General features: G+C 31.9%; 1 protein-coding gene across 1 annotated transcript; it reads left to right on the forward strand.

Moving 5' to 3' along the window:
- The first annotated feature begins 38,340 nt into the window (after positions 1–38,340).
- LOC128995931 (melanocyte-stimulating hormone receptor-like) lies at positions 38,341–118,189 on the forward strand. The gene is made up of 6 exons (XM_054420991.1): positions 38,341–38,385; positions 112,582–112,889; positions 113,552–113,917; positions 114,345–114,531; positions 116,631–116,861; positions 117,406–118,189. Exons 1-6 carry the CDS (start codon positions 38,380–38,382, stop codon positions 117,676–117,678), a joined length of 1,371 nt encoding a protein of 456 aa, XP_054276966.1. The 5' UTR covers positions 38,341–38,379; the 3' UTR covers positions 117,679–118,189.
- The last annotated feature ends 25,990 nt before the right edge of the window (positions 118,190–144,179 follow it).

Genomic DNA, 144,179 nt, shown 5'->3' on the forward strand with positions numbered 1-144,179 from the left:
GTTTACAAATGCCGCAACCATTTCGAATCACGTTTTGAAAGCAAATCCCAACCAAGTGAGATTAAAAACGTTTTTCTTACATAACGGATTTAATTAATCGCAAGTGCAATAATATAGTCTAATAGTGTAACCGTAAATGAAATTAAATAACTAGACATCGTCCAAATCGGAACCAGAAATTCTTTGAGTATAAAATGTTTCTTGAGTTTTGACAACCAGAAAGAAGACCTTGAATCAGTGTTGTATAGGGCTGGACACTGAAATGATCGTCGCCAATAGCTTACAAAATAGGTTTCCACCCATTGACGGCGCCAATGGCGGTTGTGTAAAGTGTAAAGTAAAAAATCACAACTGCAGTGGGTGATTGTAACAGAGGTTTAACAGAGGAAGTGCTAAACTCGCTTTTCCAATGTGTCACTTTCTGTTTCTACTCACCGTGTGATGCAATCGCTGGACCATACAGCCAATAGGCCCATAGATCATATCTTGGGTACGTAAGCCTACATATTTATTCATAACAACCTTTGTGACGACGATCCTTGATACCGGTACTTTTCCATAGAATACATGGCCTACCTACTTAAGAAATATAATTACAAATGACCAAAACCCCAACATTGTGTGATTTTCGTCACATTTCCTTCTAATGTTAATAGATATACTAATCATTGTTTAGAGAATGCGTAATCTATTAAATAACAAAAAGTTGTTTGGGTAAGGTTGTTTTTTTTTCAAACTGACACCGATAAGTTTACGCTATAACTTTTAGGAGAAAATCCAAAAGCAAGAGATCAATAACCTCGGGACTAGATATTAATGTATTTAATTGGTCGGATGTACTATAGTTCTTAGGTAGGTTCTTGCGTAGGTTCTGGTTCTTTTCCTTAGAACCGTTGGTAGCTGCTAGAATCATTTTTACGTAGGTACCAACACATCACTGTAGTTTACAAATTAGTTATCGTTGGTGTTGCACCTTATTTATTAGAGCCGTCCGTATTCAATTTAAGTGATGTCTTAACTCTGTATAAGTTTTGCTTTTTCTGTCTGGATTCCAAATCTTAGCTTACCCGGTATGCTAAGAAAATGATAACCTATTTGAGTAAAACATTTGTTGGGCAAACCATCATGAATTGTTTACGCCTTTATATTGTTTATGTATCAATAGTTCGTGGCCTGTTTTGGATTGTTGTGTGTATGGCTGTTAATAACGCATTAATGTCCTTATTTCTCAGTGTTTCACGGAATGGACAAGAGCACCTTTGATACTGAAAATGTCAACCGGAATAAAGTGTTAAATGGTGAGGTTGAGGTAGTACTTTAAATACGTTTAAGTTAACCGATGTGGAAAGTAACTTTCAGTTATAGGCCTACTTTAGGGCTACGCTTCATGGATCTATAAAACATTTTTTAGTTTAATCATTGGACATATGGACCATAACGATCCGGGTGACATTTAATTGCGAAGCATTTATTTTGGCTTGAACTGTCAGATACTGTATTTGCGAAGGTTTATATATAATAGTTTTGCCAGAATATCTGCAAATATGCAAACTAACTGCTGTTCTTAATCTTAATATAAGAAGGTTTCAACTGACTACTATAAGATCCCCGTGCGTAGAACGGGCACACAGCTAGTGTTTTATATTTTGGCATATGTGTTTCGTTCTTATTGTATTGTTCTTAATGTCTTGTTAACGAAAGACCAATATGATGTGAGCAGTAACCATCCAGACCCCACTGGGGTTATTTTCTGATTAGCCATCACAAGTTAGTCCATTGTTCTATCGATTATTTAAGTAACAAAATGTTGTACGAAAGTGAACAAAAAATGGACCAGTATTATGACTTAAGACAGGCAAGAATTGCAATCTTCATAAATCTGATACTAAATTTAGACCTTCTAACCTTTGTAAATCGTAAAATGGTTTGGTTTGACGTATTGTAAAATCAAAGTGAAATAAAAGAGGTTGTTTTATGTGGAATAGAAAAACTCATTGTCATGAGTATATTTGTGTTAATTTTTGTGGAAACAAAGAAAAATATTACATTTAGGCTTATATGATTATGGTTTTTAATGACATTAAAATAAATTATGATGATTGTGATTAAAACTTCTTAATAAGATTGGGGTTTAAAGTAATAAATGTGAAAATCTTTCTGATCTTTTTAGTTAGTTATTGAAAAGAAACGAATGCGAAATTACTTTCTCTAAATGCCTTTGTTCACATCATATTGGTCAAGTTTCAGCTGAAGCCAACCAAAGGTAGGAAGTACTCAGTTTTATTTATCGTAGATTTATGTGTTATAATAATTTAGCCTGGATACAAGGAAATATATACGCCAACATTTTGAAATTATGTTTACCATTATAAGATTTCCTCAACACTTATGAAAATGCTTTGAAATTGATTTGTAACGAAATCAAAATTATGTTTTGCAGATATCGCAATTTTATACATTTTAGCCTCTAAATGGCGAAAATTTGTTTGTCAATGGCGTGAAAATAGTTTACAGTTGCAAAGTTTAGTTGATATTGAACTTGCGAATCTACGATGACTTCTGCATTCTCACTAATAAGGTAGGCTTACAAGCTATTGCACGGTTTATTAAATTTATAATTTATTTATTTATTAGTTGTCTGTTCAGGCTGGTATCATGGCCTTAGTAATAGTTTTTTGTTTTATTAATGTACAAGTACCATGTTTGAACGGCCCAGTAGTGTTTATGTATTGTTGACTTGTGAGTTTAGTTTATGTTAGGATATTAACTAGATGTGTTTAATTTTACAAAATAATTTCATCGGAAGGTACGCTAATTTATTTATTTGTTTATATTGTTGAGGGAAAACTAATATTAAAACTTCTTTGTAGTAAACAGTTTAGGCAGTAGGTTAGTACCTTTTAACTTTTTCCGTAAAATTTTTTAATATTTTTAATTCACAGCATGAAAATAACTGTTTAAAAACTAGGCCTTCACTTAACATTTTAGTCAAAATATATTTATATAGGTGCGCCTATAGAGATTAAACTAAATGTTGCATTCGTGGAAGATACAGTTTTAAATGGGAAACATTATTTTGACCAGCAAAAAACAATTTGACAGTTTATTTATAACATTTCGGATCTGGCAAATATAATTAACCGACGTTATACAGTGGTTTTTATTTTATAATGGCTTAGGTTTTCAAGGTTTTCTACCCAGAAAATACGCATAGAAGAAGACTGTTTCCGCTCTCTCAACCACCGAATATTGCGACTGGAAATATTATAATAACCGGAGATTGATTTATAATTTTGTAAATATTTTCAATTAAATACATTCCAGCTAATTTGTGCTTTAATTAGTAACTGTAACTAATCTCTATAGCTGCACCTTTATAGGAATAACATTAGTGTAGATTAGGCCAAGTTAAGTAGTAGAGGCGGTCGGAGTCAAAATAGATTATCAGGGGGGTTTATTTCGCTGATTTATTTCGGGTTCCACTTAGATTGATATTTCAAAGAAATTTTTTTCGGAAAGGCACAAGTAAATAGTTACCTATTATTCATATTGTATTCATCAGCAAAAAAAAAAAAAAAAAAAAAAAAAAAAAAAATACATTTCCGGAGTCATTTCATTTTTGGGAGGAGCTTTAGACCAATATTCTGGAAAAAAGCAAGGCATTTTTACCTTAAATATGTCTTTAGTTGTGTCAATTATACTAAGCAAACTATAACAAATTACAAATAAAACAATTATTTACCGAAAATCTGAGTTATTAAAGCTATTTTGGTTTAAAATTCCATCCTATGTGCGTTGTGGCTTTGTTTACTCGATTATAAGGCCGGCCACACACAGAACCAGGCGGGTCGGTGCGCGACAGGGCACGACGAGACGCCTGACTTAAGCCCTGTCTTGTTGCTGTCACACACAGAATGAGGCAGGGCACGTCAAGCAAAAAGTTTAGCCCCCATAAACCTGAAAATTAATATAGGATTTTTTATTTCTGAGCCTTGAGCCGATTTAGCCAACTTTTAAATTTGACTTTATAGTTGGGAGCAGAATAGAAAACAAAATTCAAAGTCATACCTCCAGAGGAGTGGTTTTTGAACCCCTTAAGATATGAACGTTGGCCCTCTCTTTCCTCAGTTATCAATACCAAGATAAATTATTAGTTATTCAACCACTGTAGTAATATCATCACTGCATAGTCTTATCAAAGGGTGTAATCTTTGGTCGTATAAATTGTTACAGTCTTGTATGTAAATTGTATCAGTTGTAAAATAATCCTTATCAAAATTAGCCCGTAAGGAAATAAATCACATGACCGCGCACGCGCAGAAAGTTCTGCCCGGCAGCGACTTGCCTCGGGGCATAATTTTGGAGACCTTCGCATTTTGCCCTAGGGCGCCCCCGGGCGTCTTTTCGACGTGCCCTGCCTCGCCTGGTCCTGTGTGTGGCCGGCCTTCTGTGTGTGGCCGGCCTAAGTCGATGCCAGATGGTTTGGTCGCAAAATGACTCCGCCCGTCTCTACACCATATTTTCCCGTGTGGAGTTGCTAGTCTCCTATCGGGCGCCTCCCCAGGTGGCGGATAGGGGAACGCTCGTCAGACATGGCGAGTGCTGGGAATAAACCCCCAGGGTGGACCAAAACTAGCATAGTTTTAGTAGCAGATAAACAGATAATTTGCTTCAAAGTATCATTCGATGATTATCCCCAACTGTTAACAGCTAGCCTATATTTAAAAGTTGATATTGATTACTTATAAGTTTACTTTCCCGGTGCAAAGAGCGGGAAATAAAACTTATCGTAAACGACAAATGTACAAACTTCAGGGATGGTTCAGTTAAGAAATTATTTAAATTTTTTTTTAACCAACCATAAACTTATGTACATTTTTATAACTTTTGGGGCTTCATTATTTTATTGATTTGAAATTTGGAAATAAAATTGTGATTGGATATTGAAATTACCTAATGAACTAGACATTGGTTCCACAAAGGTGGAAATGACTGCGGAGATCAAAAGAGTGGTTTTCTAATCGATACGCTATATAAATGTAAATAGAGATAGGTCCAAAGAGAGATATGTTTTATGATGTATTTCCCAAGACGAGGGAAGGGACAGAGAAATATCCCTCTGTTGAGAAAAAATTCAAACAAAATGATCATTCTGACCCTCGTGTTATCCAATCGATGTCTAAATTTATTTTAACTTTATTATGACGTTAGATTAAACATTTAGTTGCATTTTTAATTCTAATCAATCCTAAAGATATAATAACCCAATCACATTCACCATACGAACCCTTTATATTTTTACGGTTGCAGCCAATCTTTTTTGTTGTTGTTACAACAAAGGATTCAAACCAGTGGAGTGTATATAAATAGAGCAAGTATTCTGATTTTGGCTTAGGCCTACAGTAAACAAACACGATCACAAACAAACAATCAGCAAACAAACACTATCTTAGAAAAGTAAAAGAGTCGCTTTATTTGTTTAGCATCGGAACATTTTTTCAAACCCTATTGATGCGCAATTTTGCACACCGTCCTATCGTATATTTATTTTCTCTGGTACCAATGTAGATAAATTTTGCAATATATAACAAGAAAACTAATTTTAAAATTACATCATGTGACAAGTTGGTTTCCCAGCAAACACTTTAATTACCTTTTAAACGTTATTCCAAACGTAACTACATAATGCAAAAACGTCGTAAGACGCTCGGTGCTTCATCACAATGCAGGTATTTTATTTATTCAAATTTGATCTGTTTGTCACTCACGTTAGTTCACAGATATCTAAACAATAAAACTGTAGACAATAGAACTTAATACTTTCTTATGAAATGGCGACCATACAAAGTAGGTATTTTAAGCCAAGTATGAATGGTGATGAGTGGCGCGATCTTGTAGTCTTGTTAGTGACTAGGGCCGACATATTCATCAGACACAGCTGTTAATGAATAGCCCATACAGCTAATGGCAATTAAGGGACCTACAGTTTATAGTGGAATCCGAACCACATTTTTGCCTTGGTATTAACGAATTGGTCTAATTATCGGGATAGTACTGCGGATAGTCGTAGTACTCACTAGTGCGGACGTTAATCTACACCAGGGAGTATCGCATCTATAAAACTGTTGATCTAATCCAAAAAGCACAGTTATAATTATAAAAATACGTTTATTGCCGTCTTTTGTTTGTTCATATACTGATATTTCATTGCGTTTTTTTTTAACGAAATGATTCGTATACAAAGTTGACTATAGATAGATATAGAGAGTTTTTGCAATATTTCCTCCCACTATCAGACTAAAAATGCTATCTAAAGTAAAATAACGAGGTGCTATCTACCATCAGCTACCCATCCATAATTATGTCCCCCGAGGAAAATGTCGATTGATGTTCCACTGCTTTTGAGTCGTGACCAAAATTGTACATTAGTGGTTCTCAAAGAATCCAATATCACTCTTCCAGCATAATCCTATTCATGCTGGACTTAAAAAATATTGTTGATGAGTATATTTAAATGCACTTTTAATCTAGCAATATAGATCCTATTTTGTTACAAATCCAAAATATAATCTTTTTAGATTAGACTTTGTAGTCTATTTTGAAAGGGATTGTCCCTTCCATTCCTTATACCAAACACCTCTTACTAAACTCCTTACATCATGTGACGATAGACATTTTATCTAATTTTTCTCAAATGAAACACGACTTGAGTAAATATATTTTTAAATGCCCTGATCAAAAGTATAGCTTGATATTAGTTCAATAAATGTTTATTTTAAACTCTTAACTAAAACTCTTTCCTTCCGGGAATTCAATTTCCTCTAATCTAACAACACGCAATAAGTTTAAATAAATTTTCTAACAGCATAATAATCATCGAAGGTTAAAAGGTTCTCCAATTATGATTCGTCACCTTAGTATGTCATTTTGATATTCTCATTTTGTCTTGTTATAGTAAAAAATATACTAAAAGCTTGCTTATAACAGAAATATATTTGCAAACTTGTATTTTCCTCCTATTGCTTAGAATAGACTTATATTTATTTAAATATATTTAAATATTTAAAATAGATAAAAACAATACTTAACCAGAGGATATTTAATCGAAATAGGCACCACATTCAGGTTTACGAGCTCAAACTTATTTCTAAAAAGACTTTAAGATTTTTATGATTTTTAAAAGTTGAGAAGTTTAATTTCGGCACTCAAAGTCAAAAGTCAATGCTAGTAGTAAAGTGTCATATCTCTACAAGGTAATTACTGTAAAACCACTTGGGTTAACAATCAGCTTATGTTAACACACTAAAGCATCGGCTTACGTGTAGAGAGGCTAATATTTGATGCTGCAACCATAGCTTTTGATCTGTCCATTGGTCAGCATGGATATACTATAACCATAGTTAAAAATAACTTTTAACGAATATGAAAAGACATAGTTAGCATAATTATTGTTTGTTTGTTTCAATTTGGAAAGCTAAGAGGGGATTTTTAATACAAAACAAGTGTTATGCCAACCGATTGGTTTCATTCACCTTTCAAAATAAATTGTACATCTTATATTAAATTTACCACATTAATTTATGCAAAATTATGATAATCTCTCATGCCAGCGACAAAAGGGGAATTTGTTGTACCCAAGGCAGTTAAAGTCAGAAAAATGTATAGCTGATGACTCGACTTTACCTGATTATTTTACCAAAGGTGTAAACAAATATTTTAGCTCCTCCGATGCATTGAAATAGTTTCCGCTGTAGTATAACGAAACTTTTAATTTTCAAACCACGAAAATCACATCTTAATTAAATGAATCACATAAAAACACTGTAGTTGTTACCAACAAGAAGGTGTTTTTACGAATCAGTTCTAATCAGTAGTAACATTGACTACTTGTATTTATAGTCAACGTAGTTCGTACAATTTATGTAGTTTTTAAAATGCTTTATATATAACTGAACAACCGGTGTTTATTAGCTGTCCAAGTTGTGCCTGCATTGCGCTCTTTTAATAACTTCCATTGACGAGGTAATTGGTTTATGCAGCACAAATGCTATTATAAACTAGTTTTACTACTTAATCAGCCAAGTGTAAAACTGTTTGTTCGGTTATTACGTTTTGCTTTTATTTAAAATCGATTTATCCTTGCATTTAGCTTTTGCAAACTTTGCGACAGCGAAATACACAGTCCACGTGTTATGTCAATAAAGATAGTTAAGTGGCTATGACAAGAATAGCTACTAGACGGCGGAAATTATAGTTTTACCCTCAAAAAATTCCTACAAGAGGTATTTCTGCGGTTTTCTGTAGTATTATGTGTACTGATCAACATATTAAAAGTTTACCAAAGTTTGACCACCGGAAACGCCTTATTTTCAAGATGGCGTCAAATATGGTGTAAATTACCTAACGCCTGCAATTTTTGCCCTAGAAAAGTGATACTGGTGTCTACCTATATGTTTTCAGGGCCACTGAATGCAAAAAAACACATTTAAAATTACATAAAAATTTAATTTTTACAAAACAACACATTTACAAGTACATTTACGAGTATTATTTGTCAACTTCTTCATCCCAAACATACTCATCGAATTTATTTTAACAGTTTTCAGTTTGGCACAGTCCACATGCAGACGTGCATGGTAGTCCATATCTTGTACAACTAAATCGCATTGTTCTACATGCAGTGTAGTTCAATTGCAGTGTAGAATATGTAGAAGCCTTTCTGGTGCAACTTCCATTACTTTGCTTCCAAGCATCTCTATATAAGTGTTTGTTCGGAGTTCGAAACAAATTTGCACAATTAGTCGGAGAAATATAGGATAGACCTTAAAAAAATTGCAAGAAAACGTTTTATGGTTTTATTTTGTAGTGTTGGGTTTGCAGAACGACATACTAAAAGTTGCCAAAAATCGGTGCACGAGAAAACCACTAAAATCACAATTTAAAATGGCGGCTTTTCCCAACATTGGAAAAATTGTTAAAAAAAGATACTACGTGCATTTTGTATGACAATTTTTTTGAAACTGACTTGGGACCACCACCGATATTTATTGGGTCGTTAGTACTTCATTTTAATAGGGAACGCGTTTTTGGCTGCCATCTTGGATCCGCCATATTGGACATAGATATATTTGTTTAAATGTAATGATAGTGTTGTGACACATCATTTCAAACTACATTTTTACACTGACTTCAATGCCGAAATCCGTTTTTAAATATCTTTTTTCGTTTAGAAGATATGTTCAACCGAAAACTCTCCCCTATACATTTCTAATGGACCTTTCGTAGTTCGATAATTAAAAAAAATATTTTTCTTATATCTCCAGTTCTTACTAACGGTTGCGGTTCGTTCTAGCCATAAAATATTCAGTATTGTAAGGGCTTCCATTTGAGCTCTTGAGCATTAAAATCAGACGTGTTAAAGACCAGCTACAAACCTCAGAACAATATCAATTTTAACTTTTTAGAAATATATTTTTATTAAAAGATTTATAACTCGGGTTGTTAATAAGTCACCAAGTTCTTTCTGGTCTTAAATTACTCTGTAAATGTTTTTATTTAATATTAATAATCACTAAATAAAATCTGAAACAATTTTAAATGAGTCATGAATCTTCATTTAACAGTAAATTATTTCTTTTTAGAAATTTGTCTTTGGTTAAGGACATATATCCCAAACCCTTATAACTCCCAATAAGTAATCCATAGCTAAAATAAAATTCGATAATGTTATGAATTATTTAAGACTATAAAGAGTTTTGGGAGTGATATAGAATTGGGGATATACGTCCTTAGCTAAAGACAAATTTCAAAATTAATACATTTTAATGTTAAATTAAGATCTATGACTCATTTTGAAATTGTCAGATTTAGTTTAATAATGAATAAAATCAAAGCTAAACATTTACTGAGTAATTCGAGACCAGACAGAATTTGGTGACGTATTAACAACCCAAGTTATAAATCTGTTAATAAAAATATATAAAAAAAAGTTAAAATTGATATTGTTCTGAGGTTCATAGCTGGTCTTTAACTCGTCTGATTTTAATGCTCAAGAGCTCAAATGGAAGCCCTTACATTACTGAATATTTTAAGGCTAGAACGAATTGCAACCGTCAATAAGAACTGGAGATATAAGAAAAATAATTTTTAAAAAATTATTTAAAAATTATCAAACTACGAAACGATAATAACGTGAACTTTATCTCATGGGTACACACATAATTAATTCTTCTCCTCTTTCCAAACCTCCTTTGTTTATTCCTTCAGCTCCCTTTTGACGAACTTGTACAGTGTATGTAGAGCAATATAAATCTTCTAATATGACATTTAGTTTTGTTTACGATATCAGAATCAGAACTCATTACATAATAAACCTGAGTAAACAATAAACAGTTTAGCCAACTGTAAATGTGAAATTTATTTACAAAAGACTTACCTGAAAAAACGGTACTATTTTCTTGCTGAATTCAGTAAAAGTATGAAATTTCTTTATTTCCATAGATTTCTGCTAGGAAGTAAGTCTATTTATTGTAACATTTACCCTCTTTTAATGTATTTTACATGTAATATTTAAGGTCTGGTGCCCTAAAAAAGTAGGACTACTGAAGGAAAAAACCTATAAAAATGTCAACCTCACTGTTTACGATGAAAATATTTTGAACATAGCCATTTTCGTTTTACGTTAATTAAATATACGTTTTATTTTGTGAGGTTTTTTTAATAAAAATATGTCATTAGGGTTGATTACATAATGTATTTGTCTAAAATTAGTTGAACGGTGTTTAGAACAATTTAGACTAAGACAAATGAAAAATAAATTAGAGCCTAGTTTTTATTAGACTGTTTGAGATAAAAATAATACTATAACTACTCAAACATGATAAAATATTGTGACCTTTTGTTTTTAAATTGAAATTTATGTATAATGTATATGTTTCATTTCAACTGTAAATGAATAAGTAGACTCTAACTACTTCTTTGGGATGAATTTTGTAGAAGTTTGATATTTGACACCATCTTGAAATTGAGGCATTTCCAGTTGTCAAACTTTGGTAAACTTTTGATATGTTAATCAGCACACCTAACCCTACCAAAAAACGAAAAAAATCCTTTTGTAGGAATTTTTTGAGGGTTAGGTGGTTTATTTTCATATCTGCAGGCGTCTATACGTATAAAGCTGATTTAAAACAAAGTGTTTCATTGAAGGAAAAACACATTTGTCAATCAGAAAAGAAAAAACGGTTTAATAAAACAAAGTTGTATTTAAATTAACTATGGTGCATGTAAAATATGTGAAATCTTGATAAAGTTAAATTGATAAGCAACTCTTTCCATAATAATTAATTATTTAATTGAAAAAAAAAAATAATAATTAGCCCAGACGAATGAAGAAAATTGCGTTTGGTTTGGATTATACAAGTACTGTAAAAGTATGATAAATATGAGAATACCACCATGAATGTACTATAATTATCATGGAAGATTTAGACTGTAAATAAACACGTATTAATCATGATTGCAGCTCTCTGGATTAAAAAACCTTCAGATAAATTCCGCTTGTTAGAAGCTAAAGTATCTTAAAGGTTTTAGCTTATGGTATACCGTATAAGGTAATCGCAATATTTATTAAGATTTTAAAATACTAATTATATATCCAAGTACACATACATTTATCTCATTTAAGACAAATTATTGTCTTTTCTCAAGAAAAATATCTGCACATTCACGAGTTGTTGATAAACATATATGTCAGAACAAAAGTATAGATGAACTTATATAATAATAAAAGTAACCCAAACATCGGAAACTCAAAACAAACTAAGTTCTTAAAAACTGACTTCCTAAAACAAAGCTTGTAAGAAAGTGCATCAAAATATGTTTGTTTCCTTTCTTAGGGTAAACAGAAATATAGTTTTAAGTTGTATTTGGCAAACACGTGAAAGGTTTTATTTTAACTAGAGGTCATCCAGTGGTCGAAACTCAACCAAAAACATGTAATGTACACCTATTTTTCTGATTATATTTTGTTGTTATTTTGTCACCAGCATAATAAGCAGCCCATGTAAATTTCTTTAATTTTAAAATTAATTTTTTGAGCTTATTTTTTAGCCTATTTTAATTTATAAAGGGATTCTGCACATCTACAGGAAAATATCTTTCTAACAGTATACGTAGATTTTCTCTGTGATGCGCTCGAGCTGAGAAAAAAGGTTTTAAAGAAACATGCTTGCCTATTAATATATAGATGAGTAGATTAAATATTGAAATACTGATCTTTCTATTACAGCTTGAGTTGTATTGAATATCAGTGCAGGGGTGTGATGATGTTGAACCTTTTGTATAGTCTCAAAATGAAAACCTAAACAATTTCAGGTCTCTCAGACGGAAGTTGTATTTGTAGTATTTATTAAAATGATTAAACTGTTGAATGAATTTGAATGGGAATTTTCCCTTAAGAAGGAATTCTCATTGCCTAAGGAATACATTTTTTTCTAGGAAAATTTATCTTAAATAAGTGGTAAAAAAATGGATATAAGTCTTTGATAAAAAGACAATTTCCCCCCAATTTCTTTAAACAGATGCAATATTTTTATGAGATAAATAATAGAAATTTCATAACCTATAAAATCAATCTAATATATACTGTACAATAAGACAAAATAAAGTGTTGTAAAATACCTGCTGAGATTTTGAGGAAAAGGTCTACATAGGCAGGGGTCTGCACGTAGACATAATATAAATTATTTAAATGGAAAGTTCAATAAAAACAAATATAATTTTGATAATCATATACACGTGTTTCTGATGGTTTGCTGGGTAAAATTTCAGCAAACTGAGCTATTAACTAATTAATTAACAAATAAAAATAAAAGTTGACGGGATTTAAACCTTGGATTCAAAGTCAAAAATGCCGCACTGAGACCACGAGGCCAGCGTCTTCAAATATTAGGCTACCAAGTACACTAATTCTAATGTTCTGTCTCTTGGTTTACGTATTCCGAATCATTGATTATACCGTGATCTGCAGAAGATGCATGATATCATTATCTGCAGGACAGCTTGATTAACTAAGTGTTCTGGCTCAAGATTGGATCCTGATGTCATTTTAGGCTTATAGCAGAACTTAATTGGCTGTCATCAGCTTGTCGTTTGATTATGCTAAAATTCTATTTCATATTAACTCGGCGTTTTACACGCTTACTGAGCAAAAACGCAACAGTCTAATAGTAGAGAATATTAGGCTTTTATTTTGATTTCTCTATATTACTGATATTTCATAAACGTAATAACATTTGACACAGTTGGTCTAACACGTTCCACATATAGGATTCGCTCCCGTGTGAAATGTGACAGTCGGTAGGGAATGTGTGCATTATGTGAAGGTGTACTTTAAAACAATTTTTGCGCCCCTTTAATTTAAATAAAAAAATCCGTTTATTATTATAACGTAGTATATTACGTTACTACTCCTGAAAATAGGTATTTACCGGACGAGCCTGATCTTTCCCGAGCAGGATTACCACACGAGTCCGGTAAACACATTTTTCATTTTGGACCAGTGACGTATATTTTACAACATACCACTCTAAGCTAACTCATATTAACAAATCTGTAAACATCCTTATATATTCCCACGGACTAAAGGACTAACAATTAATACTCATAACCTCTAAGAGGTTATATTTTTGTCTATAACCACTCATAGCCAAATATAATCAGCTGGTTGGTGTCCGGTAAAAACTTATTACAGTACAGTAGTACGTAATGAACCCCCATTTGATTAAGCTGGAGGCAAACAAGCTGTTCCGGAGTAAATACTTGCGTGGGAAGTTCTTTACAACAGTGTAGTATGGCGTAAAATACACAAATACCTTAAAACCCTCTATCCTACCGATTCAATCCCATTTACATATTTTCTTTTACAACTATTTGCGTTGTAATCCTCTAAAGATGTTTAATATTTGGTGAATCACGTGATTTCAATGCAAGTGTAAGAAAAAAGAAACGCGTGAAAGTGACTTGATCCCTTGTTGGGATAGGGAGGGGGGCATGCGGACATTGTCATCTACCCATCGTACTGTCTACATCATTGCTTAAAATCAAAATATATACATTGCATCTGTTAGTTCAATAAACCTTAAACTGGAGCTTTTCCAGCATCAAAGTTATTACTGTAGACCCTACTTGCGACCGGTGCAATAGTGCCCGCCTTCAAATCTGAAGGTCGTTGGTTCGAATACAAGCGATAACGTTACCAGACCCAAATGCCATGTGTCATTGGGATATCAAATTACGCTTTCTAACAACAAGTCTAGGTTAGATAGTATCTAGATCGACGTTTCAACCACTACCTTACGAAAAACCTTAATTTAATGCCAAGGGCGTGGATAATTACAATAAAAATAACATACGTATACAGTAGTTGGAAATTCATTATTGCTCCTAAAGAGCAATTGTGAGAGCTTGGGGTGTATTTATTGCGCAATAACTCCAAACGTACAACTAGCCTGTGCTGGTACTTAGTTATGTTTATTACATAATGCTACGCTTGAAGAAATCCTCTTAAACATTAACTAATATTGTCTTCATAGATTTTTCTTTAAATATTCTGATAGCTTTAACTTACTGTTTTACTTGATAGATAATCCATTTTATGTTGATCAACAAAAGTGTACAGTCTCAATGTTTAAAATTAATATATTTATTTAGTTCATTATTCAAGAGTATGCACTGTCCCATTTTTAAATATACAGATACAAAGAGTAGGCCTACATTTACTTGGCTTAATATAATTGCATCACCCACAGCAGCAATATTCTTGGTTGAGCATACATTACGATAATGAACAGTCTCTGCTCTATCTCTAAGTTCACTATTTTGCGAATTGTTCACTCAGTACGTAGGTTGACGATACTTTTCATTCAAATTTCAACATTGAGATTTGGAATCGTTATTTTAATGGAACAATTGAACATTTTCAACACGTTGAGCAGTGTTTAAACAATCAATTTAGTAAATATGTGCTTTTTAGCGAATTTCCCTATAGGGAAGTAGCTATTATCGTAGGTCTCATGATAAGACTTAGGCCCGGGACCGATTTACTTTTTCATTTCGATGTCCCCAAAGGCCAAAAACACCATTCGTTCAAATTTTTATATATGTATATATATATATATGTGTCCGTGAACACGATAACTTGAGTAATTTTTATCCGATTTTGATGAAATTTGGTTTGAAGGTGTAAGGCGGGATAAACTTGAATGAGTTCGCGATCCAGCATGATCGAACCATGGGAACAGGGTTTTATGGGGTAAAAATTGGTTTTTCTCACTTTTGACCCTCAAAACACAAAATTCACCAATTTTTCTCTAAACCTTCTTAAAGAGCTTAAAAAACAAACAATTCAGTATATCAAAGTGTTTTTGTACGGTTATTGGTTACGGAGAAAACTAAAAAAATTGTAAATTTAAAATTCCTATGTTATTCTTATGGAGAATATTGTAAAATGTTGTAGTTTGCTTGTTTATGGATATCTTTTGATCAAACTTGGCAAATATATTCATTTTATACTAAGCAATAATTATTTTACTTAAAACACACACTTTAGTTTCCTTGTAGCAGCAAACCTAGGTACTCGTTTAATCTAATTTTATTTAAATAGATCAATTGAAAATCAATTCAGCCAAATGGAAATTCGCTTAGACAGCAGGTTAGCTGCGGTGGGGGTATTGATGTTTCATAACTGCACCCAGCTATTCCTGATCATTGGGCTACTAAAATGGTCCTGACTAAAGAAACGGTGGGTCTTAGTCAGTAACAAAGCTACACAAGGCATCATACACTCATCCTTCCATATTTGGGGAAAAATACGCACTTAAGTGACGCCCTTATCTAAATACGAGTGATAATCTATATATATAAAAGGCAAAGCCCTCACTGACTGACTGACTCACTCACTCACTCACTCATCACTAATTCTCCCACTTCCCATTTACCTAGGAGGCTGAAATTCGGTACACCGATTCTTTGGGCATTAAATAGGAAAACTAAGTAGTTTTTATTATGATCGGGCTTTCGGGCTCCGCCCCAGTGGCTCTGGAGTTTCCGATGTTAACCTTATGATTTTTCATATTTAAAAGGAATTTCTTAACAGCTGTTTCAATTAAACAAGTTGGTTCTGTTCTATGATGTTCAATAGCATTAAAGTTACAAGGATTACCAACAGGGTGCAGCACTATTTTTTTTTTAATTTATGACTACAGCCAATTTGCAACCAAAAGGTGAGTGAGCGTAGCGAACGAACTTCAACCTGGAAGCGAGTTAGCGTAGCGAACGAGCTAACCTGAAGGCAAGTGAGCGGAGCGAACGAGCTCCAACCTAAAGGTGAGTGAGCGTAGCGAACGAACTTCAACCAGGACGTGATTGAGCCATGCGAACGAGCTCACTTGTAAAGTTAAACGGGGCAAAGCCCGCGGGTACAGCTAGTGTGTTAATAAACTAACGTTTAATGTGTTACAAACGTGCAAAAATTAGCAGCTGGTATGGTTGTCAGTCTTGACAAAACAGGAAACTAAAATTAGATCTTCCCTCAGGTAACCCACCCGCAGTAGTTAAAGGAAGTTGCGTTTCTGCCTCTAAGGTTAAGTGGAGCAATTCCCTTGCCATTAATTGGCACACGGTTCAGTGCTAATTTCGCAGCACGCTTAGATTCATTGGTATTTAGCTCACAAATAGTTTTAAAGTATATTTTTTATTAACTTAAAATCTACTATGTACAATGACGTTTATTTAATACAGTTGTTGAAATGTTATCAACCATGATGAAACTGTTAGGAAAAAGATTTCCATTATGTAGCCATCGATTGATAGCCAACCCACTAATGGGCTGTTTAGTATCCAAACAACAATTGGTCTGCAGATCCTGATGAAAACAAGAGATATTGCGTGGTCGCTAGTATGAGAAATTTAGAGTACGGATTTTTATAGGCCACCAATAGCCAAATGCTGAACTGAAACATTCCCAGAATACATATGAGTCCATGGTAATAGCGTCTTAACTTCTTTCTCCTCTCTCCGTTATTATAAAATAATGTCGTGTTATCCATCTAAATCATCTGTTATCATTATTGTGTTTTATTGGAAGATGAAGTTATTTTCAAATAAAGTCCACTTTTATACAAGCTTGTATTTATGCAAGCTTGCATAGTTTTTATATCATTACATTTTTTGTATAAAATGCTACCTACCTATTGACTTTCCAGAAAGTAAAACATCCCGGAATACATTACAGGAAGTAAAACATTCGGTAATTTACCTTGGGGATCATCTTTGGTTAATTTACCCAACAATAACAGAGCTTTCTGTCACTGTGAAAATATTTTTAACATTTTGTGGTCAATAAAATCGCATGGTCAACAGGTATGCCGAATTAGAATTCTTGTAAAGTTAGACTTGAAAACATGATTGGATTTTGGATTACGAAACATCGTGAAATAGTTATTTGTTTAACTAGTGGTGAAAGTGGCACTTTGCTGCACACGAGAGCAATGTTTACGAATATGATCTCGAGTGCAGCAAAGGCCTTTTTCACTCGTGTTACACATTATATTTTTCCTACAGTCACTATAAAGCATATAAATAATTAGTCTTTCAAACACTATACAACACGTTTTTAGGTTCAGCTGGCAACACAAATGGTGCCCTAGAGAAAGTAGTACCCGGTCCGTATCACTCCGCTTTTTTTTCCTCGGCAAGAAATGTGCTCCGCGTTTTGAGAATATAGTTCCGTATGTTTTTGTAATTTGAAGTGGTTTCCGCGCCTAAAAAAAAAATGCGTTAAAGGTATTTTCTTGTTTATTAAGATCGTAGGAATGTTTTAAAAACGTTTAAAAGAAAAGTCCAGAAAGTTCAGAAATACCGAAACGATAAACACGAAAAGACAGGTTTAATCGTAGTTATAATAGTCAATCAGCTGCTCTTAGTATTATCTTTAAGTGTTGCCAACCTATTTCCAAGCGTACACGGATTACGTGCATAATAAAACCACGCTGTTTTGTGTTGTTTCGTTGGAATCCTGATGTGCGGCAAACTATAAACCGTACGACAAAGTATAAACCGTACGGCAAAGTATAAATATGCAGCAATTAGCAGCTTTCTGTACTATAAACAGTACAAGGAAGCCAACTTTTTCGGGTGACTATAGGAAAAAATTACTTTTTATGGTAAAAATATTCCTTTGCAGCCTTCTACATGAAGATGTTACTGAAAACCCGTTTTTTGTATGGAAATTTGGTAAAGCGTGAACTTTTTCAACAATTAAATAAAAGAGGGGGCACCGTAATCTAAACCTTGTGATCGGCTTAAGTGTTGAGCTTGAAGATTAACTAAGCCACAATCGGGTTTTTATAGGGGTGTAATCGTAGTATTTAGGAATCAACAACGTGTTTTAACCCGATAAATTCTAAAATTTTTGTTGTTTCTAAAATTTGTTGAGCATACATTACGATAATGAACAGTCTCTGCTCTATCTCTAAGTTCACTATTTTGCGAATTGTTCACTCAGTACGTAGGTTGACGATACTTTTCATTCAAATTTCAACATTGAGATTTGGAATCGTTATTTTAATGGAACAATCGAACATTTTCAACACGTTGAGCAGTGTTTAAACAATCAATTTAGTAAATATGTGCTTTTTAGCGAATTTCCCTATAGGGAAGTAGCTATTATCGTAGGTCTCATGATAAGACTTAGGCCCGGGACCGATTTACTTTTTCATTTCGATGTCCCCAAAGGCCAAAAACACCATTCGTTCAAATTTTTATATATGTATATATATATATATGTGTCCGTGAACACGATAACTTGAGTAATTTTTATCCGATTTTGATGAAATTTGGTTTGAAGGTGTAAGGCGGGATAAACTTGAATGAGTTCGCGATCCAGCATGATCGAACCATGGGAACAGGGTTTTATGGGGTAAAAATTGGTTTTTCTCACTTTTGACCCTCAAAACACAAAATTCCCCAATTTTTCTCTAAACCTTCTTAAAGAGCTTAAAAAACAAACAATTCAGTATATCAAAGTGTTTTTGTACGGTTATTGGTTACGGAGAAAACTAAAAAAATTGTAAATTTAAAATTCCTATGTTATTCTTATGGAGAATATTGTAAAATGTTGTAGTTTGCTTGTTTATGGATATCTTTTGATCAAACTTGGCAAATATATTCATTTTATACTAAGCAATAATTATTTTACTTAAAACACACACTTTAGTTTCCTTGTAGCAGCAAACCTAGGTACTCGTTTAATCTAATTTTATTTAAATAGATCAATTGAAAATCAATTCAGCCAAATGGAAATTCGCTTAGACAGCAGGTTAGCTGCGGTGGGGGTATTGATGTTTCATAACTGCACCCAGCTATTCCTGATCATTGGGCTACTAAAATGGTCCTGACTAAAGAAACGGTGGGTCTTAGTCAGTAACAAAGCTACACAAGGCATCATACACTCATCCTTCCATATTTGGGGAAAAATACGCACTTAAGTGACGCCCTTATCTAAATACGAGTGATAATCTATATATATAAAAGGCAAAGCCCTCACTGACTGACTGACTCACTCACTCACTCACTCATCACTAATTCTCCCACTTCCCATTTACCTAGGAGGCTGAAATTCGGTACACCGATTCTTTGGGCATTAAATAGGAAAACTAAGTAGTTTTTATTATGATCGGGCTTTCGGGCTCCGCCCCAGTGGCTCTGGAGTTTCCGATGTTAACCTTATGATTTTTCATATTTAAAAGGAATTTCTTAACAGCTGTTTCAATTAAACAAGTTGGTTCTGTTCTATGATGTTCAATAGCATTAAAGTTACAAGGATTACCAACAGGGTGCAGCACTATTTTTTTTTTAATTTATGACTACAGCCAATTTGCAACCAAAAGGTGAGTGAGCGTAGCGAACGAACTTCAACCTGGAAGCGAGTTAGCGTAGCGAACGAACTTCAACCAGGACGTGATTGAGCCATGCGAACGAGCTCACTTGTAAAGTTAAACGGGGCAAAGCCCGCGGGTACAGCTAGTGTGTTAATAAACTAACGTTTAATGTGTTACAAACGTGCAAAAATTAGCAGCTGGTATGGTTGTCAGTCTTGACAAAACAGGAAACTAAAATTAGATCTTCCCTCAGGTAACCCACCCGCAGTAGTTAAAGGAAGTTGCGTTTCTGCCTCTAAGGTTAAGTGGAGCAATTCCCTTGCCATTAATTGGCACACGGTTCAGTGCTAATTTCGCAGCACGCTTAGATTCATTGGTATTTAGCTCACAAATAGTTTTAAAGTATATTTTTTATTAACTTAAAATCTACTATGTACAATGACGTTTATTTAATACAGTTGTTGAAATGTTATCAACCATGATGAAACTGTTAGGAAAAAGATTTCCATTATGTAGCCATCGATTGATAGCCAACCCACTAATGGGCTGTTTAGTATCCAAACAACAATTGGTCTACAGATCCTGATGAAAACAAGAGATATTGCGTGGTCGCTAGTATGAGAAATTTAGAGTACGGATTTTTATAGGCCACCAATAGCCAAATGCTGAACTGAAACATTCCCAGAATACATATGAGTCCATGGTAATAGCGTCTTAACTTCTTTCTCCTCTCTCCGTTATTATAAAATAATGTCGTGTTATCCATCTAAATCATCTGTTATCATTATTGTGTTTTATTGGAAGATGAAGTTATTTTCAAATAAAGTCCACTTTTATACAAGCTTGTATTTATGCAAGCTTGCATAGTTTTTATATCATTACATTTTTTGTATAAAATGCTACCTACCTATTGACTTTCCAGAAAGTAAAACATCCCGGAATACATTACAGGAAGTAAAACATTCGGTAATTTACCTTGGGGATCATCTTTGGTTAATTTACCCAACAATAACAGAGCTTTCTGTCACTGTGAAAATATTTTTAACATTTTGTGGTCAATAAAATCGCATGGTCAACAGGTATGCCGAATTAGAATTCTTGTAAAGTTGGACTTGAAAACATGATTGGATTTTGGATTACGAAACATCGTGAAATAGTTATTTGTTTAACTAGTGGTGAAAGTGGCACTTTGCTGCACACGAGAGCAATGTTTACGAATATGATCTCGAGTGCAGCAAAGGCCTTTTTCACTCGTGTTACACATTATATTTTTCCTACAGTCACTATAAAGCATATAAATAATTAGTCTTTCAAACACTATACAACACGTTTTTAGGTTCAGCTGGCAACACAAATGGTGCCCTAGAGAAAGTAGTACCCGGTCCGTATCACTCCGCTTTTTTTTCCTCGGCAAGAAATGTGCTCCGCGTTTTGAGAATATAGTTCCGTATGTTTTTGTAATTTGAAGTGGTTTCCGCGCCTAAAAAAAATGCGTTAAAGGTATTTTCTTGTTTATTAAGATCGTAGGAATGTTTTAAAAACGTTTAAAAGAAAAGTCCAGAAAGTTCAGAAATACCGAAACGATAAACACGAAAAGACAGGTTTAATCGTAGTTATAATAGTCAATCAGCTGCTCTTAGTATTATCTTTAAGTGTTGCCAACCTATTTCCAAGCGTACACGGATTACGTGCATAATAAAACCACGCTGTTTTGTGTTGTTTCGTTGGAATCCTGATGTGCGGCAAAGTATAAACCGTACGACAAAGTATAAACCGTACGGCAAAGTATAAATATGCAGCAATTAGCAGCTTTCTGTACTATAAACAGTACAAGGAAGCCAACTTTGTCGGGTGACTATAGGAAAAAATTACTTTTTATGGTAAAAATATTCCTTTGCAGCCTTCTACATGAAGATGTTACTGAAAACCCGTTTTTTGTATGGAAATTTGGTAAAGCGTGAACTTTTTCAACAATTAAATAAAAGAGGGGGCACCGTAATCTAAACCTTGTGATCGGCTTAAGTGTTGAGCTTGAAGATATACTAAGCCACAATCGGGTTTTTATAGGGGTGTAATCGTAGTATTTAGGAATCAACAACGTGTTTTAACCCGATAAATTCTAAAATTTTTGTTGTTGATTTTTTTTTGGGTCGGGAGCATGATTTTCTATTTCTATAGTTTTCTATTCTGTGATTTCAAAAGGTTCGCCTCCTTAAAAATATAAATTGAAGATGAAATTTCAATAATAGCAGTAAATACTTTATGGTAGTTTTACCCCAACATTTCACACAATATTTACCTTAATTCTAGGGATTTTTATTACGAACGGATACAGAATGTTCCGAAAAGTGACTTTATCTTCGACAGCTTGTAAGATTTATCGAGTCAACATATATTTATTGTTCATAAATATATACTTAAAGATATTCTCCTTTATACCGTCTAGTTTCGATATAACTTTAGCCGGAGATGTGTTACAAACTCTGGCTTGATTATATATTTTACATCAATATTAAATTCATAAAGCTAGGGAACGTTCTAGTATTGGTCTCTTCAATAAATTGGGATAATCAGTAATGGTATCTCTGCAATCCTCCAAAATAACAAATTTGGAAACCTTGGGTGTGATAAATGACGTTCATCAGTGTTGCAAACAAGCTATGAAAGAAAACCAGCAGAGTTTTCCAAACAGTTTCTGCGTAAAATATTTTTAGCTATAATAGTTTGAAGAAACATGTTAAATATTATGCTAATCTAATTTTAACCGGGGTGTGTTGCTTGCCTAGGCACACAATTTCCGTCTCGGAAATCGGTGCGGGAAGTAAGGATTCCCGGCACATCCACAACACGTTAAGGGATTTGGACGGATTACGCTTAAAAGTGTTGACTTAATTAAAAATGCCACTAGCATAGGGGAGAAATTTACCACGATTTCTTTACACTCAAACTATTTCAGTATGATATGTTAATTTATTATTACAACATTCAATAACATAGAACCCTTTTCAAAGGGTTACTGTGCATAAATATCGTAGCTTAGGTTTGATTCTTATAAAATTGAGCTCTTACAAATAACTAGAATCAGATAAAAACCTATTATGAGTTAACTGTACATTAGTTTATTTTTGGGATGTATGTTTTTGCAGTTGAATAGAAATCCTTTAATCAATAAAACATACCAATGTAAACTCACCCTTCGAATACTACTGATTGTTATAACTCATATTAAAAAGCCAAGATATATTTTTAAAAATATACATGTTACACTACAGTATCAGGTATTATTGCACTACAAATTTGAAAGTCACAGAGACATCTGTCAACAATGCTATTTGTTTGAAACTCTCGGCAGCTCAAGTTTTATTGCTTCTCCAAAAATACATACAAAGGCCAGCAATGTCGATGGATTGGAACAAGGCATGCATTTTTATTACACTTTGATGATACTGAGTGTTCAATGTTATAATTCCCCCAATACATTGTATTGAGCGAACTTATATTAGATGATTGTTTAATAAAATCTATATAAATAAAATTAGAGTTTTGTCTGTACATTGCTCAGATCTTAAATAAGAATAATTTAGGCTACAAACCTTATATTAATAGGATGACCATTTTTGTAAAATACGTAGGGATGATTAATTTATTAAGAGTGCCAGTTTTAACAATGATAAAAACATTTTTTCTCTCTATATTACAACATTTTGGTTGAAAAGGGCAATACTTATGTTTCTATTCCTAAAATGTAATACTTGTACTTAATACACACAGTCTCTCACACACATTACTTGATCACGTAAAGGGTCTCAGCATCTACGTGACGTCATGTGACCTAGATCAGTCACGATGTCTCAAGATGTCATTAGATACATCCACGGACTATAGCACATGTGACCTAATTATTTTCTTCAGTGGCATTAGTAATGCTCCTTTTATACGTACTGGTTAAAATCATATTTTATTCAGCTTGTAGCTTTAAAATGTTTTAGTGTAGACTTCAAAGGGTTTCATTGTTTGCAAACATAACGAATTATAGTATCCACCTTTATGTTACTGACTTTTAATTAGTCTCTTCGATTTATTAGTTCCATGTTTTTACTTATGTTTTTTCAACAAATAGTCCAAAAGTATAATTGATGGAAGAGGCAACCAAAAATATATATCTCCTACTTCATTGATGTGAAAATATTTAGAAACTATTCTGAAATAAATTAGTTTGTATCTGTAAACATATTGGTGATGATTCAGACTACTAATAAATCATAGAATGAACCACCCTGCTTAGTTCAAAACACACTGTGAAAACGCCAACTGTGTAAAACATACTAAACCAAATTCTGCTCAAACGTGAAGATACTTTCAATATGACTAAACTTTAAATGGCCTAGCTTTTATAGCTGTAGCAACTTTTGGTACATACAGTCACTTAAAAGTTATCTCTAGTCGGTGCACACATGCTATTATTCCGCCACAATTTGCAAGGGATAACGCTTAACCCTCCCTAACTCCCTGTATGTGAACCCGACAATAATATCACATTGGTTGCTACAAGGACTACGTTTTATTTGGCTGGCAAGTTTTTGAGGATGTTTGAAAATCAGGCCTTATCTTTTTATTTATATTTTATATTTATTTATATATTTATATTATATTTATATTTATTTTATGTGTACTTCTTCTCGACTTTGTAACCATGAACGTTATTATGACCGCTGACCTAGAAATACACCGTGTGGGCCGGGGTGATAGCACTAGTATCAAGGATAAAATATGTAGGCAACTTGGCTTGGAAAAATTAAATCTTTGATATCATCCTATTCAATCAAAATCCAAGTTAAACATAATTTAAATACATTTCAAGTGTGATAATAAAATAACATATAAAAAAAAAACATAAGTGAATACACTATCAGTACACTGTAACTGTACAATATAACTGTTAAAAGTGGACCTACAAGTGTTTAAGATGTTTTGCACTAACAGTGGAGTTAAATCTTAAATTGAAATTCCAACTAAATTTAATTTCATTATCATTACAAAATTACGGTTAGTCTACTATGCTGGACCTGTAAACCATACAGTTTTTCACTAGTATTAATTTTCAGCATGACAGAATTCTTTTATCGTTACCGTATCACACTTCAAGGTTTAAACTACCTCCAATTTACACAATGGGACGATCAATTTAAGAGAGTCTTTAGTTCAGACTCGAATGCACATGTTTCCCTGACAGTAGGTGATATTTATTTAAGTTTTAGAAGTTATATGAAATATAAACAAAAACTAATCTTTTCTTCGTTTTCAAATCGAAGTCGTTAAAAATATTTGCAATATTATATTTTATTAACTTAGCAAACTAAACAACGCTATTATATACCTAAATCCAGTTTACATTTTTTCTCTGCTATTACTTCTGTCAACCATTTCAGTCGAGTACAAACATGATCAAATAAGTATAACAAAGGGCAAGACTATTAATGCACAATATACATTTTCAATATAATCTATTTAGAGTTATATGAAATGCATGTAGTTAAATATAGATATTCCCCCATATTGAACAGAAATATAGAACATATAATAGAATATACAGTAGAAAATATTTCACATGAGTTGACATTCTTCGTATGTAGAAGTTGTGAGAATTAAATCGTAGGAGTCATTTATACATTGCACATGCTTCATAGAGTGTGGGTGTGCCTTGTACAAAATAAAATGTTATTAAATAAACGTGAGAGTTGGAGTATGTTAAATTCTTCTAAACACATTCAGCCTTATGAAATACCGAGAGTATCTTCGCAAGGTGTTTAAAATTTCAGGTGTTTATGACAGCGACAGTGTTAAAGTTCATGTGCTCGAGTTTTTATGATACCAAGCGATCTCATTCAAACACATTTCAATCCTGAATAAATTATCTGCCTCTTTTTCATGTTAACTTAAAGCGTATATATAGTAAAGGTGTTTAAATTAAAATGAATTGTAATTATTGTAATTTTATTTAATTATGATTGTAGCAAACCATAAATCGACGCAGCAGTGTTATTTTCAGTAGTTTTATATTAAATGTTTCACGCAGGTCGAACTGTGTTTTGGATTTCAAACTGTTAAAAATTCCCTTAAATTATCTGTAAACACTGTTTAAGTATTTTCGACGTAGGCTTACACGCCACTTTTGAGAATATTTAATCTTAATGTTTTTCAATGAGAAAGATTTGTTTGAAAGAAACAGTTCTGCAAAGATAACACTCTGTTAAACAACACAACAGAAATGTTTATAAAAAAACAACTTACCTTGCTTATGATTGTTTAGGTTTTATTATAGAATATTTTAGCGATTACAAGGGACAATACTGTTATTCTATAGGTGCAATATCTGGTGAAAACAAATTGTAGAAACTATTCACTACAGTCCTGCACCATGACAAATTTAAATTAGAGGGAATAAAGTTGTTCAGTTGCCCAAAAGAACAGTCAGTTAACCATTGTATTGACAACACAGCTGTAATTAGTTGAGTTGAAAGTGATTAGTTGAGTAGAAAGGTTTGGTTGGCACACACACCTGTAAAGTTTGTTAACTGAACTGGCTTTAGATTATTCAAACTTAAATTCAACCTTTAATTGTACAATTTAGTTTTATACTTTAAACTCAATAGTTTTTTTTTACAAAAAAATAAGCCATAGTAAGGTTTTGTTCTGAAATCAAACACGTCGCATTTACAAGGGACGTGTAGTAGTTTAGACATACTGGAACACTGTCTAGTGTCTATAGACATACTTTTCTTAATAATATAGTATATAAATCCGATCGCAGCATGGCATATCAGATGTCGCCAATTTTTTACTAAAAACTAATGTAGTTGTACGAGCCAGTCACAGATTGCTCGAGTGTCTAAAACTCTATTTTGTACCTTATGTTTTGTTACTGACATAGTTACTGGGTCATAACAGTTGCTATAGCTCATAATAAATCATTCCATCAGTGTGACTTGGTAAAAACCATCGTGTAATCGACAGAAATCAGTAATTTATATAAGTGCAATCTGTATGTGTCTCACATCAACTAAGACAAATTTGATAAAAAACCTGGCGACAGCTTTAAAATGGGGATGGAATGTCTAGTTACCTATTTGGGTATTAATATTTCTTAAAATCTTACATTCACTCAAAAAGAAGTAATGGAAAACAAATTTCCTTTTTTTCTCCATAACTCTTATTTTATTTAGGTAGCTTATAAGAAGCTGTAAGAGGTTATCCTCAAGTGGTTCAAGAGCAACTGGAAAACTAGGGCATTGAAATTAATTTGTCTGGATAATTTAAAGGTTAAAAAAATACTACCAACAAAACCTACAAAAGATTATTGTTTTGTGAAAAACTGTTTGAAATGAAACCAAATTTGATTAAAACACGTTATTTTGTACCTAAAACAAATCATTTTATGACAGTAACGTGGTAGGTGATGAAGTGTAGCTGGGGAAATTACCTATATCACTTGTGTTAGCTCAGCTGAGGCTTAAGTCACGTAGAGGCGAGCATGTGATTTATATGACGTCACAACAGCTGTGAAAGTGATCAACATTTATCCCAATGGCCGTTATTGAGCACATTGTCAATGGGAATTATAACACAAGGGGTTATACTATCTCAAAGCTATCGGCTTGTAAAGCTTGTATCATGTAAGCATACCTTAAAACTGAATTCCCAACTACATAATTTCATTTTACATTAGCATTTCAGTAGAAGGGTAGTAAAGAATGACAAAAAAAATTGTAGGTATGTATTGATACCCAGAATGTCACATCATTGACCCGAATAGTCTTTCTAGTCCAGTAAAATAAGACATTTTGGTATGCAAAAGGTCGGGTAGTTCTGATTTTTGGATATGTTGTTAGTATTGGGCCCATAACATAAAATCCAAGTTATCCACCTCGAGATACTGCCGCTCGCCGCGGGGCGCGCCACTTGTTATCGAAATATAAAAAATATGGCAATTCCTATTGTTTTTCACTCAATCTCGCGAACCGTTGATTTTACCGAAAATTTTATATTATAACATTAAAGAAGAATAAATTTGTGACAGTTTAAGCCCAACAGCAAGTATGTAGCGTAAATAATGGTCAGAATACAGACCATCAAAATAAATAAATTTTCCAAAGACGTATAAAAATTGTGGTTTTTTTTAAATATTTCCACAATATAGTTGTTTGAAGCAAACACCGTATTGATTTAGAGAGTATGCCAGTTTATTTGCTATTAATAGAAAATAAATGAAAGTATGAATAAAAATACCCCCACCTCAGCAAACCTGCAGACTAAGCGAATTTCCATTTGCTTGATTTGATTTTCACAAACCTATTTAAATAACATTAGGTTTAATTGGTGCCTAGGTTTGCTGCTACAGGGAGGGTAATATAGTATATAAAATAATAATAGTATGATAACAAACAAATAAATTTACCCAATTTTATAAAAATTTGTCTATAAATAAGGAAAAAAAACAATAGTTAAAAAATCTTCCCTATTGGAATAACTTGAGGGTTTTTAATTTACATTTTTTTAATTTTCTCCGTAACCAATAACTGTAAAAAAACATTTTAATGTACTAAATTATTTGTTTTTAAGCTCTACAAAATGGCCGAATCTTTTCATCAATGTCGTTGTCTCGAGCAATGCGAGAATGGCGCACGTCAACATGTTGCTCACTGTTAATGTTCAACTGACGTCATTTTTTGTAATATTTCTCAACTTCCTACAGATTTGATGAGGACGGATCATCCCAAGCGCCCATCAAGTTACAACATTTTGTCTGTTATCCCTCGTCCTCGAGTCAATCCACCAGAGCTTTTCATTGTCTTTATGAGGGCCTGTTCGATGGCCTAGTCAGACCAAATTCCACACCAGAACTTGTCTGTACGTCTTGTAGTGAAATTTCCGATCTTTGTGAATTGTTTGTGTTCTTCAATATTAATTCTGTATTTCAATTCATATTCAGCATGTCCTGTAATAGATGGGCTCACTTGGCGTGGAAAAATTACCCGCTGCATGGAAGATCTGTAGAGTGATTGTAATTGGAAGATCTTATTTGCCTGATTTTTCAGCCTCAATAAACTGTTAACTATGTTAACCGGTTTTATTTTGTTTTCATGTGAAAGTATTGTACCCAAAGCTTAGCTTAAATGTTTATGTATAAACATTTGACAGCTTTGGGAAGAGTAGTTTTGCCGTTGAAGGTATATTTTGAAGGTCTGTTTTTCGGCATGTAAACCTACATTTATTATAACGAGTTCGCGAAGCATGATCATTGAAGTATAAGACAAAACTTAAAAAATTAATTTATGTTTTCAGAAACATACGCGAAATTCTTAACATTAATGAAATAAAAATGTTATACTATGCATTTATCCAATCGGTACTTCAATATGGAATATGGAATAGTATGGGGAGGAGCTAGTAGTAATATTTTAAAGCCACTGTTTGTCAAACAAAAACTAATTATTAAAAGAGCTTTTCAATTCAATAGGCGTTTCCCTACAAATTTATTATTAAAAAACACTCAATTACTTTCGGTGCGTCAACTTTTTAAACAAAACTTTACTTGTATATCTAGATCAACTTGTATTACTCCAATCAAGATTTAATAGTGACGCCAACCACGCATAACTAACTATCCCACCACAAAAGCTGTAAATGTAGGTATGCAGGTACCCCGAGTTTTAAGTCTGCCAACCTTACCAATGCTTTTTATATTGTGAATTTTTTGTATAGAAATATATTATCAGAGATTAGAGATCTACAGGTATCTCTTCCAGTTTATAAACGTTCGGTAAGCAGTTTGCTGTCGGAGATTGGGCTCGATCAGTTTGAGACACTTATCAGTTCAGTATACAACAATACATAACAATAATAAATACACAAGTACACCAAACAATATTTAGCGTACAGACATTAGTAACTGCAACTCCATTCACTCGACTACCTTTTACTTAGCATTAACTATTCCTGTAGCTGTCTCATAGCTTAGTTGTAAATAGTATTTTGATTAATTTAGTTTTAATCAAAGAACATTTCTAATAATATTTAAGAATATCTCTAATTTGATTTGTAATAGAGCTCGTCCCGCGCACAGGTCCTTTACGGCATATGCGTGACTGTTGTTCGTATTTTGTATATGTATATATTGTAAATAAATTTTTTGTAAATAAAACAGATTTTGATTTGATTTGATCAGGCCATGGGAATGGTTGCTTTATGGGGTTAAGAACGGGTTTTTCGTATTTTTGTCCCTTAAACATACAATTTTACAATGTATCTCCAAACCATTTTGTAGGGCTTAAAACAAATAATTTAGTACATTAAAATGTTTTTTACAGTTATTGGTTAAAAAAAAATTAAAAAATGTAAATTAAAAAACCTCAAGTTATTCCAATAGCGAAGATTTTTTAATTATTGTTTTTTTTCCTTATTTATAGACACATTTTTATAAAATTGGGTAAATTTATTTGTTTGTTATCATACTATTATTATTTTATATACTATATTACCCTCCCTGTAGCAGCAAACCTAGGCACCAATTAAACCTAATGTTATTTAAATAGGTTTGTGAAAATCAAATCAAGCAAATGGAAATTCGCTTAGTCTGCAGGTTTGCTGAGGTGGGGGTATTTTTATTCATACTTTCATTTATTTTCTATTAATAGCAAATAAACTGGCATACTCTCTAAATCAATACGGTGTTTGCTTCAAACAACTATATTGTGGAAATATTGAAAAAACCACAATTTTTATACGTCTTTGGAAAATTTATTTATTTTGATGGTCTGTATTCTGACCATTATTTACGCTACATACTTGCTGTTGGGCTTAAACTGTCACAAATTTATTCTTCTTTAATGTTATAATATAAAATTTTCGGTAAAATCAACGGTTCGCGAGATTGAGTGAAAAACAATAGGAATTGCCATATTTTTTATATTTCGATAACAAGTGGCGCGCCCCGCGGCGAGCGGCAGTATCTCGAGGTGGATAACTTGGATTTTATGTTATGGGCCCAATACTAACAACATATCCAAAAATCAGAACTACCCGACCTTTTGCACAGCAACCCCTATTTTTTCTGACAGATTTACTGGACTATTCGGTTTATTATAACGAAACGTCCAGCTGTTAATTTTAATGAAGGTAATTGATTTCTTTGTTTGAAGTTCATTGTTGGTGATGGTGAGTTAATGTTGTTCAAAGGTAGCATGTTGTAATTGATTTATGATAATTTATCACTTACAAACTAATAAGCGGTTGGAGCACTTAGTAAAGTTGGTTATTGAAAATCACACGTGTTGTAGTTCAGAACGGTTAACTAATTTGTGGCTTAATTCAATTATAATAATGATTACAATTACTACTAGTTTATCCGTCATTGGCACATTAGAATTACAGTGCTAACTTGTGTTATTATAAAGAGAGTTCTCACTTCATTCAATTATCTTTATTTTTTAGTCATGTTAATAACTATCCTTACAGTACGTTATTTTACAACCCTTATTTTAAAGGCTAAAGCCGGGTTTTCCTAGGCGCGGAAGCGGAGAGCGGAGAGAGGAACGCGGAGAGCGGACTACACTTGTCATAGGTAATTTAATGTTACTGTTTTCCTAGAAGCGGAGCGGAACACCATGTTAATTTCTTTTCCGCTCTCCGCGTCCCTCTCTCCGCTCTCCACTTCCGCGCCTAGGAAAACCCAGCTTAATGCGGAGAGTGGAAAAGAAATGAATATGGCATTCCGCTCCGCTTCTAGGAAAACAGTAACATTAAATTACTGTACCTAAGACAAGTGGAGTCCGCTCTCCACGTTCCTCTCTCCGCTCTCCGCTTCCGCGCCTAGGAAAACCCGGCTTAAGCGTAACACAGAATATTAATGAGACTTAAATAAAATTATGTTTAACTTAAAAATATTTTTTTAAATTATAGGGGTTTCCTTTAATTTGAAAAAAAAAAAAACTATTGACGCACACAGATATTCAATATATTCAAAACTGACATTGCCAGAAATTCTATAACGAAAAATTCACAAGTGCCTTGCATCTCGTATTATATAGAAAGCAATAAGCTAATAAACACATATTGCAGTAGACAGCTAAAATTAAAATGTTGTTTGGGTAAAATTACTTTGTCAATACAAAACATTACGGGAAGTTCTCTTACTTATTAGTCAACAGCTGACACATTGGAGGGACGCCATTCTTCACTTTTATCACCCAAGTCATGAACAGCCTCAGCTGATTTAAGGGATACGCAGTGACGTCACTTTTTAAATTACGAGATATCTGTCATGGCTAAAATCCAATTTAACACTTTAGTGTGTATAGGCATAGAGATTCGTCAGGGTATGAATGTTAAAGAATGATTGTAAACTGTTGTAAACTTATATTTAAGCACAATTAGTGTTAATATTATCCTAAAATGTGTTGTATTAAAATGTGTTAGAGATATTTTACTTCTTCTCACCCGGTCCTTAAATATTTTCGTTAATAAATTATAATTAAAACTGTATCAGCCATCTGACACATACTTTCTACCAACTTTCCAATATCCCGTATCATCTGTAAGCGGTAGGGGTAACCAACATGTGGTGAAAATTATCTGGGCTCTCTCTTAACTTTTTTGGGTTAAGGGGGGACCTAAAACTGATACTACCACCCAAAACTCAAACTCCAAACTTTTTGGCAAAACAATACTTTCTTCGTATACTATGAATAGGGGAGAAAGTAAGAGGATGTCAAAACGTGGGTAAAACTATTGTGAGTCATGTTGATTTAAGGTTTTTTTTCATAATAGCACAGATTTACAAAATAAGCAAGTCACAGTAAGTAAGAATGCTTAAAGCTCAGTAGCCGAATAAATGATAAAAGACTAATCGTATTTAATTATGTCCATTTCAGTTTTTAAGATTCTCTTACCTATCCACTCACCAATAACTAATCTAATTAAGAGTTGAAAGGATTCTACAATTGTATGAAGTAGGTCAAGAAAGAATATACTATTACCTTTTAATTTTCTTTAGCATTTAATTCGTGCAATTCATTAAATTCGCGGCGTGCAATTCATTAAATTCGTCTGATAATTATTCTACTGTTCTCGCATTCTTTCAATACCTTGGATATGATTATGATTAAATGCAGAGCGAATAAAAATGTTTTAAATAAATCCAAAGTTATTTATTTATTAATAAGAATAAATGTTTATTAACTATACATTTATACAAATAATTTAACTAATTGCATCCAACATTTTATTTTCCAACATTATTTTATTCGATTTATATTTGGTCACATTATACATTATACACTTATTGTATACAAAAATAACTTGGCAAAATTAAAAGTTTTGAAATGAGGGATGTATTAATTTTTATAATTTAAATTAACAAAAATGGATGATTTTATGAAAATATGTTAAGGACACTAAAATGTTGCATTAAAGTAACAAATCGACACCTAGTTCAAAAACTACGAATTTAATTAATGAATTATGGCATTCAAAATATATAAATAACCTTGCTCCTCCACACTTTTAAACGTTTTATTATTTTAATAAAAAAAAAATTCTTGTATATAAATCTATTTAATAACGACGCATTTATATACAATGTATCTATACGTTGTCAATAAAGAATTGATTGATTGATTAATTTGATTTAAAAGGCGGCGAACAATTTTTCCTAGTTTTCAAAATTCTTGAATTCTGAACAATTGTTTTCGTACAAAACCTTGAATTACCTACAGCAAAAAATTAAAACTTTAATCTATGAAAATAGAAGATAGAGATTCCCTTTTACCTGAGAAAAGTATAATACGAGATTTTACAGATAAACGTACATGTGCCTTGCTTAATTTGTGTTGATTTAGAATTCCCATTGACAATGTGCTCGATAACGGCCATTGTGATAAATGTTGATCACTTTCACAGCTGTTGTGACGTCACATAAATCACATGCTTGCCTCTACGTGACTTGAGCCTCAGCTGAGCTAACACAAAAGTGATCAGACATCGGCAAAGTCCTCAGGTATCCTTGTTTCACTTACCACTTTACTCATACATAGATTTCCTACTAAATACAAAAAATATAATTTTTTTTAACTTCTAATCGGTAATCATAAATAAGTTTTATTGGCAATGAAACAGTTAAACCCCAAGTAAACACTTTAAAATGTAGATACGTAAATTAATTTATTTTTTAGACATTTGCATGGTAACATTATTGTACATTTATTTTTGAAATAATAATGCACAATTGTATGGCAACTCAGCTTACAAATCAGATGGAAAAGACAATAAAAAAAAATAACAAAATCATGTTCAAAGTGCCAGTGGTAGGCTATACGAATTTTTTAAATTCCAAACAATAGAGGACCGTTAGCCAAAAGTGAAGTAGGGTGAGGAAAGTAAACTACATAATATAATAATATAAATCAAAGGTAACATAATCTGGTGGAGAAATAAATACGCACCTAAACGACTGCTTATTTATTTTTTATTTTGCTTGTTTTTTATTATTGTTTGGCGGTAGAACATGTTTCCCATTGGGATTTTTTCAGAGTTTAGTTGTTAGAAAAACTGTTTTATTACTCAACTTATTGACGATTGTTTCATATTATTTGTTTAGTTTGGTGGTTTAGTATAACTGTACCCATAAGTTGTGAGATGTGTATTGCAGTAAGTCAGGAGGGTTAAATATGGATCTTCCTATTTCATCTCCAATACACTTTTGCAATGAAACTGCACCGTTGCTATGGTGGTTGCTGGGTTGATCAAAAAGTTTAAATATGTATATTTGAGCTATCTCTTTCAATTTTGAGTATTAATTCTAGGACATCTTGTCGGTAACGTTGCACAATCTAACCGCAGCTCAATTGGTATACCGTGACTGCGGAATACATATTTACATTTCTCAGTTATTTAAGATTTTTTGATAAAGTATGTGTTTTTTTTTGTGAAAAAATGCATTAAGAGATTTTTGGAAATATTGATATAACTAGTTAGAGTGGCATGCCGATGAATGCGGTTTACGTTTCACTCGAATTAAACGTCGAAAGAGCGTTTTAAACATTTGAAACGCTTTATATATTTTGTATAACCAAAATGAAATGAAAATAAAACCAGGTTTTAAAGTTATACGATAAAGTATTGGCAATTTTGATAACATAAGTGAAAACAATCTGGGGGAAATAAAGGGTTTCAATGGTTAAACTAAGTGGATTGTTTGACGAATATGAAATCAATTTCGATAAACATCTGTACTCGTATAAAGCAGGACACTTTTTTCGTGACCCGGTTATGGGGGGAATTTTCTTGCGATCGATGCTAACAGCCTAACAGTTTAGGAAACACAAAAAAACAACTGAGCCGTGTTGTTAATTTAGGTTTAATCTCAAACGTGTAAAAGACCAAACATCACGCAAAGATTTCGTTGCCGAAATCAGATAAGAGCCTAGATACATGAATACCTATAAGCTCAGAATAAAGAGTGTAAACAAATATACAATGTGTTAGGAAAGTATTGGATGAATGATGATTTGTATAACTATTATCGATGCACATTTGTTTATGAATAATTATTATGTTATTGAAAAGCTTGTTTGCTTTTATCAGAGGGACAGCCATCGGGAAATAAGAATAAACCGTAAAAGGAATTCAGAGGCATCTTAGTGTAAAATAATAGTCCTTCACCGGTAAAAAGCCTCAAACCCGATCAAGAAGTTTCCCTTATGCTATGTGAACTGATCATTCTGCAACTCAAAATTGTTTTGTAAAAATCACTAATTGAACTTACACCGACTTCTCAACATATTTCCTTGGCAATATTCCACCCTGTTGTAGAAACTAGTAACAGAGTTTTGTATCAAAGCAGGATGTATTTGCCAATTTTCTTCAATAATTAAATTATTAGTTCTTATGCATTGGCAAGCTTACGTTGGGTTTAAATTTTAGTCAGGAGATCTGGGGGACTACTTTATCACTTTAATACGTAATTTCTAATGACTGTGAAACACATGATATAGTTTTGATAAAGTGTAAGAAATGGTGTCTCTTCCTTGGCACACCAAAAGAAAAATTTAATGGATTTGAACCGCTTTCCCAGAAAAGCTGTTGTGGTTTTTTAAAATTAAAAATGACAGTAGCGTAGACTGTGAAAAAACTTATCTTTAAAGACACAGTTGGATTGAAACTTATATTTAGCAACATTTAAGGCTTTGAAATAATTTAGGAACGAATTTGATGGTAGCTATGTGAGATATGCCATAAATTATGTACATTGCAAAAAAATAATAGAAAACTGCGAATATAAACCAAGCAATTATAGAAATTATACAAGAAATTGAGATTAAAAAATAAGTAAAAATACAAATGTTAAATGTATTTTTTGTACATTCGTAATTTTTTTGGCAACTATTTTGGCCATTGCTGTAACAGCATTCTCTTGGGAAAATTCTCTAAATGGCGCGAAGACAGAGTGCAGTCTAACGTGAATAGTCTTGGAAAAGTAGAAGTTTTCTTTCTTCGCCAGGGAATTTCACAAGAGGTTATCGTTAAAAAATTTTGTTCTTAAATAATAAATAGTGTAACCTTTTAAGTATTGTATTAGTTATTACTATGAAATGTGGTCGAAAATCCATTAATGTTTTATGTGCCGCGTCATTGTGTTTATTATTTATATACCGGCGTGTCCACTCATGGATTATTGGAACTTCAGAGCTTTATGATTCAGTGACGTAATGATGTACTCATAAGAACGAGACAACTGTAGTCCCTGGGACTTATAGACACGTTTGACTACAGAACGGATAGAATAAACCGCCAATTTGATTATTTTAGCGATATAGGTAGAGGCTACTCCTTGCAGTACTTTATTCAGCAGCTTAGAATAAATTTATATGAAAAATATAGACTTAGAATTAACATATCTTACAGAATTTCCACACTTTATCCTACAATATTTATGTATTTATCCATTCATTTAATCAACGGATACACCATTTACTAATAATACTTGGTATTTAAATTGGTTGTGTTCATCTTTCTCATCCAACGTGACAGTAATTGTAAGAACATATTATTCACAACGGATTTTCATTAAATGAGAAAACATGGACTTTATACACAAGATAAAATGGTCGTCTTACTTTCAGAAAATTATGGAATAGTAAAATGATCTTTTAAAGAGACGATAACTCAATCATCGAAAAGAGAGCTACTTCAATGCTATTGAGTTTCATCGCCAATGGAGCGAATATATCTCTGAAAATACACTGGATAAGAATTGTGATACTCTTATTTACTTACTAAATCTTGGTTTTATTGCATCTCATAGGAACTATTTCTTATTTCAACGTCCTGACTAATGAGGCGTAAAAAATACCTTAGTAATCCATCCCCAAATGTGTAACTAAACTGTACAAATGAAAAAAATAAAAACTACAATGTTTACCCCTCCTGTCAGTAACACATGTTTTTTCTATTTAAGAATTTGCCCAATCAGTTAGCATCCTGATTAAAAATAATGTTATTTTGTAGTGGTTGTGTTTTTTAGCGTGGACCGAACTCTGATAAAAAAAAAACTATTTCAGTAATACAGCACTAAAATGTGTCATACATATCACAATGCAAAGAATAAAAATCCTATCAGCCCTGAGCAGAAACTTATTGACCCGAGATGGAATAAGCAGGATGGCTAAAGAAAAGACAATTCCGCCGGAGGGTTTTGGGATAGAATACTGACCTGTTTACTTTTAGAATACTGTACCTTTTTCCTAACGATCTTTAGTCCCAACTTGACATCTTTGATCACTAGGCAAATCTTAGGAAACGTATTGCGCCACGCCAAGCTGTTTTTCTGCTTAAAACCAGACATACAGGGCCACGTCATGATTTGGTGACAGTGGTGATTGTAGGGATTTGAACCCGTGACCTCGGAATCGAACCTCCGTACTCTACCACTATGACTCTCTCCCCGATGACTCGCTGACTTACTCGCCTCTATTAAGCCTCTTCAATAGCTTTTCTATCGTAGGCCTACATTATTGTTTCATAAAATGTCTTTAATTTATCAACACATATAACAACGTGATACATCTTCTTGTTTCAAAGTGACTTTGCCCGACGCTGCTGTTGGTTTCCAATCATATAAAACATGCATGTGGCTAGGCTTGGATATGAGGGGGTGGTTTGAGTAGGAAGGGGGTTTGTTGGGCGGGGAAGGGGTGAAGCTAAGCTATGTTATATCAGTGCCGTGCCGTCCGCTATACCACCAACCCAGTACACGCTTTCCTTATTTCATGAACACGCGAACTCGCGTATTTTGTAAAAAATAGAAAAGTTAACTTGACATTGTGTAAATATCCTCTCAGTAGGTTAAGGAAGGTTTCGTTGGATTATCACGTGACGAAGTAAGAAAATGGAAGTAAGCAGTGTTATGTTTTTTTTTTTAGTTTATAATGTAACTAAATGGGTAAAATAGACTAAACAATATTCAGCACATAAAACAATTACATAGTTATGTATATTTAATTTTAAAGTAAAAAATCGGGTTAAAATTAGAGGGTGGCCTGCGAAAACAGTTGTCTTGATTTATTGCTATAAAACTTTGAAAAGGCAAAACTATAAATATCCCCCCTTATACTTACTTAGATCTTATGCTAATCAGATAACTAACAATTCTAAGAGATAAAATATCCCACTTTTTACTAAATTTGATCTAACTTAATATCATGTTTCGCAACATTATTTACAATAATTCATTTTCATGAAGATTTTTGCTGTATAAAAACTTTCTGTTTTAAAGTTGTGTTATGATATTGAATGATGAAACTGGTAAAATTATTATAGATCTTGTACGTCTAGCAGTAACTAAATCAGAAACTTGAAAACCTATTTACTTTATGACATTGAATACAACGACAATATGTAATCTTTTAGACAAAAACAATGGTCAGACAGCAAGTAATTTCTTAAGCCATTATTCACCTCAAATGTTTTTGAAAGTGATAATGCATTAAAACATTGCCAAAAGGGACTCGTATAGCATTAGATTTTTTTTTTTAACAACGTCAATTTATATCAATATTCTTTTTAGAATTTTGTAAACAATTCTTTTGGATTTATTAATTTTTTAATCAGTAGGGCAATCGTCATCTTAACAATAGATTTTTGTGTTTATAATTTAATACAGGAACTCTTCAATGTTGCAACAAATTTATTAGAATTTCAGTATATCAGAGATATGAAATCAGATTTGTACTATTAAATGAGTTAACTTATGAATAGTCTGCATCATATTTCCAATTTGATATAAAAGAAAATTAAACCCTATGAACTTATGAAAACCCTCTTAGTTGGACAAACTATTAATAAGGGCAAATGATTACATATGGGTCAGTCCTTTGAAGTTGTGGGTGAAAATCAATACGATTTAAACCTCTTGCTCCATTATTGTATCGGGTACGATACCCATTCAGATAATGAATAGCCCTTCAGATAATAGCCTTTTAGTGTCTGGTTTTCAAAAGTCTAGAGTGTACAACCAAACTACTTTGAAAATGTCAACAACTCAACATCAGACAGAGCCTTTAAGTAGCGAAGGGCCAGATATGTCCAACAGGAATCAATAATCAATATGGACATAAGGAGGTCTAATACTTGTAAGTAAACTGTGTTTGGTAGAAATACGGAAATTTTGGTAACCAAATAAAACTAATATTACTAGTGTTGGCAATAATGTAAAAAAAGATGGAAAACATCTCATTATTACCGAATTGAAATAATTATGATAGGTACATATATTTGTTGTATTAGTACAACAAGAATACAAATTTTACTCAAACATATTACACACAAATCTGAAACCGGTTATGAGTCATTGATGGGAGTTTTTAAATTTGAAGATCAAAAAGAGAAACAATGGATTCAGAAAAAAATTAAAATAAGTTTCTACATTCAAGACACGAGTTTACAGAGTTGAATAAGTTAACTCAATTAAAAATGTATGCATTGGGAAATACTCCCCGCAAGACTAACTAATTGTCTGTGTATGGAAAAGAGTCCGTAAATGAGTAATCGTTGTTTCAAATCGTTTCAAAGCTTAAAACATTAGGAGGGATTTGAGATTAATGCCAATCGCCTATCAAACATTTTAAATACCGCATTTACCCTAATAATCGCTTGGATAGCAATTTTAAAATGAAAGGCAACTGTTTTCATGATTCGCATCGTATTACAATGGTGCAAGGAAGGGATTATTCATGTAGCTATTATGAGACACGACAACAGATATTTTGTCCATTTGTCATACCCGCTGGTCTATTGACAGCATTTTGTAATCAATTTACTGTTCAGATTAATTACCCCACATGTTTCCGATGGTTATTTGATTTTGATTAATTATGAAGTCTGAAGAATTGAATGGTTACATTAAGTAACAAAGCCAAGATCAGGAGGTTATTGAATTCTCTTTCTGTTTTCCTCTCCTTCCTCCATAACTTCCTGCCCTTTCATTCCACTCTTCTTTCGAAATTATTTTTCATTATTCCCTATTATTATTTTACAATTATTCCTTATTATTTTCTACTCCTTACTTACTGTATATCCTCTTTTTTACAGTTTACCTCCCCTTATCTTCAACGAAACTCAAGTAAAAGTTAAATATTAAAAACCATCGGTAAAAATATTTTACTCAGTCATGTCATATTTTTTACTGTAATATTTTGTGCTTGGATACTTTTATTTTTTGGGTATTTTTGAAAGTTAAAAAGTTTTAAGTAATTTAAAACAGAAACCTATCAATATTACGCCCGTAAACATACTTGGTTTTATGAAAATACTGTACTCTTTTCTTATTCCTATTAAATACTCAAAAGTTATTTATACAATTTTCCAACTATTATACACTCACTTAAGTTTGGGTAAATGTACGAATGGTGTATCGACTGACGACTCCCTCTAGGATCAAAAATTAAACCTCACAAATTGTCACTGATTTTAATATCCAGTGTACTTGGATACTATTGAACGAAATTGATTCCGTCAAACGGTTAACAACAGCTAGGCAACTTAATTGATTCAAGCTTTCCTACCTACACGTAACTGAAGTTAATGGGTTTCGACTACAGATGAATGTTTTTACTGTTGTATTTTTGCCATTTCTAAGAAAAAAATCGTAATATCAATTGTTAACGGACTTGTAGTTTATTTCAAAAGGGTGCATTTAAACGTGGCATGCTTTATAACTTCTAAAGCTATTGACTACTTCTCTAACTGTAAATACCCACACCACTTCACATAATTTTGAAAACTCGGTGCAAAATCAGCTTTTCAATTTAGCAATAAATTGGTTAATGACTTAATTTGTTTACACGTTAGTTAAGTCCGAAAACTAACTAATTACAGGTTAGTTAATTAGAAAAACCCTTAATTTGGGGAACATTTATTCTTAAGTTTTATTTTAGGGAAATAAACTAGGTACATATGCATTTAGAAAAGATTGTTCAGTATATATCTTTTTACTACTGCATTTTGTTATAGAGCGTTAAAGCACTAGACGAGAAGACGTCGTTCCATACGAGGATTATAGCGCTGAAAGGAGTATAATACAATATATACAGGGTGTTTTTTTAAAAACTTGCATCTTTATTTATGTAAAAACCGCAATAGATAGAAATATGCAGTTTGCGGGAATCATCTATTGACGTAGGGGGACCAATTGTTTTGAATTCAACGTTACATTCACATTCCCCCCCTTTCCCCCCCTGCCCCCAACTTAATTGTTTTAAATAGCAAGGTACCCCTTGTGACATATCAAATAAAAGAGCATGAAAAAAGAAAATTTTTGGTGAAAAAAATTTAAAATCGGTTCATAAATTTGTGAGATATTCCCCCCCTCACCCCCCCCCCCCCCGGAACTTAATTTTTTTTAATAGCAAAGTACCCCTTGTGACATATCAAATGAAAGAGCATGAAAAAAGAAAAAAAATTGGCGAAATTTATTTTTCATTTGATATGTCACAAGGGGGGGGGGTTTGCTATTAAAAAACAAGTTATGGGTAGGGGAAAAGGGGGGTGATTATCTCACAAATTCATGAGCCGATTTTAAATTTTTTTTCACCAAAAATTTTCTTTTTTCATGCTCTTTCATTTGATATGTCACAAGGGGTACTTTGCTATTAAAAAAAATTAAGTTCCGGGGGGGGGGGGTGAGGGGGGGAATATCTCACAAATTTATGAACCGATTTTAAATTTTTTTCACCAAAAATTTTCTTTTTTCATGCTCTTTCATTTGATATGTCACAAGGGGTACTTTGCTGTTAAAAAAAATTAAGTTCTGGGGGGGTGGTGAGGGGGGGAATATCTCACAAATTTATGAACCGATTTTCAATTTTTTTTCATCAAACATTTTCTTTTTTTATGCTTTTTTATTTGATATGTCACAAGGGGTACCTTGCTATTTAAAAAAAATAAGTTGGTGGCAGGGGGGGAAAGGGGGGAATGTGAATGTAACGTTGCATTCAAAACAATTGGTCCCCCTACGTCAATAGATGATTCCCGCAAACTGCATATTTCTATCTATTGCGGTTTTTACATAAATAAAGATGCAAGTTTTTAAAAAACACCCTGTATATTTCCCCCAATATTCACGTTATATTCCTTGGTATATGTGTTGGATTCTCGCCGTTGTATTGTATAATCTACTTTAGGGTATTGGAGTAGAACTCCATCCATAAGGGATATATTAGTATTTCTGAATATATATTATTTATATAGTATATATAGAATATATAGTATTTCTGATATATTAGTATAGCTGAAAGACTTATAGCCAATGCTTAAAATACCAGGGATATAAGTTGCAGTTTCTCAACTGTGTATATTAAATTTCATTGAACAATTTTTGCGTATTTTGTTATAGATCGTGTGCTGTCCATACTTTGGCCTATTTTGATATAAACCCAACGTTTAGGTGACTAAATTAATTAATTATTTCTAAAATAAAAGGATTGCCTTATCCAACTACAGTTACTGCCTTATGGTAACTAGTTTCGTTCCTTAGAACATCGTCAGGTCATTGTATGCAACCACATCATCAATGTATTAATACATTGTGGTATGTCAAAAGATTCTTTAAAATACTGTCAAAATCACAATAGTCAGAACTAGTCATGTTGATAAAATAATTAAAATGGAATCAAAAGTGATAAGGAACTAAAAGAGTTGTCATACCAGAACTGTGGTTGGATAAGCTAATCCTTTTATTTTATAAATACTAGCTGTTACCCACGGACTCCAACCCGCTTGACTTCATAAGCATTGATAAAACTGTTGATTGGTTAAGTTAAGCTGAAATAAACAAAACAGAATGCAGCATTACAAACAAATAATCACACGAGATTTCAATAAGGCAATAAATTGAAAGAATAACATAAAAATAATAAGACCTGATGTATTTTTTTACATTAAGTATATGAAAAGTTCCCTTTGGAGAACAATTATGACCTTAAAAGACAATGTATGAAAAAATGAATAGTTTTGCGCAAGGTTTCTCGTCATGACGACATTTTAAGTATACGGTTTATGGGGGGTGTGACTTGTAGTTTTCTCAAAAGTTCATGGGTACTTTAGGGCTTTATATATAGATTGTATTGAAACCAAGGTCACAATGAATAGCATAAGTGAATTATTCCTAAAAATATAATAAAGAACAATAATTAAATACTAATGCCAATATCGGTCCTCACGTGCATAACTAATTAAGAACACACAATCTACCCATGTACCTCAATAGCAATAGAATTAAATATTAAATATTTTTTTGGTTATCTTTATAAAAAAATGCAAAAATATTTAAGGAATCAATTATTGACCCAATCGGTTTATTACTTTAGAGAAAACATATTTTGTTATTTCAAACACACATGCAGGGAAGAAATCAGTGGGTCCCCAAGACAATTTACATAATAAGCCTCAATTTTATTCAAATATCGATGTAATATCTGCTAACTAAACTAAATAATCGATGTAATTAACTGAATAGATGTGATATAAAATGTTGATGTTGGTCAACTAGTTTCGACTAATCCAACTAGTCATATACAGGCTTAGTGAAAAATGTTCTGCCGCTTTGTTTACAAGTCATTAACTCAAAAAATACATAAATGACACACATCAAAAAAAAATTTAAAGAAAAAAAAGGAAATCAATTTGTTGGTAAATAGGTGGAATGTAACTCTCGACTTTACAAGAAAAAATTTTTTCGCTACACTACTTTGAAGCGACCTGTTTTCGTTATATGTTTATCATTGGCGAAAATTCATCATTACATTGTTAGCTAAGGAAAAAGAATGTTTACTATGCGAAAGTAATGTTAACTATCTGTCTTGGTTTTCAAACAAACAAAGATGTGCTATTTTTGTATCAACTGTTTCAATTTTCAACAACTAAAACTGTACAATCAAAGCAAATATTAACTTTAATTGAAGGCATCAACTAAAAAATTTCTTAATTTTTTTAATGGTCCTAACTGTAATAAAGAAATATCCAATGTCTGTTTTCATTAAGAAAATAATTAGTCTTCGTAGTGTAGCGAAAAGTAACGTTCAAAACACGAGTTAACGTGTGACTATTTTCGACCATTTAAAGAGCTCGATAAATCTCGCACTTCAAACATGGTCTGAAATATGTAATGACTCACTCTCTACTCATGAAATATACTATTTTCGTTTTGACCTCTTTCAAATGACAACATTATATTTTGCAGTCAGCTTGAAGGTAGGTCGCTAAATGGGATGTCTAAAAATGGTTCTGTTTAGCAAAATCATGAATTGAATATATTTAGATATCGGTTTTAGTGCTAAGATGATCTAAATTCAATAAAATACCATTTAAAGTGTAAACATGATGTCAAAGATATTAAAAATTATGGATTTAGCTAAACTTAAATACTAATGACTTTTTTTGTAGGTTACTGATATTAGTGCCTAGGCCTATCTGTTAACTTAAAAAATAAAACAAACATTATTATCAATGGCTATATAATAAAAATAGTTAGATTATAAAGTTTGTATATATATATATATTATACAGGGTGTCCCGGAACTCTCTACTAATATTTTAGGGCATTGTTCCTGGGTAAGAAACATATCTAAATATCATATTTAAATTGTCCGGAAGTCCTTAGTTACTCAGATAGCCGCAATTTTGTTTTTCTTTCATTTATTAATTTGTTTCTGAAAATTGGTTAAACATACCAAGTTGAAACTTTGCACAAACATTTATGACAACTAGAAAACCTACAAAAAAATTATGACGATTTTTAAAATTCATAAAACAAAATGGCGGCTGTTAAAAATTTTGTTTCTTAAATTACTCGAAATCGTTGATTTTACAAAAACTTTACAAGAATAACTTTTTTAAGGCAGTTTTATTACAAATTGATCGACACCTTAATCTTTAAGATCGGACGAGTAGTAACTGAGATATGACATTGCAAAGTAGTGCGCTGCAACTACCCTCCAGCGGTCACATCACTAAAACTGCCATATCTCAGTTAATACTCGTCCGATCTTAAAGATTAAGGTGTCGATCGATTTGTAATAAAATTACCTTAAAAAAATTATTCTTGTAAAATGTTTGTAAAATCAACGGTTTTCAAGTAATTTAAGAAACAGCCATTTTGTTTTATGAATTTGAAAAATCGTCATACTTTTTTGTAGCTTTGTCTAGTTGTTATAAATGTTTGTGCCAAGTTTCCATTTCGTATGTATAACCATTCTTTAGAAAAAAATTAATAACTGAAAAAAACAAAATGACGGCTGTGTGAGTAACTAAGGACTTCCGGACAATTTTAATATGATATTTAGGTATGTTTATTACCCAGGAGCAATGCCCTAAAATATTGGTAGAGAGTTCCGGGACACCCTGTATATATAATAGTGAAATGACCGTTAGAGAAAGAAAACATGTCACTTACGTCTAATGTACTTCCATTAAATATAATTATGTTTTTTTCATAGATTAGTGGTCATACAAATGAGGGGTGGATTCATAAATAATGAGGCTGTAACATTATTTAATCGGTATAATTATTGTAATTTTATTGATATTCGAAGATGATTAGTGATTCATTAGCAGTCGGAGCCTAATCCACATTTATTTATTTCATGAAGCACATCTAATTTGAGCAAAAGCTCAAGGGACTTAAAAAAAAGAGTCATTTAAAAAAACTTAGACCATTAGCCAGTCTCGTGCTTGTAAATAGGGTTTTGTTGTATTTGTGTATATGTCTTATGATTAATCTCTCTCCCTGAATTCCAAGAAATCAAAAAATATTGAAATTCTAACAAACCTCTTTTTTAATAAATAGTTAATTTAGACATAACTTGATAAAGCCCGTCTATTTTCAGTCTAATTTCAGTTACACCTACGTCATCGAGTGTTGATTTACCTGTCATATCTGTGTGATCAAGGGAATGTAGGTGGTTTGCTCTACGTTTCCTGTAATCAGCAAAACTGGTGTTGTAAGCAATTCAACTAGTTGTGAGTTGAATTTTCTCTGAAGTAAAATACAACTTTATCACGTAGCCGATAGCTTATACAACGTATGAGTTTATTAAATGTTGATTTTGTAGTCCAAAGATCAGTCATCGAAGACTCATGTCGTTTATTTAATTAATACGTAATGACAATGCTTGAATTTAAACATTTTATTTTCACAACCGAATAGACTAATCATTGTTGCAAGCTCGCGTTTATCTGCATATTTCAATATGTGCCATATAATGTACATGCGTTGTATAACTAACTAACTTATGACTTGTTAATGCAAATTATGGGCCATATATTGAGAACATATTTTTTTACGATAATGTTCAACACTGTAAACCTCAACATAATTGCAATGCAACACACACGATTGGTTGTCGTTCAATAAAATGATTGTGTACATAGAACACGTACAATCTGGGAACATATAGTTGCATCGAAGAAAGTTTTGTGTAACTAATATCCATGTAGTCCTGTAGAAATGTTTGTAGAGGGTTTAAGTTTTAAACGTAATATAGTATCTATGATGTTCTATTGTGTATCGCTGTTGTTTGGTGTTATGTTTGAAACCTTTTTGTCATTTAAATCTGTAACTCTTGATCTATTGTTATTAAACTACACACGGTTTGAGGCTACACTTTATACATACAGTTAAACACGTAATACGCACGTTAAAAATATGTATCAATAATGGCAGTTATATTTGTGTGATTTGGACTGCTCAGAATAAAATACAGTTTTGTATTGTTGAGATATTCACTATTCATACTTTCGGGTTTACTTCATTATATTGAATAGCAACACATTGATCATATAAATGCAGGTATTTACACCATTATTTCGTTTTTATTTCATTCAGTATATTCAGATTTTGAAACAACAGAGAATGTGAACCATAAAATAATTTTGCATTTTTCAATTGGTACTGTACTTTGTGAATCCCTTATGACACAGTTACAGTAGTAATGCAATGCATACAATAAATCCGAGTATAAAATTAATTTGAAATGAAAAGTCCCCATAAACGGTGTCAGATTTCAAAGCTTGGAAACGTTAACACTAACGTTTGCATGGAATCTTAACAGAGAATAAACACTTGGCTAATCTAAGAACATTTAATGGTGAATGGTGTTTAGTTTAATGGTGTGTAACCAAGACAAACTGTTTAACTTGATAAATGATGAAACCTAGAGTTTTTAGTTTTCAAAGTACTTCTGAAGTTTTAGATCTGAAAGCATTTAATTTGTTGCAGATCGCAATTAAAGCAATTTAGGAATAGAAAAGTAAAAATTAATTTTAAAATTCTTAGCCAAGAATGCAAGATGAGAATGAAGATAAGTAGGTCAACGACTTGTCGCTGTACGTCGTGATGGAGCAACCCCAATATACATTACGTTGACCAACTAAAATAAGAAATAATCTAAATAACTATATTTGACCTAGACAATAAAGATCTGCAAAATACTTTCATAAGGTTAGGTATTAAGGTATGAAGTTCATCAGGTTTTATTGGATGATAAAAAAGAAAAACGGAATACGTTCATAAAAGGAAGCTTTACTATGAGAATGGTTACAGAGAGTAATCAGGGCAGCAAAGTAGTTTTATTTATTTACTAGCAATAGATGAAACATTTATAATGAAATTTAGTATCCTTGACTAACATAATATAACTCACAAGGCACTCTAAAGGCATACCTACTAAAAAGATGAATGCATACAAAAACCTATCACCATTATCTCCATAAAAGGATTACTTACAGTGAGAATAATTACAAATTGCAGAAAAAGGCCTTTACCAGTTTTAGCAAAACATTATACATTTAATATACAGTATGTATTATAGAAAATTATTTGTAAACACAGAGATTTCGTAGAAATATAAATTAATTATGACATTCATACTATCCAAGAGTAAATAAATACATAAGTCATTTTAAGTAGTTACTCTGAGATATGGTAAATTAAGTTAAAGTTGTTGAATAGTATTAATTATGTTTGGCATATGATGCCTTACTTAATTCAATAATCAGTTAAATGTTTAAGTTTAAGGCAAGTTAAAATTTCGGACTATAAATCTTACTATTTATCGATCGCACAACAAGATTGGGTACTTTCCTGTTAAAGGGAACATTCATTATCATCGATGATTTTTTTCTCGATATATCGATATTAACAAATTGAGACATATCATCTGACAACTACGATAAATAAATATTGTTCAGGATCGATAAAAAAAAATTTGAAATAAAACTGTTCTAAACTAACCTAACAAAACTAACCAAACTTGCTGTAACATTTAAAAACTCCATTTAATATTCTCCACTCGCCTTTTCTGTTATCAAACGGAAGTTTTAAATGGTACAGCAAGTTTGGTTGGTTATGTTATGTTAGCTTAGAACAGATTCATTTCTTTCCATATAACAGACTATATCTTAGCCTAAATATCAGCTGTCAATTTGTAATGTATCGTAAAGGGGAAAAAATCGATATATCGAAAAAAAAATCATCGATAATAATGAATGTTCCCTTTAACAGGAAAGTACCCAAGAGGGTATTGAAAGTATTATATGAACTAATGAAAAGACCCATGGTAGAAGGTATAACGAATGATAAAACTATGAATAGTTCAATATTGAAGGCTGTTTGGCTCCAGGCAACATCCTTCTAATCTAAGGAGAACTAGTCAAGACTTTGATGTGCCTTCATTAAACACCTTGGAATTAAATAACCTTGTAGCAGCTTTAATGAAGAAATTATAATGCTTTTGAACTTTTCATAGCTGAAGCTTATAAGAACTAACTCATGAGAACTTTGAATAAGTTTTTTATTATCTGGTAATAAATTGTAATCTTTTACCCTGAACTCTTAGAACCCATTAGGATGCCATGTTTGTTTTGGTTGTTACCTTCATTAACCTATTGTTGCTAATTCAGAATCAATTATCCATATATTATAAGTTATTCATTATTCATTGTTCATTAATTCATTATTAATAATTCATTAATTTATTCTCAAATTTTTTATTAAGTACAAATGATCTACATTCGGCTAACATTAATAAAAATAGTGTACGTAAATGAAATATTGATCTTGTCGTAATTAAAATCTTTAATTCTTTGTCCATTCTACGAGTTTACACTCCAATCACTGTTTAGTGCAACGGAACCAGTTAATAAATGCTCTTATACATAATTTTATTTTACAAGTATATTGTTAAGCAGTTACCTATTAAATATTATATTTTGAATAGTTTTACATCGAGAAGTGGCCATGATCATTGGTTTGAATTTATATAATCAATGTAATTATTTACTAAGGTGATTGAAACAATTTTGTCGTAGCTAATACGAAAAGAAATTTGAGGAACGTCGACAAGATTGTCAATGTTTATTTGGGAGACACTCATAATACACTGGCAGGTTTACGTCTCAGCTACCTTGAAATATAAGTCAATATAGTTTTGATATTAGTAATCAAATTAATAATATATACTTATTATTTACAGAAACTAATACAATTTGCGTTGTTGGATATAGCGATATAGCTTTTCTTCCACATTAGTTTTTCTGGACAATTACTGTCTTAGTTTATTTATTAGGTAGTACAATGAGTTATCCGACAAACAGAAATCAGTAACATCCAGTAAAATGTTTATGGGGCATATTAAGCATCTGTATACAAATACATTTGTAGTCGAGTTAATTGTAAAAACTCATCCAATTATACAACTAAAGATACAAAGCTCGCGTTTTTTTTTTACATTTTCATAAAACCAAGTGAACAAGATTTATGTGCTAAAACTCAACAGGAATACCGATTTATTAAGTTTGATGAAATTGTAATACAATAAATTACAGCTCGTTGCAATTGTAAATTCTGTACAAAGCAATAAATCAAGAACCTGCTGCGGTCGTTAAGGTCGTGAACAAATAGTACATGTGTCATTGTGATAAATGCTAGTTGGTTCAGGTTATTTTATTTACTCCATGTAGTAGTAAGATTACTGGTAGACACAACTATGGGTATTGTTCACTGTGTGTTACCCATCTGCCTTGCAATGTTTGATTATAAATAGCATTTAAGCTAATTGCTAGGCACTCTTCATTGACAAGACAAGGCTTTAAACTGTAAACATTAAATGTTTTATACCCGCATTTGTTTCTATAAATATTTTACAGAAATATTAACGGATGAAAAAGGTTTAATAACTTAAAAGTAATTTCTCGATTCTACTTTATTCCCTGCATACAGACATACGGGTGTTTTAAGACTTACTCATTGACTAAGGTCAATGTCACTCCTATACGATTTATTCATAACCTATTTACAATATTATCTATTTGAGATATTTATTTTAAGAATTTTTTTTATTTATCTTCAATTTGTGTACAAATCAGGAGGACGACTCTAGACCTCTGTGTTGTGTCGATGGGCCTGAGTTGTCCACTCTAAGCACAATGAATAGCGTACATGTGTAACAGTTATCTTAAAAACCTGTTACAAAAGAAGCGCAGTTTCAAAACTATATTTAGAATGCAACATCGGTTAAATAGTTTTTTACTTTTAAGATGGTTGAAATAGTATGCGAATCAGTTCAAAACATAGACACATTATGTTCATCAACATGCGTAGCTAAAACAGAAATACATACACTAATAAATGAATATGAAACATTTAATTTCAGATAGTAAAAACTTTAATCAGAAATGAATTATTAAAGTTTATGCATGTTGATATGAAATTAATTAATACAATTCTTTGCCAAGAATGTAAGATGAGAATGAAGATAAAGTAGTTCAACAAGTTGACTGTCGCTGTACGTTGTCAAGGAACAACCCCAATATACAGTATATTCAAAGACTTCCAGGTGGTATTAGACTTCCGTAAGGAAATAAATAATTAGGCATCTTTGACATAGGCTGAAAGAAATGGCAAAGTATTTCAGAAATGTCAGCTTCGCCTATGCGTAAGTACAGATTACAGGGTGATTGATATAAGTGTTCCAGCCGTTTTATTCGAAAACCATAAGAGATATAAAAAAAAAGTTAAATGGTAAGTGCCTTGGATTTTTTATTTAAAATATTGTGGTCAAGTCGAAAAAATTATTTTAGCCGCCATTTTTCTAATATGGCCACCAACTTTGATTTTTCTTTTCTTTTTTTGAACAACCTGTATTTTATGATGCATTCCGAAAAAAATGTAATTTTAAGACAATTTTTTTCTTGTGATTTTTTCATTAACCTAACTGTTTGAAAGATAATAATGGTTTAAGTTGTGAGATTTCCAATAGTTTTCGAATAAAACAGTTGGCATTCTTGCTTAGGCCTTTATTGAAACTCTTTCTCATGCCGAAATTTCAAAACTTTTAAAACCATTATTATCTTTGAAACGGTTAGGTTTATGAAAAAAGTCATAAGAATAAAACCGTCTTAAAATTATATTTTCTACCGGAATACATCATAAAATACAGGGTGTTCCATGAGAAAAATCTAAGTTGGCGGCCATATTGAAAAAATTGTGGCTAAAATAATTTTTTCGACTTGACTACAATTTTTTTAATAAAAAATCCAAGGCACTTACCATTTAACTTTTTTTGATATCTCTTATGGTTTTCGAATAAAACGGCTGGCACACTTATATCAACCACCCTGTATTCAAAGACTATTTTAATACTTCCGTAAGAAAATAAATAACTAGGAATCTTTGACATAGGCTGTAAGAAATGGCAAAATATGTTATAATGTCATATTTGCATATGCGTTACAATATCCCTACGTAACAATTGAGTTTATTTGATCTCAAACTAAAATACGTGAATGAATTACGTTGTGTTAAAATAGTTACATTACAAACAAAATACAGATCGCTTTTGGATAATATAATCAACACAAAGGTGATATCGGTTTAAAAAGTGAGATTTGCTGTAGATATTTCTACTAACTTAATAGTTCACTGAGTAGTAGCCATCCAAAGAACGCTAGTGACTAATACGTTTTTATCTGTCAATACAAATACATAAGGTCCTTACCATGAAAAAACTCTAATTTCCTTTATTAAAATGTAAACCAAGGAAAAAAAGGAAATTTGCTAAACGATTTTATTCAGGAATCATAGCAATTAGAATTTTTAGGTTTTAATAATAACACAACGCTAGGGGTATACAAAGGAAACATACATTATGGGTTGTTTTACACTACACGATTATCTAAAGTCATATCTTACTAGTGTTCAATTCTAGACTTATTTTATTGGATATTGTTATTTTTTAAAGTTATCCTTTCAAAAGAACAAAGTCAAGACGGGATCAATAGTCGCGGTGTGTGTACCACCGCCTGCAGCTGTCCATTCTCTTCAACGTTTGCTATATCGACGCCATTAAGCCACAAAGACTAACTTCTCCACCTTTTGATTAGATTCGATCGGGTTTGGCCTGAATTGAATGCTATTATATCTTCGCCAAAACACATATCAAGTTCCAGGCCACACAAACCGAATAATTAAAACAAATATATAGAAATTTGGTTTTTATTATTATTTTGTTGAGTTGTTTAAAAATATCTATTATAATTATTACTCCTCCCGTAACTAGATGGTCGTATAAGGATAATTTTTAGTATGAGGATGTAGTACGGTACTACACTAATTAGAGAGTTATAATTTGTAATGTTTCTTTTTTATGTAGTTGGTCACAAATTTATGGGTAGAGCTCATGGGGTAAAACTACGATGCCGATGACTTGAAGCAGGTTTTTCACATTCACCTTCCTAATTCATTTTCACACATTCATTTGAGCTTGAAAAAATTTATGCATTTAGTTCAAATCCAATCAAAATCAAACATTTTGAAACACAATACTCTTGTATCTCAATTTTATATGAAACAAAGTTAAAAATCAAGGTCTGGCTGATTTGCAAACTACATTTCATTTGTTCACAGCAGAGGTTGTATTTCAAGAAAACACGTGACATTTTTAAATTCACCCGGTGGGAATATTTTTGTTCTATTCCTCCCATGTGATGGAGTTACTTATTGATCATTTTTTTTATAAAAAAACATATATAGTGTATTACACATATTACTCAGTGTCCGTTTATAAAAGTGTTCCGTAAAAAGAGTAATAGGCTAATTGAAAATTGAAAACAAAACCCCTAGTGCTATTAAATGAAAGGTCTGTGTTTTATTTCATTTGTTGAGTGGCAACATCAACTTTGATGAGAATACTAAGCAATAAACTGTAGTATAAGATATTACGCTACTATTTATTTTAACTCGGCTTATCAATATGATTTACGATCACTCGTAAAGATAATTTCAATCACTCGTCAACCAGAAAAAATAACTGTAAAATACAAATTGAATCCGTGTCCCCGGTGGGGTTTATGTTGCAGTTGTAAATTACTGTTTAACATGTACAGGGATATCTCGTTCTGTCGTTATTATGTATTTAACTGTGTTGAATTGAAAAAAAATCAATATAATACGTATTGTTTTACTGCGATATAAACTGCAACAGTAGGAAAGCTGAAAGGAAGAAGAAAATGAAAATAATTTTGCTAAAGCGTTAGGGGTACTCTTTTGAGAAAATAATAAAATACTTTCAATAGCGATAATCAACCTTTTATGAAATATCACTAATTTAAAATCAACGCGAGGTAATTCATAACAGGATGATACCTGGTTTAAAACAACAATTTAATGGAATAGCTTTCTAAAGCTATAACAATATGTAACGAATAAAACAGTATTAAGTTACAGTACAGAGTTATTGCATGATTGCAAGTAAACGAAACTGAGGTCACGAAACGGTAAAGTAATCATTGAACTGTACAGACAATATAAATTATATATCATGTTCTTCTACCTTCTCTACATTGCCATATAATCTTCATAGGAGACATTATCGGATAATAACAAAGTTAAATGATAGGCATGACAGTATTATTCAATTATCAATTATCAATCATTGATATGGGGATGCCACCTAGGTGCGTATTGTAACCCAAATATGAGTGAATGATGAGTGTAGAATGGTGTGAGGTGATCCGTGTAGCTTTATTACTGACTAAGATCAGCTGTTTCATTAGCCAGGAAAATCTATTTAAAGCCCAATGATCAGGAACAGCTGGGTCGAGTTTCGAACCGGCGACCTTTTGATTACTAGGCGAGCACTATAACCACTCAGCTATCCAGCCAGTTTTCCAGGAAGTACACGAGGCTAACGTTCAGAATATTTTCACGTGGCCAACATAATCATCTTATGTGTATTTGTATCGCCAAAACTTGTTTCATGTTACTGAGATATGTAAATAATTCAACTTAAGACAAATCACGGTTATTGAATATATGTTGTTTGGATGGAAAGAAATTTCAATTGAGTACAATTATTCTTGTCCAAGCAAACATCGTTGCACAAAAACGTTTAAGGGGTTAGGTCCAGTTTAGTTTAATTTAACCAATTATGTCTGGGCTTGTGTACTAACGTCCTAAAAAATTACTCTAAAAAAAACAACAGTTTGTGACCTTGGAGATTTATTCTGAACTTAAGTCTTAAATAATTTACGAATACTCTATCGCGCTATTGTTCAAACTCTCCCAAATTTGAATTCAAACTAAGCAAATTTTAAATTTACCCACTAAAGATGCATTACTTTAGATTTAGTTTCATCAAAATTTAGCTACTGATGTTTTAGTTACAAAAGATTTAGTAACTGTAAAACCGAGATTTTATTGTGCTTTAATTTATGTTTAATTTAGGAAACTAAAGGTTTTCTGTATGAACGGGTTTCTGTCGTATACATGAAGTGAAAGATGACAGTTTGAGGTTAGTCCTGGGAGTGACATTTGTGTCACTTTGCACGTTCGGGTTTATACACAGACAAATACATTTCCTACTAATGGCTTATCTGAGTATAAAACTACTTTTTAGAATGTATATTAAACTGCACGAAGTAATGTTAAAAAATACAATGTTTACTGTTCTCAATGTATACTAGTACAACCAAAGACAAAGAATTGTTCTATTGTCTGTGGTATTTCATTGTTAATTATTGTCATTCATTGTCATCATTATTATAGCGAGGTCTACAAGTGCCAGTAACCTATATTTGCTGCATGAAATAATTGTAAACAGTGACAACACATTTCTTAAAGGTTTGTAGTTTACCAAGAACCTAAATAAACACGTTTCTCTAAAGTCGACAATAGTGTAAAAATAAATCATATATCTCTGATTTAATTGAAATAGGAGGTCAACTTAACTTGCTTGTATTTTGAGTTATAAATATAGAATAGGTAGCATAAGCCAATTTAAAAAAAAAAAAAATACAACTGGTTTAAATAATTAGCCTGTTTAAGTGAGAGTTTAAAGATCAATTATGATCACTTTAAGATCAATTATCCAATAATCGTATTCAATAATGAAAGTGAACTGTTTTTATGATTCGCATCGTATTACAATGGTGCAAGGGATTATTCATGTAGCTATTATGAGACACGACACCAGATATTTTGTCCATTTGTCATACCCGCTGGTCTATTGACAGCATTTTGTAATCAATTTACTGTTCAGATTAATTACCCCACATGTTTCCGATGGTTATTAGAGTTTGATTAATGATATAGTCTGAAGAATGGAATGGTTACATTAAGTAACAAAGCCAAGATCAGAAGGTTATTGAATTTTCTTTATCTATTTTCCCTCCTTCCTCCATAACTTCCTGCCCTTTCATTCTATACTCATCCACCAACTCTCCTTCTCCACAACGCCTTAATATTTCCTGAGGCTTTGGACGTTTAACCTTTTCACGGACGAAGCTGGGCAAACAGGCAGTGTGTTAAATGGTGAAGCAGATGCATATATATTTTTTTTAAAGTAATTTCTTTCAGTACATCGTTTCTATATTATATTATGAAATATTTTTATATTATTTATTATATATATTATATATATTATTATTATTATATATTATATATTAATAATAAAATATAATATATATAATATATATTATATATTATTATTATTATATATTATTATATATATTATTTATTATTATATTATTTATTATATATTTTTATATTATGAAATAAAGAGCTATGCACTAAATGCAAAAGGATTGTTTGTTACCAGTATTATAGCGTTGACTGGACTAACATCCCATAATATCTCTGAATCTAATATACATCCTGTTTCATTTCTCGGTATACATGTAACACTCTCGGTGTTATTATAAATAATTCACTTTTGAATATTTGTAGGATTCCATAAAACTCAAATCAAATTAAAAAAAGCTATGTAAGCACGGTGTAGCTACCCCGTATAATAAGTCAAAATTATTGAATTGAGGCCTAGGTGGGGCTGGTAAGGTGTCAAAGTTTGATTGTTTGTGAGCATGCTGTTAGCCGTCATACCAATGAAAATAATATGGATATATTAGGCAAGTAGAACAATATTTGAATAGTAAATTTTGGAAATTATCATATGGCAGCACAAATGTTAGTAATGGTTTAGCATTGTGGGAATTTGAACCCGGGTTACATCAGAAGCTGTTCAGTCATCAGACCTTCATCTCCACATTGAACATCCTCAACTTCTTAACGATGTTTAATAAATATAAATATAGAATTTGTTAATTCTAAAACAATTTTCCATTGATAAATTCCGTCTACGGAACCAAAAGAAGACGTAATTGTGAATTAATAAATAACCATGTATTTTTAAGAAACAAAAGCCACCTTCCCACCATGCAGAACAAACACATAACTGGTAACATACATATCACGGTTTTTTCAAAAAAATATCCACCACTAACTTTAAATACGGTAAACCTTAACATCAACAAAATACACACGTGTGGTTTGACTTTCGGTAATAGAATCATGTACTGAGAACACGTACGCTTCGGAAACATGTTGTTGCATCTAGGAAAGTTTTGTGTGATTGAAATCCGCGCAGTGTTGTAGAATGAAACGTTAGTGGGCTTTCAGTGGGTATTATTTGAACAATATATAAAGAAATGTCTTATATGATGTCATTTGTAACATTTGTACACATACTTAACTTTGTATTAAATATAACCCAATGTTGTTTTGTTGCACATTATCGTAACGGTTTCTTTAAATAATTCGTGTAAAATATTTTATTAGTTTTAGTAAATGCATAACAATCATGTTTCGAATAAATAATTAAACTGAACCTTACGTAAACCAGTGGGGCCTTGGTGTAAAACACAGTCACATTGCATTAAAGATGGAATAAACAAAATAGAATATAGTATTACAAACAAATAATCACACCTGATTTTAATAGGGTAATAAATTGAAAGAATAACATACAAATAAGTACAATGATGTATTTGTGATGTATTTTTAACATAAGGTATATGGAAAGTTCCCTTTAGAAAGGAATTACGTACTTAAAGGGCAATTTATGAAATAATGGATAGTTTTGCGCAAGGTTTCTCGTCATGACGAACATTTTAAGTATATGGCTTATGGGGGTGTGGCTTTTAGTTTTCTCAAAAGTTCATGGGTGATTTGGGATTTATATGTGGATGTATTAAAATAAATATTTTTTTTGTAAAACAAGCCTGTTGTGATTCCGATATTAAACACGTCTCAGGTATACGCCTACCTGACGTATTGGCGTGTTATGCCCATCGATGTATAATAACTCTACATCGAGTTTATTATACATCGATGGTTATGCCGCTGCATATAAACACATGCAATTAGTTGAAACAATATTTGATATGCTGATGCACCAGCAATAACGAGTTTTTTTTTTATCACGTATGACTAGTAATTGTAAGTTCAGTTGGTCGTGCTTTTACATTTATATACATACGGTCTAATAAAAATTAACAGGATTTTTATAAAATTTTAAATAACAATTTCACCAATATTTTATATTTTATGAGTCCTTTTACCAGCTATACTGCCATCATCATTCACATCAAATAAGTAAAATGAAATTTTTTGTTATTTTCCCAGTGTTTTTTTGACATTTACATATGCAGTTTATTTTTCGCATTTCAACTGTATATCTTCCTTTTAAATGTGATACACCCGTTTTAAAAGTCCCCGTTACAAATAAAGTCTTGATAGTACAATTAAATGCATTTTTATCGTAATAAATATAATTATATAATTTCATAAGGAGCATTTTTAGACACATTATTAGTTTTTGAAGTTAATGTTTTTATAGTAGTTGACACGAGTAGAAAATTTAAGGCACGAGCCTTGGCGAGTGCCTTAAAAACTTCTACGAGTGTCGTAAAGACTATTAACGCGAGTTGCGTACACTACTTTACCTACGACCGTATGTAATTCCATACCTTTGTTTCGATTTTGTTGGCAAAAGACTATCACATACATTTTGTGCTCTTATTTCCATCTCGTCAACTTTCACTAACTGACATTTTAAATCAGTTTAATCCACCTTCCTTTAACTTCCACCAACTTATTTTAAGGATACGCGAGTATCAACAGGAACAAGTCGGATCAACAATTAAAATTGTCAACTGATCAGCTGATCAGCTGATTAGTTGACGTTTGAAGCATTACAATTTTACTTCTTTTCTCTCAATCCTTGAACCTCATTGGTACGTTACCCTTGTTGTTATGAGAAAAACTATGCTGTTATGAAATGAAACTATGCTGTTATGAAAGTAAACAGCTGTTAAGTGAAACTTTTCAATTCTAAGAACTGAACTGAAATGGCTACTTTAAAGAACGGTCGTAGGTAATAGGTCGTAGGTGTATATTACGTTACTAGTCCTGAAAGTAAGTGTTTACCGGACGAGTGTGGTCGTTCCCGTGCGAGACGAAGTCGAGTACGGGATTACCATACGAGTCCGGTAAACACATTTTGGACGAGTTACGTACGATATTTTACGCCATACTACTTAATCCGTACAAATCCTTATATATTTCCACCAACTAAAGGACAAAAAATCACTAGTCATAACCTCTAAGAGAGGTTATGTTTTTGCTTATAACCAATTATTGCTACCTACGCAAATACAGTATAATCAGCTGATTGGTGTCCGGTAAAACTCATTGCAGAACAGTATCACGCAACGAAACCCCATTTGAATAAGCTGGCGGCAAACAGCTGTTTTCTGGACTGAATCCTTGCGTGGGAAGTTCGTCAAAATAATGTAGTGTGGCGTAAATACCTTTTACATGCTGGTTTTAAAAGATACAAGCTAATAATTCATTAGAACCGGGTCACCCAAACTTTCCTAGTAATACTAATTATTTTCCATCAGGAAATACATCCATCTTGGTAGAAAAATGTTATATAAATGGGTTAGGTTTTTAAGGTAATAGTTAGTATTAAAATATAATAACGGTTAGCCGAAAAATCAACCAATAGTTTTATACTTAACATTTTTAGCTGGACAAATTATAGCTCAAATCCCTTAACTATGGATGCAGTATTAATACAATGCGTAAAAGAGTTCTTACTGTAATCTAACTTCATGTTTTTATAAGAGGTGTCAGTTTGTTTAAGACCGGAACTTTAACACTAACTTTTTGCTTTGCATCTTTAAGGACAATAAAAAACTTTGCTGATCTAAGAACATTTAATGGCGTGCAAGCTTTTAATCTTTAGAAACTGTTAAACTTGACAAACTTGAGTTTTATCAAGTTTTTGTCCTGAAAATATTTTACAATGTAGTTCGTTTTACAAAGATCAACTTTTCAAGTTCTGTAATATTATAAATCGACTTTGTTGATATTTTGAATGCAATTTAATTGTTAATTGGTTGTATGATGGCTTTATGAATGAGAAGCTGAAATTAATAAATCACTTTAAAATATTAAAATATAAAATACTACAAACATAGACAAGACTCCTTTCACTGATGTTTTATCCCTCCTGCAACTATATAAGTAAAATCAGTACATTTGACAAATATAATTTAAGATTTCATAAAGTAGCTTGAAGCTCACTTCGAATAAAATAAACAATTAACTGTCCATTTACTTTTTAACTCCGCAATGCAGTGTTATACAGACAGTAAATATCTTACGCGTTATTTTACAAGTATATTTTTCATGGCCAACCACATTTGACATCTATCTATCTATATATATAATACGTGAAGCCGTTTTTTGTTAACGCAACTCCTCCCTTATTTGTGGACCAATTTCAACGTTTAAGGTGTCAAAATATTCGTCTCAATATGTAGTTTTACAATAAGGTTTTAAAATTTAAAAATCCCTACTCTTAAGGGCGTGAGACCCTCTCAAAGGTCGGGTTTTCCCCTTAAGAAATACATAGAACAAATTTAAAAACAAAAAACAGCTGTTTATCAAAAGAAACTCATTAGCTTTTTGGGAGTAAATATTAATGTTTGTAATATAAAGTAGGTTAAGACCAAGTTAAAAAGTTTATCAGTTTTGTTGGAAGAACAGAAAATGCCTCAAGTTCAAAGAAGAAATATTGAAAACGGGAGGAGGAGACAATTAATAATAATATGTCTTATGCGTAAGAGGAGAGTAGAAAATGAGAGAACCCATCCAGATACAAATTTACTTGGTGAGATGAATACACGTATTTGACAGTTATGCTATGCAACATACTTTGGAAGTGGCACATATAGTGTTTTCACGGTGGTAAAGTAAACTTGCCTAATCACAGATCAAATGAAAGCATGCAAGAATTGTTTACTTCTGACACTGACAGATCGAGAAATTTCAAAACTCATTTAGTAGAAACTATAATAATGCCTTGACTATGATAAGTCCAAGTAGTAAGATTATACCAAATCTTTGCGGACCTTGTGTTTTTATTGTAAACTTTTGTATTACTCGGTCTACTTCAATTGAGAAAAACGCAAATGGATTGTTTACTTCTAGGTTATGTTGCCCGTATCTCTGACAAACTTATACAAAGTTTTTGGACTGAATTCACCAACACAATCCAGACATTTCAAGTCAAAAATAAGAAGTTTCAAAAACTCATTTGCTATTGAAAGTTTTAGTGGCAATATTAGACCAAACATAAGTGAATGAATTAGTGTTTATGTATTTAACGATCAAGTAGTTACGGTCATGTTTATTTTTATGATTCAGGAGAGGCAAATAATATACGCTTTTCAAACAGAGAAAATGAAAATTGATATCCAAATTTTATAGCTACAAGAGTTATCCAACTTATTTCGACAAATGAATCCATACTTTCAAAACTTTGGTACAGGTATTAAAAGAGGAATTCCACTGAACAACGTGAGAACGTTCTGATGCGGGGCATATACTGTGACTGACAGAATGTTAACAAACTTTCAATGGTGTTGCTGCTTTAGCCTATTCATAGCAGATTATGGCTGTCCAGTTGGTAACCCAGAGTTTGTGGGTAAAAAATGGAGCACATGAAATGGTCGATACCACCCACCTTTTCAGGATTCTCTAAGGAGAAAATTCGTTTGACTAGAGGGAAGTCTCAAATCATAGAAATAAAATGACCCAAACGTGCCCGAACTTAAATTAATTAACACAGGCTATCAGTAAGGCAACAGTTTTCTTCAATTCTCAATGCTGGAAAAACTTTGTTGACTCGAATTGAAGCAGATCGTTTACCATTCATTAGAAGCTATTATTTAAAACTGAGAGCAGAAATAATGTAGGTAGGTGAACCTTTTACGACGCAAATAGAGATATTTAAAATTAGTTTCTAAAAAGTGTTTAAACAAGATGTAGGCTAACTAGAATTACTCGAGTTTATTCATAACTTTTTCCTCGGAGTTATGTTTCATACTATGCGGCTCATTGAGCCGCACAGGTTCTCTAGTTATAATATATTTTAAGTGATTTGATTTATGTATAGATATGCTTCAGGGGTGACGAGTTGGATATAATACAAATGTTATTGTTTACTGAGGTTATTGAAACAATTTTGTCGTGTCAATATTGAAAGTTATTTGATGATTTGGGGAATGTGTATCGACAAAATAGCCAATGTTTATGGCATTGGCAAACACCTACAATACACTTGAAGTATCACTTTGCAAGGACCATAATGTAAATTATTAAATACGTTATTAAATTTAACGTAATTAATTAAATGTCTAGTAATTATAAGTTATAATTGTTACAAATTCCTTTTTAGAGAAACAATTATAAATATATCCAACTACATATGGATTCTCTAATATAATACATAAGTTTTTTTCAAAATATAATGTTTAATTTAATATCATACAGGTTTTTTACAAATGTTTATCCTGACCCATATGCAGTTTGCTGGGTTTTACTGAACTTTTCCTCCCGAATTAAAAATTATACTCATATAGTAAAATAATAGGCAAGCTTTCCTAACTTCTTAAGTATTATTGGTAAGTTTAGTCTCGCAACGTGACAGGCTCAACTGATTGCAAATATTGTCTGGTTCACAAACAGTATATTTTTTGTCATGCAGCATGTCATCAACATGCCAATAACCATCACTATCTATTATCATGGGTATACTATAACACTTTACATAATATTATGAAAAATAAAACGTTAGATCAAAGATCAAGCATACTTTCTAAGAGATGTAGTCATATACCTATATCATATATATTGATCTGCTGAATTTGATATTCAGGTCTGTTCCGATATAAGGGACTCTACATACGCATATTTATAAAGTTTAACTTTTTTTGTATATTTTTTGTTATTCCAGCAATTAAAAAAATAAATGAAAAATAGAATGATTGAGTCTGTATCTTGTCTTCTGGTATTTTTACCGAACGGTAAAACGTGCCTATTAAATCCTCATGGTAAATACGTATTTAATTTAACTTTATGTAAGAGGCCAAAAAAGGAAATTTACCACACGTTAATATACCCGTAACCTAACCAGACACGAACCTACAGGCTTGTTATTTGTGTGAGTGCGGATGACGTAGCTACTGCATTTACATTACCTAAACACTTGGTTAGAAAATCACATTTTCTTCTTTAAGGAAAACCTTTATAAATTTTTGGATGGGAAGAAATGTTAACTTGCGCTCAATTCTCGATCTCAGTAAGCAAACACAGATGAACAAGCAAATAGTTTCAGGGGTTACATCCAAAGGGTTTGTTTACTCTAACCAATTATGTTTACGTGCTGACGTCCTAGATACCTGACTTGGTCTTCGTTTAAAATAAAGAGTTCCTGCAGATATAGTCTGAGCAAGTATGAAATAAATTATGATCGGCTGAATCAATCTGAGCACGCTTTTTTCTGTCTCACTAGCAGAAATTGTCTTTATACTAATGGCTTGGCTCGGTGATAATTAAACAATCTGGGAATGGATTTTGAGCTATAATTTTGTATTTTATGAATCATACAATTATTCAATGTATACTTTTTTCAGATCATAAAATACACGGGATAACGTTTTTATCTTCAACCGTAACTGTTTCTGTCATAATTGTAGCTTGAATATGTAATGTATGTAAATTAAAGGAACGTACTAAGTATATTCCGTTTGTGTTTCAAAGCTTATTTGTTTTATAAATTTTATATCCACCGTAGGATTTAAGTCAGAAAACATTGGGTCCATCTAGCTACAGTATTGAAATAAACCGACGCACTATTAGCTATTGTGTATTGATAGGTTTTCATTTGCACAAAAGCTTGCAAATCACACTCAAAATATGGTAGAGAGAATTATACTTGAAATAATTCCCATTGTTGGTTATCAAAAAACATTGAGCTCTTGTAGAGATCTTTAAGAACTGCATTTTTAAAAGGAAAAAAAAACACTATTCAATGGACGTAAAAATCTAATTAAATCTTTAATGTTGTCGTCGTCACTGATACGCGATTCACAATTAATAGTGATATCACGGACGATATCAAATTAAGAAATGACAAAATGCTAGATTAAATTTAGCAGAATAAAACCGAGCTTGTGTTCAATGCAAAACAAAACAGCAAACTAACTTTATTTACATAAAAAGATAAAATGTTTTAGACCTTCCGACTCGATTTGTACAGCAGCTCTGAAATTTATTTTCTTTGTTTTTTTGTTAGTGCTAAAGCTGTTTAGCTGCTAACTCAAGCATTCCAATTTTTATTTTATTGTTAAAAATGCCATCATATTTACTTATTGTTAAATGCAAATAGATTGTAAATAAAACTATGTTAAAAAATTTAACAAATTAACACATGACTATAAATTTTAATATTGACAAACAGTCTTTTAGATAGCCTATAATTCAAAACCAGACCTTCAGCAAAGGTTATTTTAAATAGATATTGAGGTTTTAAAACCAGTTAGGCATAATACGACAATGTTAAACCCCTAAAGATACATTATTTCAGTTACAAACCTATCGAGTAACCAGCTTCAATTTCTATGCGACTAAGAGCGTTGGTTTTAATGGCACTGTGGCCTGTTGACCTACTTATGCTATCTAAAGTGTTAATATAACACGTTGATAGTGGGTCGCCGGTTTTGTTGCTATTCTAGTGGGTAGAGTCTTGAACTTCTGTGCACGAGTTCGAGTCCTGGCATATTTACAAACATATTAATTTTGACATTTTGTCCTAAGAAACTGTACAATAGCTCATGCAAAAAAAAACTTCACTGTGGTAGACAAGGAGAGAAAACTATACGTAACTTTAGTAATACTCTTGAGGTAAAAGTCATACAAATGTAAACAGTTTAAGAAAAGTAAAATAAAACACTTTGTACAATATTTCTTTAATTTATTACTGTAATCGGTGTAACCAATGCATTTATGTGAATCTGGTTAGATACATATGCCCTATTTGACCTGTTCATGCAACAAAAGGTATTTGTCGTTCTTTATACTCTAACTGCTTTTTTGGTAGCAGTAATCGTCCGGATCGAATTTTAACGAAGACTTATAAAGTATTATATTCTTGATACATCTAACATCTCTAACTTACAGTATTATAACTAATCAGCGATATTATGAGTTATTTTACAATAAAATGCACAATAGAAACGGCGCGGCAGATTGTTCTCACACTTAATACACAGCCTAAAATCAGTGAAGTATTTGAGATACATTCATCTTGTAGATTTACAAAATCATTCGGAGTAACATATTTACAGTTGAAAATTTTGTTTTTTAAACAACCTAAATATGTTTTTGTTAAATTTAATTATGTCTGACGGGTATTAGGAAAAATAAAACTTCTTTTTCCTACAGTTACCTAAAAATGTACATGTTCTCTCACTGATTTGAGAAAGCAAAGTGGCCAATTCGCTCATCAGTGAAACAATGTTAACATTGTCTCACTCTAATTACTTTGTCTCACTCCAGATTTGCAACGTGAAGGCACGAAATAGTGAGCGCGTAACGCCTCTTTCACACGACGCGGCGCGCGCCGTGCGGCGCCCGCCGGATCCGGCGTAGGGCTATGGGAGTATATGCAGGCAACGTCGTATGCGCGCGAAATACGTTGGCAGCACTGGCTGTAAATCAGCTGGTCAGCTGTTGTACTGTTGTATTTGTCACTTCACATTAAATGTTATATTAAAAGTTCACTTCTGTGTGAAAATAGGTTATGTTTCTTCACAAATTTATTTGTTTTATGGTAACTGTAGGAAAAATATAATGTGCAACTCGAGTTCAAAGTACAATTGCCTCACTCGAGAAACCATTCGGTAAGGATTTCTCTCGAGTGAGTCAATTGCTCACTTTTCTCACTAGTTCCACAAATAACTATTCAACGAATGAATAGATACGATTTCTTTAGTAGCAAAACATGCATGCACGGATAAGTTTCAACAAGTCCCACATCTGAGTTTTATATTGCGAACATGTTTCGCCAATAACATTCAATATTGTAACTTTAACGTATACCTAATAAAATACACACGTGTGGTTGTTGTTCAGCAAAAGAATTATGTGTAAGGTAACACGTACACTTTGGAAACATGTTTTGGTTACACGAGGATTTTATTTGTCACTAGAGCTTGTAACAATGTTTTTTGTAGCTCGGTAATTTTACCATTAGAATATAATTGCGACAACGAATTTAATTTGATATGTAACGTTAGATTGTTGATGGTGTACATTTTGTATATCATTTACGATTGTGATGTTGGGTAATTTGTAATAAATCATACAACTAAATGATGTGTGATGTTATCTTTGGAAATAAATATTTAGATTTTGAACCAGTAAATGTATTAATCCTCTTGAGGGAAAACCGGGATGTTTTAAAGGATAGTTTGGCCATAAATAAATGTATTAAATGCATATTCTATTTCCACAATACGCTTGCATTATAATCACTGTGGCCCTGGTATTAAGCACGAATCAGGTAGGCGTATATCGTTGCGCTGTGTCCCTGCATATCAACACATAAAATGAGTTGACACTATATTTGCGTTGTTGATTCCCCAGCTATAAACAATATTGGCCTCAAAAATAGCGAATGCAGTTTGCATTGACCACACACCTGTATATATTTTTAGATTTGTATTCTTTCATTTTTACTTAGTTATATCAGTAAAACGTGTATTACCACTGATTACGATTATGTTTTATTTAAACTATTTTTTTCAGATTTCGTTAGTAGTTGTACAGTTTTTAATATACAATATATATATTTCATACATACGTACATTGTGTAAACAGATGGAAAATTGTTCATAATTAAAGACGTTTTATTAACAATTTGATAATTTACAAACAAGATTTTAAATAAAAAAAACTCCTGATTAAAAATTAAAATACATACCGGTAACACTGTCTTTTTTTTAACGAAAATCTATCTCTAAAATTGAATAAAGAGGAAGCGTTTTCAAGAACGATAACAGGTTGTTTTAACTCCAAACACTAAGTTTTTCAACTTAATCTCACAAACATAATCAAGACTCGCTTATCTTAGAGAATGTTGACTCTGATTCGTTCTACTTTTAAAGTCTGGTAAACCTGTAACCTAAAAATGCACACGTTTAACAATTTAAATACCAATTATAAATTGAAATTTCATTAAACACCTATGTATAATTGATACGAAATACATTTCTTGGTTTTAAAACTCTTTTTCATAAGATTGTCATAAGTCAATACATCAACTAGCTTTTTCATAATAGATGCTTTGGTACAGTTGTCTTGTTTATAACCTCAGATTACGCTAAACACTATTAAAACAAGTCTGTAAAAAGGCAGATTTGTTAAATAATATTACAGATTTTATTAAAACCAATTTTAAATAGTGCTTGGTACTAAACATAAGTAAAGCTTGAAATCATTAACATCAATTGCTGTTATTTGCTCATGTCAGTAAAAATAATTCTTACAACGATATCAGACAAGAATCTAATAAAGAAAGGGATGAGTTAACAGGCAGACAGGAGCTACTCGCTAAAGGAAACAACCCCAACAAACAGTGACTAGGATTAGACCTAGTAAGAATATAAACAACGAACTTTGACATACGCTGTAGAGAAAGTAAATACATTTTTATAAGACAGAAATACTGTTTCCACTTGTATACAAATTGTATTTAATTTCTACGTTACCAGTACTAAAATTCTTTTATTAAATAGCTATAAGAAACATTAACAGATTAATAGTAGTGTTAATAGTGGGAATTTAGGATCTATGATAGTTGAAAAAAGTCATCTCCATAAATATCGATATCAATTAATTTAACTTGAAAATGTTTAATGATCCAGGAAAATACTCAATTGTCTACATGTGACTAATTTTATACAAATATCGCCAGCCAGAGTACAGCGTTTCAACCTACAAATTATGCCTAAATCGAGATCTGTAAACTCTGCTTAATTTGTTTGTATTTAGTTCATTGTGACGACTTTTCCTGCAATCAGTGAAGAAGGAGTTCAAATGCATTTAAAATCGAGTCCCTCGTTGGTTATAATACACGAAGTAGTTCAACAAACTTTAAATAATGAGACTTGATTCTAGTTAAAGTAACTTTTTAGTAATGGAATGTTGGATTCTATTTCGGTTAGGGTATATTACTATAATTAGGTTTACAGTGGAAAAAATCAATTTAGTTTCACTTTTTATAGAACATTGTTAAAATGTAAGGGGGTTGAATGGTTATAAGATGATTTGTAGTTATTATACAGGGTGAGTTTTAAATGAGTTCCCCCCTACTTTTTCTACATTTCTTAAGATATCAACTCCGGACCACGTCAGATCATTGTAGAGTAGTAAGTACTTCATTTTGACTGGGTATAAATTTTTGGCCGCCATCTTGGATCCGCCATATTGGATACAACGTTTTTTTTCAAATGTAAAGGTAGGGTTGTGACCCATCGTTTTAAACTAGATTTTAATGCTGAATACGATGCTGCAATCTGTTTTTAAAAATGTTGATCCATTCTAAAGTTATGAGAACTTTTTATAACATTATTTTTAGCCCATTTTAACATTGTGCATTTAGAAACTAAGGACATAATCGCAAAATAGTGCTAGATAAAGATTTATGTATATTATGTGGTGTATACTTATCTTTATCTAGCACTATTTTGCGATTATGTACTTAGTTTCTAAATGCACAATGTTAAAATGGGCTAAAAATAATGTTATAAAAAGTTCTCATAACTTTAGAATGGACCAAGATTTTTGAAAACGGATTGCAGCATCGTATTCAGCATTTCAGCATAAAAATCTAGTTTAAAACGATGGGTCACAACCCTACCTTTACATTTGAAAAAAAAACTTTGTATCCAATATGGCGGATCCAAGATGGCGGCCAAAAATTTATACCCAGTCAAAATGAAGTACTTACTACTCTACAATGATCTGACGTGGTCCGGAGTTGATATCTTAAGAAATGTAGAAAAAAGTAGGGGGGAACTCAGCCTGTAAAAATCAGCCTGTATAACCATTTGGCACACCAATTGGATTTCTATTTCACCAGTTAGGTCTTATGATGATTGGAGGTAGAAGTGAAACTCGATCAAATTTTTTATTTTTCTCAATTATTTTTTTTCTGGTCATACAGAAGGAAAGTATATCCCCAATAAATTATTATAATTTACTCCTTGATCTAACACTCAGTTCATTAGTCCCTATCAGGTTGATGAAGACATTGTTTGATAATGCCATACTTGCTTCAGTGTTGATTTCCAAACCAATGTCATGTAAGACGCCACTGAAATAACATTGATATAATGTCAGCACAGCCTATAACTACTGAGACTCGCAACTCTGAGGTTCGGTACATGTAGTTTTTGTAAATTATTTATACACATATTTAATATCAAAATATTTTTTTAGATCTAGATTCAGCAAATGTATATTTTCAGTTACCTTTTGACAGTCATTTCTTTAATTCCCACATGTCAGCTGACAGTTGTTTTTTTATTACTATACTAGCTGGCTAGCTAGTATAGTAATAAAAAAACACATTAATAACACAAAATAAAAAATAAAAAAACACATAAATAACACATAATAAAAAAACAACTAGATTTTAATGCTGAATACGATGCTGCAATCTGTTTTTAAAAATGTTGATCCATTCTAAAGTTATGAGAACTTTTTATAACATTATTTTTAGCCCATTTTAACATTGTGCATTTAGAAACTAAGGACATAATCGCAAAATAGTGCTAGATAAAGATTTATGTATATTATGTGGTGTATACTTATCTTTATCTAGCACTATTTTGCGATTATGTACTTAGTTTCTAAATGCACAATGTTAAAATGGGCTAAAAATAATGTTATAAAAAGTTCTCATAACTTTAGAATGGACCAAGATTTTTGAAAACGGATTGCAGCATCGTATTCAGCATTTCAGCATAAAAATCTAGTTTAAAACGATGGGTCACAACCCTACCTTTACATTTGAAAAAAAAACTTTGTATCCAATATGGCGGATCCAAGATGGCGGCCAAAAATTTATACCCAGTCAAAATGAAGTACTTACTACTCTACAATGATCTGACGTGGTCCGGAGTTGATATCTTAAGAAATGTAGAAAAAAGTAGGGGGGAACTCAGCCTGTAAAAATCAGCCTGTATAACCATTTGGCACACCAATTGGATTTCTATTTCACCAGTTAGGTCTTATGATGATTGGAGGTAGAAGTGAAACTCGATCAAATTTTTTATTTTTCTCAATTATTTTTTTTCTGGTCATACAGAAGGAAAGTATATCCCCAATAAATTATTATAATTTACTCCTTGATCTAACACTCAGTTCATTAGTCCCTATCAGGTTGATGAAGACATTGTTTGATAATGCCATACTTGCTTCAGTGTTGATTTCCAAACCAATGTCATGTAAGACGCCACTGAAATAACATTGATATAATGTCAGCACAGCCTATAACTACTGAGACTCGCAACTCTGAGGTTCGGTACATGTAGTTTTTGTAAATTATTTATACACATATTTAATATCAAAATATTTTTTTAGATCTAGATTCAGCAAATGTATATTTTCAGTTACCTTTTGACAGTCATTTCTTTAATTCCCACATGTCAGCTGACAGTTGTTTTTTTATTACTATACTAGCTGCCCCGAGAGACGTCGTCCTGTCCTAATGTGGTTTTATATCAAATGCTCGTTCATTTTCAAGATGAGCTCGTTCGCATAGCTCAATCACGTCCTGGTTGAAGTTCGTTCACTACGCTCACTCACCTTTAGGTTGGAGCTCGTTCACTGCACTCACTTGCCTTCAGGTTAGCTCGTTCGCTACGCTAACTCGCCTCCAGGTTGAAGTTCGTTCGCTACACTCACTCACCTTTTGGTTGCAAATTAGCTGTTGTCATAAATTAAAAAATAAAATTGTGCTGCACCCTGTTGGTAAACCTATTAACTTTTTAATGCTATTGAACATCACAGAATCAAATTGTTTAGTTGAACCAGCTGTTAAGATTCTTTAATTCCATTTAAATATGAGTACTCACATGGTTAACATGGGAAACTCCAGAGCCACTAGGGCGGAGTCCTTATGGCGGATCTGCACCAAACTTCACACAAACCATCCTTGAATAATGCTTAATAATGCCTGAAAGTTTCATTACAATCTGTCTAGCGGTTTCGGAGTCCATAAAGGACAAACAAACAAACATGCATACAAACAAACATACATTGGATTATATATATATAGACTAGGGCACATGTTGCTCGAATTCGAGCAATTGCAAAGTATTACAGGCGTTATTTTAAAACGAACAGTCACTATTTCCGATAACTTAAAGAGTCAACTCAAACATAATGTATATAATCAATCACTCCAATCCAGTTAACGAAACTGAAAACGAATTTACTCTGAAAACGAACGCCCTTATGTGTGTGTATAATGTACTTATTATGAACAGCTGTAATTAATACAAATTTTTCGTCTGTTTAAGTAAACAAAATATTTTCTTCATAAGAAATACATTGGAATTTTGATGGCCTGTGGGGCAAAGTCCGAGGACTTTTATTACAGGAATTGGTGAAAGGGGGCGTCTACACAAAAAATACTTCACTTTGACACCTCGTTTGTAAAAATCCGTCCAATATTAACGGAGGAATAGTGTTTCGTAGAAATAGCCTTCACGTATTATATATATAAGGATAAGGATTTAATTATACATTTACGTTTTGCTCATTAAGGACAAAAGATTCACACTCTCATCACATTAATCTGAGGGAATTTGAAACAAGAATGCGTAGCCCAAAATGAGCGATTTAGTAAAGAAATATTTTAGTAGTCATCATCTAAAAATACGTGTCTTCACATTGAGATGGAGAATATATATTGGTGTTTTAAATAATGAGTATGCATTAGTCACTAGGATTACTGAAAAACACGTGGCATTGAGCTGCTAAGGATTTAAATACTGTATTATACCTATTCATTTTTAAAATCTCTAAGTAGTTTGTATATTTTTAATTTTCAACATATCAGTACTATATATACAATCGAATACACACCACTTGAAAATAATGTGTGGTTTGTATACTGCATTTTATATAAAAGAAAGGTTACGTTTTACTCATTAGTTGTCAGTCTCTCCTCAATAGGTTGCGATGAAATTTTAAACAGAAATAGCCTAGAGGTTTAAGGCAGCTACTAATCATTTAATTACCTATTTAATTATACTTCAGCATACTTTTTTGAGACCACCACGTTATATGAACGCATAAAATTATCTTGTCTGTTTGCAATAAAAATATTTCCGTAAAAAAATTTCCATTGTTCTGATCCCGACTGAGGTTCCTTATGGAGATTTATTCATTAGCTACATTCGGCAATTAAAATATTTAATCGAATTTTAAAAATAAAAAAATTTAACATTACTTTGATTATTTTAATGAATCTCTGAACGATGATTTTCAAAATACTATAATATTTAGGATAGCTAGCTAAATTTCAGAAAAGAAACTTAATTTAAAACATGGTAATTTTAAACGTTTTAGTTTACATTTAAATATTATTCGATGAACCGATTTGAAGCTATTTTTGTTTAATGTTTGAAAGCTACACAGATATATTAGATTCGATGTATTTACAATTATAATAGATATGCCTTGGCATTGTCTGGTGAATTTTGAAGACCAACTCACAAGGAAATAAAATAAATGTTAGAAAGAACCGATATACAGTGCCTAAATAAATCATGCATAAACCCCAGATACTGCAAAGCAATAAATTTCAAGATATAGACCAAATCACATGCTTTGGGAAATATAAACTTTTACCTTAGCTGCTCTCTTTATAAGTTCTCTTTCAAGTTTACGTACAAAATACCCCCGCCGCAGCAAACCTGCCGACTAAGCGAATTTCCATTTGTCTGAATTGATTTTCAGTTAAATATATTTTAATAACATTAGGTTTAACTAGTACCTAGGTTTGCTGCTACAAGGAAACTAATAAAGTGTGTTTTTGAGTAAAATATTGATTAGTACAAAATAAATAAATTTGCCAAGTTTGATCAAAATATAATCGTAAACAAGCAAACTACAACATTTGACAATATTCTCCATAAGAATAACATGGGAATTTTAAATTAACATTTTTTTTAATTTTCTCCGTTACTAATAATCGAACAAAAATACTTTTATATACTAAATTATTTGTTTTTTTAAGCTGTTTAAAAAGGTCTAAAGAGAAATTGGGAAATTTTGTGTTTTGAGGGTCAAAAGTGAGAAAAACCAATTTTTACCCAATAAAACCCCACGTAAAGCCCCGTTCCCATGGTCCGATCGTGCTGGTTCGCGAACTCATTCAAGTTTATCCTGCTTTACACCTTTAAACCAAATTTCATCAAAATCGGACAAAAATTACTCAAGTTATCGCGTTCACGGACGTATATATATATACTGTATATATATGTCTATATATATATATATATATACATATATAAAAATTTGAACGAATAGTGTTTTTGGCCTCTGGGGACATCAAAATGAAAAAGTAAATCGGTCCCGGGTCTAGGTCTTACCGTGCCACCTACGGTAATAGCTACTTCCCTATAGGGAAATTCGCTAATAAACATCACGTACATAAATACAAATTAAAACAGTTGTACATGGAAGTCTTTTGGCTAACTAACTGGGTCTCTACGTTTATAAAAGGGGGTGGTACAATAATAAACCTCAACCCTTACAATTAGTTTTTCCTCGTTTTCAGTTAACTCATGTCCAAATAAAAGATACGTTTAAATAGACCATTAGATGGTAAACCATAAAATAAAGGAAAATTAATAAAATAATTTACTTTTATATATTTACAAGAGATGAAGCATCCTTAAACGAAACTATATTTGCGTAACACAGTCAAAAATTACGTTCAAAAGCCCATGTTGCTAAGTAAGTATTAGAATGAAATAGAAATTTACAACAAATGTCAATGAAATGTAATGTAGGTGCTATTTTCTACTTTTGTATTGACGTGACTAAGTTTTATGGCAGATAAATCACATACTACGTAAAAGTTGTCATCTAATGTGAGTGGAACACGAAATGTCAAAGTCAAAATTGCAGATGTACAATTGATATAGAGCTAGACTGTCTTGCTTTATAATCGTGTTATGTATTAATTTAACATTCTTAGGAATATATAATCATTTAATATTCAAGCTCATTTATTCGTCATCGTTTGTGCAAAACCGCTTCAATTAAACTAAATCACAACTTAACAACATACAGTTTTGTGTTGGTTGATTTGGTAATGGACTAATAAAAACTTAATATTACTCGCTCTAAATAAGTAGGACATTCGATGTATTTACAATTATAATAGATATGCCTTGGCATTGTCTGGTGAATTTTGAAGACCAACTCACAAGGAAATAAAATAAATGTTAGAAAGAACCGATATACAGTGCCTAAATAAATCATGCATAAACCCCAGATACTGCAAAGCAATAAATTTCAAGATATAGACCAAATCACATGCTTTGGGAAATATAAACTTTTACCTTCGCTGCTCTCTTTATAAGTTCTCTTTCAAGTTTACGTACAAAATACCCCCGCCGCAGCAAACCTGCCGAATAAGCGAATTTCCATTTGTCTGAATTGATTTTCAGTTAAATATATTTTAATAACATTAGGTTTAACGAGTACCTAGGTTTGCTGCTACAAGGAAACTAATAAAGTGTGTTTTTGAGTAAAATATTGATTAGTACAAAATAAATAAATTTGCCAAGTTTGATCAAAATATATTCGTAAACAAGCAAACTACAACATTTGACAATATTCTCCATAAGAATAACATGGGAATTTTAAATTAACAATTTTTTTAATTTTCTCCGTTACTAATAATCGAACAAAAATACTTTTATATACTAAATTATTTTTTTTTTAAGCTGTTTAAAAAGGTCTAAAGAGAAATTGGGAAATTTTGTGTTTTGAGGGTCAAAAGTGAGAAAAACCAATTTTTACCCCATAAAACCCCACGTAAAGCCCCGTTCCCATGGTCCGATCGTGCTGGTTCGCGAACTCATTCAAGTTTATCCTGCTTTACACCTTTAAACCAAATTTCATCAAAATCGGACAAAAATTACTCAAGTTATCGCGTTCACGGACGTATATATATATACTGTATATATATGTCTATATATATATATATATATATACATATATAAAAATTTGAACGAATAGTGTTTTTGGCCTCTGGGGACATCAAAATGAAAAAGTAAATCGGTCCCGGGTCTAGGTCTTACCGTGCCACCTACGGCAATAGCTACTTCCCTATAGGGAAATTCGCTAATAAACATCACGTACATAAATACAAATTAAAACAGTTGTACATGGAAGTCTTTTGGCTAACTAACTGGGTCTCTACGTTTATAAAAGGGGGTGGTACAATAATAAACCTCAACCCTTACAATTAGTTTTTCCTCGTTTTCAGTTAACTCATGTCCAAATAAAAGATACGTTTAAATAGACCATTAGATGGTAAACCATAAAATAAAGGAAAATTAATAAAATAATTTACTTTTATATATTTACAAGAGATGAAGCATCCTTAAACGAAACTATATTTGCGTAACACAGTCAAAAATTACGTTCAAAAGCCCATGTTGCTAAGTAAGTATTAGAATGAAATAGAAATTTACAACAAATTTCAATGAAATGTAATGTAGGTGCTATTTTCTACTTTTGTATTGACGTGACTAAGTTTTATGGCAGATAAATCACATACTACGTAAAAGTTGTCATCTAATGTGAGTGGAACACGAAATGTCAAAGTCAAAATTGCAGATGTACAATTGATATAGAGCTAGACTGTCTTGCTTTATAATCGTGTTATGTATTAATTTAACATTCTTAGGAATATATAATCATTTAATATTCAAGCTCATTTATTCGTCATCGTTTGTGCAAAACCGCTTCAATTAAACTAAATCACAACTTAACAACATAAAGTTTTGTGTTGGTTGATTTGGTAATGGACTAATAAAAACTTAATATTACTCGCTCTAAATAAGTAGGACATTCGATGTATTTACAATTATAATAGATATGCCTTGGCATTGTCTGGTGAATTTTGAAGACCAACTCACAAGGAAATAAAATAAATGTTAGAAAGAACCGATATACAGTGCCTAAATAAATCATGGATAAACCCCAGATACTGCAAAGCAATAAATTTCAAGATATAGACCAAATCACATGCTTTGGGAAATATAAACTTTTACCTTCGCTGCTCTCTTTATAAGTTCTCTTTCAAGTTTACGTACAAAATACCCCCGCCACAGCAAACCTGCCGAATAAGCGAATTTCCATTTGTCTGAATTGATTTTCAGTTAAATATATTTTAATAACATTAGGTTTAACGAGTACCTAGGTTTGCTGCTACAAGGAAACTAATAAAGTGTGTTTTTGAGTAAAATATTGATTAGTACAAAATAAATAAATTTGCCAAGTTTGATCAAAATATAATCGTAAACAAGCAAACTACAACATTTGACAATATTCTCCATAAGAATAACATGGGAATTTTAAATTAACAATTTTTTTAATTTTCTCCGTTACTAATAATCGAACAAAAATACTTTTATATACTAAATTATTTGTTTTTTTAAGCTGTTTAAAAAGGTCTAAAGAGAAATTGGGAAATTTTGGGTTTTGAGGGTCAAAAGTGAGAAAAACCAATTTTTACCCCATAAAACCCCACGTAAAGCCCCGTTCCCATGGTCCGATCGTGCTGGTTCGCGAACTCATTCAAGTTTATCCTGCTTTACACCTTTAAACCAAATTTCATCAAAATCGGACAAAAATTACTCAAGTTATCGCGTTCACGGACGTATATATATATACTGTATATATATGTCTATATATATATATATATACATATATAAAAATTTGAACGAATAGTGTTTTTGGCCTCTGGGGACATCAAAATGAAAAAGTAAATCGGTCCCGGGTCTAGGTCTTACCGTGCCACCTACGGTAATAGCTACTTCCCTATAGGGAAATTCGCTAATAAACATCACGTACATAAATACAAATTAAAACAGTTGTACATGGAAGTCTTTTGGCTAACTAATTGGGTCTCTACGTTTATAAAAGGGGGTGGTACAATAATAAACCTCAACCCTTACAATTAGTTTTTCCTCGTTTTCAGTTAACTCATGTCCAAATAAAAGATACGTTTAAATAGACCATTAGATGGTAAACCATAAAATAAAGGAAAATTAATAAAATAATTTACTTTTATATATTTACAAGAGATGAAGCATCCTTAAACGAAACTATATTTGCGTAACACAGTCAAAAATTACGTTCAAAAGCCCATGTTGCTAAGTAAGTATTAGAATGAAATAGAAATTTACAACAAATGTCAATGAAATGTAATGTAGGTGCTATTTTCTACTTTTGTATTGACGTGACTAAGTTTTATGGCAGATAAATCACATACTACGTAAAAGTTGTCATCTAATGTGAGTGGAACACGAAATGTCAAAGTCAAAATTGCAGATGTACAATTGATATAGAGCTAGACTGTCTTGCTTTATAATCGTGTTATGTATTAATTTAACATTCTTAGGAATATATAATCATTTAATATTCAAGCTCATTTATTCGTCATCGTTTGTGCAAAACCGCTTCAATTAAACTAAATCACAACTTAACAACATACAGTTTTGTGTTGGTTGATTTGGTAATGGACTAATAAAAACTTAATATTACTCGCTCTAAATAAGTAGGACATCTAGATTTAGTCTCTCACGAATTTAATTTGGATATGATACACCCGAGGCAACTTTATATTCTCACTGAAGTTACACTGTAGAATACTGTTTTAGAATATTGGACATGGACTGTGTTTTTTTGGAACTTAACAGAATAGTACAAATTCGTTTAATTATAGGACTAATGAATATAAGTATTATCTCTAATAATATAATTTTCAATACTTTACGAGTATATTTAACTTGTTATAAGGACAGCTATAAAGAACTATTTATTGATGTAAAATCTATGTTTCGGTAGAATTTTATGGACACAAACTTTAAGCTATTGAACTAGCTTTATAACTTATAAAATGGACTCTGTTGGAACGCATGGTGTAAGCCAAGAGTTGAGGACCAATGATGTCTATGGACTTACTATAAGACACCTATTAAACTGTTTTTTTTTGTCTATAGGTTATATCAACTTAATCTTAGCAATAATATACTTTTTTGTGTGGCTTTACAAAATAATGCCTATTGTGTTTAAATATACAGTATTTTTAATTAAAATTTTTTAGGTACACAAATATAAATAACTAGCTGCACCCGCGGGCTTTGCCCCGTTTTACTTCATAAGTGAGCTCGTTCGCATGGCTCAATCAAGTCCTGGTTGAAGTTCGTTCGCTACGCTCACTCACCTTTAGGTTGGAGCTCGTTCGCTGCGCTCACTTGCCTTCAGGTTAACTCGTTCGCTACGCTAACTCGCCTCCAGGTTGAAGTTTGTTCGCTACGCTCACTCAGCTGTACCCGCGGGCTTTGCCCCGTTTTACTTCATTAAGTGAGCTCGTTCGCATGGCTCAATCACGTCCTGGTTGAAGTTCGTTCGCTACGCTCACTCACCTTTAGGTTGGAGCTCGTTCGCTGCGCTCACTTGCCTTCAGGTTAGCTCGTTCGCTACGCTAACTCGCCTCAAGGATGAAGTTCGTTCGCTACGCTCACTCACCTTTTGGTTGCAAATTAGCTGTTGTCATAGATAAAAAAATAATAGTGCTGCACCCTGTTGGTAATCCTTGTAAGATTTTAATGCTTTTGCATATCATAGAATCAACTTTTTAGTTGAAACAGCTGACTAAATTATTTAATTCCCTTTTAATATGAATACTCATAAGGTTAACATGGGGAACTATAGAGCCACTGGGGCGGAGCCCGAAAGGATTTTTGAGATAAGAATATGCCTATATGTTAATCGGGAATGTGAGCTATCATCATGCCAAATTTCAGCAAAATCCGTCCAGTGGTTAATGCGTTCACTTGTCACAAACATACATCCATACATACATCCAAACTTTCTCATTTATAATATTAGTAGGATAATATGCCAAACTTAATTGAATTGAGCTAATCGATTTTGAATTATAAATTATTAAGATTTAGACTTAGTTTTTAACAGCGAATCGTGATGTTTTTTTAGCTTTCAGCATCGGGTGTTATTATGTGCTATTATAATACTCAAACATTTCAAAAATGTCAGGATAGAAACCTTTTTTTTATTACAGATTAAAATAAATGGAACATAATGGACTTTAAAACCAATTGAACCACACATAAATTTATACTAATAAACCACGTAAATGAAATCACGAAAATGAAAATGTAAATAAAGACATTATTTAGCCGTTAGTAGTTTATTAACGCAGTGCTTGTATTAACAAGTTACATGTAGCCTATACATTTTCCATGTATTTCATGGCTCTATTCATAATATTTAATTCATCCTTGACTTGTTTCATGGTTTTTGTGTTATGATGCAGGGAGGTCTCTTAAGGGTAGACTAGATGTCATAAAAATTATCAATTTCCTAATGTGATACAGCAATTTTCGTTATGTCAATACTGAAGGCAATTTGTTGATTAGATATAAGTGTAGCGACGAAATATGCTATGTTTATTGGAAAACCCCTTGAGAAATAATATAGATATCGTATATAAATAGAACATTAAAACAAATTCTAGTATCTATATTACTAAGGGGAGTCGCTACTGAAGCTAGTGATTGAAAAAAAAATCCTTTTAAAAATTATCATATATACTTTTTTAAGTTCATTTAGTCTTAGAAAAAGATTTACCGCTGTTAAAGTAAGGGAAAAAAGAATTTTACATACTTTTTGGAGTTTTTAAAGTTTTTGGCGGAAAAAAGGTTTTTTTTAAATCTCTTGTAAATATTTAACCACTAAACCAATTTTATTGTTTGATATCTCATTTTAAAGAGCAAAGAAAGCACAAACTTTCTGTGCATACTCATGTTATTTTCTCAATAACTTTATAAGTTATGGCTTCAAAAATAAGTTTTAGAAAAACTTTTAGGTAATAAATTTTTATAAATTTTTTCATGTACTTTTATTTACCCAATTACAATATCCATGCACAGAAATTTGATTTATAGTGTAACAATGTGTGGTAAAAATTTCATTCATATAGCTATACTAGTTAAAAAGTTATAAGAATATATATATATAAAAAAAAATTTTAAAGGCGCGGAAAACAGCGGTTAAAGTTAATACTAGGCCTAGTTGATGCCGTAAAAGAGGTGTGCACGCTTCACTTCAAATATATTTTTTTTACAAAATTGGTAATTTTTCAGTAGCGACTCCCCTTAAAATAATTTTTTTGATTTTGGTGTGCACCAAATAGACCCCTAAATATTTATTTTTATAGGCATATTAGGTATTAATTTAAAGCTCTTATCCTTTAGATGTGCCTTTTGCGGGTTTGAATGATATCACGTGAAAGCCCTTCGTCCTATAGGTTTTTACAATTTCATGGTTTGTGCTGAATTCTGTTGTCAATTAGCTGAACTCTATCAAGTTGTTTCATACATAAAAACAGACGGCCATGATGCAATTTTGTTTACGTCCATACGAAAATGTGGTTATCTGTAGTTGGTGGTGTTTTCAATGATTCAAGTAAAATTTTGTACTGTTATTTGTAAAAAATGTAAAGAATAAAATCACTGACGTTAGATTCTACGTTGTGATAGGCTTTTTGTGTTTTCATAGTATGTTTTATTGGTGTTTTAGGGAATTCAAGTAAAATATTTTTATGTTATTTGTTTGGAATGTAAAGAAGAAAATGACCTGTACTTTAGAAATTAAATTGTTAAATATTATAATGTGGGTAAAAAAAGTTATTAAAACTGATAACATACAAAAATTACGTTTCTTTGATACATCTGCTTTCCAAAACAGTTACTGTTTAACTAGCCTCAAAATTCTTTAATATTTTGTTGTTATAACGGTTTTTAATAGTCCGTGAGCAGTTTCCTGTAGATAATTTCATAATCTCGAGTAGTTTAAACCGTAAGCAAAAACTATATGGGCGAAATATTTAGATAGCTAATCCTCCAACCCATAAAATACTATTATTAAAATACCTGTATAAACGTAGTTAGTCAATTTTCAGTTTGGGTCATTCACCGAGAATCGTGCTCTTCCAACCTATAAAGATATAGCCCTACTTATAATCAGACTGTACACTTAGCGTTATTGAGACACTTTATACATTTGACATAAATGTGTTATTTTGTGTTATCTGGTTATAATGTGTTAATAGACTAGATAGATAAAACGTGTAGAATATCTACCGCCAAAAGTTGTCAATACAATATAGTAAAAACTCTACGCTTCAATAGATCTACTGGATTTAGTAAAATGCACAACAAATCACTACTTATTGCAACCGTAAATACTTTACAAGTCGACAAACCAATAAAACACGAGCATGTGGCGGCCGTTAGGGTCGTGAACAAATAGTAAATGTTTTGCTGTAATGAATGTTAATGGATTTGACTATTTTACACAATGCACGAGTAGAAAATTTACTGCTAGAAGCTTATAGCTATAAATTAGTTTATTACTAATTTTGTTCAGTTGAAAATGTTTTCTAATTGAATAGGTGAACAGGGTGAAAAACGTACTCGTGGCTCAATGACGCAAGATCATGTATTTCTAAGAAAATCAGTACGTGAAACTGTAAAGAGACAGGGTCTTAAACTTTTATCTTGGTTAACAATATAATTTAGGAAAGACAAAACTTATGACCATTTCTTGATTACAAGCAAAACTAAAACTACAAAATATCACAGAACTAAAAATAATTCCTAATTTATTTTTTTTCGTACAAGTTTTTTTTTTTAATAAACTTCATATAACTACTAATAGCTAATTTAAAAAAAATTCAAAAGGTTATAAGAAAAGACGTTCATACAAATTTCCAATCAAAAAATTAAACTGGCGAATGGGTAAGCTAACCAAATTAAAAGTAAACAGTAAATGAGTGAGACTAGAGGATGTTGGGAAAATTTCTGGTATTTTCAATACACAATCCACATACAGAAGTAAGGTTGCGTCCAGGACTGTTCTGACTGACTCAATGACACTAAAATTAGGTTATTTCAATTTCTAAAAATAATAACAGAATTATTTTACAAGAGATTTTATTTATACGTTTTCGTTTTGAAATTAAGGTAACCATATAGATAATCATCTTCCGTTTTTAGAAAACCCACGAACACTCTAATTTAAAGCTAGCTAAAACAGCGAAAAGTCAATTTTTATGACTTTTTACGGAACTCTTACCTTGTTAAAAGTTACACAAAAAATCGTTAAACAAAATTGCATATGAATAAAGTTTGTTTCCAACAGAGTATACAATATAAATTCTCCATATTAAAACAGTTTACGAAAGATTACGACATGTCTATAAAGATTCTGAATTTTAAGAAGGCACTCAGCTGATCACAAGTTGATGCGACGTCGTAAAATCTTTGCTTGGTGGTAAACTTTTGTGAAAATGCTTTACCAATAAGACATTTTATCTTATGATTACTACATTGCAATAATCAATTGATAAGGAAATTACCTCGGTTTGCTTTCAATTGATATTATTGAAACATTTCATAGCTCCAAGTGTTCATATGACTCATAATGGCTAAACGTATCTCGTCAGGCAATCCTTGACATGTAGTAAAGTGCTACACATGTTTCAGTGGTTTTTATATAACTCCACCATCGTCAGGATGACAAAAGGGTCTGTTGACGTGTCGTCAGAATAAATATATAACACACATTTTACACAAGACATAACCACGATAATGATAGGCCTATCAATTACACGCATTGCTGTTTACATGGAAAGAAGCAGACCTCTGCGGCCATCCATAAGTATGACAGCTATCGAACTAAAAACAAAAACTAACTACCAAATAAACTAACTATCAATTTAAAAATATTTTATCAATATTTTCAAGTGGCACCACTTGAAGTATGCTCTACAAATCAAGCGATAATTAAAATATGGACATAAGTTTCAATACATTTTTTTAGGGCCAGTAAACCTAGAGTCACAAAAAATAAAGTAGTGATTTGAAAATAAATCATTTAATTTCTAAGCTAATTGAGCAGTTTGCGCTGTATGAGAGCAATTACGATATAATACGAGGCTGTAACTATAGGAAATGGAGTGTAAACACTCGACCTAATGATGTCATTGGCTTTTGCCAATAACTGATTGTTTAATAGCGTGCACTAAAATCCTGAATTACCTGGCTTCTAATTGCATCCCTCTTCACAAATTAACAATGTCATACTATTGAAATCTGGCCAAAATACTAAGTAACATTAATTCTTAATTATCTCGTTGATCTAGCTTATCTATTGTTATTGATTCTCATCGACGAAAGATATATTTTGAGAAGTATTACAAAAGCTACACTAGTAATCCGTTAGTTTATACAAATCTGTCTGCAATTTTTGTTTAACAATTTAACAATAATATCTCACTGAAAAAATAATACTACGAAAAACATGGGCTATTTATTTTCATAGTACGAGGAATGTCGGTTAAAAACAGAAATATTATAAGTTTTTTTTTAAACAGAGTTTCTTAAATACACTTTCTTCAATCATACACTCTCACGAGAAAACTTCGTATTCAATATGTCTGAATCTGTATTAAAGCATTCCGAGTGACCGAATAAAATCCAATTCTTCTGCATAATATGTACATATATGTACATACTAGCTGTTGTACCCGTGCTTAGCAACGGGAAGAGAACACGAAATAGAAACATTTTGATCTTTACATCTGTTGATAAAATAGTTACACATAAGCCTTTTAAAAACAAAATTCTACCTTTATGGCCATAATATGATAGCTGTTGTCATAAATGTAAAAAAATAATAGTACTGCACCCTGTTGGCAAACCTTGTAACTTTTTAATGCTATTCAATATCATAGAACCAACTTGTGTAGTTGAAACAGCTGAGAAAATTCTTTTATTCCTTTTAAATACGATTACTCATAAGGTTAACATGGGGAACTCCAGAGCCACTAGGGCAGAGCCCGAAAGGACTTTAAAGATAAGAATGCGTCTATATGTTAATCGGGAATGTGACCTATCATCATACCAAATTTCAGCCCAATCCGACCAGTATTTTTCGCGTTTATTTGTCACAAACATACATCCATCCATCCATCCAAAATTTCTCATTTATAATATTAGTAGGATTATGTACAATTGTCCAATAAATCTTCTAAAGTTGCCCGACTATTAAAATCCCTGTTATAACAGCAAAACATCCTTTATGTTTGTAATAAAACTAACAAACGTTCCCACTAGTTTGAATATCACAAACAAGATGTTTTAAAGTTTTAATATTATAATTTCATAAACAGACTCAATCATATAACTAGTTGAACTCAAACTAATAAGGTAACTTTGCAGATTGCTGCTTATACTTGATTGTCAGTTTCTCCACCCACGCAATGTTATTATAACGCATGAATAAACTACAACAAAATACAACCTTGATGTGTTGAATGCAGAAGAATTTTAAGTAATTTTAAATACGTAAATTCACCTAAATCTTTATTACCTAATAAATAATTGTTCCACTACATTTAAAAGAACAAAATACGTTGTTAGTATGGAACAGTCGTTTAATTATTTCTTTTATCAACATGAAAACATGTCCGAAATAATTAAGGGTGAAATTGTAATTTTCCTAGTTGTTTAAGCTAAAAACCTATGTAGTAATGTAGTATTCTTGAGCTTGTTTTCCAGATTATAGTACTGCCAATACAGTTAATGGGATTATTTTATTCTAGACAAGCATCATTTGAGAAAATAACATTTATGTGCTGTACAAACATTTTTTTTGTTACAACGAGGTCGGATAAAACTGTGAGATTAAATTTAGAAAAATTATCTATATAGTTTGAGTAGAGGTAGCCCATCTGGTGAACGGTAATAACTCAATATATCAATAATTTAGTTTCCAGCCCACATCTGCATAGCTAATCCCGGACCCAGTCGAGTTACAAACTCCAATTTCTCCAACGAATATCAATGCAAAATCAGTTTCCGCAAAGCTCCTACCGTACGCGGGATTTACTACCGCATACATAACATAACTAGTTACTTCCAAGGGAAAGTTGTTAATTACTCGTTACATGCATATATCTGTTTTTTGTGATATAGAATACAAGAGTAGGCTTCCATATCTGTTGGCACAAACAACCGAATGAAAATATAGATTGATCGATTGCTTCATTCGATATATCGATCGATATTTTCATTCGGTTGTTTGTGCCAACATATATGGAAGTAAACTAAATATAAACTATGAAACATTATATTGTTGGTGTTATGACAGTGGTTGGGTTTTGTAAAATGTAATCGGCCAACTTTACAAAAAATATTTTCTAAAAGTCTGATTTATTCTTAAAGTAATAAGCTGTGGTAAAAAACTCATGCTTATTTTTTTATTAAGCTTACCATTTTAATAATTATTTTTTTATGTTACGCAGGTAAACACAAAGCATACTAACTGTTGGGTGGAAACACAGAAGGTAATTTCCACATTTTCCACAGCCGAGGTTTACCCGATACAAGTTATCTCGTTAACGAGGAAGCAAATCTTCATTTCCTCTTCTGATAACATCATACTGTTATATTAGTTTTCAGTGTAGCTTACACGTTATATATTATACGTAAATATACATATAATATGTGTCAACTAATTTTTTGAAATTATATCTGGAAGGCATTTTAAATATATATGTTTGTGATGTTTATTTATATGCGAATTAAATTGATTGTCATGGTATTGGAATTATTGTAATGACTCAAAAACCAATGTTTTCAAGTATAGTCATTAGGCCTAATTAAATTTCAAACTAAATCTTGTTATATTTTTAATCTATTCATGTTCATTGTTAATATTAGTAAAACCATATTGTCTCAACATATATATAATTCTTAATCAAAATTTATTCATTGGCTTATTCAAAATTATTATTCAAAACAAATCCACCAATCAAAACATCGTCCATCTGGGTTCAAGAGTACAAGCAAAATTCAACCATGTTTTTAAATATGTGAACCCCATAATTTAAAAAATGTTTTACAACAATGAATAGAGAGAGTGCAGTTAAGGCATCCAAGAAGAACACACCTAGAAAATATTAGTTGTGAAATAAATTGTGAAATTATAAAATAAAGTATTGGCAAAATATCCAAATTAACTGGAGAAAGAGGAATTTAGGCCTACATTATTAAGAAGAAAATTATTATTACAGAAGATTGGTGAGAACATTCCATTTATTATTAACTCAAACTTCCAGGACTTCTCCAGGATCCATTTTGGGACTAAAATTACCTCCATATTTCAAATATTAACAAAATAAAAGAAAAATTAATCATCTTACTAAAATATTGTTTCAAAATTATTATTCAATCTACATTTTAACTTATTGCATTTTATAAATTCAAAGAAATCTTTTGATTCAGTCCGCACGAATCCCCACCCCTGAAGAATTTTCGCAAACACTTATTTACCATTAAACATTGTATTCAATAACATCTGTACCTCATCATTCCTATTATTAGTTAAGACAAAATTAAAATAACAACAACATATTTAGAGGTTTATTTCATTATGTGAAAATTGAGTTTGTGTTATAAAGGTAATTTCAAAAATGGGTAAACATTTTCATTCTAAGAACTAAAACCCCTCCATTCTCATCCATGGTTTGACCTGCATTTTAATATCAATAAGTCGAAAGACATAGAGGACTTCTATCATCAATTAAATGTGTGTAATCTCATTGAACTTCGTCGAAGTTTTATTGATTGAATCTTGAAACAAACCTTTCAGTCAGTTAATAACCGTTTGTGTCTAAATATTCTGATCGTGACACAAGTTTTTCTATGAATTGTCTTTAATTTGATTCATGCAGGCCGTTTCAGTCCATCTCTCTACACCCTTTATTCAATTATACAAAGAAATACAGCTTAAGTGTACCTACTTAACATTGTTTTACAAAATCTAAAATATTTGTTTGCAGTTAAAATATAAAAAAATCTAATGGATTTCATTTTGAAATGTTGAAGTTCTGTTTTACCGTGTCATAACCTTAAGGTACAAATCATGATTCGTAGAGATCGGTTGGAAATATTCAGGGATTAAAATGATTAGGTACAAATACAAAATGGCGGATGCCTGGATAACGATACGGTTTGAAAAAAAACAATATTAATTTTCTCTTTCTATTGACCTATGGTTTACTTGTGGGACACCCTGTAGACATTTGACTTTCCATTTCACATTCACTTGTAATAGAAGGTTTGAAAACAATCAGTATTACAACAAGGATGAGACGAAATTAAACTTGAGAGTCAATTCTTGGTTTCAGTAAGCAAATACAGACCCTCAAACAAATAGTTTCAGGGGTTAGGTCGGGTCCCAATCGTGTTGTTTACTCTAACAGATTATGTTTACGTGCTAACGTCCTAGATACATAGAAACTGTGGTTTAATAAGGAATCGTTTGTGCCATTGAACAACATATTTTTCTGCACTTATCCTAACATTGTTACCACCGTCAAAACGTGTGCCTTGAACAGTCACTAAAACAAGAAACTATTTTATATTAAACACCAAGTTTTATAACAGTTATTTATTAACAAGTTTAACAAGGATTCATAATGTAAAGATGTAGTAACTCTAACTGAAGTCTTACTTTGTTTGTTTTTTTTTGCATTCATAATAAACAAAGAACATTTAATTTAATATTATCAGCTGGTTGTATATACAGGATATAATAATCTTCCCTGGAAAAAAAGTCAGTTTATTGCCTCTTCAGTATTCTCTGAGATCTTCTTATTACAGATGATGGATAAAATTTCTTTGTCCTGTGTGATGCTTGAGGAGAGTCATTTGGTTTGTTTACCACTTGAGCATGTTTCTGTGACTCAGACTCTGAGGCTTCGTCGGACTGTTCATTTAAAGATACTAGTGTAGAGCGCATTTGATCAACATGGCATTTAACCATTAAACCTTCAACTTCAACTCCATAATGGCAGTTTCCTAATATTTTGACCACCTTACCAAATTTCCATTTAAGATGATTACTTCTGTAGTCTCGAACTTGAACGTTATCGCCGGTGCTAAAACATCTTAAGGTACCAACGCCTTCTGTGTCAGAGATCCTTTTCGCCTTTAGCAGATCAATTCTCGTACGTATACTCCGTTTGAACATCATCTCCGCAGGGCTTCTTCCGGAGCTTATGTTCATAACTTTACGAGTTTGTAGAAGGAATCTACATAGGTTTGTATGGATGTCTCCAGATTCTTCAGCCATTGCACTTAGTTTCCTTTTTAGAGTTTGTACATAACGTTCCCCTTGTCCATTTGAAGCTGGGTGATATGGTGCCATTAGTTTATGTTGGATACCATTGGATTCCATAAAATGTTTAAATTCATGTGAAATGAACGCAGGACCATTATCACTAACAATTGTACTTGGAATGCCGAATCTTGCAAACATTTCTCTTAAGATTCTTATAGTAGAGAAACTAGATATGCTTTTTGTTTCCTTTACTTCCAACCACTTTGTATATCAATCTACTGCTATGAAAAAGTATGTACCTCTGAATGGTCCTGCATGATCTATGTGCACCCTTTCCCAAGGAATATTGGAGTTTGGCCATGGTTCATGGTACTTTGGAGGATCGTTTTTATTCAATGCACATGGCTTACATGAATTTACATAGTTTTCTATGTCCGAATTCACTGTAGGCCACCAACAATACTGCCTGGCTAGCTCTTTCATTTTTGTTATGCCTGTGTGAGCTTCATGTAGTTCTTTCAGAATAGTTTTTCGTAAAGCACATGGAATTACAACTCGTACTCCTCTAAATAAACATCCGTTTTCAATTGACAGTTCTCCCTCTAAACCTTTGTATTGTTCAAGCTTCGTAATGTAAGAGGATGTCATTAGTGCATTGTATACCAACTTTAATTCTGGATCGTTCATAGTTTCCCTTCTTACTTCATTACTTGTGACAGGAAGGGAATTCAGTTGTACTTGTAAAATGTATTTGTCTGATACTGTTTCATCTAAGGTTTCTTGATGATCACATGTATTGTTAACAGGAAACCTTGATAGGAAATCTGCGTTGACATGATTCGATGCTTTACGATACTGTATTTCGTAGTCAAAACCTGACAGAAATAGAGCGTAGTGTAACATTCGAGTGGCGATTAAGGGTGGTAGGCATTTTGAGGGATGGAAAATAGAAGACAATGGTTTGTTGTCGGTTATAAGTGTAAACTTTCGACCATAGCAGTAATGGAAAAACTTATGAACACCCCAGTAGATCGCAGTCGCTTCCTTAATAATGTGGCTGTAATTTTGTTCTGCCTTACTTAATGTCCTTGAAGCAAAAGCTATAGGTCGTTCTGTTCCATCCGGCATCTTGTGAGATAAAACAGCAGATAGTCCATGAGGCGAAGCGTCCGTGGCCAGTATCAGTGGTAGGTTTGGTGAAAATGTTGTAAGAACCCTCTCTGATGTGATTTCCTTCTTAATACCCTCAAAAGCATAATTACATCGTTTTGTCCATGTAAAGGTTTTCTTCTTATGTAGCAGTTGATATAATGGATGTATCTTAGTTGCGAGGTTGGGTAGAAACCTGTGATAATAGTTTACAAGCCCAAGAAACTGCTTCAATTCAGTAACGTTAGTGGGTATGGGACATTTCAAAACAGCTTCTATCTTATCATGGCTCTTATGCAATCCTTTTCCATCAATTTTGTATCCTAAGTAGTTCACAGACTCTTGAAAAAACTTACTTTTATTCTTGTTTATGTGCAAGTTGTTTTCCTTCAAACGTTCCAACACCTTGATCGTGCGTAGTTTTGTTTCTTCAATAGTCCTTCCTTGAACTATTATATCATCAAAGAAAACAGCAGTACCTTCCAGTCCAGTTAAAACTGAGTCCATGTAGCGTTGCCATATGTTTGGAGCTGTTTTTATTCCAAACATAAGTCTATTTACATTAAAAACTCCCATATGAGTACTTATGGCTTGAAGGTTGGCACTATCATCGTCCATTTGAAGGTGTAAATACGCCTTATGTAAGTCCAAGGTTGTAAAGTATTGTCCTCCATTTAACTTGTCAAATATCTCTTCAATCTTGGGAATAGGATAGTGATCATTTTGCAGTTGGGAATTTACAGTTACCTTATAATCAGCACATATTCTTACTGTTCCATCTTCTTTCAATATAGGTACTATGGGTGTTCCCCATTCTGAATTGGTTACCTTTGAAATGATGCCCTTTTCTTCCAGTAAACACAATTCGTCTTCTATTTTAGTTTTTAATGCAACAGGAGGAACGCGGTATTTAATAAAAATGGGTCTTGAATCAGGCTTTAATGGAAGATTGACTTGTTTATCTGGTGCAATTCCTACTTCTTTTGTAAATAGGGATTCATATGTGTCAAAAATGTCTTGTTTCATATTATTTTCCTTTAGGATGTTTTGCTTGTAAGAACTAGGACTCGCCATGTGATTTACGTCATGAATAGATATGTCTAAGTTACGAATTTTGCATTCATAATAAACAAAGAACATTTAATTTAATATTATCAGCTGGTTGTATGTACAGGATATAATAGAAACAAATCAACTGTTGGTCTAATTGGGTTATAACACATTTTAGAGTTGTATGTTTTGCACTTTATTATTAGTTTAGAGGTTCCTGTGACGGTGTACTTTAACGGATGATTAAAGTTAAAGATGATGGTTTGTGTTGTATACAGGTAAATAGTGTTAATAGTGTAAATACTGGTGAGTTAACTCATGTACGATATTATTGAATAGCTCCATATTGTTAAAAGTTCAATACTGTGGATTTATTAATTTTACCTACGACCGTTTTTTAAAGTAGCCGTTTCAGTACAGTTCTTAGAATTGAAAAGTATCTCTTAACAGCATTGTTTACTTTCATAACAGCATAGTTTTACTCATAACAACACGGGTAACGGACCAATGAGGTTCAAGGATTGAGAGAGGAGAAGCAAAATTGTAATGATTCAAAATTCATTTAATCAGCTGTTCGGGCCAATTTAATTGTTGATTGGTGCAATTAGTATTTGATACAATGTTTCGTTGCATCACTGTCAGTGGTAATTAGAGGTTATAAACAAAAACATAACCTCTCTTAGAAGTTATGAGTAGTGATTTTTAGTAATTAAAACACCGCCGTAGGTAAAGTAGTGTACGCAACTCGCGTAAATAGTGTTAACGACACTCGTAGAAGTTTTTTACATTTTCTACTCGTGTCGTTAACACTATCTTTACGCAATCGTCGCGTAAACTACTGTTTGATTATGTTTCATTATTACTATCAATTTCTAAATGCAACAAATACCTCATGCATATGCCAAATCCAAATGCATTATACCGGTTTACTCAACCGGTATAAATTATTACCCTACTACCGGTCAAATTATCCAAAATAGGTTTATATTTCAATCATTTACCATATAGTTTGGCACTAAACACTGAACAATTATTTATAGAATTACCAACAATATTTTAACTTGTCAAATCAATTGTAGTGCTGTCATTTAAATTCTTTTCCGTTGATAAACTAATTCATTCATTATAGTCATATATTGTTATTATTTTTGTCATTGTGGTTGAATAGTTACCAATACACATAGGCAGTTACAAACCTATCGGACAACTGGTTTCAATTCCAACTGCCAATCATTGTTAATGTCATGGCAGTATTTAAATACTTTTTTACTTTAATTTGTTATAATAAGTACTAGTACTAAAGCGTTATTGGCATAGCAAATAATTACACCATGTCTGGGTAAGAGAAGCAATTTGGGTTTGTTTGGAAAAAATGTAATTTTACATCACTAGTTTAGTAAAAAAATTTATTATCAATATATTCACTTGTTTTACGATCAATGTTCACTATTTCACCTAACCATGCTTTACTCTGGCTTGAGAGCTTGTAAAATGGACTAGAATGTAAATTAGCTCCTGTAGCGCACACTGATTATCATATGACGAAATAGTTTAATAATACCTACTGAAACTACTAATCTAATTACCAACTACCAAACTACAAGGGATTATTGGTGTACTACCTGATTTGCATGGATTTGCTTTCATAATGTTCCTGATATAGGGAGTTTATATTTAGATAATTTAGATTCTGTTTATCTAATCTAATATACGTTCCACTCTACCTTAGTGTCAAAATCATCAAATCATTGTAGTTAAAACTTTTCTCTAAATATAATCGTAGTTACATATAATACTTTTATATTTCAAACAATATTGATTGTTGTCATAATACGAATATTTCTTGCTTGAAGACCAAAAGACTTGAGGATCAGTAAAATAATATTATTAAAATAAAAGGTTTCAATCACCTACAAGTCTGCAAGTGTGATTAATTATTAACAAAGTTGATCTGTTCTACAGGACAGTCCTAGAGTAGAGAACATTTTTCAGTGATTCTCACATCAAGCTATAATCACACACGTTAGCTATAATATGCTAATAATACTTTACAATGTTATTCCTGAGGGTCTTAAAGTCTTACCGTCTTCTACATTTTACATTGTAACTAATTTATAAATCTATTAGTAAACGTTTACCGTACATAATTAAACTTTGCCATTGCATTCGTTAAGTGTTCAGTGACTTCAAGACTTTAAACGATAATGGACGTGGAACACTTTTAGTGTCAATTAAGTTTGTCATATTTCTAGCTTGTACACAAGAGACATCCAGTGGAAAAATATAAGTTAAACAAGAATTGCATTTAAGAATCGTATAAATAATTTACTTAACTGGTTTTAATATTTTTGATAAAAAGTCTTGTAATTTCTAAAAGAGCTGGGATTTATGCCGATATTTTAATAGTTAATCATGTTCCTTAGGACTTAAAAGTAGGAAATCTCAGTGTTTTTGTACATTAGCAAGGCGTATGTTGTATTTTCAAGGTTCTGCAAGAACAAGCTTAAGCTATTCCAAACTTAAGTTACTGGACTAACTTATACTGATAAAAACTCTTTGGCTACGGAAACTATCAATCTTGGAGTTTCTGTGCAACAATTTGTTCCATGCTTTCAACTGTTGTAGGCTAAATAATGATGTTAGGTCGCCTCATATTGTTTCACATAGTACTAAAAGGGATAACAAAAATTTTAATTTTAAATTTTACAATACTAGAGATGCATGTTCTTACTTTAACGTTTCTTTGTAGAAACATGTTCTAAAAATAGTTTAGTGATTACTAACTTAAAGTTAATGTTTTAAAAATCTTTTCACTTTGGTTCTAAAAATGTTTTCTCACCACTCTCCTAAAAAATTCAGAGATACTTGGCAATTATATAACTATCCTCAATAATACTAGGAAATGAGTTGATTCACTTTATACAATCTATTCCATTGATGTTGAGGCTGATGCAAAATAATGCTTACGAAGTTTGTGAACCATTGATAATCGTTCAAGCAAGAGTATTTTGATTTGCTCATTGCAAAGAACGTAACAATAAAACGAATTTATACGCTGTGCAGTCTTTCTGTGGTAAATCTGATCCTAATAACACTTTAGAGAGTAACCCATTCTCATATTCTGATATCCATTTTCTCCTTTGTAATACCTTTTATACTTAAAATAAAATATATAAATAGTTTAAAGTCTCTTTTTGAAAACTAAACTAAATTACGACCTATTTCGTTATTATTTCTGTTGATTATATTTTCCCATAAGAGGAAAAGACTTTTTTTATGTTTATCAACGATTTATTGAGAAACTAGGAATATTAATAAATCAATGTTGAACAATGAACATGTTTTCATTGAGTCATCCGATTAAAAGTAGTTAATTTACATTTATAAATGTGAGGATAAAAAAAATCTAAATTAGAAAATGAATGTTCAGGTCCTTTTGATATAGGCATTTATTATACTTAGAAATTCTATGCTTGGATTAAAAAATTCAATGTCCAGGACGAATAATAAAAGGGATATTTCGTTTTACTGCAAGTGCTGTCCTGAGAGCGTCTCAACACATATTTCCGTTCCTCTTTATTGGATGGAAATAAACGTTAAATTGACAACTTTTACGATTAAAGGAGTAAACTCAGATAGCTCAAGTGATGTCTACTACTTTTATATACCTAAGAGAATAAGACACCACGAATTAAAAGTCTTTTTTTATCTATCAAGCTTCCGTAATTTACAAAGTTGGTGTTATTAGCCTTTCTAAGTATGTACAGTGTATGACAGTGAAATAACAAGTTTTATTAAGCACACGGTTTGTAACTTAGTATTTCCTTTTGTAGCCGTTAAACTATCAGGGTCTTAAATACGTATTGATTAAAGCGTACTATTGTAAAATATCTTAAAACTATCTATATCACTATCAAGGATGTTATAATCTTAAACTTAGATGATTCTTATTATATCTTTGTATGGCGTAGTCTTTGAATACTCCTATGTTCACTGAAAACATTGACCATTCAAGAGCTAGGGTAGAACTGAAATAGACTAAGGTTTACTAAATTATAGAATGATGTTAGATCATTCAGGTGAGATCGGTGAGATAAACTAGAAGAGAGTACACCAATGTGAATCCCCAAATATAAACACTATGTTAACTGGAATCGGGTTGACTAGTATAGACAATTCGTTTATTGGTAAAAATTTTTAGGACACAGCAACTTAGCTTATATATTTGAATTTATTAAGTAACTGTTTAAAAGTTTAGAGTTAGCTAATATAAAATAACCATGCATCAAAGACGAAAATTACTCAAAAATAGTATAATAAGATATTATATCACCTTTTCTTCCACATTGGCAAGTAACTCCAAAAGCTGAATTGATGGAGTGCCAACCTTTACAGTCTATAATGTCAGTCGTGGGACAATGAATGTGTTAAAGGGTCCTTCCAAGTAATTAGTGGGGCTTAAGAGTGACGTTAGAACATACAAATCATTATACGCATTGATTATGAAGTGTAACTTTCAAACAACCAATTATATGCGTTTAAAATCCAATGTGTTTACAACAAAACAGAACTTCGTCGAATTATGAGAGAGATTTTTATTGAAATTAGGGGATAATTGCCTTGATACTTATAAGTAGCTCGACACCACCTTCCAATTGCATACTATAACTTACCTACCTTACCACTAAAACTCTAAGAGGTTTTTGGCCTCTTCAAAAATTTTCCTTCTATCTATTTTATTACCTGCCGGTACCTCTGATAATGAAATGCTGCAGATGACTTTCCTTGAACATACTTGGTCTTGCTACCTCATTCTTGATGTTCCTTGCTATATTACTCAACTTTTGGGGTGAAACGTAGTTATATATATTTATTTCACACGAAATCACCATTTTTCAAATATGATACAAAGTAGATTTTTGGTCTAACTCTTTGATGAAAATATAATAACAATAACAAAATGTGCCAAAATAGCATTGGACAATAATAACCAATATATCAATAACAACAACAAGCAGGAACAACGAGAAAAAAAAATTAAAATCAGTTATGTATGCACATGCAAGAATGAATTTAAATCTGGCAACAGATTACATTATATCTTTTTGAAAAATTTACTTTACTAAACGGGCATCACGTTCTTGTACACCATGCTTCCGATTGTAAACATGCGCTATGGTTAAGGAATACGTTTTTATACAAAACAAACAACATTGATTAATGATGCGTCTGAAATACATCATACCACTTTAAGTATAATCAGTCTTTCGTAACTTTACTTAAAGCGTTTCCTAGTTCCAAATGAAAATACACAAACTAAAGTATAAAGTATATACTACAGATATGTACTTTGGGGATAGTTGTATGAGTTGTATACTCCATATGTATAAATGGTTTAACTGCATAGTTACACTTTAAAGATATTATTTGACTGTGATAAATGCAGTTATTTAATTGCAAAATATTTAATAACTGATAAAATATCAATTACTTAATGGGAGCATTGTATGTATTTAGTTAGAAAATATTAAATGTTTGTGGGTAGAAATGATTATGACACTCTTTTGTTCAAGCTCATAGCGACGTCCTTTTAGGAAGGATCCAATAAGCATTTATCAAAAGGTGAAAAAGTCAGTCTTTGTGGCTTAATGGTGCGAGACTATTGAGGTTTAAGAAAATCAGAAGATGAAACAATTTTATACCGACATTTTCGTCGCTTTTTATCCTGGGATTTCTTTTATAAAAGAAAGCTTCCATTGAGAAGATGTCACAAAAAAATGCATTCTTAACATTTAGCTACAGTATTAATATTACATTATCACGGAGTTAGAAAATAAGAGCTTTTAAATAGTTTTTCCTTAAAATAGATTAGGCCTATAACACCGGGTTTTATTTTTGCTTCAATGTTATAATTTTTGAACGTGGCGTCAGTTCAATATTTTAAGCACCTTCCACATTACCACGATAAAGTTTTATTAAAAAAGTTCAACATGAAAAGGTTATGGCATTAAAATAATTAGGTTCTGCAAATAACACTGCGTGGAACAAATAATGTAAAATATTAAATAATATCCTAAATACAAAAAAATATTAAACACACTTACTGTACGATGACATAAAAACTGTTCAACTACCGTCCACTGTTAAAACCAAACCTAAAAAACTGCTAAAACTTAAATTCCTTAATATAATCTGTTACTTTGTCCAAAAGTTCTTACATTTCTTAAAGCTCTAATATGCTATTATTGTAAATATTAGGATTAGTAATCATATTAATAATTTTGTGTTAACCTGGCAAATACAAATTTTATGATTTTAAAGCTTATATTTTTATTTTCGAAATAAAAATAATACTAAATCATATTCTTATGTAAGAAGAATATTTAATCATAATTGATTGTAAAAATAAAACATCAATAAACGACCTAAGTAGTTTATAACTTATAAAATAAAATAAAAATACTCGATAATTCAAAACATAAGATTTAATAATTTAATCTCTAAATTGATAGTAAGTTTCTTATGTTTGTTTTAAAAAATTATCTTTTACAAAAACATAAAAAGTGTTTCATTTTATTCCTTATACAGTGTTATAGGATTAGGATATATAAAATACTAATTTGTCATCTAGAGTGGTCACGAAAATCAATCACAGTTATATAATATTATTAATATAATTGATATCTCGTCGCATGGAAATAAATTACAATTAATTGTCATAAATATCATTTACCCCATCACACGTCAAACAGAACCAATAACTGTACAGAATTGAATCGGTGTCCCCGTTGAGTTTTATGATAAAGCCGTAACTCAATGTTCACATGTACAGGGATAAATTTCCGACATTAACCTTTCATGTGAAACATTTCTGTCCAATCAGAAATAATCCATCAAATGGGATATAGTTTAAATAATTGAAAACAGAACAAATGAGGTTGGCAACATCGAAGGTTAATTATAGTAGTGAAACGTGGTGTAAATTTAACGAAATGATTTGAATTGTGACGTTAACAAATTCACTACTTGCGCTCACATGACTTTGAAACTCAAAAGAATGGTTTGCGGTGTTGAATTTAGACATCTGGTATATTAAATTTAAAATATGTTGTATGTATAGCTTGTTCAAAAATAGCTCTGTGAACATTGTTAGATATGAGTTTTGTTTATCTTGGCTCAAGAGTGAAATATCAATGGTGAACTCTTTGGGAAAAATTGGATACCTCTACTCTACCCTCCTATTTACAGTTCAAAAGTCATATGGAGATATGATAAGTAGCAATATAATAAGTCAGAGATTACAGAGCTTTACAACAAAAAGAGGGGAACCTTTTCCAGTTTAAAAACTTATGTTTTTTTTATCCTCTCTGAAAAAAGATATACATGCGATTAAAATACGGATAAATTTATTGAAGATTGCTTATGGAAATACAAATAAAACCATTTGAAATTCATGTAATTTATTCTTTGGCAACGGGAAACTGTTTGATAAACTGATCTAAGTTTAATTTGGAATCCAGCTAATGTATAAGAGTTGCATACTTCATTTAGATTAACAGTTACAGTATTTATTGGCATTATCATTTAGTGAACTTGTACTAAATGATTACTAATATAATACAGCAAGACCACCCTAATTTGATTTTAACTTTTTTGGGCTTATACAAAGCATTAAACAGCTGTATTGTGTTCGGAAAATGTGGTTTTGCCACTTCTCTGTTATGGGTTTCATACCCTCATATAATTCTTTAACTTGGCATTTTAAACAGAAATTGCAATACTTTTTAAAAATACTTTTCAATGAAATGGCGACCATACAAAGTAGGCATTTTAAGCCAAGTATGAATGGAGATGAGTGTAGGATGAGTGGCGCGATCTTGTAGTCTTGTTAGGAACTAAGGCCGAATTATTCTTTAGACACAGCTGTTAATAGCCCATACAGCTAATGACAACTAAGGGACCTACCTTTTATAGTGGAATCCGAACCACATTTTTACCTTGGTATACGAATTGGTCTAATTTTATATCAATAAAGACTTTTATATTGATTTTTAAACCAATGGAAGAGAATTCAATGGGTATATAAAATAATGCACACTACTTGTACTTGAGAATACAACAGAATTTATAAATTCCCCAAAACAACCAAACACCATTTAAATATGGCCCTGAAGGAACAATACAGCTGTTAATTTCAATTTGCATTAACTATATTAGCCAATTTCAAATACAGCTGATTAATTTAATCCGTAAATAAGAAAATGCATAACAAGTTTTGGACAAGACTGTGTAAATTATAAAGTTATTAAAAACAAGTAAAAATCAATTTATTTTACTCAATTGATCAAAAGTTGACGTCGTGAATTGTTAGCTCCCTCGTAAACTTGAGGTTCGAGGAAGCGCGTATTTAATAATAATTGATGTTACGAAGGGGTTTCTGTTAATGCCATTTACAAGGAATGTTCTTTGTCAGGCTTACAATTTACACAAATCTTTCGCAAAGGTGAAGTTATAAATAACATTCTTGAGGCACCATTTCAAAGTAGTAATCATTATGAGATCGGAACTCGCTGAAAAACATCTCAAATCAATAGTCTGAGATTTTCTCTACGACACGAATTATGTGGTTTGAAACTAAATCTAACACTGTAATTATTCTTTTGTATAAACAAATTTTGGAATGGTAAAATAATCATGTTACCATTTTGATATGCGAACACTCACTTAGTAAACTACCATAGGCAAACTACATACTTGCTTTTCTGTATCTATATATATAAAAGGCAAAGCCCTCACTGACACACTCACTCACTCATCACTAATACTCCCACTTCCCATTTACCTAGGAGGCTGAAATTTGGTACACTGATTCGTTAGGCATTAAATAGGAAAACTAAGTTCTTTTAATCTGATCGGACTCTCGGGCTCCGCCCCAGTGGCTCTGGAGTTTCCCATGTTAACCTTATGAGTACTCATATTTAAATTGAATTAAATGAATCTTAACAGCTGTTTCAATTAAACAAGTTGGTTCTGTTCTATGATGTTCAATAGCATTAAAGTTACAAGGATTACCAACAGGGTGCAGCACTATTATTTTTTAAAATTTATGACAACAGCTAATCTGCAACCAAAAGGTGAGTGAGCGTAGCGAGCGAACTTATACCTGGAGGCAAGTTAGCGTAGCGAACGAGCTCCAACCAAAAGGTGAGTGAGCGTAGCGAACGAACTGCAACCAGGACCGCCAGTGCGTTACGCATGGCGTATTGAGCCATGCGAACGAGCTCACTTATGAAGTTAAACGGGGCAAAGCCCGCGGGTACAGCTAGTATTTTATAAATAAAGAAAACAACACTACAATCACATGTGTGAAAGTTCTGCTAATCCTATGATCTTGTTTTCCAATGGTGTAAACGATCCTAAACACCGATTTATTAAGGAGTAGTCTGAAAAATCAGTGGTATTTATACAACACGAAGTCCTTTACATCTACCCCCTTCTTAAAGCCGTCAAAATAAAACATAGCGATGAGAAAATGAATTTCCTCTTTCAGCTAATTAAGCTCAGTTTGTGCTGCATGACTGGTAATTGCTGAATATGATGCAGTAACTATAGTGTATGAAGCGTAAACGTCGTAATTAAAAGTAATGACGTCATTGGCCTTTGTCAATAACTGATAATTTGATCATTCTCTCTGCGAATCCTCAGTAGTTTGGGTTTGGATCGTTTCCCACTTTTGTAATTAACATGTTTTGTCATTGATATTCTGTTGAATCGTTCTAATTATATATAAGAATTAGTAAGGTTCATTGGCTTTTGAATTGTAAAAGAATATTTACAAAAAAGGGTTTTAAAAATTCGTATATTTTTATTTAAGAGTTTACTTAATATTTTGTCTTTCTTGATAGACATAGATACAGATTACGATGTCTGTTTTTTTAAGGTAATGGTCAAAAGTCTAGTATTTTCTACTATATAAATTGACTATTGATAATTTTGTCTAGAGGCGACATTCGGATTTAAAGGTGAGCACCATAATCTATCGTCCGACGGAACAATTTGTATTTTGATATTGTTTATGTTAAAAACACAGTCACATTGAAAACACGGTATTTGCAATTCGATAACCACTGTTTTAAATGAATCCATAAAAAGTTCCCCACTCATTTGAAAGTCACAAACTAGGTGGATGTTTTGAAGTTTCAATATTAGTTCATACACAGACCCAACCTTATAACTGAGTTGAACTCAAACTAATAAGGTAACTTTGCAGATTGCTGCTTATACTTGATTGTCAGTTTCTCCACCCACACAATGTTGTTTTGTACAAAATACAAAATCGATGGAAAATAATGGTGGGATAGTCAGCTTGTAACCCAAGATCACCTAATAATGTTTTTGCAAGAAAATAAAATGAATTTCCTAAAGACTATGAAAATAAATAGAGCAAAGATAATTTAAGATGATCTGTCTTCATGGCAATTCTTTACGAATATTTGTTATACTTTAAATGTTTCGATGTATTCTTGCCTGCTAGTCCAGTTAGCTATACCCTATAGCACGTAATGAAAGTGTAACGCTTTTTGACTTCTGATTGTTATTGAAGGGATATTGGAGATTACCAAAACCGATGTTTTCACCCTCTCAGTAGGTGGAAAACATAGGGGGAGGGGATAAAGTAGTGACAGAAATGATTATTAGAGAAATAGTTATAAATTTTAAATTTAATATTCTTCCAATTACAAATAATGCACTTTAACTATGAAACACAACAATTATATATTTTTAATCCCTTGACTTTAATCTTAACCATTTGATATTACAATAATATGAACGAAACGTTATCATAATACAGTAGACCTAGTTATAAAGAACAAAACATAATGTATTGATCCACAGTCAATTTGATAATGATTTTAATAATTGATGTTACACGGAGACCTACGATTGTTCCAATTGCCAACGGATTTTAAGTTCTCGTTTCATTTAGTTTATGAGAAAAAAAAGGTTTATATTCTTCATGAATGGTTAGTAATCTGTACATTATCGCTTTCAAACATCATTAATTACCTGGAAAAATCCCTTCATTGTTTTTCGTAGACTTGAAAAGCTGGCACTCCATAAATTAGTCTTGGAATTACTTGCCAATTCGGTCATAAAGCTTTCATTCTAGCTTGTCCAAATATGTTTGAGTCAGTTCTGTTTTAGCTGTACCTTATCTTTATTTAGATATTAGATCATTATATTTTATTTAGATGTAGGGCTTTACATCGCTAAGATATTCCCAGATAACCTGTAAAGGACCAGTTACTATTTCACTTAAATGTAGCATTGACTAATTTTTGACAAACCTACCGTGGTCAGCACAATCTTTTTTATATTCGTAAATTTTTCTCAATCTCTTCTAGTAAGTATACAACAATTTAATATTAAACCTACCTTATCTCACATAGATTTGAAGTGATTTAAGTAAAACATGGTCAACTATAATATTAGTACAACTTAACTGTAATCAAATCTGCCTCAGTATGTTTTAGCTGCTAAGTATCTAGTGTTCAAATTTTCAGTTAAAAAGAAATATCCAATGACTTCTATTTTGAACTTTATAAATTACAATATTATAGCATTGTGCATTCAATTTAACTTCCGTAAATCGGAAATATCTAACGAACGGAGTTTGTAATTGTTGTGTGTTTTATGTACTATCAGAATTTTTCCAGCAAACAAACCTACATAACTTAATTACAAAGAAAGAGTAAAATCTGTTATTCTCAATGGATACACATAAATACAGTAGTTTCTCTGCGCACCAGGTTTTATCCTGTACCATATATGACGATTTAACGTAAGTTTATTTGCTTCCAGTAAACAGAGTGACAAGAAACACATAGTGAGACGACCCTCAGGAGAATAATCGGGGTAGAACTAAATATTGCCCTCGACTTTTTACTTAGAAATTGCAATTTTACTTCAAGTTAAGAGTTAATTAACTCCCAAAGTTAGTTGAACATTTATGGCTCATGTTGTTTTTCAACCTTATATTCCAATGTTTCTAAAAAAAGTACTTTTGTTTTTAGCACTTGAACTAATAATATTTCTAAAAAGAATTTATTTTCCCAAGTATTTTGTTGTTTAAGAGGGTTTCCGAGGGAGAATGGGGATATTATCACAATAAATAGAGACTGGCTTAATCCCTAGAGGGGTATTAGTAGACAATAGGATCTGTTTTAAATGAGAAATACTGCACAGGGTGGAATTTCATCTTACGTCTACTCCGCCCTATAAAATAAGAAGGTAAAGAATGTTAATGTATAATTTATGAGGAATGACTTAAGTAAATTGCTGATACATGAACTATTTATTAATATACATCAATATATCAATATCTTGAATAAAATGCTAAACAAGAATTTCAATAACAGTTAATTTATTCAAAAAGATGTCTACCGCCATTATTGAAAACAATACATGATGTCAACCAATTAATATAAGTACAAAATGTACATCATAAAATAGTCTACAGCGTGTATTTTTGGAGACGGTTGGTATCGTAATGTACAGTAACTAGGTCAATTACTGTTACATATGTTGGAAGTGGAAAGATTGTTAATATGATTAGGAGTAAAATTAAAATTATTAAAAAGGCTGAGAAAACTATGAAGATTTATTCGTGTACTACTGTGAAATGACTTGTTTTCGTTACCCTTTTTATCACCTGTGAAAGTTCATCAAAGTAATGTTTACACTTTTTTATTTTGCAAACGTAAACAAATTTTTATTATTGTTTTGTCAAATGTCTTAATTTTTAACAACCAATTTTGAAAAACCAAAGTTATTAACCGTTTGTAATATTGATGTTATCACCTGAAAAAGCTATGGGTTTTGTAATGTTCAAGAAAATAGTTAGTCTTTGTAGTGTGGTAGCGAAAAGTAACGTTCAAAACACGAGAGAAAGTAAGTCTATACATATTCTCGACCATGTAAAGTGCTCGATAAATCTCGCACTTCAAACATGGTCTCACATAATATAAAAACCATATTATGTACTGTAATGCCTCACTTTCTACACTTGTATATATGCTATTCTACGCCAGATAAAAATAGTAAGTAATTAAAACATCAAAGATTATTTAAAGACAAAAAATACTATGACTCGTAAAAAATCGAGATACATAGTAATACAAAGTAAAATGCTAATATTCGTGAATTTTTCATATTTATGATATAAACGTAACACGCTCAAATATGTTGAAGATATTGTTTTGGCAAATACAAATTATTTGTCAACTAATTATTAAACTGATTTTATCTCTATGTTAAAATTAATTTATTATTGCCGAATTACCGATATGTACAAGTTTATGCGTGCCATTCAGCCAAGAGGAAGAGATGCACCAACATGGCGAGCATTAATCATAAACAGGGCAATGCAAGACAAAACATTTTTCACTTCTAAACTTTGTGGAGAGAAACGATTTTTACAAACTGACCAACTAATTTTTGGATTCACTTGGTTGGACCAACAACTACAACTTCGATGGGGTTTAGTGGCAATTACATCATAGGTGTAATTAGTTGGAAGAGTCGTGTATTTCTTTGTTGTTATTGATATCAATATCAATATCTGTTACCAATATCAACATCAATATCTGTTATCAATATCATTATCAATCTGTTATTCATATAACAGAGAAATCAAATTTGAAACTTGATGGCTATTTTGTGTGGTATATTTACTTCTACCTATCTTTGAAAGTAAGTTATCCCGTGCTAAAGTTAGACGTAAATGCTATTTTTAATGTGAAATCCAACGAAATGCCAACCAATTAATCCGTGTTTAAATTAACTGCTTTAAGAGTCGAATCTGGTAAACTGGTTAGACAAAAAGGGCTTCTGTCCAGGAGAGCTATAAATCTCCGTCAATCCCCAAAGACGTTTAAGATGCAAGATAAACCCAGTAGCCCAGTGTTTTGAGGTGGGAACAACTCGAGTCTTTTGTTAACAGACTCTGTATTGAAGCCTCCTTTAAAAATTCCGTACGAAAATCCAGGGAGAAAACCCTTGAAATATGTTTACAGCTATTATAGTACAATTTAACAGCATAAGAAAAACACATCGTTAACAGCTGAAATCGATTAAAATTTATCTTTATATTTTTTAAATATTAGGACTCTGAAGGAATATACATTTGACAGTTATTTCAATGATCGGTTCCTTACACCTTTAAGGTATATATATAAAAATGTTATGTACAAAAATAGATAAAATAATCAATTATGATGCTGTTTCACGTATTAAATTTATGCAAGTATTTATTCAACTTACAACATGCACTGACTAATATAACAGTATGATGTTATCAGGAGAGTAAATGAAGATTTGCTTCCGCGTTAACGAGATAACTTGTATCGGGTAAACCTCGGCTGTGGAAAATGTGGAAATTACCTTCTGTGTCTCCACCCAACAGTTGTATCCTTTGTGTTTTTAACCTAGAATATGTAAATTCATAAAACATCGTTAAAATAAATACATGGAGTATTCATAAATAGAAATTAGTATGATTTATTTGGTAAAAATAAAATCTATTACATTTTGTCATGGGGCAAAAGTTATTTTTTCATATTCGAAAACATTTATTAGTTTATTTTAACAACTTAGGTAAGGTAAAACACGCACACTTCTACAAATAACTCCTGCTAGTTGGTGTAGCATAACACCACGTACTGATTAAGCTTAGTTAAACCGATTCCGTACCAGTGTGGGTAGGAGAAATATGAGTTAGGAACTGAGTGGGCCTTTAATACAACTGGTGGACTGAAATTCGATGAATGATGTATTGAGGGATTTCGTGTGCAAGCTTTAGAAGGTGGCTTGACTTCACAAAATACTAAATATAAAGCTGCTATAACTTAAATAAGATTCATACTTTGCTTTGCAAAGATAAACATTTTTTCAGTTGTTTAATTTTCAAATTTTATTAATAGAGTTAACACAAGCTACAATATTTGTGACATACTTATTAAAAGAAATACGGTTTAAAAGTTGTACAATATACTTAACATGTTTTTGCAAGCGTAACTCAACAAACAAAACAAGAAAAAGTGTTAAACATTTGCTGCAGTTTGTTGTAGAGCGCAACACATGTCAATGGCTAATCCAAGGTTCAATTTCTAAATAGATTAATCTTCGTAATTCCAAGTAAAGATAATTAATGCTATTTTTGAACACTGTTAAAATATTACATTAAACAAAACCAGTTAGAATATATCTGTTACAATTTCTTTTTATAAATATGAACTCTATGTGAATTATATACGATTGAATAGTGCAAAGTTGCAAAACAAATTTTCCAACCGCAGTTGTAGAGTTGTTTATGTTGCTTTGGATTAACCCAGTTAAGGTAAAATGAACACAAGAGAGGAATTTCTGTCATATTAAATACTATTCGGGGTCGCTAATAGTGTTGGATTCTATCAGCCACAGCTTTTATAGCTTCGAATCCAAATAGAGAATTTGACTGTTTTTTTTTAGAACTTAATGAACATCATTTTATAATAATTGATGTTGAAAGTTTAAATCCACCCGGTGGCAATATTTTCATGGATCTTTTCTTTGTCGCTAAGATCGAGAAAAATTGCAATAATTGTGCCTTAACCATTCTGTTTCATAAATTTTGATTACTGTACATGATAGATATATTGTATTTTTTATTATAGTAATGAAGTACTTATATGAACTATACAGGCAAGTTGAACATTTTATAGTTGTCAGTAGGCCTTTAATGGACTGAAAGAAATGTGGTAATACACATTTCGTGTTCGTAAGAAAGTTTTCAAACATTTCTCGAAACATATTTTATTTACACTTTGAAAAGCAGTGGTTTACATTGATAAAGCTGTATCCCTGTAAATTATACAGGGTGAACATAAAAGAAGTGAACAACTTTGAACATCAATTTATCGAAAACTACGGGTCCGACATCGCTGAGGTTGGTACCAGTGAGTCGGAAAACACCTTAAGTTTTGTCTCAAACAGCTGATTGCTGTCAACAATACAAACATGTGACAAAAGATGTTATTTATTGATTTGTTTAAAAATGGTCATACGCTCTCAGAAAAGTCTTTTTGTGTGTTAGAATTAGAGAGAACTCAGTCTGCCACCCGTGACCAATTGTGATTTTTTTGTGGGGAATGTGAAAGAAACAGTTTTTGTTCCTCCTTTGCCATTGAACCTTATGGAGCTCCGAAATCGCATTACTACTGCAGTACAAAGTGTCAATGAGGCCATTCTTGAAAAAGTTTGGGCAGAATTTAGTTTTAGAATAGATGTGTGTAAAATAAGCCGAGGATCCCATATTGAGCACTTGTAATATATGGGAAAAACTTGAGAATCTTAGCTTTCTAATGGTGTATTTCACTTTCTCCTAGGTGGTATAACTTTCCTGTAATCTATTATTAAAGTTGTTCACTTCTTTTGTGTTCGCCCTGTATTTTAATCAGAAGAGGTTTATAACCACTCGTTTTTCAGGAATCCTAATTACTATTGCATATTCCATATTTAAGACTCCATTAACCATTGTTATGGAACCCTTGGCTCATTGAACTACTAAAATATAGTCCAAGAACAATGTTATTTCAATTTAATAAATGATTTTGATGGTTTGGAAATTCATTACAAAGAAACAAAATTTAAGAACTTGCGTGTATTCATTCACTCGTTAAGAGTGTAGCATTTTAAACAAAAGCATTTACTCTCCGATTGTGCCTCTTTTTGGTCGAAATAAGTCTCTACTGTTTCAAAAACCTTAATGCATAGTAAACTTTTGAAGTTTCCAAATCAATGTAAGGAGTAATTTTTTAAAACTACCATTAGTTGTTGTTCTAATAAGCTTGTCACATACAAGCAAGTATAATAGTTTACTTCAATTTGTATTTGACTTCAAGTATTCTTGCAGCTGTATATCCGTTCCAATGTTACCCTATGCTACTAGAGGGTGTAAACACAGGGTAAAATTGGGGTGGGAAACCATAAGAAGATAATCTAATAAAGGTTGTGTAAACATAAATGCAAAGACCAATAAGACGTATGATATTTTATGACTTAAAACCAGTCATAAGTGTCACACAATAGATAATGTACTCCAGAAAATAATTTAAGATACAAAGAAATAATAGATTTGTCAAGAATGCGTTGCTTAACAAATTAATACATACTTTTTTCTTGTAGTACCACCAATCGTTGTATTTTAATAAGTCAGAGAAGAAGATTTAACGTTAGTTTATTTGTTTCCAGTAAACAGAGTGACAAGGAACAAGTTGTAGTGAGACGGCCCTCAGGAGAACAATCGGGGTAAAACTAAACATTCTCCTCGACATTTGTCGTGAAGATAAAATGTTGAGTCACATTTACACCTCTGAAGCATACCATGTTTTCCATTCAAAGGGCTGTAAACTTTAATAGCCTAACTTACTACAAAGACTTACTATTCTAGATGATAAATACTCTTTTGCCAACGTTATCCTTCGTCATCTGAATGGGGCGTTAAGTTTGCAACAACTAGGTATTCTACCTCTAGAATTGTAGTTGTTAAGTAGTGTAGAAGGGAACATATAATTTTTCGGAATCGAAGTGCTTTGTACGGAACTCTCAATCTTTTTTCATACGAGAAAAAGGAACTTACAAGTTTAACTCAGCAACTGTCATCAAGGAAGCAATATTAAATATTTAGGTTTCATTTGATTCGTGAGCAAGGTTATAAGTAAGGTATGCATATAACAATAAAATGAAAGTCTATATAAAGCCAAAAGTATCCATGAACTTTTTAGAAAACTACAAGTCACACTCCCATAAACCATATACTTAAAATGTTCGCCATGACGAGAACTTTGCGCAAAACTATACATTATTTCATAAATCGCCCTTCAAGGTCGTAATTGCTTTCCAAAGAGAAACCTTCCTTATACGTAATGTTAAAAAACCTCAGCTGTCCTTATTTGTATGTTATTGTTTAAATTTATTTCCTTATTAAAATCAGGTGTGATTATTTGTTTGTATTTATTCTGTTTTGTTTATTTCAGCTTAACTTAACCAATCAACAACTAGTAAACTTTATTTCTCAAAGTTTTTCTACGGAAATATTTTAATAATTCACTATTGTATGTAATGGTAATAGTAATTATTGATCCCAACTTCTCATAAAATCATTGCTAAAAATATAATTCGAATCATTATTATTCTGTGCTATTCATTAATTCATTTATTAATTTAGTAATTTTGGCTATTTATTAATTCCCAAGATCATTACAAACACAAGTTGTAATTCGAATCTGATTTGTTATACTCGTCCTATAAGAGGCTTTCTACAATTTAAATTTAATTTTAATGTAAGAGTTTACTTATATCACATAGGGAAATCTAGATGCAATCGCAATCTAAAAAATATACAAGACATTGGGACTCTTTATCTGCCATATAAACTTTAGTCGGTTATTTATATGAACGATGACATACATGAAAATCTCCATAGACCAACATAGCTTAAATTTAAAATCATTAATTTTTTTGCCAATATAAAAAAATACGCTAGAAGTGTACTAGACATAATTGGCTCTAAAAGTATACCACCGTCATTATCGATGATTGCACTTGATGTCATTCAACACTCAATTAATGCAATGACAAAGTGACATGGCATAAATTAGTGGTTTATCAATTTTCTCATTTTGGAGATGGTTAGAAATACAATTTGTGCAACTTTGCTGGTAAAATATATTAAGTAAAGTAAGATTTCCTTTTTTTACTTGAAGCTACATTGCATTTTTTATTTTTGAAGATGTTAGGGCCACGAATCTCCAGCTCTATATACATCTATGTATCTCATGTTCATCCATGGATCTATGTTTGCTCTATATAGGCCTACATAGGTTTTTAAAGAAATTACTTTTACTTTATGACATAAAAATGTTTTTAAAATTTTAAATTCCCATATTTCATATAGGTTAATATCCATTTTGAGGACAGTTGAGTAGCGCCGAGGCAAGCCATTAGTACCAAGATAATTGCCTGTATGTTAAACAAAGCTAGCAAAGTGACATAGACGTCACTCCCAGGTCTACACACAAACATCTTTCATTTAATTTATATAACAAAAGTTTCTCACATATCATATTTTAATTTATCCATACTACTTTAAATTTATGAAGTCAGTGCATTCCATGAGTTCAACGACAGGAGACATGGACTTAAATAGCGAGCGTAAATCGAACGCAGCACAATGCAAGATAAAAGGTCTGTCACTACCAGAATGTTCTGTTGGGCATACACTGTTTGTTTATACAAACTGGCCGACCAATTACGATTCATTTGGTTCAATAATCGACTTCTTTCCTTGCGTGGCAATGACATTTCCTAGTGCTACCATTTCGTTTGACCGAGAAAGATTTATAAATTTGCAATGAATGGCATTTTTAAAATTTTGTTTGAACGGTGCAAAGCCTGGTCTTGTAACTAACTAACGTTGCCTTTTTGTTGGACAGGGCCATTAATTTATAAGATAGCGCTAGTAATTACAAAGACATCCTGTTTTTGTTTTTTAAGTGGTATTGCTTGGAATAATTCCGATAAAAACTCAAATGTATTGGGGGGGGGGGGGGGGGGGGTTGTCGGTGGTTCAGTCGGTAGCGTCACCGACTTCGGGCTTTATCAGTACAGTTCACGTACGTACTGTACTGGCTCACCCCTTTGCTAGATACGTCCCAGGCACAGGTCCATAGCCTATGTTGTCGGGCAAATGCAAGGTTAAAAGATACTACCAACTTTTTCTAGAAAACTCCGTTGTTTGTGTTGTTATTTAATAAAATGCCAATCAAAGATGTTAAGACAGGGTATTGTTAATTCTAGGACGGTTTATTATAGCAGTTGTAAATGTGTAGCCTGCTTATTTAGGTATTTGTCGTGTTTCAAGGGTGTTAATGTGGCGTGAAATTATATCTCCACGACAAATGAGAGGAGAATATCTCGTTTTGCTCAGACTACTCTCCAGAGGACACCACAACTTGTTCCGTGTCACTCTGTTTACTGAAGGCAAATAAATTTGCATTAAATTTCCTAATATAGCTTTTAAAAATACAACTCCTATTACCAAGACAATTTATTTTAGGACAGTAAGTAATAACTATGACATGTCCTATCAAAGAAATATTTTTTTTAATTTTCCCCATTACGTATTAGTCCGACACGTTCAGAGCGCACCGTGTCAGATCTTACTGAACAAGAACACGAATGAAGAATGTCCAGATATAAATTTCGAGATCATACAAATATAAAGATTATGAGCCCGTAGTTGGAAGATACAATTAACTGACATAAATTACAAGTATCTACGTTTCGTAGGGTCAGTCATATCACGGAAATGTGTAACATTTGTGGTAGACTTATACTACTAGATAATTGATTAAATGTAGAAATAACAAGATAGAGAAACCGTAGACCGAGCTAAGGGAGACATTAGTTGGGTCGGTTTGGTATTAGTACAATAATATGTGTAATTTAAGTCTTAAGATAGCTTGGAAAGTTATTCCGAAAGCCTAATTGATGAAATGACGACCGCCCTAGTTTATAATGTCACTCGTGAAACAATGCGATAGGGGATCTTTTCAAGTAATAAGATTTCCTTGACGGCAAGACACAAAAGCGTCGACAACTCGCTTAAGAAAAGGACACTTTTCATGAAAATGGGTAACCTGAACAGTGAACACTCATAGGTCACCTTATAGCTTCAATAAGTAATGTCATTAGCAAATTGAGTGTAAATCAATAATGTCTACTTCACTCTGTCACTTGTCCTCCAGACTTTTGTCATGCAATATTGTATTTTGTTATAACGATTGTCCCTATAAATAATCGCAACTTATTAATCTAGATTATTTAGATGTTTATTTATGTGTTCCATTGAGTAACATTATGCACTGGTTTTTACCACGAACAGCTACTAAATGCATTAAAAATCTATAAAGTGTTAATCTAAAGGCATATACAATGAACAGGTCATAAATTAACATTTGTATTTATGATTTCATCAACTTGATGGCGCAACTAGGTAAAAATAGTTTTGTTGTGTGTTTTACTAAGCTATTGGATTTGTATGATATTATTCTTAGATGGTCCAACCTAACCTTGTTATCCGACGACGACCTTTTGTTATTTATTGTAACTTAAATGAAAACATACTGTAACAAAAACTGCCAGTTATTCTCTCACCAAGCTAAGAGAGTGGGGGTTTTTAAGTAAGGACTGGGTTGCCATTTAAATCCGTAGTACAGAGCTGCAGTTTGTGTCATTTTGCTCACAAATGATGCCAGTAAGCAGTGAGGAGTGAACCACAGGGTTATATACAAAAGCGCCCTTACTTAAATAACCACCCTTGTATAAAATCTCTAGGATAGAACTAAAACTTATATACCTTTCTGAAAAACTGTAAATTAAATTATAAGTCACTATTCTAACTAAATAAGATCACAAATTAAACGCAATTAAGTCACCATTAAAATATCAAAATGGTCCGTGCAATAGAATTACGCGTCAATGTGAAAGTTTGATACTAAAAACCAACTTGTGTTACAGAAGATGTCTGTGGGTCATCCTCCCCATCTGCGTCATCATCATCATCACTGGCTGTCAGAGAACATCTCCCTCATGCATAACACTTCAACCTCCACCACAGACGCTTACACCTACTCGTTCACTGACTCGGCTCTCTTGTGGAACGACTCATATAACCTCACTGAGTCGACTCCCGTAGTGAACGGATCACGGTCTGGGGTGGACCCGGTGGTGTTCATCTACGCGTCTTCCTTCCTCATCGTCTTCTGTACAGTTTCTCTTGCTGTTAACGTCGTCATTCTGAGCTCAGTCTGTTTCATGAGATCCAGGTAAAGACACACAAAGAATAATGATTTTGTCACACTACACATGAGACTGAATTTAAAAGCTTTACATTCTTGGCAAATATTGTTCTTTAAAACCACTAGCTTAGTTTGAGAAGTATTCGTAAGAAATACTTAAATGGCAAATTTTGATGATTTAGTTCATAGGTTATTGAACACGTATGTTAAAATCTATTACACCTTTTTACGGAAAGAAAAACATCGTGAAACAAAAAAATTCATATACATACGTGGTGCAAAGACTATCTATATGGACTTTAAGAAAAAAAGTTCCACTATCAAGGGTTTATTTTGTATTCGTGCAAATCAAGTCAAAGGCATTAAGAATTTTTTAAATCGTAGTATTTTCTAATCCAGTACTAATTTCCAACAGGGCTGATGAAAACTAATCGAACACAAAACCACAGGCTTAAAAAATTAAAAACTCCTTGATGATTAAAAACCTTTAGCCTCACCTTATCATGATAAGCAATATGTATCTGTCATCAGTGTTTTAAATATTCACAGCTAAACAAAAAATATGACAAGGTCAAACTAAAAATCTGAAAAAAATGTAACAAAAACAAGTCCAACTTGGGAATTTCTAAAAGCTCACTGCTTTAACTGAGAAGATATACACATAGTTCCTAGAACAGTTTTCTTTCCAGGATCTACCCAACTCTCTACATCAGCCTGAGTCTCGCCGGCGCAGATACCTTCTCCTTGTTCTTCTACGCGCTGGGGCTACTGTTCTTCACACTGCTGCCGCGCCTAGGCGTGCGGTTCGACACACCCTGTGCCATGCTGATGCTAGAGGCGCTGCGGATGGGCGCTATCATGACCACCCTGTTCCACCTGGCTGCTCTAGCAGGCAACCACTACCTGGGCATCCTCCTCCCTCTGCACTACCCTGTCTACATGGCTCGCAGGAACATACAGTACTGCATCATAGTTCTGTGGACCATCCCGTCCTCTCTACTGGTGCTCGACATGTTCTTCCTAGAAGGAGATGGCTTCAAGATGTGCCCTTATCAGTGAGTCTTCTTTTATTTTAGACTAACTGAGGCTATTGCCTTGGACTTTGGAGTAAAAAGTTAGGACATGACAATCTCTAGAGTATCCACAAGAATGAGAGGGAGATTTTGGACAATTTTCCTTAAAAGCTCCTTTCCATACAAACTTCTCGGTAACGTAACTATCAACAAATATAAGTACTATAACCTTTACATAATTGGTACAAATACTGATTTTCATGAGTAAATCCTAACAATTTTAACAGTAATTCCTTGTACTATATTTCTAAACTGTGAATCTGTGGGTTGTAGATATCTACCCAAGGCTTACAGTCATAGCATTGACGATATCTAAACAATCCTACCTAAACAATAGATCTTGGTGAAATTGAATAAAACCGTGTGTCATAAAGGAATTTTTTTATTTTTTCCAACTTGTGTTTCGTAGCTTTTTGAAGAGGTCTAAGTTCCGAACGCGGTTCTCCATCCCTTTCTTCACAACGCTGGGTATGATGATCTTCATATACCTCCACATCTACAAGCTGGTCTGTAAACACCAGAAACAGCCTCTGAATGGCAAATACCAAGGACGCAGATGCTACACGAGGAGGTCCGGAGGCTTCTCCAGCAGCCAGGTGAACTCTTGAGATTATTTTCTTAACTTTTCTTCCACTTTTCCAAAGAATAAAATCATATTGTTGTCTTATTTTAATAAGTAATAATATATTTATAAAATAAACTGACTTGTAGAAAATGTTTCGTAAATTGTAATTTCTACCAATCTGCGTCCATTAACAACTTTACACACCATTAAAAACTACTTTACCTACGAGGTAATAGGTACTTCCAGCAGCATTTTACCATAAGTACTGTTTTAGTTATAAAAAAAAAAAATATTACATATCTTTTAGAGATACTATACATATTGAAACAGTTTATTTACAACATCTGATCTAAAACAAACAAAACAAAATTAAAGTAATTTTAAAATTATTATTGTTATTAGTGCAAGAAATAATCAATAGAAAGTTGAGTTAAGGGAAGAACGTGTTAGTGTCCAGCGGTCGACAGATCAACAATTGAATCGGTCGTCACCAGCTGATAGGTTGGTGTTCGCAGCATTACAAATTTACTGTTTTCTTTCAATCCTTGAACCCAATTGGTCCGTTACTTAACCTTTAGTGCTGTAAAGCAAGTAAACAATGCGGTTAAGTTAAACTAAAAAAAAATTAAACCTAGTTAAAAAAACAGGCATCGCTAAATTAAATTTATTTATTTCCCATAACACTGAAACGTTAATAATGCCAAAAATTAATCCTATTAATAAAGTAGTTTTAAGTAAAAAATATCATTGAAACCGTGCTATAAAAAGTAATGTAATTTTTAACTAAAAAGTGTATTAAAAGAGGTTTTATACTGTTTATTATGCATGAAAACTCACTTTAAGGTTTTAAGAAGTCTTAATCAACGTCACTTGGGGACAACTTGTATAATTTAAACAACACGCTCGGTGGTTGAATCACTTAGCATACTGCAGCGAATTCAATTCTCACTCATGCAATGTTTCTTTTGAAATAACGCTCAATTTTCTATACCAGTAATTATAATTTACACCCTAATAACCTAATAAAAACACAAAAAGAGCAACACATTAATTTGGTAGTATAAAATAATAAAATCATAACACACCTTCATAAAATGTTACTTAAGGTAGTATTACAGCCTGACTTCAACCAGGTTGTAACAGATGAAAAAGGAGGGATATTTTGGTGTTTTATACTTTGTAAGAGGGGACATATCCCTTAGGATGCAATATCCAGGGAAAGTTTACATACTACTAATTAATTGTGCACTCTTGTATGGTTCACCGTGTTAACAATGTATAAATCTGAATAAATAAACAGTACCAGCAAACTAACACTTACTTTCTCCCATTAGCTTGTTTACAACCCTCTTGGGTAAGCTGTGGCAGTAACTATGATATTAGGGAAAATCATAAAAATTGCAATAGATTTTGAACCGCATTTCTTACAGCGTAGGGTGGTGTACCTTTTTGTTAAGAGTTAAAAAGACAACAAGATTATACATAAAAAAATCGTTTGAGAAAACTATACAAACAACCAATTAATTTTGTTTTTTTCTTGTTTATAGACATATTTCTATGTATTTAAGCTACTCTGATCACAAAATAACTTCCTCCCAACAACATTTAATTGTATTGTATCGGGCTATATAAATATGTTATTGCATTTTTCAATCGTATTGTTTCGCACTGAGTCGTATAGTATTGTACTAAAATGTATATTATAATGGAGCCATATACTTTATTGTATTGTTTCGAATAATATGATTCGGGGAGTATCTATCAAACATACCGATGCTTCAGAATATAATACCATTGAATAAACTGACTGTGGCCATAAATATACAATGGTCGTTTTTTTCTTCTGCAGTAAACAGTTTTTCAACACTCATCATGATACACCATTGTTATGTTTAGTTTTTTATCCTCATTGGCTACATTTTATCAACTCTCTGACAGAATAAAATGATAAAAATCATTGTGCTATTGTCTGAAGACATTTTTTATTAAGGTTGACTTCCAAAAACTTCACCACGAAAAATACGTCCATTGAGCACCCTAGGAGATTATAAGGGAAGTAATAAGCCCATATTATTGCTGCGTGGAACATTTTAATGTTGGTTGATATTTTAAGACTAATACTGAATCCAGGTGAACGAGAAGGCTATTATAACCACTCTGATGATCCTGGGCTCAACCATCTTCGGCTGGGCACCAGCATTCACGTACTACGCCCTGTTCTGCGAGGACTGTCTGTTCGCGGACTACTGGAACTTGCAAACACCGGAAGAACTGGCGGTGCTGCTGGTCGTCAACTTCCTCATGATCTGCAAAACCGCCACCAACAGCTACATATACGCCTTCCGCATGAAGGAGATCAAGGTGGGAAAATAGTTTTACTCTAAATAGAACAAACTTGATGTATTTGGCATGAGAAATAATGAAGATAAGTGTACAATCGGTGAAAATAAAAATTGGTATGTTAAAAGCTTAAAAAATAAATCAGAGCTCAGGGAAAATATCCAAAATAAACAGGAAGAATGTGCAATCAAAGTTGAGTAGGAATTGCCAAGGCTGGTTGAGGATCATTACATGCTACAATTATTTGCGTTTTAAGCATAGCGCTAAATCTTATACATGCATGTACAGGAAACGACAAAAAGCAAAATGCAGAGTGTATGGGGGAAACAAATTTAAATACAAATAGGAACAATGTAGTCAAAAGACCGACTGAGGATTACTGAAATACGTCCCCTAAAATCCCCAGCCATATTATAAAATAAATTTGTAATGGAAAAATAAAACCATGACGATATATATTCTGGGTAACGATACTTTATCTTTGGTATTTACTATTGCATTGGCAATAGTATTTTACTTAGTAATTGTGCATTGTTTTTACCCACTTTTACTGTTTTGATTGCAGATAGCACTGCGCCGGATGAGACGCAGACTGCTAATGTGTCTCTTCACCAACCAAATAGACTACGACCAGTCCGACTGGACGGCCGGAGGGCTGACCAGGACCACGAGTCGTCAGTCCACCTCCAGGAGTCGCACCTTCGTCTACAGGATGAACTCTCTACAGGACTCTCATGTGAACAACGGTGTGGCCAAACTATCTCCCGTTGACCCGTCCATGAGACGCTGTCGGTCCGCGAACTTTACCAGAAACAAGAGATGCAACACTTCAGTGTAGCACTATATATGTATGTAAATACATGGGTTAGGTATTTGTGATATGAAAAGCATGTAGGAGAAGAAAAGGAGGAAGGTTGTGAATTAAGTAAAGAAAGAAATGGGAAGGATTAACAGAAGTTGGGAATAAGATGTATTGAGGAAATGGTGAGCAAGTAGGGCGGAATGGGAGGAGAGGGAATAAGACAAGGTGCGACACTCAAGGTCAACCTGTTGAATAATGACGTCATGGAAGGCCATTAAGTCTAGCGATAAGTTCGAGAGAGGTAAAGTAAAGCACCCTGTCACCGGGGTACTTTGTCAGATATTGGTATTGATTGACGGAGGAGGAGATCAACAGCAGTACCTACACGAATACCATTTATAAATTAACGGTTGATAAGGGGAGAATAAAGAAATAGATAAGGTAGGATGGGAGGTAGAAGATAAGGAAGATAAAATTTATGAAATGATTAAAGGCTTTTAGATAGATGATGAAGAAGAAGGGTAGAAGGAGTTGGAAAATTAACGACGACGAGGAAGAAGAATTAAATAGCAATATCAAACAAATGGAAACGATCGTATGAAACGAAGGCAAGTGACACAGTACCGTTGCTTAAACTACTGGTTATTTAACATTAAAAAAGAAAATTGATAAGCACCCAGTGAGCATTCATTATATTTTGCTATCCTTCTCACCCTTATCAATGATGATCAATAAAACATTTAAAAAATGTGGTAACAACGCTGGGATATTTTAAAGTACATAACAAATGTTGAACGTGCGTGTACTTATATGTACATATTATATACATATCTGTACATATATGTTTGATGTACTTTTACGTTTTACATAATATAAAAATATAAAGCATATTAAAGTTATTTTAATACCTTCACATTAACTTATTTAAAAACTGGAATAATATAATTTTAATATTTGTAACAACGTATTTGAAGCAGACAAGCTTTTGCGTGTTACTAAGATTATTTTAAGCTGTAAATAAATAATCTTGATTCACATAAAATCATAGTTTTCTAGTTTAAGGTATTTTTTTTTCTAAAACATTACCAATAAATTTGTATTTTTTTCTAGAACGTTACCAATAAATTTATTTTATTCTATACTATTAACATTTTATAAAAAACATTTTCTTCTCCCCGTATCAGCAAACCCAAGTACTATTCGAATTTAATGTTATTTAAATGTTGCACCGTATATGACTTGTTTATAGAAATATTTTAGTTTAAATGAAATCAGATAAATTTAAATTCGCCTTTTCTACAGATTTGCTGAGGTAACTATCCAACATATTCATTTAGGTTTTAATTATTCTTACTCTGACGATGTATCCTTTGAGATCATTCCACAGTAACCATTGCCGTTTGAATTTAAGAGATACTTGTACATTTTCACCTCCAACGATAAATTCTTACACTATAATTATTGATAACGGGTGTGTAAAGTTTTATAAATAGTTAATTATAATTCCGCATGTGTTGCCATTGAAGATAAAATTTCGACTGTTAAGCAGGGTTGAAAGTAAGATCCATACGATCACTGATACAAGAGTATAGATTAACCTAATATTTTCGAACAAAGTGTGAGAGATTGGGGTGCAATTGTCGGGCTTACTAAAGGTTGTATTTTTCTATATGTTTTTGATGGTTCTATGAGAAATTAAACTAGGTATTAAGTACTGTATTAGTATTTATCAAATTGTTGTAGAAATATATATATTTATTACAATACGTATTTTATTAAAGCCGCAATACCCCTAAACTTCGGAACATGATTTACGAAACACCTTTAATACGTTATTATTACTAACAGTGCCATGGTATTATTATTTGTTTATACTAAGTGAAAACCCATAATATCCACCTTTTCGTAATAAAATATGACAAAGCCTTACTGTAAAAATATTCAATATTTTTTTGTTTATGAAATTGTTAAGGTATTTTGTCAACCAAAATAGAGAGTATTATACATTCTAATGCAGAACTTAAATATAAACGGTCAAAACTTTTTATTTATTAAGAAATAATCCATAGGAAAGTCTTGTAATCGAATCAGACTAATGGCTTACACTAATATCTCCACTAACTTAGCCATATCTCCAAGGTTGACATTATCTGTAGATTACATAAACAAGGTCAACTGGCCTTAAGGGATACGCAGTTGATTAATTACAATCTTAGTTGGTTTACTGCTGTTATTATGTGATGATTGTTATTATAAATGGAATTTCCACTGAAACTTAAATAATAAAAGCCAAAATTAGCTGAAAATACGCGAGTTTCCTTTACTGCTTTTAAAATCGAAATAAACTGCACCGAGCCATGGCTCGGTCCCCAGGTACTACTAGATTAAATATTAACACAAGTAATTAGATTTAATTATGCTGTACCGTTTAAAAACATTCCTCACAACATTAAAATATTTCTAAGTAAACGGATCAACTTGCATTTTCAATTATAGCCATGAATGAGTAACGTTTAAAATGTACACTATTAATCACGACAAAAATATAGTATTGTAAGTTACCTTTTAGAAGAATCGCGACTAAAAATATTATTCTGAAAAGTGTTTTTCTTATATTTAAAGTAAAATATTCAACATTATCGGCATACAGTATTGTGATTGCTGTTAAAGAAACAAGCCGAAAGAAGAACAAAGTGTTCTCTTAGAATCGTTTGCCAGTGTGAAAGATGGTTTAGAGTCTGAGGCTAAGCTAAATGAACTAGCATTGAGAATTGTTTGAGTATATTTTTGTAGTATGTTTATTGTACGTGAATACTTCTGGGAGTTCAAATCTGTGTGATGAGATTGGGGTCTTATGCGAAGCTCAATTTGGGTTTGATGTATAAAGTTCAGAGTATCATCAACATATAGTTTTGTCAAGCATTCATATTTTTTGCCAATTCATACAGGTATTCGTTTTTGGGTTGTTCATAGCTTATGAACTCATACTTTACCTTATTATCAGATTTCAAGAACTTTTCATCAAAGAGTACGTGGTTCCATTTGAAGACAATTTTAAAATAATTACAAATGCCAGTTAAGCGTTATGCCAGAGTACACTCTCTTTCAATTTGAATAATAATACTTAATACTTTAATACTTTTCATTGAAATGGCGACCATACAAAGTAGGTATTTTAAGCCAAGTATGAATGGAGATGAGTGTAGAATGAGAGGAACGATCTTGTAGTCTTGTTAACGACTAAGGCCGACATATTCCTTAGACACAGCTGTTGATTAATAGCCTATACAGGGAATGGCAACTAAGGGACCTACAGTTTATAGTAGAATCCGAACCACATTTTTGCCTTGGTAATTATTGAAGTGCATTCCTATAAATATCCACAATTCGTGACCTCCTGGTAGCTGGATTACAGGACGACGGCACCCTCCCAGTCACTATATATTTATACTAGCCGTTGTACCCGTGCTTTGCAACGGGAAGAGGACACAAAATAGAAACATTTTTATCTTTACATCTGTTGCATATAATATAGTTACACATCCACCAACGCTTTTAGAATCAAAATTCAACTTTTATGGCCTTAATAGAAACGTTTAAGTTATGACTTTTAAATCTGGTAAGTAGTGGATACCACAATTTTGGGTTTGATTAATTTTATTAGCGAATTTCCCTATAGGGAAGTAGCTATTACCGTAGGTGGCACGGTAAGACCTAGACTCGGGACCGATTTACTTTTTCATTTTGATGTCCCCAGAGGCCAAAAACACCATTCGTTCAAATTTTTATATATGTATATATATAGACTTATATATTCTTGAGGAGATCTTGATAGATTTTATGATTAATGAAACATGAAACATTGCAAATTTTCGTTTAATACAAACGTTTTCAATCAAAGAGAATGAAAAATGTAAAGATGAACAAAACAAATAAATATGAACTGTTTACAAATAGTTGAATTTTGAGAACATATAGACTTATATACTGTATATACTATATACATATACGTCCGTGAACGCGATAACTTGAGTAATTTTTTCCGATTTTGATGAAATTTGGTTTAAAGATGTAAAGCGGGATAAACTTGAATGAGTTCGCGAACCAGCATGATCGGGCCATGGGAACGGGGCTTTACGGGGGTTTTTATGGGGTAAAAATTGGTTTTTCTCACTTTTGACCCTCAAAACACAAAATTTCCCAATTTATCTTTAGACCCTTTAAAAGAGCTTAAAAAAAAAACAAATAATTTAGTATATAAAAGTATTTTTGTTCGGTTATTAACAACGGAGAAAATTTAAAAAATTGTAAATTTGAAATTCCCATGTTATTCTTATGGAGAATATTGTCAAATGTTGTAGTTTGCTTGTTTATGGATATATTTTGATCAAACTTGGCAAATTTATTTATTTTGTACTATCAATATTTTACTAAAAAACACACATTATTAGTTTCTTGTAGCAGCAAACCTAGGTACTCGTTAAACCTAATGTTATTAAAATATATTTAATTAAAAATCAATTCAGACAAATGGAAATTCGCTTAGCCGACAGGTTTGCTGCGGCGGGGGTATTTTAAATCTTGTGTAGGCTGATATGAGAAGAAAAACTGACCAAATCTTCGAATAAAACTTTAAACAAACATTATTTACCTTCATCTCCCTTAGTTGCATATCTTTTTTCTTTGTTTTTGACATTTTAAATTTCAATTTTGAAGTTGCAAAAATACAAATTTTTTAATTTAAATGGACATTTTTTAATTTCACTCTTCTTCATATTAAATCACAAATCTTTCCATATTCAGTTTCTTCACTCACAATAAAATCATTAGCAAAACTAAGTCAGCTGTTATAATCTTTAGAAATATTGTTGTGCCTTATCAATAGTCTTTTGAAATATTAAAGAGACTATATCTGTACTATAAAAAATGTTAAACAAATAATTTAGCATTAACGACAGCAGACAAAACTAATATGTTTATCAAAGCATCAAGGACCAAGGACAAAAAAATGTAATAGCAAATACAGTGTATGCTTCGTTGCATCTCTGATTCTACTCTACAAAAATATCAACAAACAACTTAATATCATACCAGTTCTTTTAATCAGTTCCATCGGCTATTGCCTTTATATTTTCACACTTACCATTAAGTAAACATAGTAACAGATATTTCATTGATTTTTAAAACAAAAGAACACTGTGTACTGCTTAGTTTTTTTTTATATTTTCCTTGGTTTCATTTAATCAGTGATGTGACAAAACACAAATAATAAATTTATCAAATAAAGTAAATGTGAACTGAAAGTTATGTTAAGAAAAAATAAGAGTATTTAAATCAACGATATACAATTTAGTTATTGATAATATTCTTTAGTTTAATTTAAGCATAGGTTTAGCAAAACACAATAACTAAATTTACCTAAATATACATATAAAAAAACAATGTGATGTGAAAGTTATGTTAAGTTAATCTAACACATGTTAAGCAGTTCTAATTTATTTAAAGTAGACTCCAAATTCATATAAAACATACATTGTAATTTTCTTATTGTTTCCATGAAAATGTATCAATAACATTATTTTCATTACACTTAAGACACCTTAAAAATCGAAAGTAGAGCCTGAGTTGATGCAGCAATGCTTTTAGAATATATTTTTTTAATTTCTATAATCAATGACATAGTTTTTGAATAAATGATCTTTGATACATTTTTAGATTAAATAAACCAACCACATAATTGTATGAAATATTATATTAAATTTCATTGGATCAGCTGTCTTAAAATGTGAAACCATGCAATTTGGCAGTTCTTCTTGTTTACATTGAAATGTCAAAGCAAATGTAAACATTGTGAGTATTCTCATTGCAGCCATGGAGACTAATCAATATTTACTTTTAAAATCCTCACCCCAGAACTTTTAAAGCCAAAGGGGCAAAGCCCACGGTCAGTATCGAAGTGTGAATAGTCCTATAATGGTCCTTGGTATGGTAACTATATTTTTGTAAAATTTAAGCCCAGTTGGTTCAGTAGTTTTTGCACCTATTAGTAATACACATACAGACAGACACCATTAGATTTTTATATAATAGTATAGATATTTTTAACGTTATAACATGATTGTTTATTTTATAATATCAAATAGATTTTATATTTATAATTTACCGAGGTAGGTTGAAAGGATACCAAGGAGTTAGGTTGAAGTATTTAAATAAACCGCAGGAGAAGTTGGACATATTTAGATGTGTTCACTAAGGATATATCTCAATGGTAAACCAGACATAATTGAACAACTTATTTCCATATTTTCGATTACAAAGCAAAACGCAAACAAAGACAAAAATCACAACGCCGCTAATTAATACTGATACAAAATGAGCCATTTTGAGTTACATCTAAAGGAAACACATGCAACTCAAGAATGCTCGTTTTGCCTCATTTGGATATTGTAAAAAAGGCAATTACCACTAGAATCGTAAAGGGAAAGTTCTAGAAACCGAAAAAGAAAGTAATTTGGTTTTATTGAGACTATCGTCTTTGTTATAGGCCTCCGTAACTGCGTTTATGTCTGAAATAAAGAAGGACGCGATTCTTAAACGAGTTGTTTAGAAATGTACCATCACGCCAATGAGTATTTTGTCCCTACAAAGTGTTTAGATTTTTTATTTGATATAATGTGATATAATTGTAGGTTAAAATATACTATGTGATTAAACTAAGTAGTAAAAAAAATAGGTTTCAAAGGTGATAAATATATTTTTGAAATAACTATTTTTTTAGACAACCACCAAAAATTCAAAATTTTGAAAAATAAATGGACTTGAGTCTTCCTTAGTGGAAGCCATGTTGGATTTCTTCCCCATAAGAACCATGTTAAACATTACATCATTTGTGGACACGTAACGGCGTTATTTGTTAAGATATAGCTTTGAAATTTATAATTTGTATTTTTAACATAATAGACTCGTGACTGAGGTTTTTGAATTTCGAAAATCCATTTTCATTTCCTTTCAATAATTAGCTTAATTTTAAGCTAATTAATAATCAATTATTCATTATAAAAATTAAAAATTGTGAAATAAAAAACGTCAATCTCTAGAGGACCGCAATTCCTTAAATTTAACTCCTTATCCATAATTATATGACAATTTGCTGATGAGATATTTGGACCCAAAGTTAACATTGTTCTTATGGGGAAGAAATCCAACATGGCTTCCACTAAGGAAGACTCTTAATTCAGTTTTCAACGAAAACAAACCCTTTTATTTATGTTATGGATGATGATTTCTCTCAGAATTCTTTAGATGCTTAGCTGGCTACAATATTATGAAGTAGTTAATCTGCTGCCATCTGATAATAATAAGAATAAGAAATATACATATGAACAACTCTTCGAACGCAGTGCTTTATCCATATGTAACATGTAAATTTACGAAAAAGTCAAGAAACCCATCTTTGTTTACAATATTTAACAATGTTTTTCTTGATCTAGCTAAATGCACAACTCAAGTATTACTTTAGTCCTTGGAGGGTAATTTCTTTGTTTGAAAACTAGAACAGGTATCTGATCTACAACATCTAGGGTTCTGATGTTTACAGTACACCTAGAGAGAGGTAATCTAAAAATAATATTTTATCAATAGACCAAACGACCGCACTTTTCAGCTCTAAAAGACACATAATCTGAGGTAATAATGTCTTTACATGATTACCTCAGATTATGTGTCTTTTAGTTTAGATTTAAGTTAATTATTAATTAAAGTTAAAGTTAATTAGTTAGATTAAGTTAACAAACCTTTGTTTGTTAAACTTATGACAAATTGGATCATTCTAGCCTATTCAAACCAAAATGCTTGTAATAAATTATGTAAACGCATGTCTTATGTTTTTTACATTACCTGAACTAATTCATGATTTTACTTTTCCTAAATATTTTTAATGAAAAGGTACCTGAGGATGAATGATTTCTAATTAAAAGGGCGATTTAAGAGGTGAATTTATATTGAGCTTAACCCTTTCTCTGGATAAATAAAGTTAACATTTTTTAAATTCTTTAATTAGGTCAATATTAGGACCAAGAATTTAAACGGATTTATAAGATTGGCTGAGTCTGACTGTATTTTTCAAAGTTATATTTGAATGTTGGTGATCATCTCTCCTCAATCTAGGAGCTTCACTGTACAAGCCACACAGTTTGTGGAAGTTACTTGAAAAGCAATCGTGTTGTCACCTCTCCTGTCAGTCACTGTGTTTGGTTTGGATAAACATTAATTGCTACTAGTAAACTAAAGCATTAACACAATAAATTAACCATCGTTTACACTAGACAAACATAAAGCAAACGGGGGTTTTAAGGGAAGGCTTTTAAACGTTGATTTATAATGATTTACATAAACGAAGTATAATAACCAAACCTACCAACCTTAACCAAACTTACATACAAGCGTGTATTAATTTTTTAATTCATCACTGTTTGGACAGGTCAGGTAATGAAGACATTATTTAATTAACTAATTTATGTTCAAATAAAGTGAATTAATCCACTATTTACCGTTAACAATAATTATAATTAATTGAATGTTAAATATGAATTTATTATTGTTTACTTCTACGTTTTATTTAATTTAATAGATTTTAACACCAATACCAAACGAATTCATTCAATAATATAAATTTTGAAAATAGTGTACCATAACATTGTTTTACTTAATACTAAGATATTTTATATATTTTTTCTGAAAAATTTTGGTTGGTATTTTTCTAAAGTAATTTATGGCATAGCCACAAAATAGATATCAAACCAGTGAAATGTTTCAATAGCTTTTTGCTGTTCTTAAAGACAGTCAATACATAAACAAAACTTTTAAGTGCAGTATTTCCATTCGAGTAATTATCTAATTTCCACTTTACTTTGTACATTTCCTGTCCAAACTTGTTATAAACTTGGCTTTTTGTTTTCTATACAAGCTTGATAACCTTAATATGGGTTTGCATCAGGCAAATCTATTTTCAATTAGTAGTTGAAACAATTAATACTCTTTCTTTTCTATTAGATTTTTATTTCAAATAATTTCATTCTCGAATATAAACAGGTTTACAAACTACATGAATGTGATTAAATTGAGTTATATTTAATTGGAATTGTTGTTAATAATACAGCTTATGTATAATACTCTATTAAACTATACAGAAATCATTCTAGCTTTAATGATTTGTGTTAACTATTGTTTGTGAGTTGAGCCAATGTATTATCTCTTTAATAACCGTGTCTGGAATTTCAGATATTAAAACAATTGCCATGAAGCTATACAATAAAAGATTACTGGAACTGTCAACAATAGGCTTTTCGCCTTTTGTTTATAGATTTACGCACGCGATCCACCACGCACACGCTTTTACAAAACAAAGTAGTAGAAGTTGCATGGACTTAAACTAATCAAAATTACATTTGTTTGTTTTCGTACATCAAATGCTTTGTCAATGAGGTTATGATTACTTGTTCCGTATATTTCATACACAAAGAGTCCTTTGTTATTGGTTCCCTAGCTACAGTTTGTATTATTCAGACAATCTATAAGTATAAAGTTACTGTATTTTGTTTTTGGAAAGCCTTACTGTACGTATTGATTGAATTTTAATTAACTGTCATGCGCCCAGTTTGAACGAATAATCTACAACAAATAAAATGTTCTATAATTAAAATTACGAATAAAAAAAAATGTAAATATTGTTCGTTACTTTAAATATTGTAATAATACTCAAAAGGTCATGTTGGGACTTGAGGTGGATTCAGATGGACCGGAGTAAAGGTAAGTTATGAAAAATATAAGAAAGGAAATCATGATTACCAAATTGGCCCAGTCGCACATAGAGCAAGAATAAACTATAATTATTTTACTGTACAGTGCAGTTAAATTGTATTGGGAATATGAATTGAATATTACAATGATCATAATGAATTATTTGATTTTTTGATGATACCTTTGTGACTCAAATATTTCCGTCTTAAATAATACAATAATTGGATTTTACATGCCTCCGTACAATTCTACGTCAATTTGCTTATCAGCTTAACGTTTGGTTGCGAAGAAAACATTTTCAAAAGTTTAAACTCGTCAAAAACAAATAATACGATTTACTATTAATATACACTATATTAATAGTCAATGCTAATACAGTACAGGTTTAATGTTTGTAACTTGACAAAACTTTAAATCGGTGTCCATGTATAAAGAATACTCATTTCCAAATAAAGAATCTGTTATGACCCTCTCAATTATCATTGAAATATGAATGTTAAAATAAACACTTACCTACAATGCGCTGACATTTGTCTCTATATAAATATTTAACTAAATAACAAAGAGAATTTGATCATTAACAATGCATGAACGCAAAACTGTCATTATTAAATACATAAGATAAATAGGAAATGTTTTGAATAGATGCGTTCGCTTGGTTTATGACCGTCATGAACACGTACATCATGGCAGTCATAAACGTGCTGTGTTTAAGTACAATGACTTCCCCGAGAAATTATGTACTGATATTATCTGAGATGCAATCCAATAAATGATAAGCCATATATTAGTGCGATTTATATCTCAGTTATGCATAGTATATCATAACAGAGCGTGTTATTGTTTTTTCTTTGTAAGTTTCGGAGACTAAAGAAAAATACCTTCAGCCTAAATCAGAGAAACACATTATATTATTTTTGAATATATACTCGATCTACAATATTTACTTATTTTACTGTTTAAATTTGATAGGCTAACTTCTAATAATATTTCTAAGGATTTCACTTCTTGAAATTTAATTTGTATATATATTTTTAATGGTCAACATTGAAGAAGTCACAGAAACTAGCAAAACATATATTTGAATTCAACGTATTTGAAACTTCTATTGAAGCAGTTCAAGTTTTTTACGGATGAAACTTATTCACTTTGCAATCCAGTTGGCAAAGTCGAGGAAATCAAATTAGACTAATGGCTTGCACAAGGATTGCCACTAACTTAGCTTATCACCAAGGTTGACATTATCTGCATAATCAAGGTCGTCTAGGCCTTATATGCGATACGTAATTGGTTGATTGGGTGATCAACTGATAAAACTATGTATAGATAATTGATCTTGAGTGTTAAAATTGAGGTAACATTCAAGAAAGAAAACATATAAGTAGGCCTACACTACACAAATACTTTATTACACAGGATTATTTGTCATTATAAGCAAAATATTGAATAAGAAAAATATGTGTTAAAGTAATGAAATGAAATTAAACCATACATTAAATGCTTTATTTCGCGGTCATAAAATGTTTACACTTTAAATATTTTGCAGTATAATTTCTTTTACTGAGGAATAACACCAACTGAGTTGGTATACAAATCATAAAAAACCTGCATTGTAATAACTATTTTGTTTGATCAATATATTTGATACGTACCATATTAAATATACGCCAGCTTAATTAAATGCATTGCTCGTATAATATAATTCATTGTCCATTTAGGATATCTTCTGAAATATGAATCCTAAATCGTACCCACTTTCTACGTAGCTAATGAATAATGTGTAAGTCCGTATTGAAACCAAACGGGAATCCAAATATTCAATTATATTGCCAATGCCAAATCAGTTTAATGATGCACAACATTTTTAATAACGATTCCAATAGCAAGTAATCCTGAAAGAATTGTGATAACTATAAAAAATTCAATACAGAGATATTAGTATTCATATATTATATTATTGGAACATTAGCATTATCCATATAATTAATACGCTACATGAAACTTTGTCGGTTGAACTCCTCCGCCATTTCTTAACCGATTTTATCCATTGACATCTCATTGGAAAGAGCGTGTCGCGTAGATTCGCAAACTGACCTTACATTTTTGAAAAGGTCCCTTGGGTTCCCCTTGGGACATCTTTCAAGCCCCAGTTAAAGTTCCCATGTTATCCTTATGAAGAACATGATTGTTTACATTTTGATCAGCTGTATATTTAAATTGCTGTTATTTTTCATTTCAAAGTCTTTTAAACACTTAGAAATTATGATGACTTTTATTTGTTTTTAAATAGCTACTTTACTTCTTTGCAATTGCTCGATTTCGAACAAGGTGTTTACTAGTGTCGTATTACCACACGACGTACCTATATAACTTATTATTGTGATACAACCACATTTAATCTGTTAAGTCAATCCCGCTATTTCATACTTACCGTCAGCAGGACTACTGAAACTTCAAAGAATTTAAGATGGATAAACGTGTATCAGGACTTTAGTGAGAATTCTGTTTATAAATATTCCAACGAGGTCTACTCTAAAACTAAATAGTTTAAAAGTGTCTTTTGCATTATATTTACTTCACAAACCTAAACAAATCGTCTCACTATGATTCGTTTATGAATTACATAGTGTAAATTAGCTGAGGTATATTTTGTTTCAACAGTTGAAGGTCATTCATTAAAGTTTGCAAACGAAAGGGGCAAGGAAGTAACATGTTATACATTATAAGGGTTAATTGGCAATCAAGAGGAACCCACAGTCGGGTCACTTCCTCTCTTGACATCTTTGCCTCCAGCAGAAACTTATCGATTTTATCCCTCTTAATGACTTTTAAAATTAGCTGGACATTTGTGAAAATTCTTTTAAAACAAATATCTTCACCGCAGCAAGCCTGCAGACTAAGTAAATGCACATTTAAATGGTTAAACTTCAAACAAAAATATTCCCTTAAAAGTGTCAGATCTTCTATGTTTGACATTACTTTTAATGAGTACTTAGGTTTGCTGCTACGGGAAAGCTAATACAGTGATTTATAGCTTAGTATGAAATTAACGATTTTGCCGAATTCGGTCAAAGTATTCAACTAAACTAGACCAACTTATTTATTCTTAATATCATGCAGATTTTGAATTTACAGTATTTTGAATTGTTCCCATTACCATTAGTCATACAATAACACTTCAATATTCTAAATTATTTATTTTTAAGACCTCCAAAATAGATTGGAAAGAAATTACAAAATGTTATGTTTATGGAGTTAAAATGTGGAAAGACCCTTTTCCCTTAGCCCCCCCCCCCCCATATACCGCCTGTTAGAAGTTCTCTCTGAATGCCTTGTCTGAATACTATATACTGCCTGCCTTTAGTGAATAAATCATATGTTTTATTATATTGTTAATAATCTATTTACATTACTTGTGTACATTTGATCAGTTCTAAGAAAATTATGTTCATTAAACCATCTCTTGAATTTCATCTGTTTTATTGTATCCATTTTACTATCTATCATCAACACCGCCATTACCATAGTCCGTTTACACGTCTGTGTCGGATGGTGTTTTTTTACATTGTGGAATTTAAAGCGAAAACTGAAATAGGTCCCGGATCTGTCTTTCTATAAGACCTGTGTTAATGATTTATTATGCATTAAATAAATTCACTAATATATAGACTCTGATAAAAGAATATTAATTTGCATTTTCTTGCGAGGGAATCCCTGATTCGTTTCTCCCATCACACCATTTTGTGTATTTTTAGACAAGAAACTTGTAGAGTATTATTTTATAATGGTTTGATTAATCACAATTTGGGAGACATAATGTAAATCTTAATTATTAATTAAGAAATATAAAGTACGGTATTTCAAAACTCAAAAGTAATTTAAACTAATAGTATAATCTGTGAAAGCTTTTGCAGAGTTATTTATCTTTCATTCAATATAAAGCGTTGCATCGATTGTTTAAGAATAAATAATAAACATTTTTAAACCTCTTTGATAATTTATCATCAAATAATTATAGAACACAAAATGGTTATGGCTATGATGTTTATATTCTAAATGCATGCACTGATACAGTCCCAGTAATTAGGCTATTCAACACTATGAGCTTCATTTGCATCATATGAAGGTGATATGTTGAATTTAATCTCCCTATTGTACCTGTTTGTTGTACAGACACAGTTTAAGTTATAGTGTACAAAAAAGTATTTAAAAATAAAATGTTGAATTACGTTTCGTACAATATCAGGTTGTGAGTATGTATGCAGAAAATTGAGTTGAACGTTTTCCCCTCTAAATGGCGCACTGAAATACTTATACATTTTTATGTTTACGTTTGTAAATAAGAATTTGCCAGATTAAATATTGATATAAATAATTTTATATAATTACTAAAGATTATTTGAAATTGTTTTACTTTATTAAAATATCTTAACAGTACATTAAAACAATATTTTCTGATTCTTCTCTAATTTTTGTTATTTCAATTATTTGGTAAACGGATTAATTTGTTTTTTGAAATAACTAGTTCGCAAGAGTACTGTTTAAGATGCATGAATTTAGTCATAATGGAAATGAAACTGGATAAGCTAATCTCTATGGGACTTACAACTTAACTAATTTCAGTCTAAACAATGTTTTACTCACAGTCAGTGAAATATTTGGCAGCTTTCGTCACACAGTAATCGATCTTCGTTGAAGAAAGAAACAGAAAGATAGAATAAAGTGTTGCCTTAGAATTTCTTGACAGTGTGAATAATGATAGAAGAGCCAAGGCTTAAGTTATAAGCAACTGGATTAAACAGAAAATCCCCTTCTGGTAATTAAATATTATATGAACGACCTTTCTTTTTACATTTAATTGTGTCCTTTAAGTTTGAGTCGTATACAAATATGAAATAGGTTTTCATTAGGACACATAGTTGTCAAATATAATATTTATCCACCAGGTGTACTCATTTGTTTTCTACCAAGCTTATTGTATCTTCAGCATTTGAGAACCGAAATAAATAATAGTTCATAATGAAAATAAAAGAATTAATTAATCTTCACAGGACGTAAACATTTTTGGAGATTTTTTTCAAAATTGAAATAATAGAACCCAACATGCTAAAAGTTTGGTGAAGCCAGTAAATTAAATTAATTAGTCTTTGTCTCAGGGGTTGGATCCACCCTTAATAATACGTAAATTTCAACTCATGATCAAAAAGCCCCTTAACTATTAGATTCGGTCTGGTCAAACTAAAACTGTTGTCATAAACAAACGTGTTCCACGCTTTCCTTGAATTACCCATAATAGATTCCATCTTCAATTTTAAATGAAAACCTACTTGCGTATGCCAGACGGTTTCACGTGTAGTTAGTTTCTTTCATGCTGTACATTTTAAGCTTATTACAACTCATCTTGAGAAGAATGCATCAAACTCGAAACGTGTACAGCATGAAACATTTGACACCTCCTGGCATACATAAGTAGATTTTAATGTATAATTGAATATTTAGATTGGATTTTAGTCAAGTTTTTTTGAGATTCCATCTTGTAAATTACCCTATATAATACTTCATGCATAAGTGGTAGATGAAAATAGTACATTGGTAATGAGAACCATTTAAAGGGCGATTCCGTATTAAGGTCTGTGAGTTTAACCCTTAACTATTCATCTAGGGTGGATTTTTAAAAACTTGCTTCTTTATTTATGTGAAAAACAGCAATAGATCAAAATATGCAGTTTATGATAATCGTCTATTGACGTAGGGACCCCAATAGGTATCTATGACGATCTGTAAATATTACTGTTCGCTGTAGTTTGCGGGTTACTTCTAGAAAAAAATTACTTCGTAGGTAAGAACTTTTAATAATGAACAGTACAGTTGAAACGCACTGCATATTTCTATCTATAGCAGTTTTTACATAAATAAGGAAGTAAGTAAAAAAAAACAAAAAAAACACTCTGAATATTAAAATTGGATGCCGGTATGTATTGTTTTTCGTGTATTTTTCGTATTTTTCCAATCTGTATATACGTAGGTGATTATTTCCCTTCAATTACTCTGTGCCTGCGCTCCACCGAACAAGCAACAGGAAATGATGTGTTTACATTGATTGTGGAAATCACTGAAGATATTTTGCTGTTACCTATCCAGTCCAATAGCATGTTTAATTGAGATTCAAACTATTATTGCTACAGTAAACCAAATAACCATCTCATTAAATTGAGCTAGCTATACAATACAAACTGTTAGACAGGAAATGTGTGCTTTTAAAAGATATCTATTTAAGGATTTAAATAAAAAAATCTAAAATGTATTAGTTCGAGAATCCCTACTGTAACAATATATTTTAAAACATCCTTTTACATAATATTACTTTAGCAATTATTGTATCTTTGTACACGTCAGAGAAATAAGAGAAAATAAAAAAAATAATTCATATTACAATGGCGCCAGTAAATCTAATACAGTATATGTTAGTTACAATAATAACTGAATTGTAAGTATTTACGTATACTGTAAATATTTTTAATTCATATACTAAAACAACCATGTTTAAATTCGTAATAATCTATAATATTAAAACGTAACAGGGTTTTTTTATTTCACGATTCTGAATCAACCACTTAACGGAATTCATGATTTTTGTGTTTAAAGAAAGATAATTTTGAGAACTAGGGAATATCGAAGCCATAATTTTAGTTTAGGGTTTCAGTTTTTCAGAAAATAGCCTAAGTTGAAAATCTTTTAAAGTCAAGCAGCCGACGCTATCATATTACACTAGCTTTTGGTATAAAATCGTTTGCTTAACGTAACAGCTGTAAACATTAAGCGTGTATGTGACACAAATTCAGCATTTGGATAAAATTAAAAGACATACTAAGGGTTGACCTATTTATAATATGTGTAATGCTAATCATTGATAAGTAGATATAAGAGGATGACAGTTAAATATACATAGTAAAATACTAGAATGTTCCAAGGATTTTTTAAATAAATCTTTGTAATCTTCGGTTTGTTTTAGTGTAATATAATTTTCTTTTAACTAACAGCTGGTTAAATATAAAAGTGCTCTCTAGAATTATGAGGTTATTTTATTTACTCTGATTTTGTCATTGATTATAGGAAATGAGTAAGATTAGTAGACCACCGAGATAAGTAACACAATCGATGTATCATACAAGTCGAGGCTCTGTACACGAGTCTTAAAAAAAGGATATGCAAATTATTTTACTGCTCAACTTTTTTAGGAAACGGTAGGAAAATCAACTTTTACAAGTTTTAATTCATCTTGGTAGCTTTTTGTTTACAATCAATGTTTTTGAATGCTTAAACTTTATAAGAATGTCATTAAATACAAACAAAAGTACAATAGACAACGTCAAAATAAATACAAACTTTCTATGGATTAGGTCAATTGTGTGAAAGAAAATAAGTCACAGCAGGAATTGAAAAGGGGAAAAAACAATGAACTATATATTATGTATTTGGTATTCTAAAAATTCTTTTACTGAAAAAAAAACTTCTGTCAAGAAGCCAAACAGCCAATTTATTTTAAAATTTATTAAAGCTAAGCTCTTGAAACGATACAGGTAGATTATTAAAGAGCTGTATTTGGAGGAATTTGTGGCTATTAGTTGATTTTGATAATCTTACTATCGGAATATCTAGGTGGTTACTTGTTCTAGTATTATAACTGTGAAATTCATTATGTTTTGGGAATGATGAAAGATTTTCTTTAACAAATAGCAAATTTTGAAAAATAAATATACACGGTAGAGTCATTATTCTGTGTTTGCTAAAAAAAGGTTTGCTGGTCGTTCTGCATGGTATTTCAAAAATTATTCTCAGTGTTTTTTTCTGCCATGAGAAAACCTTTCTGGCTCCAGCGCTATTACCCCACAGAATGTTTCCGTACAGAGGATATGAGTGGGGGAGAAACTATAATAAGCAGTAATGAGCATACTATCCGAGACGCAACTCTTAAGTCTTCTCAACAAAAAGCAGACTCGGGAGATCTTAGACACAACATGCGTAGTGTGGCGTTGCTAGGTAAGCTTTGCATCCAAATGTATGCCTAAAAGTTTCACTGTTGACGGGATATTTGAACCTTCTAAGTGTTTTAGCGAAAAGCAAATCAGCTCAGTTTTATCATGATTTAAGGTAAGAAAATTTGCATTAAACCAATTAGAAGATAAAGTAATTGCGTTATTGACTGTGGCTTCAGACTCAGAAAAACTACAACTTGAGGAAAAGAAAGTGGTATCATCGTCATATGAGAGTGATCGGCAAGATAGGTTACTAGGTAAGTCGTTAATAATTAACAGAAACAGAATAGGCCCTAACACTGACCCTTGAGGGACTCCCGCTAGAATTTCCTCAAACTTTGTTTGTATTAGGCCCGGAAATAGTGAAGTCATAAAGAAGGAGATCAAGAACCCTCAGGCATACGATTTTAAATTACCCCGACAACCTCAGACGGGTTTTATCCAAAGATATACAGATGAATGACATTTTTAGATTGAGCACAACATCATCATTGACCTATACTTTAATTAGACTAACAATCTTTTTATGAAATCTAAAAAGTTGTTTGGCGTGTGTTTAGTTGTGGTTAAGTCTGGTGGCTCTGCTATAAAACTATAAAAGTATTTTATAGTTTGAATAAATGAATATAGGGAATTAAGGTGTACATTGATTCAATGAGGGTGGTTTAATTATTAAGGATATTAGAACTGACAACGGAATGGATAATAAACATAGACAATTAATTACGTCACTAGCTTTACTAGCGTGTTTACGGTTTAAGTTCCTTCAACATGTAACCAGTTCTTTTGTTCAAATGAATATTATTTAGTTTTTGACTCAGCTGTTTACCAAAACAAACTATATGTTGTTGTTTTTACTTTTCTTTGTTTACACTTATTTATTTAGCAATTGATGCAGTGAAATTGATATGAAGGATATCTGTGGACGATTCATTTAATGATGTCAGGACACCAAAGTTATAATTATGTGTACTGTGAATTTTATTGAATGTTTTCGTTTTATTTTAGGGAGTTTCTATTCAGACCTACTGGAAATTGTGTATAGTATGTGTTATTGTTTTGTGGTGATATTGATTATAGAAGAGGCAGGTATGCGATGGAATTTGAAGGTGATATCGTTGACTAGGCCTATACACTTACTTCTCAATTGATAATTACTCATTCTACCGTAGGCTGCAATAAAATTTGTCTTCATACGTGTAAGCTAGCTGTTCTGAATTATACACAGTTTTAACTGACTACTCCCGTATGTCGGACGGGCTAACACCTCGTTATTATTATTTAAATTTAATAAAGTTTGGGCTATAGTTCAGTTTCACTATATATAACAATCTACTAAAATATGCCATGCTTGTAGTCAATGGCAAACTTGTTGTGTTTCACTTAACTATGTATATTTTTATATTTTCACCTATAATGTTTGTTGGCAATTTCTTAAGAATAAAATTGAAGGCCTATTCGCAAAGCCACAGAAGAAATATAACAGTAGTTAAAAGTGTAAATGGCTTTTTGTTGTTCTTAAGGAAATTAATGAATCGACAAAACTTTAAAGTGGAGTATTTCCAGTCGATTAACCATCTAATTTCCACCTTACTTTGTAAGAAGCCTGCTTAAACTAGTTTTAAACTTAGCTTTTAGTTCTCTATTGATACAATATTTTACCATCAAAACTCATTGCAGAAGCGAACTAGTTTTAAATACACAAGTGACTAAGACAAGTCTGTGGTACCAATACGTTACTACCTAATATTTATTTCTATTGATTATAATTGAATTACATAACTTATACCATTGACTAAATATATACTATATAATCTCTATGAATATATGATTTCTCAAATTTGGTATCATAAGGATGGTAAGAAAATTGTGTAAATAAAACGTAAATATAAATATTTGGGTTACCTTAGTCTATTTTATGTTATTTAAGTTTAAAGATTTTTGGCCGCCTTTTTGAAACTACACATGAAAAAACAATATTTTACCTGACCAAGCAGGCTTCCTTGCACTGATTAAAGCACAACAAAGTAGAAAGTTTCTGAATTTACTTTTGCTGCACTTATTTTACTTTTTCGCATTTCAGTAATACAACCCACAACACAGTAATACAACCCACAACACAGTAATACAACCCACAACACAGTAATACAACCCAAAACACAGTAATACAACCCACAACACAGTAATACAACCCACAACACAGTAATACAACCCACAACACAGTAATACAACCCACAACACAGTAATACAACCCACAACACAGTAATACAACCCACAACACAGTAATACAACCCACAACACAGTAATACAACCCTCAACACAGTAATACAACCCACAACACAGTAATACAACCCACAACACAGTAATACAACCCACAACACAGTAATACAACCCACAACACAGTAATACAACCCACAACACAGTAATACAACCCACAACACATTAATACAACCCACAACACAGTAATGCAACCCACAACACAGTAATACAACCCACAACACAGTAATACAACCCACAACACAGTAATACAACCCAAAACACAGTAATACAACCCACAACACAGTAATACAACCCACAACACAGTAATACAACCCTCAACACAGTAATGCAACCCACAACACAGTAATACAACCCACAACACAGTAATACAACCCACAACACAGTAATACAACCCTCAACACAGTAATACAACCCACAACACAGTAATACAACCCACAACACAGTAATACAACCCACAACACAAAGGAGTGTGCTTTTATGGACACGTAATACTTGTACACCTAAAAATAAGTTACACAACACCGTATACATAGTACGAATACGATCAGCTTGTGCAGCGTTTCACAGCCTTCAGATTTAATAATACAACCTAACTTGTGTGTCGTGTTAACATTCCCATTTCGTTCAACGCTTTTTAACCTAACCTAAAACGTGATGTTTAATGATTGAAAGACTAATTATTCATATACTTTATAGTAACTGTATGAAACATATAATGCCTAAAGCGAGTGAAAGGTGCCTCTTCGCGCACTAGTTACACGAATAACTATTTCTCAGTCTTTGCCTATTTATCCATGCGCCTAATTTAAATTTACTAGTTTCATGAAATAGTTTGATAAAAAAATTCATCTGCGCGAGTAGTTTTTGAGTTTTGGGAATTTTAATAAGGTATTTATATTTGTCGGTGTCTTTGTGGTTGAGGTGGATACCTTGAAAGGTGTTAAAAATAAAATGTATTGCTTAAATTCAAATTTCTGTGCAGAATAACTCAAACAAAAAAAACACTCTAATAAAATTATGCTCTCTAATAACATGTATTACTGTAATATAATGATCACATCATATTAAATAGTACAGATTTGGTTTTTAAATTACAGGTTTGGGTTAAATTAAGTAGAAATTACCCTAGTTTTCAAAGAGTATAGGCTAATTTTATTCGTAAGTTTACAAAACTAGATCAATAACATGAGTTTAGCCCATGTATTATCACTACAACAACTGGGTCTAGAATTTCAGAAATCAGAACAACTGTCATGCAGCTATACAATAAAGGATTACCGGAACTGTCAACAATAGGCTTTTCGACTTTTGTTTACACATTTACGCACTTAATCCACCAAACACACACGTTTTTACATGGACAAATTATTGTAGCAGTAGCATGAGTGTAAAGTAATAATAGTATAGTTCGTACCTAGGGCCGAAAATGAGGTTTTGCCAGCTCGAGATAGTTTTTAGTTTTTTTTATTTTTTTTATCGATCGAGAGCTGCAAAACCATTTCGGTCCGTGGTACGAACGCTATTTTTCACCACACTATACCCTATAACCACTATTCACCACTATAATAATGCACACTGCTAGACAACACAACTACAACTTTAAGGTTATGTGAAGAAATAATTTGAGGAATGAGCAAAAATAAAAATAAATAGTTGCTAGGCAACGGTGACAATAACACAATTCTATTGCAATGTTATGGATTTTGATTGTGTATTTAAAATGCATTCATGTTTTAAGTAAGTAAGCGGGCAGCTGATTTTGCGGCCCCGGGCTGTAAAAACCTGCTCGGTCCCCAAATTACGATGACAGGTGGCATGGCCATCAAAACGTAACTTTCAGCCACCAATTAACGTATGTAATACAGCCAAAAACATCATAGTGTGGTGAAAAAGATGTTTTGTTGATTTTTGTGTACAAAAGTCTTTGTCTACCTGGCCATTATTATTATTAACTTCCTCAGTATACAGGGTGTCATCAAACTCTCTACCAAATCGTTCAGGTATTATAAGGTAGTAAATACTCCTTAAAAAAAAAAAAAAAAATTTCACGTAACATTTTCAATCCTCAAAAGTAACCAATACAGTCAGCATTATATTTTTCCGAAAAATATTTTATATTAAATTTGGTTCCTAACTATACAGTACTACTGCAAAGACACAATTATTTTTAAAATCATAATTTTAATCATGTCTAGTTTCAAATTTTCGGTAATTTAAAGTTATTATCTGAAATTGCATAAGAAAAACTACTTCGATAAACAAAACTACTTTTATATTGTTTCATTGAGACATTTGTATAAACATTCCTACGGCACTAAATTTAAGATAATCTGTATATAAATAAAGGGGAAATTCATTTTTTGATACTGTGTACCATCAACATCTGCGTTCACTGGATAACATCACTGCTAAATACCCCCGCCGCAGCAAACCTGCAGACTTAGCGAATTTCAATTTGCCTGATTGGATTTACACTAAAATGTCTCCTTAAAAATATCACATTTGTTCCCTATTTAAACAGAATTATAGTAAGCGAGTACTTAGGTTTGCTGCAACAGGGAAGGTAAACAAGTTGTTTTTAAATGTAAAATGTTAAAAGGTACTGTAGTTTAGTAAAAAATAATGTATTTTCCAAATGTTATCAAAATATGTTCATAAACAAGCAAACTACAACAGTTGACTTATTCCCCGTAAGAATAACGTGGGAATTTTAAAATTACAATCTTTTTGAATTTTCTCCGTAACAATTAGGCGGATAATAACGCTTCAATATACTAAATTATTTGTTTTTTAAGCTCTACAAAATGGTTTGGAAAGAAATTGTAAAATTTTGTGTTTTTAGGGTCAAAAATGGGAAAACCTATTTTTACCCCATAAAACCCCCCATAAACCCCCGTTCCTTTAGTCCGATCCTGCTGGTTCGCAAACTCATTCAAGTTTATCCCGCCTTACACCTTCAAACAAAATTTCATTAAAATCGGACAAAAATTACTCAAGTTATCGTGCGGATAGACACACACACATATATATATACAAATTTGAACGAATGGTGTTTTTGGCCTCTGGGGACGTCAAAATGAAAAAGTAAATCGGTCCCGGGCCTAGGTCATACCATGAGACCTACGGTAATAGCTACTTCCCTATAGGGAAATTCGCTAATAAAAAGCTAAAAAGAAGTTGCTGCAGTTCAAGCAATTCATTTTTCCTACGTAAAGTTAAATCATTGGTTATTCAGAGGTCAGCTCAATCTGAAAATCTCATAGGAAAAGATGACTATGTCTGTAAAGTTAACAATTCACTAGGGAGCATACAAAGTTTAACATTTAATTTGCATACCTTAAGCTAGGTTTCTTCAGAGATTGTTTACCAAGTCAATTTCCTGCTGTAAGTTTCTTAATCTCTCACCACAATCTCTTATACCCACGAAACCTTTGCACAAAAATAACTAAATAAATATATATGTATAGAGTTCGGACAACATGACGAATATCAGTATGTGTTTGACTTTAGGTATAATACCTGAAGTAACTTTTTTATTCCCTGCTAAAGCTGTGACAATTTTTGAGTAAAGAGGGATGCCTTACCTATACCAATGACGAGTTGCCCTTGTGAAGCATAGTTCTAACTTTTAAATTCTGCCAAACTTAAAGGAAACCCAGTTTTGATCGAACCATCTGTTATGACTCTCAACTATCATATATATTCTAAATCTATACAAGAGGAAGTATGTATGTATGTACCATATGGATTCTGAAATCACTCGACAGATTGCAATGGAACTTTCAGGCATTATTAAGAATTATTTTAAGGATGGTTTGTGTGAAGTTTGGTGCAGATCTGTCAAAAGGGCCCCACCCCAGTGGCTCTAGAGTTTCCCATGTTACACTTTTGAGTACTGAACTCATATTTAAATGGGACTAGAGGGAGGTCGTCTAGTGGTCGAAGACTCGACCAAAAATATCTAACGTACAGAGTTCTCTATTTGCACTTGACGTTGTAAATAAAACATGTGATTGGAATTTCTTCCAGTTGTTTTGATTTTCTGTTTATATTTCGTTGTTATTTCGTCACCAGCATGGCGAACCATAAGGCTCATGTTAGTTTTCAACAAATTAAACTCCATTTATAAAGGTATTCTGCACATCTACAGGCAAATATCTTTCTTACAGTAGGCGTAAATCTTCCCCGCGGTTCACTCACGCTGAGAAAAAGGGTTTTAAAGAAACATGCTTGCCTTTTAATATATAAATAAAAGAATCTTAACAGCTGTTTCAACCAAACAATTTGATTATGTGATGATCAAAAAAATGAAGTGAAAATTAAATGAATTGCGATGAATTAAAAAGTTACAAGGTTTACCAACAGGGTTGAGCACTATAAATTGTTTAATTTATGACAACAGCTGCTAATTTCATCCAAGCAGCTGTGATACAAAATGATAATTCTCAAAGTAGGATCGTTTACAGTTATGTTTGTGTTTTTAATTTAATAAATAGTTTTTGATTGTGTGGGAATAAGGCATTTTATTTTTTATTTGCATAATTCATTAATTTATTGACTTCCTTTATTCCAAAATGTTTATAAAAACCTATTGTGTTTGAATGGTTTACTCCCCCAAAAATAATGTCAGGTAAACGAAGTAGCCAGTTAATACTTTTAGTGGATTGCTAAAAGTTTTTCTACATACCGTACAGCAGATCTATGGAATGATAATTATTCTCTGAAGCGTTCTCTTCCCGTTGCAAAGCACGGGTATGGCGGCTAGTATAATATGGAACATAAACCTCAATTCCACCCAACAGAAATTGTGATTATAAATAAACCTTTACTTAGCAATGGACTTACAGCTGGTTCACATATTAAAAGATGCAATTTAATTATGAACAGAAATCATTCATAACAATGCATGGTCGTATTGCTATCATATGTTAGATATGACAATAATATGGAATAATCTGAATAGCTTCCATTCATGCTTGGTTTATGTTTGTCATTTACACGTACATCATGGCTATCATTAACGTGCTTCTGTTGTTTAAGTACAATGACTTCCACGAGAAATGATGTACTGATATTGTCTGAGGTGCAATCAAATAAATGATGAGCCATATCTGGACATTAGAGCTAAATGTACCCCAGTTATGCATAGTATATTATAGTAGTGCGCTCGTTTATTGTTTTTTGTTTGTATGTATAAATTAAAGAGTGAAGGACGATGAATTTAAGCTACAAAATCAGTTATTGCAAAGTTTTATTGTCGACCAAATCATTGTATCTGGTATACCGGTAATTGGATCTGGTATACCGGTAATTCATGATACAAATATTGTAATCATTGTAACATTGCATCAACAACAGTGTGAGACAAAGAAGCTTAATTATAAATGTGAAAGTTTGGGTGATTGTTTGTTTGTTAATTTGTTTGTTTGTTTGTTTGAAGATCAATCACACATTAACTACTGGTCGGATTGGGCTGAATTTTGTATGGTGATAGCTTACATTCCCGATTATAGACAAATTCTTATCTAGAAAATCCTTTCGGGCTCAAACCCAGTGGCTCTGGAGTTTCCCATGTTAACCTTATGAGTATTTATGTTTAAAAGGAATTAAAGAATTATGCCAGCTGGTTCAACCACACAAGTTATTATAAATAGGTATTTATAAATTTGAGTTGTAGACGAAGGTAAATACCTATTTTAATTACAAACACAGCTTAGGGGCTAAAAATGGATTTTAATACACGAGTTGTTTCTATGCTACTAAATATCATTAAAAAGATATAAGGTTTACCCACAGGGCACAGCACTATGATTATTTTTGCATTCATGACAAAAGCTAATTTGAAACAACTAGCGACAAAAATATGTGATATACAGACATTTTACTTTTTTCTATTGTTTAGGTGCAGTGGTAGAACATTATGGCTATGGTAGATGTGCTATACTAGAGCATACCATAAATTAAAAGAACCAATATTTTTTAACCGTGTTCTCTCCCATTGTAAACGCAAAGCACTAAGCATTTTATACTTACACGCCAACCCTGTACGAAAGACGGGTACTCTGCTACGATTCATATTATATGTTCACATTTAAACAACATCCATATCATATGATAGAGTTACACACCGGGTGGAATAGACTCGCAATCGCAATATACTTCGTATTTCATTAAACCTTTATTACTCCAAACCATTAACCACATTCCCTTCATATTGCGCCGTTCTGGACGTATAAACTATTTATGTGGCAACAAAAGAGGGAATAATTTATGAATGCACACTTTTATTGTGAAACTATTGTGGAGATGTTTACAATGATTATACCAGAAGAAGTTTGTAGGAAAGAAACTCAAAGGAAAGTTGGTCGAACATCTGAAGCCTTTGTGAAAATGACGTGAATTGATCCAACAAATACACAAAAA

Source organism: Macrosteles quadrilineatus, unplaced genomic scaffold (genome assembly GCF_028750875.1).
Source record: "Macrosteles quadrilineatus isolate MER2022 unplaced genomic scaffold, UCM_ALF_1.0 Scaffold_5__1_contigs__length_97177068, whole genome shotgun sequence".
Classification (NCBI taxonomy): domain Eukaryota; kingdom Metazoa; phylum Arthropoda; class Insecta; order Hemiptera; family Cicadellidae; genus Macrosteles; species Macrosteles quadrilineatus.

Excerpts from the sequence above, each read along its gene's own strand:
- LOC128995931 (XM_054420991.1), top strand. Across the intron at positions 112,890-113,551 it reads GTCTGTTTCATGAGATCCAG|GATCTACCCAACTCTCTACA; the intron begins GTAAAGACACAC and ends TTTTCTTTCCAG. Across the intron at positions 114,532-116,630 it reads GAGGCTTCTCCAGCAGCCAG|GTGAACGAGAAGGCTATTAT; the intron begins GTGAACTCTTGA and ends TACTGAATCCAG.